Source organism: Eretmochelys imbricata, chromosome 12 (assembly GCF_965152235.1).
Source record: "Eretmochelys imbricata isolate rEreImb1 chromosome 12, rEreImb1.hap1, whole genome shotgun sequence".
NCBI classification, from domain to species: domain Eukaryota; kingdom Metazoa; phylum Chordata; order Testudines; family Cheloniidae; genus Eretmochelys; species Eretmochelys imbricata.
Window position 1 is genome coordinate 17330149 of NC_135583.1, and position 142352 is coordinate 17472500.

A 142352-nucleotide genomic window follows, 5' to 3' on the forward strand; every position below is an offset into this window, starting at 1 on the left:
TTATTTTGCCCTGCTTTTTTCTGAGCTTCCAGAGAAGAAAACTGATGGATGAAAACTTTAGAAAGAAGGGATGCCACTATGTTGGCAGACCTAAATGGAACGTTGAAAATGTGATGGGTGAGGTGTCAAAGTCTGATTATTTACAAACAATCTGGACTGGAAGTTTTTGAAATTCATAAATCACTTAATGTAATTGTGAATAAAATGATATTTTCCACCAGTTACAGCAAACACCACAGAGAAAGTAATAATATGGTACTGAGAATAAAATGGAAAATGTCGTCATCAAAATGCAAGAACATTGTTACAGCAAAATGAAAACAGTGTGAATATAGAGGTAGAGCAGGATAGGTAGAGAGGTGAAACACCAGCAGATACTAAGACAAATTCCCACCAGCCATTCAGGTACAAAATAAAGATTATGAAAAGTTACTTTTTCCTGTTTTCTTTTACGATTTTTAAAAAAACACTGTTATGTGCTGATACATTTCAATAAAGATTAAAACCATCATAGGAGGTAATGTTATCAAATGTAGATGGCAGACTGACGTGTGTAGAATAAGGCTTTTGTCTTCTGTTCATACTTTATGAGTTCTGAATCCTTCCATTGACTACAGTCCATGAGCCTGATTCTGATCTCATTTATGCCACCCATACACTCAGCGGACCTGTTGTAGGTTTACACTAGTGTAAGTAAGAGCAGAATCAAGCTGCTCTGTTCTGGTTACCTAGTGTGCACAGAGATGTAGATGACAACTCAGATTGAGGGCCAGATTCACCTGGATGTAAACTGGAAGTAGTTCCATTTTCTGCTGGTATAACTGAGAGATGAATTTGGCCCTAAGGGTGCATAAACCAAGCAAAAAAACCCCTTTAATTCTTATTTCTCATTTGAAATATTCAACTTTGCTTTTTAACTGGTGAAGATCCTCCAAACCTATTTTCTTGAGTTCAATAATTTGTAAAGCAGGGGCTTCTAACTGCATTAATTCAAGTGCAATCCAAAAGTGTGTTAACACTGCGACTGACTGACGTATGGCAAGTTATCAGATTTCTGAGATATGAAGGAAGCAGTAACACAGGCAGACTTTTCCTTTCACAAAGGATATTCCACCTTTCGTTTGCCTCTACCACAATTTCAAGGGATTCTTCAAATGAAATGGGAACATGTGAACCTGTCTTGCCTGACAATTTTTTTATTGAGTGCCATGATGACTTGGAGTTCGCTTGTTAGAAGCATTTTATATCGTGGGGAAACATCAGGGGAAAGGAAAGAAATAACACTGTATTTTCTGAAAAACAAAGATCTAAACACATATGTGTCACTGGATAAGAGTTACCAGAAAAAACTGGAAGGGGAATTAACACCTGGTTCTACAGGAAACATTGGTTACCACTATCAGTTTGAATGAAGTGTATTAACTAAATTGTGTTCTGAGTATTCATTCAGCTCTGTTTATGGCACACTCTTGAGTACATTTACTGTTTGTCAGAAGTGCAAACTAGTGAACATATGAGGCTTTAAGACAGGCCATCTGTTAGTCTTAGACCCTTGGATAATTGTCAAACAGTTCTAAAAATAAGCACATACAAACTGCAAAGGTGATTTTTCTTTTGAGTATTATGGCACAGGGAGAGCAGCAACCAAAAAAATAAAATAAAGCTATTCATTCTGTGATCAGATTTTTCTCTTCTGAGAGGTTTTCTGATTTTCCTCTGTGCTCTCTCTTGTTGGTCATGACATCCGCGAATGCCTCTCAAGTTTAGGGTTAGTTCAGCACCAATTTAAGGCTCATTGTTTTTCCACAGGGAGTGATAATCTCCAATGGTTGAGGCAAGGGTTTTCTTGTGTCCTCTGTCTAAACTAATCTCTTTATAAAGTCAAGGCACAAAGATTTTGATCTTTATTGATGGATTGTTGTTAATTGAAAAAAACCCACAATGTATAAAATACAAATACATAAATAAAAAGGACATTTTCTGAGAGAGTTTTGGATCATTTGGGGTTCGGACAGTCTAACAAAGGTTGCGATTGAAAAAAAAAGACATTGCAGATGGTGCTTCCTAGATATTTAGACACCCTGGCTTGCTTTTGTCAAGACTTTTTTTGTAAAGTTTCCAGGTGGGTCCTTGTGAGCGTTTGCATTGAGGAGCAGGATTTACTCTTGGCTGATCTGGAAGGTGAGGGTTTTTGTGCATGTGACTCTCACCAGCAGAACTGAATGCTGTTCAATAACGGATTCTTTTTTGGGTATTCTCCGACCCCTGTAATGCCATTAAGGGTAGGTGAGGGAACGTGGAGAGTAAGGAGGTCTTCATATTGCTCCGCTAGTATCCTGCTCTGTGATGGGTGGTGGTTGACTCTGAAAGGTGTCCTATGCAGTCCTCCTTGGCTACCAGGATGGTAGCATGAGGCCTCAAGCATTGGAGGAGGGAGAAGAAAATGGCAGGGGAAGAATCCATGAGGCTCTTACAGAGAACTGGAGGATTCTGTGGTTGGGAGAAATACAATAATTTATAGGCATTATCTACCTAGATGTCACAAGATCATGCAGTTGTGTTCTTGCAGCATCAGTAAACACTTACAGTTTGTGTTGTTGCCTGTAACTACAGTGACTTCCATTTACCCTGACTCTGTGCAACCTGGTGTGCTGTCTGGCCAGATGATAATGTGTTCATCAGGCTGAATTAAAGAGATATGTGGGCAGTAAAATACTTGCTATCCACTTCTATTCAGAAATACCTAGGCATGCTCATATTCATGGGTATCCAATGGGCTAAACACCTGTCGAGTTTCATGTTGCTGTTTGTTAGACAAATCTGTTATCTGCATAATTTCTGTTGGAATGATTTGAGGAGAGGTTGCTGTTCATCTTAATGGGAGTTAGAGTGAGAGACTTTATAACCTTTAATCAGAGTCCCAGGCTGTGTATGAAACGGCTATGAGGCTTATGAATTTCACTCAAGAAGGGCACATATTGCCAGTCTTGTTGTGCCATCTTTTCACGCCTGTACAACTGTTTGTCAGAAGTGTATATGCTTCTGTTTGTCAGAAGTCTTTTAGGTGTATATGCTCAAATGTATAGATATCTATAACAGCTTGTACTAAATACATAACAGATGCACAATGCCACCATAGACTGGATGTATTGTGGCCTCAAACCATCATCACACCCCTTGCAGTTGCATTTTATTTTTTTCACCTGCTCCTGTGAAGTACACCTGTGACTTATTGGCAGGGAATTTGGTTGCAGTGTGGGAGACTCCCAGCCTGTGTGCCAGCCTTGTAGCTCTGCTCCACCGTGAGCTGCTTTTTTTTTTAGGTGGTTCTCCCAACCCTTATACAGCTTGTAAGAGTTTCTTTCTACTGCTCTAAGTTATCCTTTTCCAATGCTGTTTCCCTTCTTATTGATGAAGTGCTCTGAAAATAGAGGTTGCTGTGCAAGTGCTTTGATTATAATGCACCATGTACACATATGATAACAAAGACATGCTCATTCAAGGTGTGCTGCAAAGTTAGCTTGAATCAACCACCAAAGCAAGCACTGATGTCCCCAACTAACTATCCTGTGGGGAGCAATCACTGAATGCATGTATGCCAGTTAATCCTTACAGTAAATCTTTTTATTGTCCACAAAAGCGGTCACCCAGTTCCAGAATGATTGGGGATGCCACAGCGAGTAGAAAACACCACATAAGCATTCAGGCACTCTTGGGGCCCAGGGATGATGCCCAGTTTTATCTGACATGGCTTTCAGAATTGGCATCAGTTAAATCTCCCAACCTTCTCATATACTGAGGCAGTGACTTACCTTATCTTGATAGGCTAGCTTAGTGCTGCTGCAGTTTTCCACTTGCCATGATGTCTCAGAATGATGTATGCTGAGGTCTCGGTAGTGCACCATGTCCTGGTAAAAGGACTTAATGGGAGATGTAAAAAATAGCTTTTAATGGTTAGGTTTCAGAGTAGCAGCCGTGTTAGTCTGTATCCGCAAAAAGAAAAGGAGTACTTGTGGCACCTTAGAGACTAACCAATTTATTTGAGCATAAGCTTTTGTGAGCAAGTGAGCTGTAGCTCATGAAAGCTTACGCTCAAATAAATTGGTTAGTCTCTAAGGTGCCACAAGTCCTCCTTTTCCTTTAATGGTTAGTTTATACATTATGCCCTACTCCCCGAACCACCAAACACACAAACCATGCGCAAAGGGCATGCTTGGAAGATGAGGAAGATTTAGCACAATTGTCTGTGACTGCTTCAATATTCTTTTGCAGGTCACCTTTAAAGTTGGGGGGGGCGGTTATAGTTTGTTTTATGTTGTTCTTGGTAAAGTGTAACTTGCTGTGTTGGAAAAACCCTTTGAAGCAATCCTGATTCCCACTGCAGTTCTAATCCACCCCTCCATTGGTAGGAAATGAGAATTTTCACAGCTGGTCAACAAACAGTTACTTAGCAGAAGTATAGCAGTAATATTGATATTGGGAAATATACAGTGTTCACTGGCTTCAAATTTACACTTCTGCCTACCTGGTGTAATAGTTCAGTTTTAGTACAAATGGGTGCAATGAAAAGGGATCTCTACTAGCTAATTTAAGATGTGCTAATGGCTTTTCTTACTGCCTGTGCTTTATTTCTCTACCTCTTGTCATATTTTTCATTTATAATATGGTTAACACATTTTCCCCAAAGGTCTGAAATAGATTTTGAAGTTGGTACTGATAAGGTTTAAATTGCTTTGGTCTGAAAATCTGGTCATCTTGGTACACTGTCTGTTGCCAGCCGTGCAAAATGTTGCAAAATGGCTACCATCAAAAAGATTTGAGCTCAAAAACATGTGATGATTGGATTAAAAATGTTCACGCTGAGGAACAAAGTTATAAAATGCAAGGACTGAACATAGCCAGTTTTCAGCCTCACCAAAATGCAGAGGCAATAAGCCACAAACACACACCTCAGGACTAGGCAGGAAAAAAAGAAATGTAATGTTACTGGTGAGTGGTAGTGTGGGTTGGAGGTTGTAATGCTTTAACTGAGTGGCTCACTTTTGTGGTCTGAAACATATTTAGCAGGTAAAAATGTATATTGGAAATACAGAAGATGAGCACATTCCCACAGGCCTTCCACATATGCATCTGTGGTATTTGTAGGGTTAGCTCTTTGCATGTACAGAAACCCCACAGCCAAGTACTCTCAGGCACTTGTGCATGCAAGTTTTATCCATTTTGCTTGTGTAGATTCAGTTTTCTCATAGACGGAGGAAGGATTTAGTATACACAGACAGCTGTATCCATACATATTGTAAGGGCATTTTTGAGGCTCTTTAAAAATTTGGCCTTATATGTTAACTGTTTGGTGCTGGGATTAGTCAGCATGTCAATTGCCTGCAATACATGTGAGGGGAAAGGGGGAACAGCATTTTCCCCAGGACATCAAGTTTTGCATATGGAAAATGTATATCTGATCCATTTGACTGATGGCTTGTGTATTATGTTCAGTATAGGAGTCTTTATTTGAAAACAGATGACCTCGGCTCCATACAGCTGCTGGTTTGGGGCATAATCTGTTTGCATCTTTGTATAGACTCTGCTCACCAAAACACTCTATTTTTTATATTAGATCTGTGGCAGAACATATCATTAACCCATGTTTGAAGAGGGAGGGTTCACAATGAATGCTTCATTATCAGATTTAGAGTCACATACCATTCCTTTATTGACCTGCCTGGTGTAATCAGTGCAGCAGCCACACAGATTTGAAATCATGTACCCTGACTGTAGACTGTGCGCCCTGCATCTAGTGCTGATTGTGCATTATCTTTTAAATGACACTGCCTAAATAAGTATGGATTTGTCTACCATGAATAGTCCTTGCTTCGATTTGTGGATGGTAAACCTTTTGCATTTTTTTATTGGTATTGAGGGTGATCTAAAAATAGAATTACAATGAAGTGCACTAGAAATAGCCATGGTTAAAATGCTCAGGAACATGTTTGAACATGGGGATATCTGTGTATTCTTCAACTTTAAAAAAAAAATCTTTTCAATTGTCTTGATGTGCAAGCTCATTTATCGGTGTTGCTGTTACCCTATACAGCTACATTAGTCCTATTACATAACTTTGTTACTTGCTGTTCCCTTTGTGAATAACATGCAGCACTGCAAAGGTTGTTCTTCTGTATGATTGGTAATATCTCCATATTTAAAAAAGTCACAAACTGTCAGATTTTATGCTTGATTATGTTAAATCACTTAAAAGCAAAAAATATAGTTTCTTTTTACATTCTACAGATGTGATTCATAGTACATTAGTAAGCTTTCCATTTCTCTACACAGTAGTTTTGGTTATGGATCTCAAATATTTTAGCTTAATTTGTTGCAATATTCAGGGCATGCAATAGCTGTGCTATGGGCTATAGTTATGCTAAGCAAGATGCCATTATTTTGCTATTTTATCAGATTGCTTAATTCACAAAGTATCATCCTATGCATGTTTAAACTATAACACTTCCTCCGTTTCCTTAATCTTTTGTCATGTTGAAAGACTGATCACTGTGTAGAGTTTCATAAGAATCTGCCTGCCACAATATCTATTGCTGATAACTTTTGACATGATTTAGAAACTCAACAGCACTTCTGACACCTTGTGGTCAGTTATTGGGAGTGCACAGTTCAGAAAATAATACCAGCTTTAAATGGGGTCACTGCTACCTAGAGAGATTACGGCTGCGAATGGAAGGTTCATTAGTTAACTATTTCCACAAGACAATTTTCATTAGACAGATGCCATTGCCATAATGAAGTAGAGGACCCATTTGTTTCTGATTGAGATGTAACAGTAGATAATTTAGAAGGAACAGATGATTTATGAAAAGTTAAAATATCTTCATGTATTTGAAATACATTGTACATAAATAATTTAATTCAAAATTAAGCTAGGGTTTTAGAAACTTTTCCTTTTTCTTTGGGAGACCTGCATGGTTCTATTACTAGAGAGATAGAAATTAGTAAATTAAAACTAGCATGAAGTGAAATGTGTGAATTTTGACTGGTAGGCATTTTGGCAAAATTTGAAAACATTTAGGCCCCAATCCTGCAAAGTCTTATGCACAAGTATACCTTTATTTGCACATATTATCCTATTGACTACTCATGTGATAAAGTTACGTCCATGCATGTTTGCAGGATTGGGGCTGTAGTATGCAAGCAAAATTTATGGGTATGTACTGCACTGAAAATACCGCTTTGAAATTGCTTCTGGATTTATTTGGCTTCTACACAAAGTGGCATGACTGGACTGTAATGTCTCCATCCTATGCTAAAAGAGCTGTTTGTGATTGCAGGTGGTGGTTACAGCTCTACTAAAAAAAGGAGGACTGCTCACAAAGATGTGCAGCATAGTCTATTCTGTAAAGAGATTGAACTTCTGGGGGACATATCCAGCTTGTTTTCTGCAGTGTAAATTACCCTGTTGCCAGAACTAGTGGTTCAGCTGTTATTGCTGAAGTATTCCTTGGATTGCAAAGTGTGTGTCACAATCTGGTGTCTCTTTCTGCCAGTACTTCTACCAATGACTAGTGAGAATCAAGAGTAAAATATGGGAAGGGATCCCTCAGTGATACAGTTTTGTTTTAATTGTTACAATTAAGTGAATAGCTGAAGGCAGATTCTTCTCATGACATGTTACCATTTTCTCTATATGTATTGAAAATCTTAAAGGCTGTACTTGGTTGGTAGAAAAAGAATGTTTTTTCCTAAGTTCATGCCAGCATTAACAGATCTATCAGTACAAAGTGAATGTGTCATATTGGCAGCTGTTACTTATGAGTACTTTTTCTTTATTGCATTTTGTTTTGTAATAATTGAGAAGCTTTTATGTAGAACTCTGCATAAAGGGTAGTGAGTAGGAGGGTCTGGGCATGCTTTCTATTAGTCTGCCCCTCATGCATGTATCCTTTTTTCATCTTTCCAGAACCACACATTGAGTCAGCACGCACAGTGAGCCACTGGCACTACAGGACACCTCTCTGCAGAAGACTTGACGGAGGCACAGTGGGGAGGACCATTTGAACATTACATCCAATCAAAGTGTCATTTGCAACCCAGATGTAAAACTCTAATGATTTGGCCATGAGGCGCTGCTATTATAAGCAGCTGGAAATGAATATTAATGGAAGAGATTAAAAGTATTCCATGCTCAGTATTTTTTATTGTCCTGCTTCAGCTAGTGTACTTTAGAGCTTCTGCTTCTGACTGAATTTATAGTGTTAGATAAATCTGCTTTGATGCTGTTGCCCTTTGTTGCTTCTTGTATTATATGGATAGTTAAAGATTAGGTGTGATTTTTTTAACTGCTTTTTAATTGCAATTTTAGGTAATTGTGCATTGTGATGTGATTGCTTGGCTATTGTCGGAATATTTCTTTTGAATTTTTTAATTAAAGACTAATGCTTTGATTGGATTTGCCAGTTCACCGGACAGTGATTAAAACTATGTAATGAATATAATCGGTTTCAGTGCAACTGGATGGTCTGCTTTATAAATGTGACTTAATCTGATTGCAATAACTAGTACAGTTCAATAAAGGGAATACATGAGATTAGTGTCAGAGCTTCAATGCATCTGTCAGTACACGTTATGTCACTACCACCTGTACATGTGTGTCAGAGGACTAGAGTATAAAATAATTTGTTACCATACACGTGTAAACCCATGAAGTAACCAGAGCTTAATTTGTGCCAAAGCTTGCCAGGACTGAGCCCCAGGACTCTAGGCTTGGCAGTTCGCAGCCCTGATACCTCTGGGCTTGCAACATCAGTTATGAAAGTAAAACAATTGCTTGAGCCCCAACACCTCTTTCATTACAAATTAAGCACTGGAAGTAACCCATGAAAAGTGAAGCCTTGAGGAGTGCAAAACATATACTCTTGTACTGAGCAGTGTATCCTCTCTTTGATGCATGCACAGAACTCCCTTTAAGGTTAATGGGAGTTAAGCACATGCATTATGATGGAACAGTTGGCACTTTAGAAATTAACTGTATAAAACTTGTGCATAGAATTGGTTTTGGGTTTATTTTGTTTGTTTGTTTCCAAGCCCTGGCCCTATCGGGGGCTGGAGCACCCTCAGCTCCTACTGATGCCAATGAAAATTGAAGGTACGTAGCATCTTGAAGGATTGGATCCCTTCCTTCTGCTTTTTTGTTTGTTTCAACACAAGGTAATTAACATTCATGCTTATATACAAATGCAGTAACTGCTGGGCCAGTTAGGAGACTGTGTGTATATCAGCCACGTGAACTTCTAGACCTCCTGGTATGGGTTCTCTACTCAGCCACCGCACACCTGACCTATTAAACTGCCATATTATAATTAGGGCCCTACCAAATTCACAGCCATAAAAAACATGTCGTGGACCATGAAATCTGGTCTTTTACCCTATACTATACAGATTTCACAGGGGAGACCAATGTTTCTCAATTGGGGGGCCTGACCCAAAAGGGAGTTGCAGGGGAGTTGCAAGGTTATTTTAAGGAGGTTGTGGTATTGCCACCCTTACTTCTGCACTGCCTTCAGAGCTGGGCAGCTGGGGAGCGGTTGGCCGGGTGCCCAGCCCTGAAAGCAGAAAGCGGCGCCCCGCCAGACGCAGTCCAGAAGTAAGGGCAGTAATACCACTGCTGCCTGCAGAGCTGAGTGGCCAGAGAGCGGCGGCTGCTGACTAAGGGCCCAGCTCTGCAGGCAGCAGCGCAGCAGGAAGGGTGGCAACACCCACCAGGCCAGCCTTCCTTCTGCGCTGCTGCTGGCGGCGGCTCTGCCTTCAGAGCTGGGCTCCCGGCCAGCAGCCGCTGCTCTCCCGCCACCCAGCTCTGAAGGCAGCGCCACGGCCAGCAGCAGCGCAGAAGTAAAGGTAGCAGTACCGCAAACCCCCCTACAATAACTTTGCAAACCCCGCTCCCCGCTCCCCACACACACACACACACACACACACACACACAACTCCTTTTTGGGTCAGGACCCCTACAATTACAACACTGGGACATTTCACATTTAAATAGCTGAAATCATGAAATGTATTATTTTTTAAATCATATGACCATGAAATAGACCAAAATGGACTGTGAATTTGTTAGGGCCCTAATTATGATCTAATATTAATACTGCTAATTAGTAGATTTCTTTAGCATACCAAAATTGAGCACAATTTGTTGTCTTTGCCCTGTGTCTGAGCTTGGAGGATGTCACTAACACCTTGTAGAAAGTACTTTACAGGGTCATATACCCTTCAGTGTAAAAACACTAAGTACCTCAGTTGGTTTATGCAGTGCATTACAGTTGGGATTGGAATACACTGTGTAACAAATGGAAAGGCTGGAGCTTCTTTTTAGTACACCTCCTATACTGCAGATTATATTTTGATGTTTAATTTCCTGCTGGTTTTGATTGTTCTCTGTTACGTTGGCGCACCACACCTTTAAGGCAGTGGGAGATACCCACTTGTAACTGAGGACAGACTGGGACTCCTGGTTACAAAGAGGGATTTGGGTTCATTCCTAAACTAGAAAGGACTAGGGCAAATGTAAATTATACACAGCTATTTTGAGAAATGTTTCACATTTCTCAAGAGAATTAGATTCATTTCCCTGTTCGGGGAAATAAGAGCATTTTTGTTTCCAGTTACTCTGCTGACATGAAATTGGTTAATTTTCTTCTTAGTGAAAGCTGACTTGGACACTGACAGGTAGTTTAGGCTCAAAATTTTGTTTTTATTAAAAAAATTACAAAACTAAATTTTAAAAAGAAAACTAGTTATAATTTTTCTTCATTTCAGTGAAAATGCGTCTGTTCTTATTTAAATAAATTTTCTCTTGCTACCTTTGAAACCTAAGCACTGTTCTAAATACATCCAGTTCCAAAAACACAGCTTCAATTTTTAACCTTTTAAACATTTTTTCTATGTAAGCCACTAAATTGGTTTTAGCACTGAAGAATTAAATAAGAACTGCAGCAATTAATAATACCACAAATAATGTAATAATGCATTTCTAACCACATACTGTACCCACAGCCAACTTGCAGGCAAAATTTTAATATGGGATTTTCTAAAGTGCCTTCGGGACATAGAATTTCAACGCAGTTGTATGCCTAACTCCATTACATGCTTTTAGAAAATACCATCCATTAAATGTACCATACCTACTACCACTTTAAACGAAAACTTCTTATAGTTAGGGGTTTAACCTAGGAGATCAAAAAAAGGCTGCCTTCAGCCTTGTTACTAAATTAACTAAATAAGGGGTGGCTTTGTACAGCCAACATTTGAGCTAATCTAAAAGAAGCCTTTTTCAGCTAGTAACTTCATCACCCTTCCAATGGTGCAAAGAATCTGGCTCCTGCTTCCAACCAGTCCCAAATCCCAGAGCACAGCTCTCTAACGCCTTAGCTGTGCTACAAAAATTACTGGTGCGGTTGATCCGGTGCTGAACAGGGTTTAGCTAAAAGTTTAGCCAAGGTCAAACTGTATTCAATGTCATATCAGAGAGTATGGTTCAAAGACGCTCATGGCAGTGGGATGGGAAAATTGCTTAACTGACCACCGCATGCCCAGCCACGTTACCCTGAGGAAAAGGGAACTATGAGAGACTAACTCTCTCCCAGAAGATGAAGAATGTGTTTGTGTCCGCATGCTAGTTTACTTTTCCACTAGGTTAAACGGGTAGGTAACCCCAACCCTAGGGGTGAGGAATTGACTTTGTTCCATGCAGATTGACAAGGAGGTAGGTGTAACACCTGCTACTTCTCCTTGAAATAGAAGCTGTGCCAACTTGTTGTTCAGTGTTATCCACCAACCCACATGACTTCCTATACTGAATGAATCATTTTGGATGAGTTGCAAAACACGCCACAGTTGGATAGGTCACCTGAATGTGTCTGAGAGCTCGCTCAGCACATTCTTGTTGCTCTCCTCCTGCCCCCAATCGCAGTGGGTCAAGATGTAAACCATCTCTCTGGCTTAGGTCATCAAGAGTTAGAGATGTGAAGAGTGGGCAATTTCCTTTTGCCTCTTCTGTCATCTAAGTCTTGTGGATGGGCAGCACAAGTTAGAAAAGAAAGGAAGGCCATACTAGGCTGCACTTAGCTTGAGGCTGGAAAAAATTGAGTTATAGCTCTCTTCTTCAGTCTCTGCTGTGCCTTGCAATACTTTAGTAATGTCAGAACTCAAGTGATCTGATTGCAAATGCTGACTTTTGTTTTTCTTTAAGAATCTTTCACTCCACCGCAGTGTGATCATACCTACAAATGTCCAGTGACTTTAATGTAAATTATAGTCTAGCAACTTGTTTTGTGGAATATTTGCCATAACCAGCGTCTATAAAAAAAAAAGAACTTAATGAAAGCACACACAATGACCAGCGATGCTGCCGCCTCAATTACTGCTTTGCTTATGAGCCAAAGATGATGTAGGCAAAATGGCTGGGGCTGTTTTAATAAGTAATTATGAATTTCAGCCTTCTCTGAATATGAAAATGAAATCTGGTGCTAGGAAATGGAAGGAGAGTGTTCAACTTTCACAGTTACTGTGATGATTTCTCTCTATGGGCTTGATCCTGTGAGGTTCCAAACCCCTGCCATTCCCGTTGACAATAGTTCTTAGCACCTATCAGACCCTTTGTCGGTAGATGCTGTTTCCTCTGTTACTGCATCTGGCTCTCATCACTGGCTATGCAGGTGCAGACAGAGGGGTTTCAGTTGCTGGAAAATTTAATTTCTGAGTCTTGTTCCCATTTTTGCCTGTGGCCAAAAGGAGATATATTGGCCTGGAAGGTTGTCTGAATCTATAACATGTCAAACTGAATGGACATGCTCTCTGAAAGCCCCATGTAAAGTTTTATCTACTTGTCCATGTAACATTAATTTACTCTTCAAACTGGTGGCTGCTGATATGGATCAGGAGGATTCTGTTCAGATTCCAGTTAATGTGGAAGATGTACCGGTAAGTGGGAGCGTCATTGGCAAGATGGTCTATAAAGATGAGGTCATATCAGAGAATTCACAAAACACGTTAGACTAACCACCCTTCAAAGTACCTGAGTGGTATCAGGGACACTGAGATACAAGCTATGAGAGTATAAAGAAAAACTTTATTGCTCTTTTGTATATAAAAGTCGAGGTAAACATTGACACACAGATTACTGGTAAATTTAGTTCAATGAAGCCAATACATTTGTAACAATTTAACAGATTACCATTTATATATTGAATGATTTTACATTTTCCGTGTCTGCATACCTCCATGTCAAAAGAAGAGTCAAATACTCTGAACTAAGCATAAGTTATTAAACTATGTTGCAGGACATAATTTTTACAGTGTCTGTACAATCACCTTTTACATACAGTATTTGTGTTTTGACTGACCACAACTTCAGATCTTTGTCTGTAGACTAATTCTTAACATTAAATATTTCATACGTTTCACTGATAGCTTATCTTCTTCTTCTAGCCTTAGCCCAGTCGCATCCCAGGTTGGCTCTTTGAGTCCTCCTACATTCCAGTCTGTCTTGAAACAGTTCCTTGGAAACTCCATGGCTAATCAAATCCTTTTGTGTTACATCCATCCAGTTAGTTTTGGGTCTTCCAGCCCTTCTCTTATCCTCCACTTCTAAGTTTATCACTCTGTTGGAGCAAATGGGAGTTTTATCATTGACTTCAATGAGGCACGATTTCATGCTGCAGATTTACATTGGGGTGCCTACCCGGGTGCCAAAATCCTTAATTTAGACAAGGTCCTCGGAGTTAAATTGAGCAGAACATGAATATCTCCTCCTCCTGATTTTTTTTCCCCTCTGCACCTTTTCTTTTCTCCCCAAACTCTCCTTTCTTGCAATTCTGTGTGCTCTTTAGTTTCGCTTATCTTTCATTTAATTGTTGTTGTCCTCCTAACTGCAAGATCCTCTTCTTATAGTATCAGCCACAGCCTGACCTATGGTCTATTTATAAAGGAATTATTGTTACTTTTCTAAAGTTTAATAGATAAAATGAGAGAGAGAGCTAGCATATGCCTATCTGTAGAAAGCATCCAAAGGAAAAAATAATCAAGCACTCCAAGAGTAAGATAAGATAATTACCACATCACCTACAGGATTCTTAACAAAGTATGAATCTTCATTGCCCTATTAATGAACTGTAATTTAATCGCTTGAGAGCATCTCAGTACGGAATCAAAATGATTTTTTTATTATGACATTCACTACATGGACAGTTTTTATTTGATACGCGTGAAGAAAGTATAGCTGGATATGTTTGGGAAAGCATTGCATGTGAATTTCATCTATGTTTTGTTACTATGGTATTACTTAGTAAACACAGATTAGATTAGATTAGGAAAGTCAATTTATTAATGAACTCCTTTATGTTTATTAAACCATTATTTTTTCTTAATTTTCTAGAGAGAAATTTATTTTTCCTTTTGGTTTTATGGGCCTGGTCCCACTGTAGTCAGATTGGCTCTGATTCAGCAAAGCACTCAAGCACATGCTTAAATTTAAACACATGCTTAAATTCCATTGGCTTCAATGGGATGTGAGCATGTGCATAAGTGCTTTGCTGAATCAAGGCCTGGGCATTTTCCATTGACCTGAGTGGCCTTTGGTTCAGTCTCCAAGTTAGGAAAAGCATATTTTTCCCTGTTTGGAAATACTGTTTTAAATAATACCCTCAAGAAACTGTCTTGTGTGCGTTAACTACTGTAACGGGGCATTCCCCCCAGACACATACACTGAGCACTTCACACACAACCCCATGCACCTCTTTGAGAGCCCCTGGCACTGCTGAGCAGTTAAGCGTCATTCATTTGTTCTTCCTTCTCAGGGCGAGAGCCTTTCTAGTTTCCCAAGATGTATAGTCAGCACCTCAGTATTAGCCAATCAGAGCTGTGTTTCAGCAAGATGCTGTTTAAAAAAAGAGAGAAAAGGCGGCAAAGTGTTTACAATACCTTGTGTAGATGCCACTGCCAGAAATTGTGCTAAGCTCTGTAGTGCAGGGACCAGCTGTTTGTTTTATGTTTGTACAGTGCCTAGCACAATGGGGTGCAGGTCCCTGATTAGGTCCTGTAGTGGCGTGGCCCCACTCCCGCAGAACGGGTTAAAAGCAGCCCTGGAGAGGGCTGTGGCTGGGAAAAGCTGAGTGGGGAAGCAGCCACATCAGTGACCAGCTCAATCAGGGCCCAGCTGACCCTTATAAGAGGCTGTGGGCCAGAAGCTAGAGGAGTCTTTCTCTAGTGGTGGAGAAAGGAGGATCTAGCTGCCTGGGAGCAGGATACCAGAGGTTGAGAAGTGCTGGGGAAAGGCAAGAGGAGCTGGAGAGCTCCAGCCTGGCAAGGCCTAAAGAGAGGCACTGCGCGGCAGGGAAAGGCAGCAGGTCCAAACCCCCCTTGCCAGTGACGAGTGGTTTAAAGACTGCAGTCTCCCAGTACGCGGGGGCCAGATGATGACTGGCAGTAGCCACTGAGGCAAGGTGGGTTTAGAGGGTTGGGGAGGTCCCCTGGGAGGGGAGACCCAGAGTGTGGGGGTACTGCGGTGTGCAGAACCCCAGGGCAAAGGGAACCGGGGTCTGGGAGGAACATGGGGCCAGCGGCAAGTGAGACGTTGGCCTGCAGAGGGCGCTCCGTAAGCTGGAAAAGAGCTAATTCCCAGACGACCACCAGTCATCGCCTCGCTACAGGCCCCAAGGCACTACTATAACACAACCAATAAATAACAACAGTAATGTAGGCCATGAGTGTGTAAAATACAAAAGCTCAGGGACATTCATGGTAATGTTACATGTCAATGACCACATCAGCCCCGTTAGCTTTGTTTCTCTCTCTGTCTCTCCAAGTTTATGGCAGGCTGCCCTGCTGCTTGCTCTCCCTCCTTCTGTTCTCCAAACCATCTGTCCCCCTTTCCAGGCAGCTATTCTCTGATACAGAGCAGTTCATCTGCTTGTTCTTTCCTCCAGCACCCTAATCCATCAGTCCAATAGTGTATTGTCTCCAATCCCACATTCCTAAGGCAAGGCCAGACTTGAACCTCTCAATCACCCTCCCTTTCGGGGGGGCCTTCCAGCATCGAAACCCAGTAATATCACCTTACATAGGCATTGTGGAAAATCTCCTTTGGATACAGATATTCAGAAAATGAAAACATACAAATATGCCGATACTGTCCAGTCATTGGCAACACCTACAGACTGCATGAAGCCAGCTAGTGATGAAATTTTGTGCAAAGATTTTCACTAGTGATGCCCAGCTCTAATTTACACGCACTGGATGTTCAATAATGAGATTCTGCATTAAAAGTGACTTAAAAAGGGGGGAAAAGATGCAAATACATTTGCCGAGTAGCTGGGAAAATGCAAGAATTCACTTGCTAAATATTGTTGCTCCTGGTGTCCCAGAATGCGTATTTAGACTTGGTATTTGGAGTCTTGTGCAGCACAGAGCACACCCTTCAGACTTAACAAATAATATATGAAAAAATATGGACTAGAGCTCTAACACTTCCAGGGACATCTCTTATGCTCTCTGAGGGAAATACTGCTACGGTAATGTAACTCAAACTGGAAGAAACTTTAAGTACAACCACTGTACTTAAGCTCAAATAGTCACCTTGAAATTCACCAATTATGCTGCCCTATCTCTTAAACCTTATGTGAGCTGAAGAGGTACCTGAGTCCCCAGCATCATTCTTACATCACAAATAAATACTGAAGCAGGAAAGCCTTCAAAACTTGGCGTGTCTGAGCAACATACTCTAGGTGTTTGATTTTTTTCATTGGGCCTTTAAATTAGAGACAGCATTTTTTTTCCTGGTTGGAAGTAATGTAATAAAGAAGTGCATCTTCTTCTTTCATTTGCAATTTATGGACAGTATCCTCAAGAAACTGGCTTCTGGGCATGAAAGCTATTAAATATGTATGTTGTTTGCAAAAGATATAGCTTAGCTTCCACTATACGTTTTCTGACTTATTCACAAAAGATCTTAATATAACCTTGCCACATAAGAGGGCTAAGGGAAGTGTGCAAGTGACCATACTGTAAAGCTACTGCTATTGTAATGAGACTAAGGGAAATGGTAAATAGCTTCCATTTGTACCAGGTAGCAGGAACACTTTGCCTTACTAATGCTGCAGAAACAGTCACTCAAATGAAGGATACAGTGAACCCCATTCCATATGAGGTGTCTTGTGGTCTAAGGGTTAATCGGATGTTCTCTCCTGCATTTCATGCCGAGTGCTAAAAACATTCAGAAGTTGAAGACGTGGGCTACATTTACTGCAGAACGTACTGTGCTCACCACAGCTCAATGTCAAGGGGAGGGCACTGCACTTCCTGCTGGCCTGGAGAATGGGTATGTGTGGGGGGGGGGGGGCAATTATACCCCATGCAGCCCTAGAGAAGCTCTCTGTCACCTGACTCAGGCTGGCAGCACTCACCCACCCACCCATGAAGGTTGCAAAAGGACTGGGTTACCTCAGGACCAGTGTGGGCATTACACTAGTCCCTCTTTTTCCCTGGAGGCTGGAAATGAATTTTTCCTACACCACAAGATCAGCTGAGGCAGGGTAGAGTTTTTCACCTCCCCCACAGTGGGTTTGGGACTTGGTGGGGCAGGGCAGGGTTTAGGGGAGGAGTGGTTAAGTTATAAAATTGCAGCTTAGTATGCAGAACTTGTGGCAGATGTCCAGTGTGAGTACTTGGTATGGAAGAGCTACGGTTACCAGATAAAATGAACTGGAAAAGGATATAAAGGAAAGAGTGTTCTTAAGGGAGCTAAGGGGGGGTTGGGGCTCCTATGTCTGGTACAGTGGGGAGCCAATCCCTTCCTTTTGTAGCCCTCTTTTACGTCATATGTGGGGATGGCTGGGACCAGGTTGGGGATTATGTGGAAATTATGAAGCAAATGATGATGACCTGCCCTGTGCAATATATTGCTGGGTACTCCCAGATATTTGAAGTGAATAAAGTTGCGGCCTAATGAAACCACACGTATTGCCTCCTGTCTTTCTGCTGGCAGAGCCAGGAAATGGAGTCTAACAGATGATGGATGGAAAAAGGATGATGAGTGAAACCGAGAGCGAGAGAGGCAACATCTGCATTGTCACATTTCACCTGAATAAGGAATGCTTGGGGAGTCCATGGTGAGTTCTTCCCCTGGTGGTGACTGTCATGGAAATGATGGCTTAAAATACCCAGCACATCTTTTGTTTCAATCAAGTTCCATGGTAGAATTCTGACTAAAGCAAACAAAAACGAGGCCAGTTCAGCATTTAAAGGCTGCCACTCGGTTCTTCACTTACCTCCTGCAGGTTTAGGCACTGCAGCACCCGCACATATGGTGCTACTCACTGGCTGAGACACAACGAGATGAAACAGCTCTGTAGCTCTCCAAGACCAGCTGCCTGATTTCCTGGGTTGCTGTCGGAGTGCATGGACCACTCCCAAAAGAAAGGGGCCCTGTTTAGTGGTGGCAGCTGAGAGACATTTGGGGCAGGATGCCTGTGGCTGTGCTTGCTGGATGTGTTTCATTTCCAGTGCCGTGTTTACTCCTTTCCAACTTCCCCCCAACGACGGTATCTTCATGTGTGACGGGGTTTGTGGTTTGCCAGTGTTTCTGTTGAGAGTCTGCCAAGAGCACAGGCCCTCGGTTAAGAATTAGTGATCTCCTTTTGTTCAGAGTATCTGGGCTGATTGTCTGGGAAAGGAGGAGAAGGACTTGCGAGTTCACACTGGCCACATTTGTTGTGATCTTTACAGCTAGGGCGGGTGGGTAGGAAGAGGGAAAGCGGAGACGCGGTTTTAACACATCCATCTCCGCAGGGGAAGCGAGCCTTGATGATAGAAGAGGGCACCTACTCTCTTCAGCAAATTCAAGTCCAATGTATCATAAAGTACTGGACAACCTTTTTCTAAGGTGTGTAGAACTAAGATAGGGCACAAACTATAAGCCCAAACTAAACTCTTCTGTGTATTAGCCTCGCAGAAAGAATGTCTGATGCTTTCATTCTGCAGGTAGCTCCTATTTTTAAGATACTGAATTCATCTGCTTTCTGGGCACTCTCTCCTTTTCTTCGCCCTCCTCCCCCCACTCTCCCTGGAATGGCAGCAAATTGCATCTCTCATCCTGATGCTGCAAACACGTGCATGCTTCCAATTCTAAGAATACGACTGGTTCTGTTGACTTCAGTGGAATTACTCACATGCATAAAGCAAAGCCTATGAGTAACAGCTTGCAGGATCAGGGCCTTAGGCTGGAGAATGATACTGTACATCTAGTCTGCTCAAAACTAAGTCTGCAATATGTTGGGAATTTTTGTTTTGGTTTGTGCTGGGGGGGTTTTGGGGGGGCAAAATTAGGTGAAAATGTCTACAGGTTTTCTTAGTACATTTAAAAGGGTGTAAAATATTTCTTCTATTGAAAATGAAGACAAGAGGAGATGTCAAACTATGTGATGAACCAAGAACATCCCTGCATTGTACAATGCCCCAAAGGAACAACAGGGAAAGAAGCAAGAATATGGAAAATAAATATTAAGAGTAATGCTGACACACATACCTGTACCTACCTCATAATAGCTGCAAATTGGGCCTGAAAAACTGACTCTGCTTCCTGCCCAGTTTCATGCTCAGAAATGACATTTTGCTCCTTATTTGAGCCCTACTGGTGCATCTCATTCACTCTGAGCTCCCCATTGACAGTGCTTTGCTCAAGTTTGTGTTATTTTGCCCATAAGGGTGTTTGAACAAATATTTTGAATGCAAGAGAGTCTCATTAATGTCTTTCAAACCAGATGCAAGTTTTTCATTATTCTTCTGCATAGCCCTGGTAATGGAAGTCTTCTCCAGAGATGTCTTTTGCAGTTGTCTTTCGGCAATGCAGATGACATTGAGTAGGAATTGTATTTTGTTGAAAGGTTTCAACCAACCTTTCCAAGTCCAGGAAGTGAGAGTTAGTGGATTAAGCATCAGGAAGCAGGAATTCCTGATTTCTGATCCTGGCTCAGCCTCTGATATTGACATGGGAAAGTCACTTGGGCGTAAATTTTCAAATGTCCAATAATTCTGGGTGCCCAAGATGATTTTGGGTGCCTTAGTGTCTGATTGGTTAGAAGTGCTAAGCACCCACAAGTCTATTTGAAGTCCATAAGAGCTGCAGGTGCTGAGTTCCTCTTAATCAAAGGCCACTTTGGAGGAAGTGGAGAGACACAGGCCACCTGACAGATCTCCAAAATGTGCAGGTTTTGGAGAAGAACCCCTTGCTCTAATCCCAGATGGAAAAATACAAAGGAAACTCTGTGAATGGAGCATCCCTGCCTGTTCAGTCCCCTGGACTGGCATTTTCCTTTGTAGAAGATGATCTGGGCCTATACTTCCATCTGTTTCATAGAATTCATTTCCTTCAATGACAGAAACAAAATATATAAAATGGTTGGAGAATTCCCCTCTCGTGTAACTGCAGAATGCAAAAGTAAAGGCAGACCAAGTCTATGCAGGAAGAGTTGATGCCTCTTACATACACTGATAAAGGACACCAAAGCTCCACAATGCAGCCATGAAGTGGGCTGTAGCTCACGAAAGCTTATGCTCAAATAAATTGGTTAGTCTCTAAGGTGCCACAAGTACTCCTTTTCTTTTTGCGAATACAGACTAACACGGCTGTTACTCTGAAAAGAATCATTTGTCTTTTCTGCAATGATGTGCAGGGTGGGCCAAATTCATTCCTGGAGTAACTCCACTAAAGCCTATGGAGCTCCCCGTGGGATGAATTTGGCTCATTAAGTACGACTTAGACTCCACAAAAGTAGCATTTCCCAATGATTCGTTCAGCTGTCATTAAACCAATCCTCAGCCAAGTCTTTTTCTGACAATTATCATCATGGACCTTTTTGTCGGAATCATCTTTTTTTTAATTGACATGTGAATAAGACAAAGGAGGTAGGCAGGGGATACAAATGACTCCCCTGATACCCAAAGCGTAACTGTCACAGTGCGTAACATTGCTGTGCACATCAAATGATTTACACAATAGTATTTGATTTGAAGGTAGATCACAAACAACAAGAAAGGTTTACCATACATTAAGACAGAAGTATGAGAATTGGAAAAATAAAAGAATATAGAGGGAAGAAGAGAAAAAAGTAACATATGTAGATTCCGTACTGTCATTAGAGCCATTTATTTCCATGAATTCTTTGGCCAGTAAATTTTGGGGATGGAAAAACACAGATTTTTTTTTTTAAATCACACGTAATAAATAAAATAAACTGTAAACAACACCGAAGTTCCCACCAGCTCTTAAAAGTTGCGAGTATAGAATTGTGTGGTAGAAATGGCTAAAGACAATGGCTTAGGACTTTAAAAAGAAATCAGCCATTTAGGCAAATGTCCCTCCTGCAGGTAAATCCCTTTTCCAATGCAGTTCATCTCAGTGCAGGGCTGGCTGCTGCATAGTGGAATGAATGGGGCAATTTGCGGGCTTTGGCTCTGTGAGCCCCGCAAGCACTTAGTAAATGCAATTGTGTAGCTCTATTGAAAATCCCGCACATCACACCATGGGGAGCCAGCACTTTTTAGCTGTCGGCACTGTCGGTGACAAATATGAAAATAAAAAGCACGACAATATAGGTCCTTCAAAATTCAAACGACAGGTTTCATACTGTGGGACTTCTAACCATGTAATAAAGTGCAGAGAAGAAAACAGAGTTCAGACCCCATGCTGTAATAAAAGCAAGAAAATCTTAAGTGTTCAAATACATAATTCATTCTATTCTGAGACTTTCTATCCAGTCTTGTAAAGATTTTAATTCGTGTGCTGGAAGATGCATTCTTTAATTTCTCTCTCCTCCATTTCCTGCTCTAGCTTAACTGCTTGTTAAGGTGCAGGAGGGCAAGTGCTCCCAAAGATAATTTGCCACCAAAGACGAGTGTGACTAATTCTGAATAGACAATTCTGGGCAGACCATAATGGAAGAGAAGGGTAAACCACGGGATTCTACCAACATTATAAAGACACCTCCAATAAGTCATCCTTCACAACCATCAAGCTGGGGTTTTTAATAATAATATTTTGCACTTCAATAGCACCTTTATCTCAAAGAATTTACACATACTAATTAAGCACCATAATTCCACAGGAAGGTAATTATCCCCATTTGGGTAAACTAAGGCACAAAATGGTTAGGAGTCCCATTTCCCATTTACTTGCACCAACCACTAGACTATATTCTCTACTACTGTTTTGTTAAATAGATTTAAATAATATAATTTAAAATACATGTTTTTAAAACTCAATTGTATTTTACTTGATTCAAATCCAATACATGAGCATTTACTGTACCTATATGTATTTTTTTTCTATTTTTGCTTTAATAGTTAACATACGTGTGTGCTATTGAGAAGCACAATAAAACACAGAAGGCAAATTCATCCCTTCTGTAACAGTGATTTCAGTGAATTTGATCCAATTATGAAAAGAACGGGTTCAGTTCATACACTGTGGCCACATATCTCCCTGGTGCAGGCAGGCATAGAATCACAGGGTTAGAAGAGACCGAAAGGGTCATCTAGTCTAACCCCCTGCCAAGATGCAGGATTTGTTGTGTCTAAATCACCCAAGAGTGGTAGCTATCCAGCCTCCTTTTGAAAATCTCCAGTGAAGACGCTTCCGTGACCTCCCTAGGCAGTGCTGTTCTTACAGTGAGGAAGTTTTTCCTGAGATTTAATCTAAATCTGCTCTGCTGTCGTTTGAACCCATTGCCTCTTGTCCTGCCCTCTGTGGCAAGAGAGAAAAACTTTTCTCCATCTTTTTCAAATATTTGAAGACCACTATTACGTCCACCCTCAATCTCCTCTTTTCCAAACTAAACATACCCAGTTCCTTCCACCTCTTTGTCGCTCACCTTTGGATTCTTTCCAGTTTCTCCACATCCTTTCTATACATTGGTGACCAAAACTGGACACAATAAATTCCACATAACTCCACTGAAGTCAATAATGTTGCACCAATGTTGAATTTGACAATTCGGATTTCCTAATCTTTCCTCATAAATCAATCTTAGCATCATGAGATCTACTGATGAAAATGCTATATAAAAACTAGGGATTATTATTGCATCCGGATATTCCTCCCCAGATACTAATATCATTCTGGTACCAAAAAGCCAGTAACTAGCATTGTAGTTGGTATTCAAAGTGTAGTCTCAGTAGTACACAAGATACTATCACCTCCTTTATTCATGGCACAAGGCTCAATCCTTCAAGGAGTGGCATGTCCTCAACACCCATTGAAAATATTGGAGCTCAGCATTTTTCAGCCCCTTTTCTAAGAGCAGGCCCATGTCCCATCTGTTTATGCAGCCCACAAAATCATATTGGCTCTTTTGCTACAACGTTGTACTACAAAGCTGACACACAATTTGCTGCCCTTTGGTTTTTGTCAGTATTACAGGTTTCTGGGTAGCTCGTTCCCATTGACTGACACTCTCTCTCTCTCTCTCCATATATGAAGTCCTGGCCAAGAGTGAGCCAATAGTGTGTATTCTTTATCCTGAAAGCTGCATGTTGGCAAACTTTTCTAATGGTGGTACGTTTAAAGTACATTCAGTAGAGTAAATATTTTTAAACAGCACCATGAACATACACTGCTCTGTGCCAAACAAAGAGAAGGCAGCATCCTCACCCTAAAGGGCCTGCAGTTTTACTCAGGCAAACACAATACCCAGGATAACAGTTAAAGGGCAATTAGGTATACAGACGCAGTGAGGTCAGAGGGGTTTGAAGGAGGTGAGGGAGAGAGCTTGGCTTGTACGGAGTGTCAGCCTATTCCGAGTGTAGAGGCAGCTGGACAAAAAGTACAACACTGTCCAAGTAGGCAGGAGCCTGATTCTGATCTCCCTTGCACTGGTTTCACACCAGTATGACTCCATTGATTTCACTGGAGTTATGCACACTGGTATACATCAAGAATGAGATGAGAGTCAAGGCCAAAGCGTGCATTTAGCAGAGGCTGCAGAAGGGGTACAAAGATGAAGTATTAAGTGACAGCAGAGGTATCACGTAACGTGGGGTGGAATTCTACAGAATTTGGAAGATCAGAAGGCAGTTGATCCAGTGAAGGGATTTCTGGGTAGAGGGCATAAAAGGAAGATGGTCTAAGTGACAGCCCTTTGGGCTGATTGGAAGGAGAGGGCTAAGATGCATGGAGACCAGAGGGGAGTTTTCAGTTGTTAAGATGAGCTGCAGCTAAGGCATGGACCAAGGTTTTAGCTTAGGGTTTTAGCTTACTCAGATTAAAAAGGCTTCTTAGAAAAGGAAGTTCCTCCCTTGCAGATGGCTGCTATGCGGAGGAAGGTCAGGCAGCTACAGGAATACACACAGGTTGTGTGTGCCTTGCTTGTACAGTAGCCTAGCACGTAGTCTTTGACAATGGCCTAGCACGTCTTTGACAAAATCCCATTTTCTATCTGTCTTTAGGTCCCTTTCCATTAGTTCTCTGCCCTCACAGGCACCTCTTTATTGTCATCTAAGCATTTGTTTACCATGGTGTTTATCTCATCAAGATAATTAACAAGGATTTTAACCAAAAACAACAACAACAAAAAACCCACCTTGTCTACAACTGATCCCAGCAGCACGCTATTTGCCACCTTGCCAACCCAATATGCTGCATTGCCTCATTACCCTTTGTCTGCAATCCTCAGCCATTTTTCATGCCCATATATGGCAGCATCCAGATCCAAGTCAACGTGAAATAATTCTGCCAAGATTTTGAGTCACTTATCAATTGTGTCACTACTGTCTAAAGATATCACATCAATTACATCCCCTCCTGCTCTAATACTGTAACTCATCACATAAAACATAATCATGTTCATCCACTATGCTTCGTTCCTTATTCTGATTATGGCACTTACGTTATTCTCTGGGGTGAATCTCACCCTGGTGTGGAGGGCCCTCGTAGACTCCTTGGCACCACTTATGCCCCCTATGGGAGATGTTTGGGTGTGCAGCAACTGCACAGAAAAGCCTCCAGCTCCCTGGGATGTTACAGAGCCTCTGAACAGGCTGTTGGGGTGGGATGGGGAAGGTGAAACTGGATTCACGCTTACAAGAACATGAGAAAAGGAGTACTTGTGGCACCTTAGAGACGAGCAAATTTATTTGAGCGTGAGAGCTCACTTCATCAGCTGCATTCAGTGGAAAATACAGTGGGGAGATTTATATACATAGAGAACATGAAACAATGGGTGTTACCATACACACTGTAATGAGAGTGATCACTTAAGGTGAGCTATTGCCAGCAGGAGAGCGGCGGGGGGGGGGGGGGGGAGGACCTTTTGTAGTGATAATCAAGGTGGGCCATTTCCAGCAGTTGACAAGAATGTCTGAGGAACGGTGGGGGGGGGGGGGGAGGCGGGAATAAACAAGGGGAAATAGTTTTACTTTGTGTAATGACTCATCCACTCCCAGTCTCTATTCAAGCCTAAGTTAATTGTATCCAGTTTGCAAATTAATTCCAATTCAGCAGTCTCTCGTTGGAGTCTGTTTTTGAAGTTTTTTGTTGAAGAATTGCAACTTTTAGGTCTGTAATTGAGTGACCAAAGAGATTGAAGAGTTCTCTGACTGGTTTTTGAATGTTATAATTCTTGACGTCTGATTTGTGTCTATTTATTCTTTTACGCAGAGACTGTCCAGTTTGGCCAATGTACATGGCAGAGGGGCATTGCTGGCATATATCATATTGGTAGATGTGCAGGTGAACGAGCCTCTGATAGTGTGGCTGATGTGATTAGAGAACATTTCAATCTCTTTGATTGATTTGCATTTGCATTTGATTTGCATTTGATTGAGATTTGCATCCGATGAAGTGAGCTGTGGCTCACGAAAGCTTATGCTCAAATAAATTGGTTAGTCTCTAAGGTGCCACAAGTACTCCTGTTCTTTTTGCGAAAACAGACTAACACGGCTGCTACTCTGAAAAAAGGACATGAGACTAACTGGTCCAGTGTAGGGACTGAAGAGGGGCAGTAGCTGCTGCGCCTCCTCTGAGGGTGAATCAAACCCCATGTCGTCGTTGGTGCTTAATATTCCACATGCCAAGTTTTGTGATGCTGTTGGCAGAGGGTGAGCTGCCGTTCAGCAGCGTCACCATTTTAGAACAATCACAGATTTCTAGTCCTTCATCCAGAAATGGGTGTAGAATCTCACAGTCATTAGTATGAAGCTGCCCTTGTGCACTCACATTCTCAGTCAGGTTTGTGGGGGATTGAAATTTGGGCTTCTAACAGGAAGGGATGGGTCAGTCCCCCTTTGCACTGGGGAGCCCCAGGAGGGACTTCCTGAGGCACAATCTCCCCTGCAGCTCCCCCTGAGGTGGTGCAGCTATTCCCAATCCCCAAGTGAGGGCCAGTGCCCCAAGGCACAATCTGGTCCTGCTAATGCAGCATTCCAGCAATGCTGGCTGGTATTTAGAAGCTTGGTGCCTTGATTCCTGTTCCTATTCTACATTTAATCCTTTTAAGAAAATAATTATTATTCCACTCTTTTTAACAGCGATTTGGTGCTGGGAGAATAATATTTCTGGCATCTTATTGCAAAGGGCATGTGGTTACATGTATGAACCCTGCACTGCTGGGTCAAAGAGCAACAAAATAAACAGTTTAAAAAAAAAAAAAAAAAAGAACCACCACCACCTCTCCTTTTCCCCCACTCCCTGCTTTAGTTGAGGGGAAAGGGCTCACTGATGTTACGTGCTCCAGTGCTGCATTGAGGCTCTTTGACTCTGCTCTGATACTTGCTGCCACTCCTGATTCAACACTGTATCAAGACACTCCAACTGTGATCTGAGACCTAGAGCAGAGAGGGAGCATCTTGACACTGTGTCAACACAGTAGAGTCAAAGATCATGGATGCAGCAATGAAAAGGATATTGTCTCTCAAATGAAAAAGATCATGATCATTTTCTTTTTAAGTAATAGCTTCTCTTAATGCAATATATTTAAAAAGGGGGCTGACACACTTTCCTCCCTCTTGCCCCGTTGAATTATAGAGCACTGTGACAGACAACAATGTCACTGTACAGTCCATGTCATTATATGAAAGTTCTTTTGCTTCTGGGAACTGGCAATTATTATAAAATTAAAAGGGCTTTAAGTCTTTCATGACACCACACACATAAAGGGTATGAGTGTATGTGTGTGTGATTTCTTTTTTGTGGGGCTATGTTTGTGAAGTGGTACTTGTTTGGGTCTGAATCATAATTTGGAGACACAAAAGTCGCCTGCCACTATACTCTGTATCATTTTTTGGGCACATACTACTAGGTATCAACAAAAGCGATTGGTTTAATTGTCAGCTGGTGACATGGCTTCATTTCTGAGACTGGTTTCTTTTCTATAGATGGGATGGTGCTTGCAGTGCTATGCAGAATGATAATGTAAAGTGGGATTTCTCAAACATTGCACAGCATGCTATCCCTAATATGGCAAAATATTCAGCCTTCCCTGATGTAAAGGCTTTTGCAAAAGGAACAGAGAAAACCTTCCCCTGGAAAAAGAAGATGGTGCAGGTGTTTATAAATAGGGAAAGGGGTGCTTATTCATTTTTTCTTCCTGTTGGGCCATATTTACCTAAGAATTAACACAACCATCTACTGAATATTAAATATTTAATATTCAATACGTGGTGATGTTTTTGCTGAATGTTAAATGAAAACAATCCATTGAAAATAAAAAAATAAAATTTCTTTTTGTTTCATTTCTCTTGAGGCTTCCCAAAAGAGGTTGACACCGACCCAGTTTGAGAAACACTTACCTAAACCAATCATTGCCCAGCACGTATTCTCTGGGGCAACTTGTGTGGGCATGATGCCATCCAAACAGATGGGCATTACTCTAGGCAACCAAGAGACCATGCATGTGAATCAAGTATGGGTGTTTACAGCATCATTCCCCAATGAGAACATCAACATGACAATCCAGACTCCTGGCTCAGTTAAAGATGTGTTTCACTAATTCAGCTCTAAGACAGATACCGCTAAAAAATAAATAATTCAAATCAGCTTGTGTGGTGTTGACTCTATTTTACTTTGTTGAACTGGGCAGAATTTGGGTGGAGGTGGAGGGACTCATTAAAAATAACGTCTCTGACTCTTGTCTGCCCAAGGGAGGCTTTTACAGAATGAGACCAAAGAAGCTTGGAAAGCCCTGCTTAATGTAATGTTACAAATGAGCAGGGTGTGAAAAATCATAGAACTGTTCAGGTCTGGAAGGGAGTCCTCAATTCAGGAAAGCATCCCTATTCAGGAGAGCACTTAAGTATATGCTTAATTACAGACAATGGGACTTAAGCACATGCCTAAAGTGAAGGCCCAGATTTAGCAAGGTCATGTGTTTAAGGGTAGGCATGCTTAAACACCGTGCTGATCTGGGGCCTAATTGCTATCCTGAATAGAGAAGTACTTATATTCTTTAGTGCTTTCCTGAATCAGGGCCTAAGATATTTAATTTATCCCCTATATCCATCTAAAAGCAGGACTTCCACTGAATTATCACTAGAAGTTATTTAACATCTGTTACAAACAAGTACAGGAGCTAGGACTAGAATTAGAATCTCTTTAGCTGCAAATCAGTGACTTTATCTCATCTACTCTAACATAAGAGACTTTGATAGATTGATTCTGGAATGCTTAGCCTGCTTTAGGGTATACCTTTGAAATGTCTGATTTCTGTCGTTATGTGAGTTCACTTTGAATATTGGTTTATAGCTTTTTTTTTTTTTTTACATTGAATCATGTATTTATGTAATTTTAATCACAAATGTAGTCAAGCAACCTTTAGCTTTTAGGCAAAGTTATTTTTAAAGCCCTGCAAATCTGCAGATATCCACTTTGTATCCATGGATGCGGATATCCACAGACCATGTTTGCAGATCACAGATGGATGCGGATCCAAATTTTATATCTAGAGCCCTGGAAAGCTGCAGCTAACCGCTTTATATCCATGGACCATGTTTGCAGATGCGGATACAAATTTTGTATCTGCATAGGGCTCTAGTTATTTTATTGTTATATATTTTGTTACATACCTCTGTGGGTGGCTGAGTAAATCCAACTTTAAGGCTTGGGGTTTAAAATGTCTATGAATATCAGGTATGAAATAATTGAACTAACATTCTCTTTCCTGAGAACCACAACAATACATATTTTACTGATAATAAACAATAACTCTTTCTGTAATCTGGATTCTTTGTTCCTGTGTTTCAAGAAATAACTTGATTTAGGAAATATAGATAGAGTTTCTTTTCCAGCCCCATTCCATAGTTTGTGAATTCAGGCACAAAAAGCAGCTTCTGAGAAAAAGGAGATTACAGTAAAAAATTAAATTAGTCCATTTCTGTCATTTGCTTGGAACAAAGACAGATTATCTGAAAATGGTTTCTCTCTCTCTCTCCCCTTCTGTATGCAAAATATTTAAGTTTTTTTTCATTTCAGATTATCAAAAGCAATCTTTTTATTTGTCTCCTATAATCTGTTATGATGGCGCTGAGTTCTGTCATTAGACTTGCTAAAATGTTCTGTTACCATGCATTTCATTTTCTATGGAGAGTAATGTTTATTTTCTTGCTTGATGTCATGGTAACAGAAATACTTACCTTATATTATGTCTAAGTTTATGTTTTAAATGCAGACAATGCAGGTTATAGATTGGTGTATATCCCATTTGAAACAGAGAGCATTCGCTAGGAGAAAATCCCTTCTGAGTTGCCAGTGCCTGGTTCTAGCTGTTGCTCTGATGCCACATATGCATCTAACACTGAATGAGTTAAAAATACAGTAGATGTGTTTAGGGACACCAGCTTAAATTTTCAGGGGCCTGATTATTCTGTTAGTTGCATGTGTGCAATTCCCACTGAAGGCAATGGAAGTAGTGCATACGAACTTGCCAGGATAATTGGGCCCCTGAATTGCACACGATTTAAACCCCAAAACGGCCATTGATTCCTGTGGGCATCAAATCACTAAATCTCGTACAATTCCTTGACTTTAGGATTGAGTGCTATTTTTTCAGAGAACTCGGTGAGATCTCAATGAATCTGAAAATATTTGATCACCTGTGATGTATTGCTATCCACTGGTAGGAGGAATAAAAGAATGTAATGTATGTGAGCTTAATTTAGAAGCACAGAAACAGAGATGTAGTTAAAATGTTTTAAATCTTGGCTAAGGAGTACTGCAATCTGTGACATACTATGCAGAGAAAAGGAGGATGAAACCCTACGGTGCAAGGGCAAAGTAATAAAAGGAGTAGCTAATATATAAAGGTATAGTAAGAGAGCAAGGAACGACTTGGTTTAAAAGGTCACTCTCCGTTGATTTTCCGTATGGAAATATCCTACAGAATACAATACATTATAAAATGTAATCCCTTGATACTAGATAGTACTACACTTGATTTTAGTCAAAAGGTCAAATTCAGACCAATTTGTCTGTATTATCATTCAGTTGCTGCTGATCTGAGATGACTACTGAGGTCCAGGTGAGTTACCATTATTCTAATGACAGGTTTCAGAGTAACAGCCGTGTTAGTCTGTATTCGCAAAAAGAAAAGGAGTACTTGTGGCACCTTAGAGACTAACCAATTTATTTGAGCATGAGCTTTCGTGAGCTACAGCTCACTTCATCAGATACATACCGTGGAAACTGCAGCAGACTTTATATATACACAGAGAATATGAAACAATACCTCCTCCCACCCCACTATTCTAATGTGGACCTTATCTTTGGCTAATTGCTTCAAAAATTAAGTAAATATCCCATCCATTGTCCGACTGATGGCATGGCACAGGTGGACTAGGGAAAGGTGGTGATTGCAGAAGGAAGAGTGGCCATGAAAGGAGAATTTTAAGGTTTGTTACATTAAACATCTTGAGCCTGCAGCTTTTCTGAAAGTATGGGAAATGGTGAAGGCCAGGTGACTCTGGAGATTGTTGAAGTGCTAAAATTCATTAGTTCATGTTTGTACAGTAGTTAGGAGTTGAAAGCACTATGTCCATGATAAGTATTAAGTAATGATCACTGGTTTTGGTCTATTTATACAAGTCCCCAGTAATCATAGCAAAGAATTATGTGAATGAGAGAAAAGTATGAGTGTCCAGCGTTTGGCATAGAAAAATGCAACTGTGTGATCTCCTGAATTAAATCAGTACCTGGAGACCAGGTACTGATGCCTATGACACAAGGAGGAGCCCTGTGGTTCCTAACAACAAGACCAAGAAAGAGTTGTTTCAATAGTGTATAATCACTCCCAAATCTGAACAGATATACAGGTGATCAACAAAAGGTACTCCCCCCGCAATCCCCAGGCCATGCCACTGCCATATTTCAAAAGCCTGCTGCAAACACAGGGGTGACAGAGCTACACAGAATATGGTCCCAAGAATCTTACACTGGACCATGCTAGGTAACCCAAATACAGGGGTCCCTGCAGGCCCCCCTCTACCAGTGGTTTGAGCATTGGCCTGCTAAACCCAGGATTGTGAGTTCAATCCTTGAGGGGTCCATTTAGGGATCAAAAAAAATATTGGGGATTGTGCCTGCTTTGAGCAGGGGCTTGGACAAGATGATCTCCTGAGGTCCCTTCCAACTCTGATAGTCTATGAGTCTATCTCATCTCGTCCCCTAGCCAGGCCATTGCCCACAACCTGGTCCCCACACCGCGTCGCGGGAGCTCTAGTCAGAGCGTTTCCTAACCCAACCCTGCGCTCCAGCCCTGAGCCAGGCGAGACTGGGCACGCGGAGACTCGGGTTGTTACCCGGCAGCGCGGGGCGGTTCGGGTAACCGGGCCCGGGGCCGGCAGGCTCAGGGGAGCAGCAGCAGCCAGCTGGTCAGGGAGGCGTGGGGCGAGCCGCGGGACCAGGGGAGGGGCAGCCCCGCCGCGTCCCAAGCGGCAGCCGGGCTCGCAGTAGCGGGAGGACGGCTCGGCCCGGCTCGGCCGGGAAGGGGCGCAGCCGGTGTCGGCGGGCGGCCCCGTCAGCGAGGGCACGCCGGGGCCACCAGCCGGACTGCAGGGAGGGGCAGGCGGGGGACCATCCCCAACTAGGGAAGGGGGACACCCCAGCCGCCCGGTAGCCGTGGGCGCCCCCACGTGGGGCAGGTGCGCGCCGGTCTCCTCCCCAGGCAGCTGTAACCCCCGGGGAGCCGGAGGGGGGCGACGCGTGCCTTGAAGGCCCCCCCAGCGGCCGCCCCCGCTCCAGGCGGGGATGCGGGAGCCGAAAGGGCGCGGGCCGGGGTGGAGACGCCCTGGAGCGGGAGCAGCCACTGCCCCGCGTCTCCTGCCCGCGTGCCCAGCTGCAGCTCCCCCCCGCGTCTCCGCCGGGGGGACCTGGCCTACTGGTTCAGTGGGGGCTCCCGCGCTGCTCCCCTCGGGCTCGCCCCGCCCAACCCCCAGGGCAGGGAGCTGCCGCCGCCGCCGCCCCGGGCAGGGGTCATGGAGCGGGGGCTGCGGCGAGTTCGCCCAGGGCTGGCGCCGCGTGCAGCCGGCGGGGCTCCCCTGTGTGCGGGGCCGGACCCTGGGGGAGCTGCGGGAATCTCCCCCGGGCTGACGCCCCTCGCCCGGTGTGGGCGCGTGGCCGCTGCGGGGAGGGCGGCTCCCCCTGCGCGGGGCTGGGCGCTCCCCGCCCGGGCTGCCGCCTTCTCAGGTGCGCTCGCCTCCCGCTTTGCTCCGCGGCGCCGCCGCCGCCGCCGCCTGCCCGGAGCCCCGCTCTCCGGCGGAGCGGGGAGCATGGCGGCGAGCTGGAGATCGAGCACCGCTCCATGGCCGAGGAGGACCCCAACGGCAAGCAGCACCGGGCGGTGGCCCGCAGCCGCACCGTGCCCCGCTGGGGCCCGCAGCGCTCCGGGGCCCGCCGGCTGGCCCGGCTCCCCTCGCCCGGTAAGCCGCGCGCGCCCCCGGCCCGCCCGCAGGGACCTCGCGCGGAGGGAGGGGCTAATGCCATCCTGTCCCCGGCTTGCCGAGGCGCTTTAATCCTCCTCGGCCCCCCAGCTGCTGCTGCTGCTGCTGCTTCTGCTTCATGCAGTTCGTAGGCGAGCGCGGTGCAAAGTGGCCCAGAGCCCCGCGGATACGGGGCGTGAAGGGAGGGCGAATGTGGCGGCCCGGGACCTCGCGCCCATCGCACTGATTTCCACCGCTGCGGAAAGTGGAGGGGCCTTATCCCCTGGCTCCAAAGCCCCAGGTGCTGCGTACTTCTCGCGGTGTTCAATGTAGATTGCACTGATCTAACCATTCCCTGAGCCCAAACTGGGGCTCTTCTTCGCCCTGGCACCTTTTAGCTTCATAATCTAATATCCTGGTTTTCAGTCCAAGCCCATTTGGGTGACTGTGGCTGCTTTTTTAGTTCAGTGGACAGCGTGAAACACTCAAGATAACAGCTAGATGGACAGGGCAACATTGCTGCATGTCCTCTGTAAAAGTGTAATAGAACAACATATGAAGAAGTGACAACGTTAAGGTGAAGACTTTAAATACCGCATTAGAGATGGATGTCCAGGCCGGGGATAGAGGGATTCCAAATCTAATTAATTTAAAAATAAAAAGTCAAAAGTAGTTTGGGGGTATTATAGCCACCTCTGAGTCCCCCATTAACTTTTGTGGTTTTACAATCATATTTTCTAATCTTTTAAAACATTTTTCTGTGCTGTCTGAAAGGGCCAGGCAACTAGAGAGGAAACTGACTAGCTGCGTAGAGTGATGTCAAATGCACAAAGTAAACTCTCTTGGAAAAGTTTCAGAGTAACAGCTGTGTTAGTCTGTATTCGCAAAAAGAAAAGGAGTACTTGTGGCACCTTAGAGACTAACCAATTTATTTGAGCATGAGCTTTTGTGCATCCAATGAAGTGAGCTGTAGCTCACGAAAGCTCATGCTCAAATAAATTGGTTAGTCTCTAAGGTGCCACAAGTACTCCTTTTCTCTTGGAAAATAGATTTTACATATTTTTCACCCTGTAATCTCTTTCTGTGATAGTAATCTTTAGCGTCTAGCCACAGACTATGGTTTTCAAAAGTAACCAGTGATTTTGGGTGCCCAAACTGATTGTCTGAAGGGGACTGAGCTCCTACTATCTGATGATCACACACATTTAAGGCATCTCAGGTTGGGCACCCAATATCACTAATCACTCTTGAAAATTTTGACTAGACGGGCAGTGGAATGATGTTAGTGTGCTAACCACTTGACTGCATCTACACTGAAAATTTTAGGCATTTTTTTTCCATTCTTGGTCTAGCACTGGTGCATGTACTTTGGTTCTAGGAATGTTAGTGTTGCTAACATTGTGTCTTCTATAGAATGTTCATTCAGATCAGCGGAGCTGAATGGTAGCTTGATATTGCATACGTGTAGTAGATACTCTTCAAATGGCGTTTTGTCTAACATTTCCTTTTTCTTACCAAAAGTCACCAGACCCACTTTTTGCCACCTTCAATGTGAGACAAGTTGGTTGTGACTGGAGGTGGCTACCATCTTCAGGTTGTTCAGTGGCCTACGTGAAATGAGTTAGTGATCTCAATCTATTTGAATGAGAGTCCACATGACAAACGTAGCACTAATTGGTCTCCTTGTCAGCAGTCTTGACAGAGAATGGGGTTGAATGGAGCTTGAACTGTGGTCTCAATCAAAGAGGTGGTCCGCTCCCGGAGTCATGGGTGAAGCCTATTGATGTGGTGATGTACCCTGGCCTTGAACAAACAAAGAGCTTGACACGGCCTCCCCCCGCCCCCCTTTGGCCTCAGGAGGACTCTACTAGCAAATCACTGTTTGTTCTAACAGATCAGTATTTAATAAACACTTCATAAATTTTTTCAAGTTAAGTGTTACACTTGCTCAAGTTTTATGTGGCCAGTATTTTTGGGTGTTTTTTTTTCCAGACAGTCCCAAATATGTTGAAGATGTAGAAAAGTTACTGTTGTTTATACGGTGTTTTAGTTGTATATACCACTTTACAGTTGCATCGGAAGATTAGGCTCTTTCACTGAGGAGCTCCTAATCTAATTTAGGCAGATACCACACAAATGACAGAGGATCAGGAACTGAGGGCTTTGGAGAAGAGAGCAGCCTTTGAAGTATAAGTGAAAGAAGTAAGCACTGAGGAGGAATTTGAGGGAGAGTGAGGGTGCTTGCTTCGGGGAAGAGGGAAGCTGCTCAAAGTGGAGGGGACAGCATGATAATAGAAAGGTCAAGTGGAAGAGACAAAGGGAACATTAGGGAGAGAGGATTGATTGGTATTCCGGCTTCTGTCTGGGGTAGAGGTGGAAATGAGTGCTGAGAAGTAGGCTCAAGCAGAGCTAGAGCAGGACTTGGGATTTGAGAATAAAGAGCATATGTTTGATTGAAAGGTGGAAGGTCCAGCGAAGTTAGTTGAGAACAGGGACAAAGTGGTTGGAATGGCAGATGGTGTTTTAGCTTGCAGTGTTTTGGATAGACTAGTGAAGTAGGAGGACTGAAGGCAGTTGCAGATCATGAGGTAAGAGATGATCATAATGTGGACTGGGTTTGTCATAAAATGTACAGAGAGGAAGGGTCAGATATTTAAATATAGTGGAAGAAGTGACATGACTTGGCAAGAGCATGATTCTGGAAATGGGCTGAAAGACAGCAGGGAGAAGAACAGAACATTAAGATTGCAAGATTGTACGGCAGGGAGAGTAGTGGTTTTAATAACAGTGATAAAGTAAGTAGTGCAATAAGGAAGAGGGTTTTGGATGGAAGCTAAGAAATTTGGCTTTTGTCATAGTGAGTTAAGATAATGGCGGGACATCCAGAAAGATGTCACTGGTGACAGATGGGGAGAGGTGGAGTTGGGACTTGGTGGCATAAGTATTGTATCTGTGTTTTAACTGTGGGTATGTCACCTCAGTAATTAGCATTTGAAGGAGGAGACTGAAGTGAGAACCCTGTGGGCTACCTACAGATATGGGGAGATGGGAAGATGAGACCTAGCTAGAGGAGATGCGGAAAGAGTAGTCCCAAAGTAGAACAATAGCACACTGTGCTGGAAGCCCAAGGAAGGGGGAGTGTCTTTGTAAAGAGGGCAATCCATGATGTTAAGGTAGGTAAGAGGTCAAGGAGAACAAATAGAGTGAAGAGACCTTTGGATTTGTCTAGGAATTGGTCACTGGAGACAATGATGACACTTTCAGTAATATGGAGAAAGCAAAAGCCTTGAATTTGACATTGTTGCCAACCTCTGAAGAGGTTTGTGTATGTTACTCATTAAAAAGAGGTCCCATCTGGTGGAGTACCCATATGTTTATTTCATGAAAAGCAAATTGCTAAGATGTTTGTAATTTTAATGGAGATGGGGTCTGAAGGGTTAATTTTTCAACTGGTTTTGAAACCTTGTATTTTACAATGAAAAGGTCATGTTTGTGGATTAGGGGGTATTTTTGGCACAGTGTGTCACAGATTGAGCTGCATGACTTCCATTAATGTTAATGTGAATAGCACAACTATATCTATGCCCGTTTTCCTAAAAAATTCTTTAGATGTAATTATATAATAGTAAAATCATTCTTAATTAGCCTTGAACAGTGACATTTTTAGGCTTCAGAGTGGCAACTAATTTGTGTATACAGTTTAAAATAATACAATTGTAATTTCAACCTGTTTGTAACTAAAACATAAAAAATGAGCCCTAACAATCAAGAAATGGTGAAAAGTTCTTTCTGCAGCTAAAAATCTGTGTTGAATGTATGTCCAGAATAGGAGCATGTGCAGCTAAATAAATATAAGGTAAAAATGCTATTTTGTGAAGTCTCTCTTTGAATATTGAAGTTTTTGGTGTAACTTGTATTTTTGTTTAATATCACTGTTGCGTTCATAATCTGGAAATGGTACTCCTCCTCCTCCTTGGAAAAATGCAGTTTAGATCGGGGGGGGGGGGGGGTGTCACAGTTCTGGAATTTGTTTCAATTGCAGGTCTCAAAGAAAAGGTGCGGCACTCCACAGAGCTAGGACCCAGTTTACTAACGCAGGCTCCCAGTCTGCAAATGGATAGGTGGTACAGATCTTTACACCTATGCTAAGTTCTGTTGACGCCAGTGGGACTCAATATATGTGAAAGGGTCAGTGCAAGTGCACCTGTTTGTGGAATCAAGGTCCTGTTCTGCATGCACACAGACACACATGCGCTCTCTCTCAATCCATGGGAGCCTGGGTTGCAAGCTTTGTGGATCCCAAGGACTGACCTGGATTCATTTTCAGCATGCATATTATTGCTGTTTTGTATAAGAAGATCCTCATTCAAGCAATTATGTTCAGAACCAATATACCAAAGCTTTGATCTTTGATTTGGAATTTCCAGTCCACTAAGTTTACTTTGCACTGCTCAGGTGGCACCAAGTGGAAGGATTCTGGTCATAGCCATCAGGCAGAGAATTCCCCTCATGCTGGAGAAGTTTCTGCTGGTATCAGTGTGACAAAGGAAGTGGAGCTGGCTCCTCCACCCTCACACCTTCCTCCATGTGCAGACACAAATGGTTATAACAATATCTCACCTTCATCAGTAGATTTGAAAGCACTTTACAAAGGATGTCAGTATAATTATCAAATGAGTGTCTAGAGCCTACACATCAAAGTTACCTTTCAGTCTCTTTCCATCTATTAAAAACTGCTGCACAGCTGGTTTAAAATAAGCTTTGTTGCATCACATCAGGAAAAGTGATGATCCTTAAGCAGGTAAATAATTTCAATAAATGATCTACTGGTATTTTGACGCTGGTTGGATGTTGCTCAGAAATGATAATATACACATTACACAATGACTCAATCAATGCAGAAAAACTTGCGTATTTTTTAAAAAAAAAACTTCATACAAAGGAAATCCTGTCTGGCTACTCCCTGTGACAGTTTTATGCATATCTGTTTCAGTCAGTCAGTCAGAAACAGCACAGAGATATTTCTATCACCAGCACCTTGTCCTGATTTCCTCGTGCATGTGTTTTTATGTACCTCGTGGAAGTAACTCTTTCAATATGATCCGGGTATTTACCTCTGAATCTTCACTGCAAATTCTTCACTATTGTAGCTTAAATATCACCACATCTTCAGTGAGGGCCTGATTCTGTGACACATGCTCACACTGAGTAATTCTCCTGTACAAAAATACTTCCATTAACTATGGGTGGTAAGTGGTATTCAGTGTGACAGCAAAGATTACAGATTCTCTGGACCTTGGTACTGGGTGGACTGAGTTCTGTTAAAAGTACCTGTTGGCATTAATTGCTCAAACTCTCTTAGAATCATAGAATATCAGAGTTGGAAGGGACCTCAGGAGGTCACTTGTCACTTGCTGTTCAACAGCAAACCAACACCTACTGGATTACTTTCTTCTGCCTCTCATGTGGATTTAGCTTTTTGCCTCCTTACAGTGATAGTCCTAAAATCCAGATATGATGCTACTCATGCTCAACTCACAGCACTTCACAACAAAAACAATCCTACCCAGTCCTCTCCCTGCCTCAAATATTTGAAAGTATAAGAGAATGGATTAAAACCCATTTAACATGCTTCACAAAAGAAATGTTTACTTTACTTCCTTCTGACTTAGGTCCTGTCCTTGGCACATGTTTTTAAAATGAATCCAATAACTTACTTTCTCTAGTTCCTTCTGGTCTAAAAGAGAGAGCTACTCGCATCTCAGCTTGCTTTCCCACAAGTGTTAATTTTTTCTTTAAGGGAATTAGTATATTCTTTCCTTGCTTTAGTTCTTCTCTCAATTAACCTTTCTCCTAACGAGGTACAGTATCATAATCTTCCTAATCAAGATCAACTAACAGATGCTCCTTCCAACTTTATTCTGTGTTTCCCATTGACCTCAGTACGTGATTCATTAATGTTGAAAAGAGTAAGTAAGAGAGATTCAGCACTTTCTATCCTGTAACCCTAACATAGGCTTCAGTGCCCTTGTTTAACTCTGTGAGTAACTGTGTGATCTTCCTTGGCACACCATTTAACTCGAATAGCTTCCTCTCACCAAAGAAAATCCATAAATGTTTAAAGTCCAGAAAACACGCCTACAGGTCAGATCCAAATTTCTGGTACTTCTCTGTTATTTGTTATAGGTGGAAATTTAACTAAGTACTACTTTTGCCTTTCCTGGTGCTAACTTTATTCAGTTTCTTACTTATTTCAGGTGACCCTGTACCCTGTTTTACATTTTCCTTGGAACCCTTGACAGGTCTGTTTCATGGACATTCTTAACTATTCTTTATGATTTCCTTGTTGTATGGTATAACAACTGCTTTCTTCCAGCTCTGTGTTACTTTTTTTTTTTTTTTGCCCTTCACGCTGCACAGATTATAAAATGAGATTTCTCTGCTTCTGACCACTGATCTGCTGTGCCTCTTCTTCTTCTAATCTGCTGTCCTTTTAGTACCTCCACTTTGATTCCACATGTTCTTGGGTGGCCTTTCTTATCCCACTCCCTCTTTTGGATTTAGTGCTTTCTGTAGTTTTTTGGAAGCTGCAGCTCTCTCCATGTTCATTGTCTGTTTGGCATCAGCATGATCTGCAGCTTCGCTCTCTCTCTCTTTCATCCTTCAGAAGATCTCTGCTGCATATGGTGGCCACCTTTCTTTAAAACGGCTTATGCAATCACTCTTTCAAAAACTTAAGCAACCTACCAATGTACCGTCTCTACTATTCTTATCTTCAGTATTCCCCCCCTCCCCCCCAGTTCGAGCTCTGTCACTCTGCATGATTAATTCAGAATAAATAGGATTGGCAAACAGTTTTGGTTCTTATGTATTGGCTTTCTGTGGGTCCTCAAGTTTTTTTTCCCTCTCTGCTAGAAAACCTGCTTCTTTCTCTGTCGGTACCATCCCTTGAGCACTGTTTCTTTCTCTGCTTTTCTGTCTTTGTCTGTTGTCTCCAGGGCCTCCACTGTCACATCATACAGTTCTTCCATCATATCTGGCATTTCTGACCTGATCTACCTCTCTTGCTTGCCTGCATTTTCTCATTAGTTTCAGAGCATCCCCTACTGATTCCGTCAAGCTGTTTTTTTTAAAAAAACATTTTCCACAGCTTTTCTAATTTTTTTCCAAAGACTTTTAAAAATGTCCTCTAACAACTAAAGTGAACTGGTGGGGTTTTTATGTGTTTGCTTTCTTTTTTTACTTCCTGTAGTCTTTCTTAACAACCTTCAATCCATCACATTTGTGTGACTTCCCACCAGTTACAGGGGTATTTCTGAAACTACCGAGGAATGGCAAGGTCCCATGTCAATTTGCTTTTACAATTTGTGCTTTCAGCATGCTGAAATTAACTGAGGGTTACTACCATGTAACTTTAGGATCCTGAGCTTTTAATGTGGTACGTTCCAAGTATGATTCACTTAGAGTTTATGCTGACAGCATGTTCTGTATTGCCTTGAGCTTCCAGTTGCATAGTTTTAACAAACTTAACCTAGTGACAGTCTCTTTCCTAAGGCCAGGTTTCCTGGGAGATTTTTCCCACATGACGCAATTCTCTCAAACTGGAGCACTGACATCTCTTAGCAAAACTAGCTCATCATGCTTTAGTACTATCTATGTGATACCCCTCCACACACGCACACTGTTCATTGTAAACCCCTCCCAAAGACCATTGGTACATAACGTCTGGCTATTCTAGGTAATTCTATTATTTTCATCCCCATGAGAGCTGACCATATAGGTTGTATTATTATTGCAGTGCCTGAATTTGATTTTAGTATACTAGATACATGGAACCCAAGAGACCAATGGATTCTACTAACTTCTTAGTTTTGTAAACTCCTCCCTCCCCCTTACTTTAAAACACTTTTTCATGGGAAATTTAATGAAATACAACTCCAGAACATAGTTCCAGCTGTGAAATGGTTGAGAGGAATACTTAATCTCACCTGCAATAGACCATGTAATGCATATAAGATGTATCCACATTGGTAGGTGTTGACCATTTGACATAAAAGCAGGAATGTTGTTTTTGTTAAAATAACAATTGAGTTAATGTTTTGCATCTTTTTTTTTTCTGAGTAAACAGCACTATGCAACTTGTTATTATTCTCTGCCATTGCTAGAAAGCTGGACAATAGAGCACTCAGATACCACAATGATGACAATTTTTAGATAGTGAGATTGGGCAATAGACTATTGTTCATGATAAGAGACAAGCAAAGGAATCAATACAGCACACTCATGCTGTTTTTGTGAATGCTTTACAAATTATATATATATATATAATTTTATTGACTAAAAGTACAGTGCAACAAATAGAAACTGTAGTTTTGAGTATCTGTGCAAAATAATGCCCTTGGATTGTAAAATTTGAGTAATTGTGAAATAATGCTTTTGACATATTATATCATGATCTTTGTAACATGGTACTGTAGCTAAATTAGGACATAGGGATTCTGGAGGTGTATGTTTTGTTGCCCACTGTGCTACAGGCTGTCTGCGTCACTTCAGGAAAATAACTCCTATGTGCCAAATAACTTCACTTTTCCATCTGTAAAATGGGATAATAGAATTTTTGAGGCTTAATTCATAGTTCTTTTGTGACACTGTCACCACCCCCTCTGCAGTCACATGACAAGGCTGCAGACAAACTGCTCTAACCAAGCCATCTTTGTAACTCTGTGTAAGCCCTGCAATTACTACCTGACTGCATGTTGCAGTTCCAACTTCATGTAGATGTTATGAGCTGCAACTGTTCTTTGGGTTGTTATTGCGAAGCTATTGTTAAAGGAGAAATCCATTTTAAAGTGTAAAATGGTGTAGTTTTTAACTGGCACAATAACCCTTGTTCTGTCATGCTTTCCTCTTTCCTGCTTCTAATAACCCAATAAATATATATACCCTTAATGGATTAAGAGTCAGCTGTAACACTTTCCTCAGTGCTTCACAGCTGTTCTGTTTCGTACCCTCTATCAAGTGATATAGAACAGCTTTTATAGGGCCATTTGTCCCCATTCCTTTCCAGGAGCCAATCAGAATATTTATCATACACTGTGTTAGTGTGTTACATTTCTGCCCCTCACTATAGTATCCAGATACTGTGCGTTGTCCTGTCCCCATCAAGCTAGTGTGGTTAAAAGGTGATCTTATCTCCTGGAGTCAAGTCCTCACTGTTTCTAGTAGCACTGCTCCTGTTCTGTTAAATTAAACCAGAACTCCCTAACCTTGCGATCTTGAGTTGTAGATATAGTGGTCAGACTCTGTTTAGGTGGTGCCGTCCCCACAAATAACAGGAGAGGTGGTTTCCCACCACAAAGGGCAAGGTTTAAAACTTCTATGAATCCCACCAATTGGGCTACGTCTTTGATAACGGCTGCAAGGATGCATGAGTTATGTCAGTTATGTCATTGCTTGGGAGAATGGAAGGAGGGGTGAGTATGCATTGAGCTGCCTCTGCTTTGTGATTTTACAGACTGTATAAGAAAAAAAAACACTTCGCAGTTTTCCTTTGAAATAGAAATGTAGGGCTGGAAAGGATCTCAAGAGGTCAGCTAGTGCATCCACCTGCACTGAGGCAGGACTAAATACACCTAGACCTTCCCTGAAAGGTGTTTTCCAACCTGTCTTAAACACCTCCAAAAATGGGGGTTCCACAATCTCCCTTGGAAGCCAGTGCATAATTATCCTTATAGTTAGAAAACTTTTTCTAATCTCTAACCCTTGCTATAGATTACACCAATTACTTTTTGTTCTACCTTCAGTGGACATGGAGAACAATTGCTTACCCTCTTCTTTAAAAAAGCTCTTAACATATTTGAAGACTGGTGTCAGGTTGCCCTTCCGTTTTTTTTTTTTCAGGATTATTCATGCCCATTTTTATCCTTTCCTCATCTATCACATCTTCTAAAAAAAAATATTTTATTGCTCTTCTGTGGACTTTCTCCATTTTATCCACATCTTTCCTAAAGTGTGGCACACAAAACTGGATGCAGTACTCCAGCTGAGGCCTCACCTCCCATGTCGTGCATAGGACGCTCCTGTTAATATAACCTGAATGATGCTTGCCTTTTTCGCAACTTCATGTTGTTGGCTCACATTTAATTTGTGATTAAACACTATAACTCTGAAAGCCTTTTCAGCAGTTCAGTTGGCTATCCAGTTATTCCCCATTTTGTAGTTGTGCATTTGATTTTTTTCCCTTCCTTACTGAAGTGTTTTGCTCTTCTTGATTTCAGACCAATTCTCCAATTAGTCAAGGACACTTGGAATTCTAATCCTGTCATCGAAAGTGATTGCAACCCCTCCCAGCTTGAGGTCATCCACAGATTTTATAAGCATTCATGCCAATTCATTATCCAAGTCATCGAAGTTCAGCTGACTTGTCTATAATTCCCTGGACTTCTTTATTCCTCTTTTTAAAGATAGGTGCTATGTTTGCCCTTCTCCAGTTTTCTTGGACCTCACCCATCCTGCATGGATTATGAAACATAATTGCTGATGGTTCTAAGATTGCTTCAGCTTGTTCCTTAAGTACCCTAGGATGAATTTTATCAGGCCCTGCTGACTTGAATATATCTAACTTATCTAAATATTCTTAAACCTGTTCTTTTCCTGTTTTGGGTTTGGGTTCCTTCACCCTTGTAGCTAATACTGTGTTAAGCAGCCGGTCACAATTTAACCCTTTTAGTGAAGACTGAAGCAAAACAGGCATTAAACACTTCAGCCTTCATGATGTTACCCACTAATAACTTTCCTTCCCTGCTAAGTAGTGGACCTCTGTAGGGAACTCTGTATTATCCTGCTTGGTACATTCATTGTGGGGAACCCTGAAATGAAGAGTAGGGTTAGGCATTGTTGCGGGTCTGGGAATAAAATAATACTGTTAGCATTATTTTGTGAAGTGGAGAGCGTCTTAAATGAATAGCTGAATAGCCTGTTCCCTTATTCCTTATTATGTATGGATTTATAAGAAGTTGTTGTCTCTTTCAGTATACTTATTCTCACATAAAGGGGATATTTCTGCAATTTTTTTGGCAATATTAAAATCCTAATTTACTGAAAGATGTAATAAAAAGGGGGAAATAAATGCTTTAACACAGTCCATTGTCACATGCAAAATCCTTGATTTGTTAAAAGAGCCATGTAGAGAGGAAGCATTTTATCTTAATCTCACTGGGCTCTGTTCAGCAGAAAAGAACCACAGACTTTTGTGGTACAGAAGTCCACAGATCTGGCTCTGTGGTGGGTGTCTCCCATAGAGTTCTTGCTTAAGGTTGGAAAGCTTATACATTGAATCAGTAGGGTCCAATTATTAGCTTCCCCACCACCCTCTTTCCATAATACTGATTTTTGTGCAATCGCATCCACAGTCACTAGCCAGGTGTGTCCTTCTGCTTGAGAGAAATGCTGAAACTTTTTAATTCCGAGAGTTCTATTACTTGTGGTGGTTTCTTTTTTTTTAACTGTATCATCTTTCAGGGGTGTATGTGTGTGTGTAATGCACAGCTATCATATTCTCAAATAAAATACTTTCATTTAAAGTTACAGTTGCTTCAGTAAGTACTTTAAGCCTTTATGCAAAAACAATTCAAACAAACCTAAACGTTAAAGTATCAAAATGATGAGTTAAGGTCATTTACAAAGCATATTGTAATACTTCGCAGCTCATACATTTGCTTACCAGCAGTAAGATTTATGCATTCCAATAGCCTTATCTCTGACCCATAAAATAGATTTATAAATATTTCTTGGAGAGACCTACATCAGGAGGTCTGCAGCAGGGGAGCATCCAGTACATGGTTTGAAGGACAAAAAGAAAGCAAAGTAGTGCACCAGACTGCCAGGTGTGCGCCATACCTACCATAACTTTGAGATATTCAATTTTATGAACTTAGTCTCCAATTAGTTCATAAAATAGGGGGTTTTAATGTGCTTGGGAGGCTCTCATGTACAGGGACTGCATAAGTACACAGATTGCTAAAAAGGTATTGGAGGGTTACAATCCTGGGACACATTCATGAGTGTTTTCCACCGACTTCTGCTAGCAAAAAACTGCCTGCAGGGGTGCCCGACAGTAGCAAGCCCACTCTGGTGGTACAGAAGGAATCAGGGAGGCAAATGGCACAGTTCAGAAGGTGATATGGCCAGGTTGGCTGAATGCTGCTGAGTCAGTATATTCTCCATGCAGCTTTTGTTGGTTGGGCTCCTGTGCAAAATGCAGAACCAGTGTGAAGGGCAGCCATGAAAACAGCATATGGCCTCCCCTGGGGATGCATGCCCACATTATCACAGATGCCTAGGGGTACAATATGTGTGTATTCGAATCTCATGTTTTAAATTTGAGTGTGCTTGTCTGTATAGATAGATACATAGCAGCCCTTATGCTATCCCTCACCTGCAGACACTGTAGGAGGCGTGGCTGGTGCAAGGGTTTCTGCCTGGCACTTCCCTGTGCTTTGCTGTTCCTGAGCTGCTCTACTGGCCCCTTGGAGCAATTGGCAGTGGTGCAAATTAGAGTAGTCTTCAGGCTTTTCTATCTTATGCTGGCACACGGTCTGCACAATTCTCTCCTGAGTTTTAGTGTGTGCGCCTTGGCCAGAGCCTGGGATCTGGACCTCTAAGACTAATTTCTAATTTATGTTTCACCACTTTACGACTTCTGTTTTTGTTTTTTTTTTCCAATTCATTCTTCCAGGACAAGGAAATACTCAGTTCTCTGATACAGTGTTTGGGCCGCAAACATGGCAGGGACATATTTAAATTTAAAGCAAAAAAAGTGTTTTTTATCTTGTGGTTTCTGGTGTTCGTGTGTTTTGTTTATTTTTTTCATATACAAAACCCAAAAGTTAGAACCAAACTATGTGATTGTGTCTCTTTTGATAGTTTTTTAGAATAAATATGCTAGATTGATTTTTCATGTAATGGAAAGATTAGGTTTTTACTGTAATTCTCTTGATGACCCTTAGTAATGGAGCATCACATAAAAGGCTCTCTTCTAAGAAGGCAAAATCTTCCTTAAAGTTAAAATACAATTCTTTTGAAGAACACTTACTAGCTCTTATACAAACTCTCTTTTCTTCATCTTTAGTGTCTTTGTTTGAGATATGACTTTAGTTTTTGATCTTTTACCATCTTTTATCATCTTTGCCTAAGCTTTTATATTGCAATTTTTTATTCATACTTTCAATTTTCTCTTATATGATTGTTTTATGGTTTTAGGTTTCTAAAATGTGTTAGATTTTTTTCTTTTTTATCCTAAGATTAGCTTTCTTCTCCACACTTTTTAGGTCCATGCGTTTGTTTTTTTTTTCTTTTTCTTAATTTAAAGCTTTACCTGCTTCAATGTAGTCTCTTCCTTGCATCATATTATTCCATTTCCTGTTAATTAGCATGGAGAAATTTTATTAAAAGTTTCTTTTTTCCATTCACAACATCTCAAGGCTTGGGCCTGTGTGAAACTGGCAGAGAACAGGTGTCTGAAATTAAAGCATACAACTTTATAAATGCAAACTTTTAAAAATTAAAAGTGTTCTTTCTCAGGAACAAATTGAGATTAGCTTCCTAGCTATTCTTTAGGAAATACATTCTAGCATAATTTTTGCCATTTTTGCTATACCAGATCTCATAGATCAGGCCAGTAGTTGCAGGGGAGACCTCTAAGAAACAGGTGCTCTGGGAAGGTGTGGGTGATTCTGCCGATGTTGCTTCTCTCTGTGCTTCTGGAAGTGTCCTCTTTTGGATGGGACACAAAAGAGATTGTCCGATCATTAAAAGATCCTATGGGACTTCTTGGAGGAGTATGGGTCCTGGCCAAATTACAGCTTGGATAATTACATGCCATCTATTTGAATCCCCAGCAAAGTTCTGATTGGATATGGTGGGTATTGTTCACTTTCTGCCCTAAAGAGTTGTGTAGTACTGCTGTGTGTGTCATTAAACAGCTGCTGTATTCCACCCCAGGGATGGCTGAATTTCAGCCGTGATATTCCTGTATCTGGTGCCTTACCTACCATTACAGGGGCATTGTGAGGTTTAATTAATAAACATTTGCAAAAGGCCTTGAGATTCACTGATGGGTGAGTGGCTGGAGAAATACAGAAGTGTTGATTTGAATTTTCTTTCAATTCGATGAACAATAGAGGGGCTTCCCCCTTTACATGCAGTTTTTGTGACAGGCTCCTTCCTTCTGCTGAAAAGCTATGTATTTTTAATATAATGGACTGCAGTGTTAAACTCTCTGACGGTAACCTGTGTTAGATTTCACATGATTGAGGTCCCACCTTTAATTGATGAGGCTTAGCCAATTGGAAACTTGCTGTATTTGGCCTCTGCTCAAACAGCTGCTGCTCTGGTGGTGATTAAAGCAGAAGTGGTTGGGTGGTGATCATTATTTATTAATTCTTTTGGTTTATACACTACTTTTAGGCACTTTTCAAACTTTTAAAAACATGTGCGGTGATCAGATTCATACCAACATTACAATCTTTCAGCCCCAACTAAGATTCTCCATCATGTTAAAGCCTTCTTATTCCCAATCATCCTTCTCAAGAAAAAACTGTTAATGTGTCCTGATGGTCAATAGATTCAAGCTCCGGCAGACTAAGCCAGGAAGCAAATTCCAGAGTGAAGGGCCCTCTGCTGAGAATGACTTGCCCATAGCTCCCAGATGAACAATTATCCAGCTGATCTCAAGTGTTGAGATACCTCCCAGAAAGAGGGGGTGTCATAGATACTGAGAGTCCAAATGAAAACGGCTTTATAGATCAAAGATAATAGTTTGAATTGCACATGGAAAGAAAGCAGCAGCCAATGCATCTTCTGGAGCATGGGTGCAAATACCTTCAAAGTAAGCTGGCAACTGCATTCTGCGCAACAGGAAGCTTCCAAGTGTACCCCCATATAAAATGCATTTCGGTGACTTGTTTTGGAGGTGACAAAGGCATGAGTTTTGATGACTAGGTTCATATCTGAAAGGATAGGTCTCCTTGCCAACTGCAGATTCAAAAAGCATACTTGGCCACAGTCACTCACTGTACATCCAATAGCATTTGCAAGTTCAAGAGGGATCCTTAGTTGCAAATCTGAATAAAAAAGACAGGCATATTCTCTCAATGGAAGGGTAGGTATTGCCTCCAACACTCAAGTAAGTGTGCTAGAGTGGTAGGGAAGTAATTGGCTGTCAAAGAAGACCGTGGGACATGTTCAGGAAACTAGTCAGATGGTTGGGGGAAGCAGAAATAGGATGCGGGAGCAATAGTGGTGGCTGCAACAAGAATAGGGGTGTAGAAAGTAGAACTATCCATGTATTAGATGAAAGAAAAAAAGTGGAAAAACGTGAATGTTGAGGCTACGCCCCAAAGGAAAGAAGATGTTCTGCACAAATCTGCACAGTCCATTTGAGATTCTTTGTTGTGCTTATACTGTGTCCCTGCAAGCTAATTTTATTGCTCTCATATTGGGGGTGCTTTAAGGGAAATGTTCTAGTCTTGTGGAATGTTGTAGAGGAGTGAAAGTGACAGGTGATGGGTGTGATGCAGGAGGACCAAAGATTCCTCTTTCATCGTCCCTTTTAAACATAATGCCACATTTTTTGTGCAGGTTCTATAAGTGGGCTCCAAGGATTAATACATTAATTAATCTTGATGAATAAAATACTGGTGAAAGTCTTAGCAAACCAACTTTATTTTGCCCTACCACTACTCATTCATGCTGACCAGTCTGGCTTTATTCAATGAGCAGGCACAATTCATAACAATTTAACAAGCATTTAAGCATATTGATCAAGTTAACCAAGTGAATTAATGTGGCTACCTCCTAGCATTAGATGCAGAGAAGACATTCAACAGGGTTCTTTGGGGCTATCATTCAGTAGTAGTAGAGAAATTGAATTTTGGACATCGCTTTATAACCTTTGTCCAACTGTTCTACAGTTTTCCTTCGTTTGAATGGCACATAACAGCAGAAGCTTTCTTCTTAAAGAGCACCACCATCTTCCCTTTGTTGTCTCCACTGAACCAATTGCAATAGCTATCAGAGATTATATTGAGACTTAGGCCATGCCGAGCCACTATAAAGAACATAAATTGTCCTTTCCAGATGTGACCTCTTGCTTTGTGTCTGGAAGCACACCCTCTATTCAGTATCTTAAAGGCCTATGTCACTATAACTGTCCATGTATATTTAATCAAGGCTGAGGTGAAACCATTAGGTACTAATTCAGCATATTCTAATTTTTCATGTCAATAATCCTCTTCCCACCCTTTGAGGGATTTGGACACTTCGGGATACAAATCTCACCCAATTTAACCAAACTAATAACACTAAATCTAGAACCCCTTTTATATACCTTACATTGTGACCCTCAAATGGTATGTTTTTTCTTTGTTTGCTTGAGTCAACTTGGTAAAAATGAATGATCTTCCTTGAGTGTTACAGTTTCTGCAAATCCTCCCACTTTGACTATCTGCAGAAATTTTATGTGGCATAGTAAGAGACAGATAATCAGCTTGTTGAGGTTGTCACAGTAGAGGGCAACTGCACCTGTATTCCCCCTGCATGGTCTCTTGAGGACACCCACACGAGGCTCCTGGATCCTTAGCTGTCACCTCTTTTGGGCAGAGATCCACATCTTTCTCCCTCCTGACAGGCTGCATAGTTCCCTGCTTACACTGTGCTATTCCTACCAAGCCAGACTGTCTAAACGGGCCAGTGCTTTGGTTTCTTTCAGAAATCTTATGAACAGCATAATTGCCAACAGTTATAAGTTGCCAGGCAGCCCTTTATAAGAAAGCACATTTATTCTTCAGGTGAAAGCATTGCGGAGAAAACATTAAACAATGTTTTTCAAAGATGATGTTTAGTTATGTCCACATCCCAAGTTTCCTGAAGGTATTGTTTCACATCAACTACGTCATCCATCTCCATTTTTGTTTTCCTGAAGCCACATCAGACTAGGGAAGATGCTGCCTTCCATACTCTTGATGTCAGGAGGGCATTTTTCTTCTGTCTGGGCAGAACCAAATCATTTAAAAGGTCTCCCAGGCTGTTCATCTCATTTTCTGTTACATCCAAAGGGTCCACGGTCTCTTCCCAGTGACACTTGAGGTGGATTTTGGAGCGTATGATTTCTTTTTATGCATCTGCCGATATACAACCTCCTCCTAGGGTGTTAGCCCATTCCATGAGGTCTCTGTCTACCTTTATGGTATTACTTAAACACATTATCATTGCTGAGATGTGAAAGCTACTACTTGGACTTCGATACATACTTTTTTCCAAGCATTATGTAGTGGTTCGTTCTTCTAGGTCGGATGCAGTCCTTGGGAGTGCAGAGTTGGCTTCAGCACTGGACTCTGAACCAAAGCTCCCTACTTCATGGATACTACTTGGAAATCACCTGAGGAGAAGCACCCAGAGGGATGCTACTCGAAGAAGAAGACAAGGTTACTCACAGTGTTCCCTCTAATTTTTGACAGGCCGTGTACGCAAAAAATTTCTTCTGTGCAAATTTGTGCGCCATGAGGCAAATGCGCCCAAGCAAGTAAAATGCTTATACATTTTAAAAGTTTTAATTTTCAATTTGTGTCAATTTATATGGGTTTTCAGATAGAGACATCATAAGTAAAAAAAGAGAAACAAGAGTTTGTGTTTTAAATTTAAAATTTTCTTAAAAAATATCAATAAATGATTATCAGCCAAGAATAAGATATGTAATTACAAATGCATTTTAATTTCCTTATTGGTCAAAATGTCAAAGACTGCTAAACTAACCTTACTGTTTTTCCCTGCGATCTTTTTCATTTGCCCATTCGGTATAAACTCTGTCCAGATCTATCAGTCCTCCATCCAGCTGGTAACTCTTAATACACATCAGCATGCCCAAATGACCTACTTGTAAACGATTCCATAGTTTGGTTTTTAGAGTGTTCATTAAGCTAAAGCCACGCTCACAGTCTGCCCTTGATGCTAGGAATGTTCCTCCAATATCCATCAACTTTGCAAGATCCTGAAACTGTTCGTTCTGGTGAGCAACTGTCACCATATCCGGAAAACTTAAAACTAATTGGCTTTTGATTCTTTTGGCTACTGCAAACTTGAAGTCGTACTGACTGACTATAACAATCTCCTCAGCAAGAAAGTCTTTGTATTTTGAACATAGGGATTTGACCTGATGAATTTCAAAATTGAAATCACACTTAACTATTGCTGCACAATCAAAAGCGGACCACTCCTGGACTTCATCCTCTGGAAACCCGTCTGTCAAATGTGCACACAAGATGTTTATGAAAGTTGTTATGGAAATGGTATCAGTTTCATTATTTTCTTGAGAGCTCATATCTAAGACAGCCTTAAATTTGTCACTCCATAAGACTGAATCTCCAAGGTACTGTCTTCTGCTCTAGTTCAGTTTACCTTGGGCGAGGTGAAATGCTTCAAGAGGTGTAAGGCCCCGTTTCTGGAGCAGCGTGGATAGTGAAACCAGCTCCGACAAAACATCATTCAAAACATCTAATGTTATTCGGTATTCAGCTTTTTGTGGCAGTATTTAGAAACTGGATCAGTATCTTTGTCTTGCTCAAAATATTCCAGAAGAGGATTATAGTTGCGAATAATTGCTCGAAGTGCAAAGTGCCTAGATAACCAGTGCACTTCACTGAGTGGCCTGAAAGCCACTGATTCGCATTCAGAAGCATACACTATTTCCTGAAATTTGCATTTTCTCCTGGATGACTGACAGAACACCATGTAGACAGTTCTCATTAAGGTTTCGATGTCTCTTATCAGCTTGACCTCTTTCCATGCATCGGAAATCCCCCAAGTCTTCCCGATGTGTAATGCAATGTTGCTGGACTAAGTGTGGAATATCATGTTTCAGCTGAGCCGCTGCGCCATTGAGTTTGCCCAACATCACGGAGGCACCGTCAGATGTGAACCTTACCATTTTCATTAGATCAAGTTGGTGTTTTTTATAAAAGTCTTTGATTGCAGACACTATTGAAACAGCATCACATTCTTGCAATCGTAATAGTCCACCAAACGAAGTTTTATAGTTTGCAGAATTTATGGATCTATATTTAAAGTGTCAAGTATCTGTTAGTGGATATATCAGTGCTTTCATCAACAGCTAGAGTATGACACATTGCTGATGCTATTTCATGCATGAGGTCGTTTTGGACAATGCAGGTGATAATTTCAAGAAATTCAAAAGCACAATTTTTACTTCTCCAGCTCGCTGGTATGCGCACATACTTTTCAATATGGTCATTAATATCCTGAACAGAAAGCATTGAGCTGTTCATTTTAATAGCCAACAACACATTGTCAATAAGTACCTTGATTTCTTCTGGGTTTGAGTGCTTGCGTACCCCAGTTGCCGCCTCTGCTTTTCAGCTGGACTTTCAAGAATCATGCTAAGCAATCCGCACCGGAAGGAAGGGTTTTTGTTTCTAAGTCTTGTTACACCATCTAAATGAGACTTATTTGACAGATGACACTTTAAGAAATCCAACTTCCATACATCGTTCCACATTCTTCCTGTTGAAAATTTTTCCAGAGCTCTGGCATCTTGACAATATGCACAAACCACTTCGTTGTCCTCATCATACGTGACTATTTCACAAAGTTTAACAGGCATTGCACTGTGTGACTTCGGTGTAACCGTCTCTGTAGTCTCATCCAGCCATCCAGAGTTAAATGAAGTCGCGGTTCTTTTACGCTTTTGACCTCTAGACAGTGACATTTTGGGATTGATTTTTTTTACCAGATTGGTTTATTTAAAATTAATACTTTTATTATATGGCTACTATTTCAATGCTCTTAACAGCATGACTCGACAAAAAGGCAAACGGGAGATCATTCAGATCAGGATACTGGAAGTTTGCGCATAGCTCCGATCACGTCCATGTATCTGTGGCAAAAAAAGTTGGAAAATGGTAAAACATCATGAGTAAATGTATGAAGTCCAATGCCTTTGAAAGATTTCAATCATGAAAACAACACTTACCTTTGTTCATTTCTGGGAAATCTTTGCAGTTCCTTAGCAACTACGGCCAGGCATTTTGACTTATTCGCACGTACTTGAGTTTGTACACAGCCAAATGAACAGACTACAAGGAGGTGTGTGGGTCCCCCCCCGCCCGACCGTCCCGACGTGATCAGCTTTCCACGTTAAAAATGCTGGCCGTGAGGGGTACGATTCATTGCCCTCCTTTCCCTTTCCCCCCCTTGCCAGCTAGTAGAATCTGGCTGTGTTGATAGATAGCGGGCGAACAATGTCAAAAGTCGCCCGTAAATATGGTGACCAGATCGCAAGAGTGAAATTTCAGGACACATTGGGTAAGCGGGGGGCAGGGGGGAGGGGAGAAGAGAGCCACACAGCTCCCCTGCCCTGCCCTGCACCCCCTGAACCTACTATGTCCAGAGCCCCCCCACAACCCTGCATATTTGACACAAATGCACAGTGCTGTGCACACCGCCACACCCCAGTTGCCCAGCACCCCACACAGAACCCCCCACTCGCTAGTTTCCCAATACACACAGATTTCTCCTCCCTCCCAGTGCTTTCCACACAGCCCCACCACCACAACTAAACAATGCCCCACACAGACGCCCAGTGCCCTGACACACACAAACCTCCCCCACTGCCCAGTGCCCTCCACACCCTCACAGCCCAGCACCTCCCACACACCTCCCAGACACTCACTCCACCACACCCTGCCCCCTTCCCTGGCCGCACTCACCAGCCCTGCTGGAGGTCTCTGGCTCCTAGGGTCAGAGCGGTGAGGGGTGGGGTCTCCACTTTCCATGTGTTGTGCCCACCACAAGTGTGAGCCCCGTGGCTCCCATTGGCTGGGAAAAGTGCCAGTGGGAGCTGCCGGAGCCCCAGAGCGGGGCTTGCAGGTGCTGGCAGCATGCAGAGACCCTAAGAGCCAGCAGGTCCCTCTGGCTCTTAGGGTCGGATCTGGTTGGGTCGGGGGGGGAGGTGGCACCTTCAAGCCCCGCCCCTGCAGCTCTGATTGGGCAGAAGGGAGCCGCCTGCTCTGCAGACTTCTGCCAGAGGGCGGGCGTGCCACCGGGAGCTGCCTCAGGAAGTGCCGCCACGCCAGCCCCGGGACTTTGGCGGTGATGGTGAGTGGGTGTCCTGGACGATGTGTGGTCAGGACGTGAGACAAATGTGCGTGCAGTGTTTCCCCATGTGCGCGGGGTTTAGAATCTGTGTGCGAGTGTGCACGCGCACAGCTTAGAGGGAACAGTGGTTACTCACCTTGTGCAGTAACTGGAGATCCAGATGTGTGTCCTTATGGATGTTCCACTACCTTCCCTCCTTCTCCTTTGCATCAGAGTTTCCTATATGGTGGAGAAGGAACTGGGGCAAGTTTGCCCGTGCAGCCCTTTCTATTTTTGGTCTGAGGCACGAGGATGAGTTGGACACATGTGTAGTTCGAACGGGCACTGCTGTCGAAATTCTCCAATCAGAGACACCTGGGGTGCATGTGCACCTGAAGTGGAGCACTCACAGGGACATGCATCTCAAAGAACTCCAGTTACTTTGCAAGGTGAGTGACTTCTCCGTCTTGTGTAGTGAGTTCTATATACTATCTCCTTGCTTCCAGAGCAACAAGATGAGAAAATCCTCAAATACCATGAAAACTCATAACATCATGCCTCCATCATTCACGATTCAACTCGTCTCCTTTTTGTTAAAAAATGACCTACAAGGTGAAAAAAATCAGTTTGTGCCCATTATTGCTGCTTTATAATGTAGAAGGTGCTTAAAAGGTTTGTTTTCTGCTTGTTTTTTACACTGGAGATTTGAGTCATGTTGTGTTTGGAAAACTGTATGATTACGAGAGAACTAGTGAAATGATGACAACACAAGAGCCAAGAGAAGGAATGCAGAGGAAATGAGAAGGGAAAGAAATTTTAAATTGCTGTGTTAAAATTTTTGTGTGTGGGGTTAATACTTATTCTTCAGCTGACATTGGGAGAAAGGAATATTTTCCTCACCCTTCCATTAAAGTGTTAAAGTTCAAAATATATGATCTATAGGTCTTTCAGCAAGATCTGGGAAGAACGGACTTGAGGTATCTCATATTTCTCAAGTATAAAACAAGCAGGAAAAACCTCAAACCCATCAGGCCTTCTTTTATATATAAGCGAAGAAAAAAAATCTCTCTGCAGGATTTTCAAACGACATCTTGTATATTTCTGTAGTCTTCCTTTTGTTTACATATTCCTCAGCTAATCTTACAGCCCCTGGAGGAGAAACTCACAGACTCTGTTTCTGTGGATTATGTTGTGCACAACAGTAAAAAAATACACTGCCGTCTAGAACCCAGCTGATGTAGTAAAGGCGCAAGTGAGATGCGCATACCTATGTCAGAGGTGTAGTTAAGGTCCATGAGCAGAGTTATGGCAGTGTGGTTAAGGCATGGCAATGACCCATCTGGCACTCTCTCATTTTTTCTTTCTTGTTAGTGTCTTGATATCTTTCCTTTGAATCATGTAATCTTGGTTTTATTTTTATTTGTGCTAGTCTTAAAAGAAAAGCCCTAGAGGGGGGGAAAGAGGTGAGCAAAGGATTGTAGTGGAGGTGGCAGCAGCACAAGGGTGTATTCAGAAAGGTCTGGATGCACGTGATTAGAGCCCTGTGCAGATACAAAACTTGTACCCGCATCTGATCTGTGATCTGCAAAAATGGTCCATGGATATCCACATCTGTGGATATTCATGGATTTGCAGGGCTCTACACATGATCACAACCTTTTTTCTCCAGTGTGGACTCTGGCTGTTTTTTCCTCCTCTGATTGGCTGATTGCTTTGATCTCTTCCCTCACAGTCTCTGTACCTCAAGAAGAGTTTTGACCCTGAAAAGGGAGACGTGTCAGAGACTCAATGAAGTCCGTAGCTATTGCTATTATGTGGAAGGTGCTTGGATACCAGTGATGGGTGGCACTATAAAACTCTAGGTAGATTCAATCCTTCCGCTGCCAGACTCCATGCTTCTTCCATCTCTCCTGTCTTCTTCCCTCCCTTTCCTTCCTTTTCAATGTCCCCTGTCTTTTCCTGCCTCACCTTGTTTCCTATTAATTCACCTGCTGCACCATCCCCTCCCATATATATATATATATACAGTGATGAACATGGGACTAGTGGGAGGTATTTTCTGGATTGTGCCCTAAATGAGACCGATCCAATTCATGGGGAAATAGTGAAAATGCAAGAAGGCATGGAGATAATGTTGGTGAACTGCTCAGCATATGGAAAGCTCCACAAAAATAGGCCAAAAAGGGATTGAGAAGGACTTTGAACCATTTTTGAGAACTAATTTTGTTCTAGTTTGGACAACACCTTTGGCTCGCCCTCCCAAAGCACAATCCTATTGTACTTTTGTCTGGTCCTCCACTCCACTCTTCAAGGGCCTCCTTCCTGAGGGTTAGGAAGACCTTTACCAACTTTTCCAATTAAAAAATATACTATGACTAAGTATAGTGTACATATGCCCTTTAAATTTTTAATTGTCTGGCTGTAAATCTAAATTTAATAGTGAATGAAGCACTTTAGAAGGTTGTGCTGACTGAATAAATTAAAATTGAAATTTCTTGAAAAGAACAGAGAATGCACTGATTGACATCGTTTTTGTGTTTGATCCGAGTTTACATCTGTTAGTAAATTTAAATGATGAGTTAAATGGTATTTAAATGGCAGAGTGTGAGGGCATATCCTTTACATAATTACTTTAAATGCTTTTTATAGCTTCCGGATTTGTGCTTGTAATAGTAGCATTATCACATTGCTACCTGACAGTCTGTGTGCTGTAATCCTGCCTTCGTGATGGCTTTCACCTTGTTGAAGAGGACATTCATTAGATCTCCCTTTCAACCGATAGCGATAATTTTATCAAAGTGTACATAGCAACACTAAAATAACTTGAACAATGTGAGAAAATGTAACAGCATCTACAAGCAATCTTTACTTTCTTGAAGCATCTTATGACTGCCCCTGAATTCTTGATCTCGAAGTACCCATGGATGAAGGTAATTTTAATAAAGTCGTGGTATAATTTAGAGGCCACTCTTAAAATGTTGCATTTTTACATTTGAGAAAATATTTTTAAAAATATGATATGGTTTTGATGTGAAAATTTAATGGCACCAGAACGGTTAGAAATACCTTTCTGATGGTTTGGTGTCAAATCTGGGTTTAGTGTGATGGGATGTGAAGGCTATTAGTGATAGAGACCAGATAGTTTTGGCCAGCACTGGGCTCTATCTTCAAAGGTTGTAGAGCCCTTGAAAACTCCATGGCCTGCCTTGGAACACTGGCTCTGGGGGCTGCTCCTTATTCCAAGCAACTTGCAGCCCTATGTCTCTCACTGTATAAAGCTGGTTTTATTTTTATGTAGTCACCTGTGCAAGACCCATGCCCTGAAGTGCAGACTGCACATCCTCTACTTCGACTGCTGTATATGGTAATTGCACTTTGGGGAGCATTCTCCAGGCCTTACAGATTTCCCAGCAGTGGGGGAGGGAATACTGGTTTTCATAGCTGACTAAGTCTGTTGAGGAAGCCTTAAACTGAGGTCTCCTAGTCGATCGTTTTGAAGGGGAATTCATTGTGTGAGAGCAAGCGGGCAATATACAGTCTCCAGCACTCCCTCTTCCCTAAACCAATGTACAGGTGAAGAGACAGGTTGGGGGTAAGTAGTGAAACCTCCCATTTCTTAAGAGAGCTCCCATCTGTGGTGAGTAGCAGTAATAGTTATAGTGCCTAGGACCACAGTAACAACAGATCCCCTGTGCAGCCACACAAGGGGCCAGAGGAATGGGCTGTAAATTGGGAATGGGGCTGTTTTAATGGGTTGGGAGGTTTATGTATGAGCCCTCTGTTGCTACCCATGTAACAGAGGGGTTGTTGATGTTGAATTACCTGTGCACAGGGCAGGATTATTACACTGATAATAAATAGAAAGAAATACTCTTGGAGCAGAATGACTCTGTGCTCAGTCTCTTTATCTTACATGTCCCATAAGACCAGACATTTCCCCCTGCTGCTTTCAGCCCACAAGTAGGTCCTGCAAACATCCTAGAGGCACATGTGTTCCATAAACACCATTTACACCCCAGGAAATTTATTGAATTTTCCAGAACCTGGATGTTTTAGCTGCAATGAATGAAGGATATTTTAACAACTCTTTGAACGGTTCCTCCTCATACAGGGTGTTTCATATCAGACACCCAACCAGCTTGATACATATAAACTTGCTGTTCTTCCACATTTGCGAGTGATTATTATTTCAAAATTGTGAATAATGAAATAATGAATTTATGGGAAAAGTTGGGCATGTTGCAAAGCGTGGTTCCACTACTACTTTGTTTTCGTCCTTGTCCCACATTTGATGCCTTAGCAGATCAAGATGTATGTATGTAATTGGTATATAAGGGACTTGCAGTAGCTTGTTGTACAGAAAAAAAATGCACCGACTAACCCTCTACATCAGAAACGATGTAGCCTCAGTCAGCAATTTAAATATTTTTCCATTAGGGTGAGCTGGTTCCAGTGACTTTTGCTCCACTTTTCTTCCCTCTGAGTAGCCCTGCTGCTAGGTTTGGAAAGTGCTATACTGTAAAGTTGGAACCCTGGAAAAATAAAGACAAAAACCGCAAGAAGAAGTTCAAAAGAAATAAAGACTAAGAATGAAGTTTTCAAGCTATGTTCCAAGGCAAGGACTTTTCATCTTTAAACCTTTGAATTGTGAATCAAGGCAGTAAAACTTACTACTAGGTTAAAGTTTAAATGGCATAGAAAAGGTAGAAAAAAGATTAAACATATTCTGTCTGGACAGTGGAACAAAGACTTTGAATCCTTGTCTATGCACCTGTCTATAGAGTATCTAAGTTCCAGGAGTCCCACAGAGGACATGCGATGAGCACTCTTATTGTTCGTATTAAGAACTGAAGTAATTGAAAGGAAAAGTAAGGTAAGGAAAATCAGAAATCAGATGTGACTGCCTGTATGGTTAAAAAATAATTTAAAGGGAAAGGGACTATCAAGCAGTTCATATTATGGAAATACGACCATTGAAGATAAAATAAAAAAAGTCTATTATTCTTTGGAAGAGTTTTTTCTCTCCAAGACTTAAATATCATTTGAAAGCCAGCAATGTTCACTGAGTTGCTTACTGGTCAGTTGTAAGAGAATCTTTCAAATATATATTTTTATTTAGTTTTTGAATTGATAACGTCAAAGTTGGATGCTGAAGCATGGGAGGAGGGTTTTTTTTTTAATTAAAGTAGATTTGAAAGTCTTTGGAATTGAGTAAACATGTTACAATTTTATGATCTACTGCATTAAACTTCCTTCAGCTGCCATTTTAACACAGCTTTCTAATTCCAAATTTACCTTTATGGAACAGCTCCGTGTTGATAGAAGAGTAATAAATGTAATGTTTCACAATCTGAGTTAATAAATTGTGGTATTCCCTCAGGTCTGAGTTCTTCTGGAGTTGTCTATTTCACAAAAATCTCGTCTGCCAATTCAGCTGTCTGCTACCTGGGAAACAGGGTTATTAGAACATGCATTTTAAAGAAACACATGGACATAGAGAGATTTTTCTTAAACAAATGAGGGCTTTGAATCATGATGAATGCAAAGCTCCTAAATTCTGGATCACATCTGTTTAATGGAGAAAAAGATAGTATACAAAGAGAGAGGCGAATACTTTTAAAAGTACATTATGCGTAATGTTGACATCAGATACTGGTGTGTAACCGTAGTTTGCAAAATCAGCTACTATTACAATAGTTACAAGATGTTTGGAGATGCGCCCCCATGTATCTAAGATCAATATTGAACACTACGTGTTGAATAAAAACTTATACCAGGTAAGGATGCATGTCTGGTGTTTGGATCTTCTAATGTATTCTGTTATGTGGTGGATTTTATTTTTCCCTGTTTTTTTTTTTTTTTTTTTTGAGGAGTAAATAAGGCCCAGTCTACATTAGGGAAATTTGCTCTTCTGTAGCTAATTTGGTACAGTTAGGCTAATGTAATTCCCCAACATAGACATGTTTCACTAGTATAAAGTTGGGTTTACTTCAGTGTGAATTACGTGTCTAGTTTAATTTAGGGATGTGCATCAGTGTAACTACATCAATCATTGCTTCAGTGAAAATTTCTCTAATGTAGACCGCTTCAGATTTAATGTGGAAATTTAGAATATTATAGTATTTTAACTGATTAAAACTTTGGTTAACCATTCTGGGGATATAGACATGTATTTTGGGTGTGTATAGTTATCTATAAATTAACCAAATATCGTTTCAAATGTATTTAAACTTTTTATTTAACTGACATGCAGATGTTCAATTGAGTCTTGTCAGAAAAATATATTATGATGTTGTTTAAAATCTGGTTGCTTTTGCTTTTGGGGAAGAAGGTGAATTAGTCATTTGAAAGTCCATCTTAAACATTACTGTGACTAGGTTTTTATAAGCAATTGTGTCTTCCAGTCTACCTGACCTAAGTGCTGGAAATAATTTTCCTAATAATTTTATTAAGATTTTCCATGACTCAATTTCCACACAAGTATTCCTTTATTAGTCCAAAACCAAGTGTTGATTACATCCAAAATACCAATATAAATATATATTTACAGTCTTTTATTCTATATCCTAGCCACAATACTGTTATAAGTATTGGCCGAAATAGTTGCAACAGGATCCGGTCTGGGAGATACCTTCCCATCATGGTGTGATTCAGGAAGGGTAAGGAAAAGCTCTGACAAAGAAACCCCTACAAAACCTTGCTTTTTTTACATTATAACAAACAAGTACAATCATTGCTAGTTATTAACTAAGACCAGATGAAACAGTGAAATCTGCTCTCTTTGTGATTTTCTTCTGGTCTAACTTTGCCATATTTCTGCCTAATTAAACAAACCAATTTTTTACTGCACTTGGGGGTACCCAATTAACCATAGTTTTTTAAATTTCTATTTCCTACACCCAAATCTTAAATAAGATTACACTGATATTCCCAGGGTCTCTACAATTTTAACACAAACAATCCCCTTTCTCATGAGTTCATTCTTTTTTGGTCACATGTTTTGAACCAATTATCCATGCCAACATCTGATCTCAATTTAAAATCATAGTTCACCCATGTCTAACGTAGGACTATATTCCTAAAAGGGGGTTTTGTTTCAAAAGTCCAGTATTTCTAAGTTTGAACTCAAATGAATTTGAACTCAAATTAACGGCATTTCACAGTTGGGTTAAATTATTCGTGCTACTCAGTCATTTTTTTGCAACAGCGGTTCTCAATCTATGGGTCGCGACCCCAAAGTGGGTCACTGCCCCATTCTAATGTGGTTGCCAGGGCTGGTTTAGAATTGCTGAGGCCTGAGACCAAAGCCCAAGGGCTTTAGCCCTGGGCATCAGGACTCCTGTTACAGGTCCCCTGTAGGGTTGCCAACTTTCTAATCACACAAAAACGAACACCCGTGCCCCACCCCTTCTCCGAGGCCCCATCCCCGCTCACTCTATCCTCACTTGACTCTGTCGCTCACTCTTCCCCACTTTCACTTACTTTCACTGAGCTGGGAAAGGGAGTTCGGGTACAGGAGGGGGTATGGGCTTTGGGCTGGGACTGCAGGCTCTGGGGTGGGGCTGGGGATGAAGGGTTTGGGGTGTGGGAGGGGACTCCGGGTTGGGCCAGGGGGTTCGGGTGTGGGGTCCCAGCAGAGCTTACTGCAGCTCTGAAGAAGTGGCCCCCAGATCCCTGCAGCCTCTAGGTGCATGGGCAGGCAGGTGGATCTGCATGGTGCCGCCCCCCACAGTGCATATTGGTCGCAGTTTCTGGCCAATGGGAGCTGTGGAGCTGGTAGTCAGGACGGGGGCAGCGTGTGGAACGTCCCAGTCCAGGGCTGCCCCAGCACCTAGGGGGCCGCAGGGACCTGGGGGCTGCTTCCAGGAGCAATGCAGAGCCTGCCTTAGCCCTGGGACTCTGCTCCACTGTCAACCAGACTTTTAACGGCCTGGCTGGTGGTGCTGACTGGAACCGCCAGGGTCCCTTTTTGACCAGGCATTGCGGTCGAAAACCAGACTCCTGGCAACCCTAGCCCCCTGCCTGGGGATGAAGCCCTTGGGCTTCGGCTTTGGCCCCCTCCCCACTGGGGGGCTTGGGCTGGCTCAGGCTTCAATCCCCACTCCTCGGGTTGCATAGTAATTTTTATTGTCCAAAGGGGTCATGGTGCAATGAAGTTTGAGAACCCCTGTTTTACAACAACCAAAGTTTCTAAAGTACTTTGGGATGAAAAGTGTTTATATTTTTTTGAATGTATTATTCATTGCATTGTCTAGCCTTAAAAGATTAAAGGTGGGTAAATCAATTAACAAGAGGTTTGTTAGATATTTGTTATATTTTGTGTAGTGGTAGTCTCATACAATTGGCATCTTAAAAGACGTGGCTGAAAATTCATGCTTTTAAACCTATTTTAGTTTATTTTCAAGTACAGTATATTCTAGACACACTATCATTAATTTACAGAATTTGATTGTGTATTGTACATCATGTCACTTGGTCTTCATTTGTTAGTGTGTGCGTGTTCTTTGTTACTTGTGTCTCAGCTCACTGTGACACCCAGTACATGAACATGAAAAGGTACTCTTTCCAAACCTGACACTTTGTATTGGGTTACGTGGCTGATGCCTATCGGACACAGTAATGGGCACATATTTTAAGGAATCAAAGTCTATCCTGTGGTGTTAGATATAAGAATCTAGAGCAGCGGTGGGCAACCTGCAGCCCGTCAGGGTAATCCGCTGGCGGGCTGCGAGAGAGTGTTTACGTTGATTGTCGGCAGGCACGGCCGCCCACACCTCCCAGTGGCTGCAGTTCACCGTTCACGGCCAATGGGACTTGTGGGAAGCGGTGGCCAGCACATCCCTGCGGCCCGTGCCGCTTCCCGCAACTCCCATTGGCCGGGAATGGCAAACCACGGCCACTGGGAGCTGCGGGCGGCTGTGCCTGCAGATGGTCAATGTAAACACTGTCACGCAACCCGTCAGTGGATTATCCTGATGGGCCACGTGCCTCAGGTTGCCCACCATTGATCTTGAGAGAGAAATAGGTAGTAACATTCACCAATATGAGACAGTATATCACTTCCTGCTCTTATGCAAGGGAGTATGTTGTGCCCTATCTCCTTAGTATAAATTTATTTCTCAAAGTCAGCTGGAACTGGCAGATTAGACTGTTCTGTATTAACTTCAGTATGTCTCCTGAGCAGAATAGTTTTGCCCTGCATACAGTCATGAACGCAGGATAATTAACCATTGGTATAACTTACCTAGGGAAGTGGTTGATTCTTTGTCACTTTAAATCATGACTTCAAGACTGGATGCCTTTTTAAAAGATATCCTAGTTCATCCAAAAGTTGCTGAACTCGACGCAGGAATTGCTAAGTAAAATTCTGTGCCCTGTGTTATACAGGAGGTCAGACTAGGTGATATTCTGGTGAAGATGCTTTAAGCCAACTAGAGGGAGTTCTGCTGTCTGCTTAATAACTCCTGCTTCTGTGAGAGGTTGTAGCTATATCGGCAGAAGAAGCTGTCCCGTCGATATAGCACTGTTTACATAGACACTTAGGTTGGTATAATTTATGTCACTCGGGATGTGAATTATTCACATCCCTTAGCAACGTAAATTATACTGAAGTAATTTGCAGTGTAGACATAGCCTTAGAGAGAGAGAATGCTTCTCTGTCCTGTAGATTGAGGTTCAGAGACAGCCTTTGGTGCCTTGGACCTTCACCCAGGCTGTCTGCTTTCAGTGATCTTTTTGCTTCCTCCTGTAAAGTAATTCGTACCCTCTTCCCTCACACAGTAGAGGAGGAGACTGGATCTTAAGCAACTTTTGCACTTTCATAGTTTAGGAAGTTTCTTGCAATCTCTAGCATTTAGTTTGGCTCCATAAAGGACACTGGGACTTGGTTTTGACCAGTCATTTTAGTGACATTTTAGTGACATTTTTAGTGACATCCATATGACTTTGCATGCTACCTTCTGATCTCAGTCCAGTTGTGACACTGGCCCATTGTTTAGGAGCACCTCATACTGTGATCGCTATACATATCTGCTCTTCGTTCACATACAGAAAGCTTTAAGTATGGCACAGTCAATGTAGTTGTGTGACCATAATGACCACAGCATCTACCAGTGGTGAACCCTTACAGAGATGGCCCTGTAGGCACAGTTCTACTCAAAGAAAGCAGTCCTGTGCCAGAGCACCGAGGAATCTCATATCTATATACAATTGATAGTAGAGGTTAGTAAACTGCAAAATAAGTGATTACAAAAGTATACCTGCATAGATTTATTTAGGTTAAAATGCACCACAGAAATAGTTAGAAATTGTGGCTCATTTGAAAGCAAAGCAAATGGTATCTTAAACGGGGGAAAAAAATTGCCATCAATTAGACATACGTGAATTAGAAGTCTGCAGTTTGCAAAATGTGATCATATTTAAAAAATACATATGACTATTTTTTTAGCATCTGGCTGAGTGACCGTACACAAATATTTGAAATTTAGCCTTTTGTGATACAAGTGTAGAATATTGTGCTCTTTCCTATTATTTTGCTTCAATTGGAATTGATGCTGCTATAGAAGCACTGTAGTTCTTTTTTACATTCCGTGCCTGTACAGTTCTAAAGGAGCCTGCAGGCTATCTATTGTAGTTAGCCTTTCGCAACACTTGGGGCCCAGTTTTGAAAGGCTTGTGCATTAAAGAGACATTTTTCTTATTTCCTACATGTTTGCAATGTTGCTCCATGAAGATGTTTATAAATTTTATTTTAGCATAGCTTAATACTATTTTTTTTAAATAAAATATATTGAACTTAATAGATGAGACCTGTTTTTTTATTTAGTGTGTCTGCTCAGATTGTATAGCATGAGTCTGCATGAGTGTAGGTAATGAAACAAATTATATAATGTTTTTGTCGTGCCTATCTTCTGTTTTCTGGACTTGACTAAGGTTTGCAACTTCAAAGGTAAGGTAAGGCTTCCCTTTTGTGTTCAGATAGTGTGACTAAACTATTATGGCTGGCATTTCTGTGGAAGACTTGTGAGGCTTGTCCTTTGTTTTAATCTTTAAGTATCTTAGGAGTCATCCATAAAGGATATAGGCAGCAGGGGAGTTGAGGTCTTATGGACAGTTGGTGGAGGGGGCAGAGTAAAAATTCTGGAAAAATCTGCAGAGATCCTTTCAGGATTTCCACTTTGTTCCCTTTGGCTGTAACAAATCTTTGAAAATGGTGCTGTGGAAGTGGGTAAATGAAAGAGAGCTACATGGGGCTAAGGAATGGCGATGTTCTTTTGGGAGTTCAAGGCATTTATACAGCTTGAGAAAGAGAGTGGAGAGCTCAGTATTTGATAAAATCTACTGGAGCCCTCTAATTTGTTGGTAATAAAAAAGGAAAAAATGGGGGGGAAAATTATGTTATTCCCTTGTTTAATTTGCTAGACTGGCACTAATTCTTCAGTTCACTTACTGTATTAGTTAATTTTAATATCTACTCTGCATTCTTGATTTCAACAGGGGAGAGGGTGGATGCTGAGGGTAAAAGGGTACAGGATTGGAGGGGTGAGAGAAAGGAGCTTGGTAGCAAATTGTGCAGTCCCCTTTTCACAGCTATACTGGAATCCCATGTAATTTTGTTATTTCATGTGCTTTAAATTGTGGGTTTGAGACCCTGTTTTATTGTAGCTTCAACAAAATAATTTTTATTGGAAACTTTATGAAAATCGGTGGAGACTCTAAAATGAGAGAGAAACACGTGCTTAGACAAAATAAAATGGAAAATATCAGGTTCTAATTTTATAGTTACTGAATGTTTCAAGCTTACTTAAATGTACAGAATGGTGGAAGATAGTTTCTTCATTGATATAAATTCTACTTGCTAACAAACAACTCCATATTTTTGGTATCTGCTCATTCTAGCAATGTTTCTTGAATTTCTGTTACAGCCATAAATGGTCATATGAGTAGCTTGTATCCAATCAAGATATCAGTGGGAAGTTTTGAGGGCAGACCGTTTGCAGAATCAGGCCTTTCAAACAAAAGTTTTTCTATATTTGCAAGTAGGAAACACAAAAATGTTTTCAGTAATTTTATTTACGCTTTTCCCGAACGAAACAGAGAGCAGAAACCAAAACAAACCTGAACACATTTCCTTGTAAGTATTTATTTTTATGTAGAAGAATAGAGGCATCTTAATCATAAATGCTCCTGTATTTGTTCATCAACGTATTGACAGGCGTGCAGGTAATCTGTTAAAACAAACACCATGAATACAGTGAGGAGGGAAGGCGTTGCTGACTGTGAGGGGGTGAAAGTGCTTCAGTATGGCAAAATCATATTTCAATTACCTGATACTCTGAGGAGTAACAGGCTGTGTTATGGCAGGTCTCTTATTTAATGCTGGTGAGGTTTTTTTGTGATGTGATTGCCATAAAATATATTTGTTTGTGCACAAGAAATGGTATACATTCCGTATAGTGTGTTTGTTGTCCTTTTGCACTGAAAGAAGGTGGGTTTATTTTAAAATTCTAAATCTCTTACCAGTCTAAAATCTGCCCGAACAGCATTTATACCAGTGACTTGCATGACAAGAGTTCTTTGTGAAGGAGCAAATGTGCAGCAGTCTCCCTATTATACAGTTAAACTTTCTGTGCATAAATCATTTTAGTAGATTGGGCCAGTAGAGAATTGCGTATAGTACACTGTGTGAGATTTAATATTATGCTATATGTGATGTTGGAACTTAATTCCAAATGCAAAAACTAGAGTAATATGCATTTGAAGGTTGATTCTACTACACTGTGTTTAGCATGATGTTTATGGTGCCAGCTTTCTATACTTGTAGGTTCTTATGCAATTAAAAGCTTCTAAATTTCTTAATAGATATCTGCAACATTGACATTTTAACTTGGCGTAGAACAATCTTAAAACACTCAGTCATGCACCAGTGAAGTCAATGGGAGCAGAATCTAGTTCTCAATTTCTATGAAGGCTTCTTTAAATTCAGCAAAACTATATAGCCTGAATTCAGTAACTAGGGTTTTACAAAGAGTCAGTTGGTGGCACTGTAATAAGGAGAGGTGGCTATTTGGACACTTACATTTCCAGCAAGTCAGTGCAAGATCTTCTGAAAAGAGTTAACTAATTTCTGTGCGCTTCTTCAAAGTCAATACTGTCATTAATTAATAATACTTTCACTTTTCCTGTACTCTCAGCCTGTGTGGTGATTTTTTCAGAAGGTGCAAGAAGAGATGTTTTTGTTAGTCGAGGCAGTTAGTCCTTACATAACCTGAATTATAAGGACTAGACTAGCGTCTGCCCTCAGTTTGTCATCTCTCTCTGAGTCTGCCTGAGAATTAAGATTTTTGATGATTTAATCCTGGGGCCAGATCGTTGGCTGGTGTAAATCAGGATAGCTTCATTGAGTTCAAAGATGACATGATTTTACACCAGCTGTGGATAGTTTCTAAATTCTGTGCCCCCTTTAAGTAATATAAATCAGGTAAATTGACTGCAGGCCTTAATATGGCTAGCTCCGTCGTCTTGAATGGCTTGGGAGAAGTATCAGAGGTGGAATTTGGAAGTTTAGGGTTGGGCTCCTTGTGGATTGGTGAGCTGAAGAGCAGTGTCTGGTCAGCAGACAGCAGTATGGGGAGCCTGCTAATGGTGGTGGTTCTGCTGCTCTAAACCTCCAGCTGAGGAGGAAGATGGGCCATAAACCCAGGAGGAGATTCTTTGGCCGTTAGGAGGCCAGGTGGGAGAAGTGAATCTCAGAAGTAGGATGTCTGTGGCCCAGGGCAGAACGTTGAGTTGAAGGCAGTGGAAGAGTGTATATTGGGGTCAGCCGGGTGCTAGAGCGGTGGTGGGCAGCCTGCGGCCCATCATGGTAATCCACTGGTGGGCTGCCAGACAGTTTGTTTACATTTGCACAGCTGCCCGCAGCTCCCAGTGGCCGCACTTCACCGTTCCTAGCCAATGGGAGCTGCGGGAAACAGCGCAGGTCGCAGGGACATGCTGGCCGCTGCTTCCCACAGCTCTCATTGGCCAGGAATGGCAAACCGCAGCCACTGGGCACTGCGGGCGGCCATGCAAATGTAAACAAACTGTTTGGTGGCCCACCAGCGGATTATCCTGATGGGCCACAAGTTGCCCACCACTGTGTTAGAGCCTTTACAGCTGAAGCTTGTGGCACTTGCCTCTGCTGTAGGTAATCTGAGGCGTTACTAAACTGTGGCAGGACAAGATTTGGTACCATGACACTGCAGAAGACCCCATGTGTGGGTGACCTTGATACTTAGGTTTGCACCTGATGCACCGTCTCCCATGCTACATTTTATTTATTTAGGATTTAAATTATTTAAAAGGAGTAGAAAACTTAGAAAACACAATTTTAATGAATAAGTCCTAGCACTTTCCTCCCATGACCTCCTTAGAGAGATGATAAACGGAAGGCAGAGGCTAGTCCACTTTTTTTATGAGGGGTTCTTAAGGTCTAATGGACCAAAGTAACAAGATGTCTCTCTTCTCACAGCTTCTTGGAAAATACCTCACATATTGAGAAGAGGGCTAGTGAGGAGGGCTTTAAACTAGGTTCACCGGGAGAAGGAGACCAAAGCCCTGAGGTAGGTGGGGAAGCGGGATACCGGGAGGGAGCAGGAGCGTGTGAGAGGGGAGGGCTCCTGCCTCATACTGAGAATGAGGGGCGATCAGCGGGTTATCTCAAGTGCCTATATACAAATGCACAAAGCCTGGGAAACAAGCAGGGAGAACTGGAGGTCCTGGCAAAGTCAAGGAATTATGATGTGATTGGAATAACAGAGACAGGGTGGGATAACTCGCATGACTGGAGTACTGTCGTGGATGGGTATAAACTGTTCAGGAAGGACAGAGAGGCCAGAAAAGGTGGGGGAGTTGCATTGTATGTAAGGGAGCAGTATGACTGCTCAGAGCTCAAGTATGAAACTGCAGAAAAACCTGAGAGTCTCTGGATTAAGTTTAGAAGCGTGAGCAACAAGGGTGATGTCGTGGTGGGAGTCTGCTGTAGACCACCGGACCAGGGGGATGAGGTGGACGAGGCTTTCTTCCGGCAACTCGCAGAAGCTACTAGATCGCACGCCCTGGTTCTCATGGGCAACTTCAATCATCCTGATATCTGCTGGGAGAGCAGTGGTGCACAGACAATCCAGGAAGTTTTTGGAAAATGTAGGGGACAATTTCCTGGTGCAAGTGCTGGAGGAACCAACTGGGGTGGAGCTCTTCTTGACCTGCGGCTCACAAACTGGGAAGAATTAGTAGGGGAAGCAAAAGTGGATGGGAACCTGGGAGGCAGTGACCACGAGATGGTCGAGTTCAGGATCCTGACACAAGAAAGAAAGGAAAGCAGCAGAATACGGACCCTGGACTTCAGAAAAGCAGACTTTGACTCCCTCTGGGAACTGATGGGCAGGATCCCCTGGGAGAATAACATGAGGGGGAAAGGAGTCCAGGAGAGCTGGCTGTATTTTAAAGAATCCTTATTGTGGTTACAGGGACAAACCATCCCGATGTGTAGAAAGAATAGTAAATATGTCAGGCGACCAGCTTGGCTTAACAGTGAAATCCTTGCTGATCTTAAACACAAAAAAGAGGCTTACAAGAAGTGGAAGATTGGACAAATGACCAGGGGTGAGTATAAAAATATTGCTCGGGCATGTAGGAGTGAAATCAGGAAGGCTAAATCACACCTGGAGTTGCAGCTAGCGAGAGATGTTAAGAGTAACAAGAAGGGTTTCTTCAGGTATGTTAACAACAAGAAGAAAGCCGAGGAAAGTGTGGGCCCCTTACTGAATGAGGGTGACAACCTAGTGACAGAGGATGTGGAAAAAGCTAATGTACTCAATGCCTTTTTTGCCTCTCTCTTCACGAACAAGGTCAGCTCCCAGACTACTGCACTGGGCAGCACAGCATGGGGAGGAGGTGGCCAGCCCTCTGTGAAGAAAGAAGTGGTTTGGGACTATTTAGAAAAGCTGGATGTGCACAAGTCCATGGGGCCGGATGCGTTGCATCCGAGAGTGCTAAAGGAATCGGTGATGTGATTGCAGAGCCATTGGCCATTATCTTTGAAAACTCATGGCGATCAGGGGAAGTCCCGGAAGACTGGAAAAAGGCTAATGTAGTGCCAATCTTTAAAAAAGGGAAGAAGGAGGATCCTGGGAACTACAGGCTAGTCAGCCTCACCTCAGTCCCCGGAAAAATCATGGAGCAGGTCCTCAAGGAATCAATTCTGAAGCACTTACATGAGAGGAAAGTGATCAGGAACAGTCAGCATGGATTCACCAAGGGCAAGTCATGCCTGACTAATCTAATTGCCTTCTATGATGAGATAACTGGTTCTGTGGATGAAGGGAAAGCAGTGGACGTGTTATTCCTTGACTTTAGCAAAGCTTTTTCTCACAGTATTCTTGTCAGCAAGTTAAGGAAGTATGGGCTGGATGGATGCACTACAAGGTGGGTAGAAAGTTGGCTAGATTGTCGGGCTCAACGGGTAGTGATCAATGGCTCCATGTCTAGTTGGCAGCCGGTATCTAGCAGAGTGCCCCAAGGGTCGGTCCTGGGGCCGGTTTTGTTCAATATCTTCATAAATGATCTGGAGGATGGTGTGGATTGCACCCTCAGCAAGTTTGCAAATGACACTAAACTGGGAGAAGAGGTAGATACGCTGGAGGGTAGGGATAGGATACAGAGGGACCTAGACAAATTGGAGGATTGGGCCAAAAGAATTCTGATAAGGTTCAAGGAGGACAAGTGCAGAGTCCTGCACTTAGGATGGAAGAATCCAATGCACCGCTACAGACTAGGGACCGAATGGTGAGGCAAGCAGTTCTGCAGAGAAGGACCTAAGGGTGACAGTGGACGAGAAGCTGGATATGAGTCAACAGTGTGCCCTTGTTGCCAAGAAGGCCAATGGCATTTTCGGATGTATAAGTACGGGCATTGCCAGCAGATTGAGGGACGTGATCGTTCCCCTCTATTCGACATTGGTGAGGCCTCATCTGGAGTACTGTGTCCAGTTTTGGGCCCCACACTACAAGGAGGATGTGGAAAAATTGGAGAGAGAGTCCAGCGAAAGGCAACAAAAATGATTAGGGGTCTGGAACACATGACTTATGAGGAGAGGCTGAGGGAACTGGGATTGTTTAGTCTACAGAAGAGAAGAGTGAGGGGGGATTTGATAGCTGCTTTCAACTACCTGAAAGGGGATTCCAAAGAGGATGGATCTAGACTATTCTCAGTGATAGCAGATGATAGGACAAGGAGTAATGGTCTCAAGTTGCAGTGGGGGAGATTTAGGTTGGATATTAGGAAAAACTTTTTCACTAGGAGGGTGGTGAAACACTGGAATGCGTTACCTAGGGAGGTGGTGGAATCCCCTTCCTTAGAAGTTTTTAAGGTCAGGCTTGACAAAGCCCTGGCTGGGATGATTTAGTTGGGGATTGGTCCTGCTCTGGGCAGGGGGTTGGACTAGATGACCTCCAGAGGTCCCTTCCAACTCTGATATTCTATGATTCTAAGATAGAAAAAGTACAGTGGATCCCTTGGCAAGACTGAGGCCTTATTTTATGTTTTCTGACGGATTGCTTGAGCACTACCTTGCTCCTCAGTGAATAACAGGTTAACTTCAGCTCCGCTTAATCCTTTCTTTATGCAGACTAGCAGTTGACTGCTTTCAAGATGGGAGAGTTCCTTGGGATAGTCAGGTTCCATACCCAAGCGTTATTTTCCTCATTATAAACATTAGACCTTGAGCAGATGACTTTGCTGACTGCAATTGGTTATTTCTTTTTCTTCTGATCCGCTCACTTGCATACCTTTAACATCTATGTTCTGGGCAAGATTTATTAAGGAATCACAGTAGTAGGACAAATAGTTTTTTAGTAGGACAAATAGTGTTTGTAATATACTTGTAGTTTTTTCTTCTTTTCCTCCTTTACTTCTTTCCCACCGCTTTCTTCCGCGGTGTTCTTCTCCTTCCTCCTCTCCATTCAGTTTGCACTAAATTTATTTTTTCTTATTTTTTCTCTTTTTTAGGTAAACGGTTGCAAGAATGGATTTCTGTTATCCTTTGCATCATCTTGGTCACAGTTGACTTTCTGCTCCTGTTAATCCATTTTTCAGCAAATCATCTTTATAAAATAATAGCAGGTATAGGTAAGTATTTCAGTTTTTAACCCTCAGCATATTTTAAAATTATCAATACGCACAGTTCAGATCTTCACAGTTTGCAGCAATGTGGCAGATATTGTTGTAAATGTGTTTTTAATTAACTGTAAGAATGGCAAAATCAGAAATGTAGAGAAATACAGAACTGAAGTTGGTACTGCAACTACCCCGATACACAGTAATATAGCAGTATTGTTCTAGGCCAGAGGATTTGAATAAACTCCTATGTTTTGTATTTTTGAAATAGCAGGATATAGAATTATAGGCACCAATCAGTAAAGCAGTTATGTGCATAACTTATGTATGTGTATATATAAAAACACTGAGAAAGGATCAGTGGATTCTATTATCACATTTACTATTCAGATGAATTGGTGTCTATATAGTGTCTTTTCCACCATAATTAGCATTCACTAGATGACATTACCACAGGCTTACAGACTTTCTGGACATTGTTTTAATGCCACATCTAAGTTGCTCTTTGTAGCATATGGTTTGTGAAATTTTCATCTGTGGCACTTGAATATATTGAAATAATGAGAAAAGGAGGGAAGAAATCCTGAACTTTAGTGCCATCCTTGAAAGAGTGTTTTGCTGATATTTTCATGAAGGGGAGAAACTTGTTAGAAACTTGTGTAGTAGAGGATGCCTTTGTGTGGAACAGATGTGCAAGAGTATTTTGGGATGAACATGTTAGAGACAGAATTACATTATTGCACCCTCTTTTAATCACTTTTTCCCCCCCTGCCATCTCAGGTGTTGCAGATCTGTGACATGCTGGCAGTGTACTCAATTGCATTGTGGGGAAACTGTCAGGTTAAAAGGTAGACTTGTATATTTAATAACATGTGTGAGCTATGTTATTTTCCTCTCTTCCAGTTACATAGTTTCTTTGTGGTTTTATAAATATTTCACCAGCATTTCTAAAGTCTATTTCATCCCTCTTTTAAACATATTAAATATAAATGTAGCAAAAAATTTATGGCAAGTCTGTCTGTAGCAACACAAACTCAAAACTTCCACTGAAAAATAAAAAGAATTGGTTTATCACAATTTATTTGTATCTATATTAATTGTTTTTCCATCTGTACTGTCTGCACTGTCATACTCCAAATACTAAGGTACTTAGAGTGCCTAATTCCACTGGTCTAGAAGAACCAATCAACCTCAAAGTCTATTTTAATGCCTCAACTGTAAATGAGAACCTGACGTACAAACATAGGCATTCTCAGGGTGCTATACAGATTTCATTTCAGGTGTCCATTTAGAGCAGTAGCTATTCCTCTCTAGTGAAGCCGACTGGCTTTGCAATTGCAATGGTAGGTTGTTCAGCCAATTGAGCTGTGGAAAAACAGTTTAGGACCAGATTCAGTTGAAATCCCTATTCACTTTCTACCCAACAAAAGGCCTCTCAAGTGCTGGGTATATGAGGCAGGGAGAGGAGCACTTTATGGATAATGTAGTGCTTCTGTACTGCAAGTATGAATTTAATTCACAAGGGGAACTTGTACAAAAGTTTGTTCCAGCCACGCTCCATGAGTGTTATACACGGGAGAGCATAGTCTTGAGAAGTACGGATATGAGAGTACTTTCTCATGAATACCTTATGGACATATTATCACAACCATAATACAAATATTTTAACAGCTCAGATGCGTTCTCTTCACCTAATTCTCAAACAACTATAAAGGCATTCTTGATTTTATTTCCAGTTTTCATTTCCTGAAATATTCTGAAGGCACTTGTTAGCTTTCAGAGACTAAAGCCCTGATCCTGCAATCTGATCCATGCAGCAGAGCCCCAGTGACTTTGGTGGGTCTCCCTGCAGTCATAGGGGCCCAGCTCCATGGATTCAAGTGCAGGGGGCCTAACCGTATAAATATAAATTAAAAATGAATTTTTCCTATTCAATCTGTAATTGACACTGATTACTCACTCGGTCTCATGTAATGCAGTTGAGTGCAGTGGTATTACATGTCGCTGAGGGCAAGTCTACGCTACAGCGCTACATCGGCGCAGCTGCATCGATGCAGCTGCGTTGCTGTAGCATGTCTGGTGAAGACGCACTATGCCAATGGGAGAACGCTCTGCCATTAGCATAATTACTCCACCTCGGTGAGAAACAGAAGCTATGTCAGTGGGAAAGCGGTGTGGACAGTGCGAAACTTGCGTTTCTCAGGCAGGGAGGGGCTTTTTCAGACCCGTGAGCAACATAAGTTAGATCGACTTAAGCGGTAGTGTAGACCTGCCCTTACTTATACTGCTCATCACCAGCTTTTCCAGGTTGTTTAAAAGTGTCCTTCCCACCCACTTCCCTTAGAAATTGGCAATACTCCCTAGGAAATAAGCTGTAAAACAACTGACTTGTTTTGAAATGATTGAAGCACTAATAAAGGATTTGTACTGGAAAGTCCACCTAGTCTTTAGCTGTAGTGGAACTGATGTGCCATCGTAATTCTACTTGACTTTATAGAACAATTGGTTTAGTGCTACTAGGAGTTTAATATGGCCTCTTGCTTTAGGAAGCTCTTAAAAGGATAACCATGATTTAAAAAAATATAAACTACAAAAGCCTCTGAGGTTGCCTGGAATTTCATTGCCTGTACAGTGATTTTATGTGGTCATACAGGAGTGTTAATACTAAGGCCAATTAGAGACGTAACTCATCTCAGTTATTGTTAAAGCAAGCACTGATCTGACTGTGGAAAGCCATGTGTGGGATGAGTGAGTGTGTGAGTTTGCTTATTTGGGAACCTTTGTACATAATATGTGCAGGTTGTCTTAGCTTTCTAATACTTTGCAGTCCCCTGCCCATGAGGCTTGTGTCTCTAATTCCCTAATAGCATGACTCCTTCCAGTTTTGCCCCTCTGTTGCTTGAAGCAGTATCCTTGCTCATTGTTTTGAACAATCATATTATGCCTCTCCATCTTTTTGTTCTTTACATTGGCTGCCTATAAAGTGGTGGATTAATTTTAAATTGGCCCCTGGGTTTCTAATTCCCTTAATGGTGTAGGCCCTGGCTATATTGAAAACAGCCTTGTTGAAGTTTCCTTTTTATTGATTAGTTGTGCTCTAGAATTCCACTCTGTTGCTTTTTGGGTTGGCCTTTGCTGTGTGTGGAGACTTTGGATGTGGAATTTCCTTTCCCCTGACATCTATCTCAGCTAGTCCTTCCCCGTTTATATATGGCTTAATTTTTTTCCCCAAAGGTATTTTTAGTATGACCACTGTTGGTCTCATATTTGTTTTTCTTTTTTTAGTTAAATCTTTTTCCAATTATCTACATTTATAGTTATAGGAAGGGAGTGGTGTTGTAGGTGAAGCATGGGAATGTCTTAAGATATTTTAAATCAATTGTAATTATTGCTAATAGGTGAATAGCTTGGAGGCTCATCCCAACTATCTACATTTCTAAAGCCATCTAAAATAAGTGGGAAACCCTTATATAAATGCTTTCTTGTACGTCTTACTTCCAAGTTTACTGTTTTGTGAAGTATTTTGAGCCCTCCTCTCAAACCCAAGAAGTGGAACTCACTAATGCAATATTTCTGGGTCAGCTCATTCACCCAGCGTGGGGGGGTCCATCAGGGTATAGGGAGGCCACAGCCTGAAAAAGCTAGGGATCCATGGATATCTAGGGTCACAATCCCCATATCACCTTTCTGGCTCATTCTGGTTGTATTTCCCCTTTTTACTGTACCCCATCTGTTGATAACACACTGTGAACTCTTGGAGGGATGTGGGAGTGTCACAGAGTGGTAGTTTCTGGAGAGGAATATACCTCTCCTGTGTGTCTCTCTCTTTTCCCCAACCCCCTACCTCTCCAATCCTAGCCATGTCCTGTTTTTGTCCTGCGTGGCAGAGTGTCCACATGAATCTTCTTCAGCTCACTTCATCGGATGCATGCTGCGGAAGTGAAGCAGTATGCATCCGATCACTTCCGCAGTATGTGTCCGATGAAGTGAGCTGTAGCTCACAAAAGCTTATGCTCAAATAAATTGGTTAGTCTCTAAGGTGCCACAAGTCCTCCTTTTCTTTTTACCCATGTATGTGTTTCATTATTTTTCCTGCTAAGTGGACATTTTATAAAGTCCACAGCAGAGGGCTTGGCACCTCCGAAAAGGATCCTGGCAAGGTTAGTCCCAATGAGCAAAATATGCAAATTTAAATTTAAAATATTTTCTTAATAGAAGTTGCATAAATTATTCCCAGTGGGCACCTACATGACAATAAATTTAATGTGCTTGGGAATTAATGTGCCCCACTTATATTACTTTGTTCCATTTTTTAAAAAATGCATTATTCATTTAAACTGTACTCTATTCTACTTAGCTCTTTAAAAGGACACTCAGCCATTTATTTTTTAGCCCTAAATTTAACTTATGGAAATGTAAATTTTATTTAGTATGTATGGAATACCTGTATAAATGAAATATAACACCTTTACTGAATTCAATGTAATTTAAAAATCCAGAAATAAATGTACAAAAAGCGACACCACTTTGGTTGATTCTTATGATTGTTTGAAACAATATATACATTATATAATAAAACAGTGTTTGAAGGTGTTCAGAAACTTTCCTTTTAACTCCTGAAAAATTGTTTGGGTCCCCAGTAACCCAGACAGCATATAGGCAATGTGGATGTTCTAGCATGTGTGTGCCTATTCCTGCTAGCAGCCCCAGAGATCTGTTTTGGCTGTCCCCTGCTTGTCTGCACAGCTGCCTCTGTAGTAGCTCCATCTAATTCTGTGCAGGGGCTAGAGGGTAACAGGGGTGCTAGAATTTAATAATGATCCATAGAAGAATGATCCATCGAGAAGCACTGTGAGGAGTGTTTGGATTGTGAAATCAGGAGCGGAAGATAGACAGAGGGGAGACACTGAATCAGCAGTTGATAGGGATGGGTTTTTGGCCTTTTAATCCCTTCTGGCAGTGTCTGGTGATTGTCTTTATCAGTTCATCTGGACGACTGGCAGTTTCTGAAAAGAATAAGGGCCAGCATTGTTGCACCAATCCTTGTGCTTAGTTAAACAGGTTCTAATGCCAAGGGTTTGTGCAAGTATAATGAGTATTCAGTTTGTATCTAATCTTTCCTTTTTTGAAGCGCGTGGAGGTACTTGGAATACCAAAGTTGTCACACAAGCTTAAATTCTCTTCATGAAAACAATTTAGGGTGGGATTTTCAAAAGCATTTGGCACTGGTCTAACCCAGCTCCCTTTCAAATCAGTTATAAAGCTCCTGTTGATTTAATCGGGAGCAAAGTTAGTCAGTCAAAAGCTGAGCACTTTTGAAAATCTCTCCCTAGTATGTATGGTAACACCCACTGTTTCATGTTCTCTATGTATATAAATCTCCCCACTGTATTTTCCACTGAATGCATCCGATGAAGTGAGCTGTAGCTCACAAAAGCTTATGCTCAAATAAATTTGTTCATCTCTAAGGTGCCACAAGTACTCCTTTTCTTTCTCCCTAAACTGTAAATGAGAATATACATTTGAGGATATCACAACATAAATTTTTATACCGTGCTTATGATTGTGCTATTTGAGTGACTTACATTTGTGAGTTCATCTGCTTGATGATGCTTGATGATGTCACTTCATCCATTTGATGTGGATTTGGCACTGTAATTCATATTTACATATAATTTATTCTTTGGTACTCATATGCTGCGTATGAGTTGCCATACAAAATGTAGGCCCATATCAGTTGCCATACAAAAACCTTTCTGAAGCATCGTTATTTCATTACCCTGAAGCTTAAGAAGTTTTCTCCACTTTTTTTCATTCATGTCTTATGTATAGGGACAAAATGGCTATCGACTAAATAAAATGTGATTTTATTTGGTCTGTAACTTTTTTCCTGATACATTTGACTTGATATTCATTTTAAGTGGCCTTTGATTTTTTAAAGTCATTTAAATGATATACTTCATTGTTAAATGTCATTCTAATAATGGAAATACTAAACTATGACAGGTTTCAAAGAATGTTTCAAATACTAAGTCTGGAGGTAACAGCTTTATTACTGCTTGATGACTTGACCCATATTTCCTAACATGATTTCCCTGCTGTAACTTTAAGTGAGTTCATGTAAGTCTAATGATATCAGTTGACCTTGAGAGTTAAACCCAAAAGCCTGTGGGGGGTTTTAGTTTCTTGCACTGTTGTTAAACATTATCTTTTTTTAAATGGAGTACTTAAAAACTTCCAATATACTAAAATATATACGTGTACAATTTATTTAAAAAAAAACAATATTTTTCCAGTCACTTATGAATCTCCAAATAGTGTGTTTTACAATATAGATGCATAGTGCAAGAATTAAACAGTATCAAAAACAATTATGATAATACCTTCTATAACACACGTGGTGGTGGTAAGTGGAAAGGCTGTGTGATAATGGTTATCAGACACCTTTGGCCAACTCACCATCACTAATCAGTCTCATCTGGGACTACTTCAAACATTCAAAACCCTCCAGACAGCTGCCATTTATTTTTATTTTTAAACAACTTGCCTGTTTCCTCCTGTCTCATAAATGTGGAATTTCCCACAGAATTACATTTGCCTGAAGCATAGGAACAATTTAGGAACAGTGACAAGTTTAAAGTCAGATATCTATCTTGAAACCCATCAGACTAGAAAATGAAACTTTATATCAGCCAGTGTAATGGGGATGTTGCCAGCTTTCCAGTGCATAAGCCACTGGCTTTTAACTCTGAGATGACAAATATTAAAACTTGCTTTGAGTCCTTTAAGAGCAAACCTTAAAAAAATCACATTATTCTGCATAGACAATCTATTGTAATCACATTTTAGAAGTTTCTAAAATGTATTTGAGAACATCTTTCTATCATTCTGAGGCCTGTATCATTGGATTAAGGCACAAAGAGAATCTGACTTTACAAGTTGAGGGATATAAAAATTTTGAAAAACTCCTTCAAACAGTTTCTAAAATGTTTTTTCTGTAAAGGATGTGGAATGCATAGAATATGTGACTGTATGGTATAAAGATTGTACCAGCACTGTTAATGTATTTGAATAATTTTCATGTGCCTTTACCACTTGTAAGTAATGTGGCCATCCCAAGTTGATGTTGATACAACCTTCATGTTCCACCATCATGCCTTCTCTGTTTCCCATGGTGTGGCTGCCACTGATACAGGCAAATAGGCATGTTTCCAGCACCTCTAGGCATGGCAGTCCATAGCCAGGCACCTCTGGGCTTGCTGCATCACTTATGAATATAAAAAAAATTGCTTGAACCCCGGCACCTCTTTCATTACAAATTAAGCACTGTGTGTTTCTATCATCTGTGCATCAGACTGGGGGTACTCAGTCAGGATACAGAAATTTTCATGTCCACTCCAGCTGCTTCTCACCTCCCTGCAGCCAGACTCCCCAGTTGATTCTTGCCTGTGCTGAAGAAGCAGCAGGTGCCTCATGCTGAGGTGGCATCTTGAACCTTTTCAACCTGCTTCATTCTTCAGCTGGGAAAGAAAAAGAAGTTGGCCAGGAACTGACTGCAGCTCTACTCTCCAGCACTTTGTTGTGGGCATTGTATGAACATGAGGCACTGAGTCCTCTTCGCAGATGGTCACTGGTTCACCTGAGGCAAGGCTAATAAGGGCACTTTCTTGACGCTTCAGACACTTGGCACAGGGCTGGACAAATCTCTTAGCTGCCCCGCCCCTGAGGTAGAAGAAAGAGGAGGAAAGCAGTGTCAAGGAGGAGGCTGTCCAGCCCAAGGTAATGGGATCCTTTTACCCCTTTCTGTGCCCCCACTTGGAAAACATGTGGTTCCAGAGGCCATTACCTGTATCAGCTAGGCATATGGAGCTTCCCTCATAGGTGGCCTTTTCTCTTTTTCACCTAAAATCTTCCTAACTGAAGGCCCATTTTCAGCTCTCTGTCTCACCTGTCTGCTTCCGATCTTGTCCCTGACTTCTCTGTCATGGGTGTCACTTCGCTGTCTCCTTTGCCTCTTTAAATGGGATAAACTGGTTAAGGAGGGGAAGTAGACTTTGATTCCCAGATCTAGATTTGCTTTCTCCCTGTCCCAACCCTATTCCTTTATCACTAAATCCCTGGAAGGTCTTGCCAGACCAGTGGGCCTATCTGGTTTCTCATATGGCACTGACTTCCAAAATCTCCGCTGTCAAATGAAAGATTCCTGAGCAGGAGTGAGGCCTTCAAATGTTCTTGCAATCGGCTAACTCAGAAAAATAATGGTCTATTTTTTGAGCTGAGGTTATTGCTAGTCAAACCTATTTGTGTAAGGCAGTGACAGTCACATCATGGGAGTGGACAGAAATGGAAAAAAAATATTTGGAAACTTTCAAATGTTTAATTTGTGTTGCAAAAACCAGTTTAGTTTTTTGACTATCCTGATGGTTTTCTGGTATGTGTAACAGCATACCAACAGAGAAGTTAGATACACTGCAACCTTCCATAAAGAATATTTTAACACTATTTTTTTCTTAGAATTCAGAATGATGAAACACAAAGCAGGTTGCTCCCTAAAACAGAGGCATAACTTGCCCCACCTTACTCTAGGCTTTTTGTTTGCTGCCTTCATGCTTCCCTATAGAGCTCCCTAGCCTGCAAGCAGGACCAGGAAACCCCTGAGGATTAAAATGCTAGCTTTACATTTTAATACATTTTCTGTACATCACATTTTCCAGGGCATGACCACAGAGGTACAGATGCCCACAAAACTGTCTAATCAGATGTATAGCTTGGGCTGAATAACTGAAATTAGGAAGTCAAGGCAGACTAACCTATATTATACAGACTTTGCAGTCATCAGCTGGGGAGTTTGCCTGCATGGAAGAGGAGGCAGAGCTGTGCATAAAAATTTCTGTACCTCATGTGGGCACCACCGCTTACCTGACAGAAGACAAGGATGTACCCATTTGTCTGTACCGGTGGTAGTCACTCCATGAAACATAATTAACTGTCACATTTGTTACTATAATGCTATTTTTGTGAATTATGCCCAGTTTGCATGTTAGAGGAAGACTGAATTAAGGGTATAATCCTGCTCCCACTGAAATTATCTACATTTCTGGATTTTGACAAATAAGATCCCCAGAAGGAGGGAGAGATATTTTCTGTGACGTAGACGACACTATTAGAAATCCTGAAGTCCTCGCTCTGTTTTTATGCCAGCCCATGCTCAAGTAAACTCCTACGAAAATCCATCGGACTTTGGGGTTTGGCCGTTAAAATAGACTATGAAATTAATGGCCCATTTGAAATATTAGGATAAGTGCGGTTGACTTTAGGAAAATCCTTTAGTCTGAATACTAACATGCTTCATAGTGTTAGACTCAAGAAGCTCAATTTATTTAGCTTAACAACGATATGGTTTAGGGGTGACTTGATTACAGTCTATAAATATCTTCATGGGGAACAAATATTTAATAATGGGCTCTTCAGTCTATCAGAGAAAGATATAGTGTGATGCAGTGCTGGAAGTTGAAGCTAGACAAATCCAGATTGGAAATAAAGCATGCATTTTTAACAATGGAAGTAATAACTGTTGGAACAATGTACCAAGAGTCTTTGTGGATTTTCTAACACTGACAATTTTTAACTTGAGACTGGATATTTTTACTAAAAGATCTGCTCTAGGAATTATTTTGGGGAAGTTAAATGGCTTGTGTTATATGGGTGGTCAGACTAGATGATCACACTGGTCCCTTCTAGCCTTGGAATCTATGAATAGAAGTTCAGGGTGGTTATTAAATCTAGTTGTTGCTGTGACAACATGTCATACTGACTTCAAATATTTTTTTTAAATTCAGGACAAAGATGGTTTGCATGAAGAATTTATTTACTGTGAAGGGGAGTTTGTTTACATGGTAGCTAAGGAGGACAATGCTAATAATTGATGGGGGAAGTGTAACTGGTATGGCAATTGTTTTGAATTAACTTCTTCACTTTAGTTTGACAGGCAAATCATGAATCTTGGAGTTAGATAATTAGCCCATTTAAAAAATCCTTTCCTTTTAGTTGTATTTTAATAACTAGAATAGAGTTTCATGGATAGTGGATTGAGTTACTGATATGCTGTATATAAAGCTTATGAAATATTAATATAAAACTTCAGCATTTTTGCTAGATGTTAATATTGAACCAGCATTTGAAAATGAGGGAATAGTTCAGTGTAAGTAGCTCTTGTAGTCTGATCACAATAAACCCCTGATCCAGAATTTTTGAATCCTTGCCCTTGTTGAGCTAGTATATGAAATTAAGCATTCAGATCTGGAAACTGCAGTCTCTGGAGAATTTTGCTCTTTTGGAAAAGGCTCTCTGCACAATGGAACCATTTTATGTTGCTGGAATGAAGGGCATTTCGGGAAGGTATTTCAATGAAGATACAAAACTGTATAGGCCACATAGAGAAAAGTGGGGAGAGAGAGAGAGATAAGGAAAAATATGGTTGAAAAAATGTTGGAGAAACACTGGGCTAGCCCCATTATTTTGTGCTAGGTTGGGTTAAGTAAACCTACAATAGAGAAACCTTTAAAAACTGATTAATGGATTACTATTAAAATGAAGTTGGCACCTGCTGACTTGCTGGATTTTTATATGTAAAAGTGATTTTCTGATTCTGTATGATTCCAGAAGCAGCTTTTTAATATGTTTTTAAATGTAGACTTTACCTTTCTTTTAATTGAAATTGATTAAACTGAATTTTGCTAGTTTTGTGTGGTCTCATAAAAAGTATTTTTGCATTGGAAATCAGGACTTTTTTTTTTTAATTTTATCTGCTGCATAGGGTAAGTGGTTGATGTAACTTCAGTGTGTAGATTAGCTTCTACTGTTAACATTCTTTTTTATTTCCAGTTGCTGGAATTATTACAGCTGATTTTGCCTCAGGCATGGTTCACTGGGGAGCTGATACCTGGGGTTCCGTTGATATCCCTGTCATTGGCGAGGTAAGGAGAAGTTGACTTGTATTCAGTATGAGCAGTAGACTAGAAATAAATCATTTTAATATGCTTTCTGAAGATAAAAAATCAGGAAGGGTTGTGGGTGTCTTTCTGGTTTTACGCACCCATCCACCAGCAATATCTGGGAACCTTGCCCAAAACTCTTGAGACAGTGTTCATTCTTTCTTATGTATTGAGAAATGGATCTCACTTAAACACTGGGAACACTGTACCCACCCAATAAGAATTATTTTTTTATAAAGTAAATGCTGTAAAAGCGTGAAATTTTAGTGCTCAGGTTATCCATTGAACAAGTTTAATCTGTGACACACAAAATGCAGTTCAGAAAAGCTTATGCACTAAATCTAGGTATTTCTATTATGCCTATTACTACAGTATCCGAGCACCAACGTAACTGTTTAATTTTTAGAAATGCTTATTAGTACCTTATACTGAGATGTGTGGAAGGAGGGGTGTAATTGAGTGATCTCTGTGCAATTGTGTAATATGTTCATTTTTAAAAAATCAGCACTGGAAAAAAACAGCTCTTATAAGAAACGTACATTTTTGTAAGTCTGCAGTTAAAGTCTGAACACCAGTGAAATAAGTTATTTCCTTGTGACAATGCCATATTTAGCACACTAATAAAAGAGGGGAAAGAAAGTGATCTTTGATACGCTAATTATTTTTGGTACTTGCATCAGAGTTTAGTAAATCAGCATGCTACATCTGCAGTGCTAACCAAACTAATCTAAAATACTGGCCTCCCTGTGGAGGTATAGAAATGTCATAGTCCATGGAGACTTGGACTGCATTTATGCAGGTCTGCCTTTTCTGTCATAGATTCAACAGACCTTCCCAGAGAAGATCTACAGTGCTTTAAACAACCTTAACATGGGGTTTAAAGAGATTAATGAATATCAGCCTTGTACTAAATAAATCTTTATCACTTGCTTTACCTACTACAGTAATTGCCTCAGTGCAGTGTAACACATTCAATCTGCCATCTTGCCGTTAATCTCAAATACATCTTTGACAAAAGAATCCATTTTATCTTCATTTTTGTGTGTGTGTATGTGTGCACACTTGCCAAATCTGGCACTTAATCAGGTCATTGAAATACTATATGAGAAGCTGCTGTGTAATATGAAAATGATATGGTTGATGAGACCATTCGTATGATATACATAGCAAAAGCTCCATTTTATCCTCACTTAATTTTGTATGTGGTATAGCATATATGCCTGCCTTTCACAAAACAAATTATTAATAGACATAAATGAGGCATGGGCTTAAAATGGTGACATCTGAGGTGTATACAAATAAATAAAGTGCAAGTGTGTGTGTGTGTGTGTTACACACAGGTACACACACTTCTTAGATATCAACAATTTTGGCCATATATATGAGAGAGATATTAGGCTTTGTGTGCATATTTATGTTTTCATTTTTCCACTCTGACTTCTGATCTGAATTTCCAATATATAAATGCTTATAGTTTTCATTAAGAAAGAGTGGATTATTTTAAAGGACTAGTCTCAAAATTATTAATTGCAATTTAGCAACAGCCAGGAACAATATGTCTATGCAGAATAATGTGATTTTTTTAAGGTTTGCTCTTAAAGGACTCAAAGCAAGTTTGCTTTGAGTAGTTCTAAAACTACTTTAGAAGTGTTTTGTAATTAAAATAATTTTACCTTTTTATTTAGCAGAAATGGTACAATTAAATTAATTATGGGTCTCCATCTAAAGTCAGTCCTCTCTAACATTATCTGGTGAATTTTTTTAAATGCATATTATTTATTTACTTATTTATATTTAGCTACTTGGTAGCACTCACAGTATATTTTCCATTTGCAGTGCTGTAGCCAGGTTGGTAACCGGATATTAGAGAGACGGGGGGTGGGTGAGGTAATTCCTTTTATTAGACCAACTTCTGATGGTGGAAGAGGCAAGTCCCTCAGAATTTGTGTTAACTACTTATGCTAAACAATCTATTCCACCTTGTGTTTAGCTCTGACACTGAGTTCCTTTCCCAGACCTGAAGAAGAGCTCAGTGTAGTTTGAAAGCTTTTCTTTTTTTATCAGCAGATGTTGGTCCAATAAAATATATATTACGACATCCACCTTGTCTCTCTAATGTATTTTCCAGACATTCAAGAAGTTGAGGGAGATAAGAATGTTTATATTAGTCAACTAGATTCAAGATAGGAAGGATGGAAGAAATGGGTCTTAATTCTGGACATGGAAAGGGCCCTTGCAGACTAGCTTAAATTACCTGCATAGATAGTTGCATGGCAGATGTTATGGAGGTCAGGTGACTTTGTGAGAAGCAGATGGCTGGAGATGAGAAGGAATATTGATGGAGTGGATGGTCTGGGGGGGTAGTGCTAAACTTGATATAGGTGGATAATTAGGAATGGACAGAGCCTTGAAATAGATGATGAGTTTATATCTGATGCAATAGTGGAAGGAATTCATACTGGGGAGTGACATGCACATCAGTTGGATCAAGGGAGATGACTTTAACAGCTGCATTTTGTATGTATTGAAGGAGCAATGTGTGTGTCTTCAACAATGGCCAAGATTTTCAAAAGTGCAGAGCATTCACAGCTCCCCTTGAATTCAAGTCCCTAAAGTTGTTAGGCCAGGGTAAAATCGAATATTGAAATCAGTGGGGAGTGGTTGGGTTACCACTTTTTTGCAAAATCAAGCTTTTTATATTTTGAAAGTAAGTGTGTGTGTGTACAATATACCTGTTAAACTGAGAGGCAGTGTAATCAGGGCACTGGATTGAGAATCAGGTGAACTGGGTTTTGTTTCTGTTTCTTCCATTGACTTATTATGTGATCTTGGGCATGTCCCTTTATCTTTCTGTGCCTCAGTGTCCATATCTGTAAGGTTGAGATTATATTTGCTTTTCTTTTTAAAGTGCTTTGAGATAAGTATGAAAAGATTATGTAAAAATAACTTGTTATTCCTAAATTCTGCAGTACAGCCCTGATTTTTCCCCCCTGCCCTATTATATTCCAAATTTTCTTTAATCTTTGGAAGATAGGCTTTTGTATAAAAGGGATAGAAATGCATTGTGCATAACTATATGAAAGAGCTGTACCATTGTTTTTAACCTGGAATTTCAGATAGCCCGAGGCTGGATAGTTGAGACTGAACTGTGCATTTATTTTAACTGCTCTTGATGGAGGGGTGGGAATTTTCCCTTTACATTTAGGTGATTGTTTTTATATCATATTTCTTGACCTTTCATGGCTGTGTTTGGAGCTTGTGGTTGCTAAGCACTTTTTACCTCCTTCTTTAAAAATCAGTCACAAGACAGTGACTGGTTTGAGACTGTATTTGAGAGGCTGGCAGAGTGGTTGGATTTTTCTCATACTCGCCGCAATCCTCACATATTTTTTGCTGCTGAGCTGCTAAGACCATGACCTATCTGATGCTGTAATACTTCTTCCCTTTTCTCCTTTGACCCATTGTTTTCAGAGTTTCCTTAGAGTCCTGTCTGTGAACCACACATACTGCAGCTTGATGCCTCTGTGTGTAGCTTCTGGGTTTGCCCTTGCTCTACAGTTGACCTTGCAAGGTCTGTCTTTCCTGTAATGTTTATATTTTATTCATTTTCAAGGTAGAGTGCTTACCCTCAGACTTGTTGTTCGCATATTAGTAACAATCTCTATGGCAAAGAAATTTACAGTGAAACTGTAATACTAAGACTGTACGAACCCATGAAGCTTAAATGTCAGTCTACCCATTTCTGAGGGTGGATCTTTCTCTCTTACATAATGCCAGAATTGCAACCATTAATTTTACTAATATCTCTGGGGAGGCACATCAGATTACAGGAAGTATTATACCAATGTTATCAGAAAGAGATGGGATATTATTTTTGAACCATTTTCCCACTCATAACAACATATTTAGGATCTAGCTAATAACAGGCTTAAACTAGAAGGCAGATAACTATAGAACATTCCAGACTTGGGTGCCTAAATCCGTGTTTTGGAACCTAAAGGAAGGGGGCCTGATTCCCAGAAGTACTCCATTTCTACTGCTTGCATTGAATTCATTGTGCAGAGGCGGGCATCATTTAGCAATAGGATTGAAAAACTGATATAGAACAGAGGCAGGGAGAGAGAGGTCTCCGACTTTCCTGAAAGACACATTGAACAAAGGGACAAAAGATCTTCCCAGACTCCTGCCTGAAGTATCAAAGGATTAGTCTGAAGTAATACTGGACACGCAGGCCAGGGTGAAGGTCTATGATTTAGTGCCAGAATTTCATAATTCTGTACACACAAGTGCACATGCAATAACAATAATTTCAGATTGCAGACGGGAAATTAGCCCTCTAATTGGCTTATGTACTGACACAGTTGCCAACAATGAGATGAGCAATTATGGAAGGAATCTGGTCCCGAAGATGGACTTGGAGACCAAAATGTTCTAACTTATCCTTTTAAATTAGGGGTCTGGTTTTCAGAGGTGCAGATGCACAATCTTTCTCCAGTGTTCTCTGGTGCAGTATAGTTTCTTGGTGTCCAACCCCTAACCCATTTTCTAGCAATATAGCCAGAAGCATTCTGGAACTACCCATCCTGCAGATTCCAGAATGGAAATCTCAGTGTTTTAACAAATACAGCTCTTTGTCACATAGCTATGTCTTACAAGAGGAATTTCAGTCTCCTGCCAGCACAATATCACTTGTATATTTTGCTTGCCCTAGCAAGATTGTCCCCCTACCACATCTTACCTTAGTGGTTACTTCTCCTGCAGCTCCTTGGTCATTTTGTTTGTTCACTGTGTCACCTGCATCCTCTCAGGGCACCAGCCAGATCCTATTTTATAGGGACCCAACACGACTCTAGTAAACAGGGGAAAGGGCCTTGGGACCCAACAATGCAAGCTACTGTTTCTCTTTCACTTAAAAAAAAAAAAATGAATTGAAACTAGCCTATGACTTCCCAAGGGTAGCTAATGGGGAAATTTTCAAAGCTACCTCAGAGATTTAAGATCACAAGACCTAGTGAAAGTTAGTGAGGATTGTGCTCCCAAATCTCTTAGGTGCTTTTGAAAATCTTTCTTCTGAATGGCCTTTCTAAAAGATTTTAAAGGCAAAAATCCTTCTTTGTAAAAGCTAGAAAGCATTGTGCCATCATACTTTTCATAACAATTATCATTTTGTATGCCATGTATTTTAGCCAAAAGAAATGCCAAGAGATTTTATTAGTTATTTTACCACATTGAAGCTATGTCTCCCACTTAATAGCTATCAGTGATCTTATTTCTGAAGTTTGACTCCTGCATAGCTATTCAGATTACAAGTTTACAATTCTCAAATTTATGTATTTATTCAGAGTATAGTCTTAGCAGTCATTTTTATCATTTGCTGTGTGACAGATATTTTTAGCTCGGTGGTTAGTGTTGACCACAGATCCATCCATGCTTCCAGAGCCGGTGCATTAATGCTGTTATTTTAGGAGGAGGTGGTATAGTTCTAATAGTGCTTCAGTACATAATTTTGCTTTTGCAGCTGTTATTTTAATCTTCTGCTAAGTGGCTACTATACATCTTCTTTACATAAATAGCATTGTTATAAGTCCATTGGAGGAGCTGTGGAGGATATGAGTATTTTAAATTTCTTATTGTAGAATTCCAAATAATTACTTGGTGTAAATCAGTTTCGTCTTCAGTTTACTTCAGATTATTTATTCAAACAAATGAATGCTATTTTGTTATGTTTCCTTTCTTGTTCCTATTGTTCACTTTTCTCATGCTTCCTTTTGGAAGTGTAAGAACTCTGAAATCCACCCATAGAGAAAGTTCTATTGAAAATAGATCAGTAGATCAGCTTGCTTGTAACTTGCAGGACTTCACATCAGCATCATTGCTCTTGTATTAAGCAATTATTTCAATATATGCTCTTTCATGGTGATTGTTTGGTGCTTAATTGAATACTTCCCATTAGCTCTCTTTTCTCAGATTGATTTCTGTACTTCCTTAGCATAATGAATACAGAGATTTGCAAGAACAAAAAGTGCTACTACCCTATTAGCCATACCAGGAAAATAAATTGACACATTTCTCCAATTAAACATGCTGGGTTTTTTTAAAGTTCTTTGAGAAATTCCTTGCTTCTTACACACCAGATAACAAAATCTTTTAATGCCATAATCTCTTCGTAATGTAGGATCTTTCTAGGTCTGAGGCTAGACTGTCTTATGTTTTCAAAGCATGAGTTGCAAGAAAGGGACATTCTTTCCAAAAGACATAGATCTTTGAGTAGTGTCCCTATGGATGCTCCATGTCAAGCGTGTATGTGCTTTCGATTGGAGATTTTTGGTAGTAATGTCCGTTTGGTGCACTCGTGCACCCTACTCATCCTCATGCCATGCAACAAGGCTACATAGGGCTGCATGGATGAATCCCTCTCAGTGCCTTCTCAACCACCTTGGCCTGAGACAGCACATCCAGCATGCCCACTTCAGTCAGTCAAGCTTGCCTCAACTAGTCTTTAGTTAGTTGTTAGTTTTATTAGTTTAGTGTTTAGTATTGTTGAATTTGTTGTTTTTTGTAAGAGGATTGTGCCTTGTCTTTATTCCCCTCCCCTTTCTTGGAGGTTCTCCCTCGGCTTGGAGATATGCCAAGATCACCAGGGTGCTGATATTGTCTCACTTGCTGGGAAGTGATCCTGGTCAGTGACTGGCATTCCTGGTACATTCGTTCTCTAGGAGAAACATATGTTCCACAGAAGTACAATTTCTGTTTAGCCCTGAAAAGCAGGGCCAGGAAGAAAAGGGAGAGTAAGATGAGGAGGTTTTATGATGGAGTGCTTCCTCTGCCTCACCTCAGACCCAGGGCAGGAAATTTCCCCTTCTCCCTCCCACGCTCACACACCAGTCTCTGAGCAAACATAGTACCCTGTTAGCCTCAGCCCAATGTTCATCTCGACCGTCCATACTAAAGTGACCCTTTGCATTATCTGGATACGTAAAAATTAGGATTAGAATTTGGTAATGGGTCAGATATATATCAGGTTTTTATTTTACCTGGAGAAGTGCTTAGTATCAGAATGTTTGTTATGGACTTATATACATTAACTTTCAAATAATATTCTTAAATAATATAAAAATAATATATTTTTTGTGCAATTGATATTCATTATCTTTTTTGTTAATGAGCTGGCAACTACAGTACCACTTAAAAAGTCACTATTTGCTGCTTGGCAGTATTTTCAGTTCATCATGGCGTTTGTTCCAGTGCTGTTCCACTATTCATAGAATCCCTTTTCAAGCACTTGTGGATACAGATGGTTGAAATACCATGTAAAATTCTTCTCTTAGATCCTCCTGAAAGCAAATAGCTCCTTATATGTGCAGTACTCCCATTTGGTCTGAAAGCATGGGATTTGTCTCTTAGAATTGGACATGTGTTGTAATCCCATTTCCATGCAAGAACCTTAACATGGGGTGCTATTCCCTTCCATTTGCTTCTATTATTATGCATACATAGGTGTATTATTTATGCTGTACTATAAATTTGGTGATGTTTCTAATGACATTCAGAAATTTTTGCAGTCTTTTAAATGTTGCAGGGTTTCTTTCTTTGTTTCTTTCAGCAGCCCACTTTGATGAATGACAGGTTTTCATTCTTTTTCATATGGGGGAAAAAGCAGCTTTGCTTCCCTTTCTCCTGAGAAATTTTACAAAATATTCCATAAGTCATCTTCGAACCAGGGGTGTTTCCTTCTTTCAAGGTTCTTGGGATCATTTTCTTTTTTCTGAAGTCATGTGCCAACTTGTAAAGATACATAGCAGTCTTCAGATTCACTTTTGTGTCTTGAAAGTTGATCTAAGAAATATATTTTTCTACGAGATAATAAACTTGTCATCAAAATGTAAAAATTATCTTTCATCCAACCAGAATTTTTTTCTACCAGCTAAGACCCTGATCTTGCAATTGACCGCATGCAGATGCACCACTGTGGTTTCTCTGAGCCCCATTGCAACGGATGGGGTTCTGTCTGGGCGCCTATCTGTGCATGTGTGCTGTCAGTTGCTAGATCAGGGCCTTAAAAAGTAATACATTGCATTTGTCCACCTGCAGTTTTTCTTTTAGAGTCTACTAGTAACTGGAAACAATTTACTTTGGGAGAACTCAGTATACGGTTATAATTAACCTAGCAACAGTGACTGTCATTCACAAATCTATTACTTATTTTGTGTACAAGATTGTAAGAGTTTTATAAAAATTAATAAAATCTGTTAGCCTTTAAGGTGTCACCAGACTCCTCGTTGTTTTTATAAAAATATAGCAATTAAAATAAATTGAATGATTAGCAACAATCAGAGGAAACTTACAACTTACTGATCCAAGATATGTTTATACTTCAAGCACAAATTAACTCTCCCTTACTTGGGATAGACTTCTTTTTATGGTTATTTGTACTGAGTGGTTACTCATTCACTAGTCAGCCCCAAACATGTTCTAGGTGCTTGATAGACAAGAAGGAGAATTAGTATGAAGAGATTAGTATGGCTTTTTTTATGAACATCAATACAATGAGATATTTTGATGTTCTATATCTGTCTGAGGCTATGCCTACATTTGCGGTGGCATGAAGAGTACAGACTCTGCATGACCCCCCAAGCATGGGTATAAATAAGCAGTGCTTCACCATCCACACTGCTAGGTGAGTAGAGCAAAGACATGCCAGAACCTTAGGGTATGTACCCTGTATGGCTCTTTACATGCCCGAGCAGTGCCACTCCTGTCTACGCTCTTATATTTTGCATGTAGCGTCCTGCTTCTGGAGCCTTTTCCCGTCACAGAGAAAGGCTTCAGCAGTGGGGAACTGCCAGAGCTTTTTCCCGCTACCTCTCCCCAGCTGGAGCTTTTCATTGCTGCATGTAGCTACATACCACAGTGTGGCTACAGCCTGCTTTCCTATATAAAGTGTAGCTATATGTACCTTACATAATGCTGCCAGTGTAGACAAGGCCTAGGTAATGTAGTTGCTGGTCAACTTTTTGTTGGAAATATACTTCGCTTGAACTTTGAATTGTACTAATTATAGGTTGGTTAACTTATTTTTTTAATAATCTAGTTTCTGTACCAGAGCTTCTCTCTCTTTCTTATATTGTCTTTTCTCTAATGAATTCCTTCCTTCCTTGTTCCATAGTATCAGTCAATATCCATGTACCCATAGAATGTAAAATCTTGTAGCTGTAAAAGTCTGATATTAAATCATTTGGTCTGGAAATTCAAATGCAGAAGTTGTAATTGAAATGTCTCTAAGGTTCTTTGCAGTTGTGTTAAGTAAACCTTAGTTTTGTTTGTGGAGTTTGGCTTACTTAGAGTTTGCTTATTCTTTAAAGTAAATTATTCCATTCATTGTGAGAATTTGAGTAGTAATCCTGTGACATGATATTTATACAGAAAAGTAAGTATTTGAAAGTCTCTCTAGTGGGAACTATCTGTTCTGTGTTGTAAAATTCCTGTTGTCATTTAGGCTGTTGTGTAAGTATTTCCTTTATAGAAGTGGGGATCCAAAAGAATTTTTACCATGTTTTTTTTTAAATGATTGCTTTAATCCCACAATTTTACTTTCTTAGCTTGCTGCAGTACAACAAAGGAACCTGCTAGCAGCTAATCTAGCATGTGAATTGATATAATTACAAAACCTCCACAACCATGCGAGTTGGTAAAAAGCTAGTTGTCAAAGCAAACATTTTTCTAAATGTTGCTTCAGTTCTGTGGTTATAGGAGAGGAACATACGAAACCTGTAACAGTAGCAGTGTAGATAAAGTTCTCGCAGTCTCCCGAGGTAATGATATCCCATATTTGTTTTCATTCCACAGACATTTGATGTGCCAGGGTCTTGTCTGAATAGAATATACCCACACAGAAAATTGGGATGTTAAATGGTCACAAGTTACGGCATTGCTCCAGTAGCAGATTCTCACCAAGATGATGATGTTCAATAATAATAACAACAATACCTAGCTCTCATACAGGAATGCTAGCACTTACATCCAAACAAAAACACAAACTTCTGTGATATCTGTAACTTGTAGTTTTTGTGTCATATGCAAATTTGTGTGTTCTGATTTGTGTTGTCATCCAAGATATTGATGTATGCTGAAGAATACCAGACCCACAATCAACCCCTTAGGGAATTCATACATGTTCCACACACACATGCCATTCCAATGTAACACCATTGATTACTTGTGGCTGGTTATCCCTAGGCAGTATTTTTAGCCACTTAACTGTAATTAATATTTTTCTCCACTGATATTAATTGTGGACACAAAAATTAGAACTGGTCTTTTAAAATGTGGCCCATTTTGTCCTCTAGATTTGTTATATCCCGGCCTATTAGTACATAAAGCTATTTGCTGTGTTTGGCATGGCATCTGTGTCACGTATCTGTGTTGGCGGTAACACTGAAGGTTCCTAGGAAAATGTCCGCATTCCTGCACGATCAGCCAACCACAGTTCTTGGGCTCCATCAAGCCTCTTCAGTGTGAACACTTTGCGTTCTGGTGATAAATTATACTTTTTTTTTAATGCTCTCAAGTTACGTTTAATTGATAAAATCATACTTTTAGTAACCTTTGTTAAATTCAAGATTTTTCATATTGGTAGGAAAATGGATTGTATGTTCACACTGAACACACAAACTTGGGAGAAAGTCTGTAGGACCTTTGCAAAAATAATTAAAATAAATCTTGTTTTTTCTACCAACAGGCATTTATCAGGCCATTTAGAGAGCATCATATTGATCCAACAGCAATAACCAGACATGACTTCATTGAGAGCAATGGAGATAACTGTTTGATAAGCATAATTCCACTGGCCTTCATGTTCTATAAATTCCTTTCTCAAACACCAGGTAAGCTTGTGTTTTGTTTTGTTTTTTTCTTGGTGGACAAAGGGGGTGAGCACCTCTGGTCATTGTCAAGGGACTTCTGAGGTCTGGTTCTCTACTGCCTTGCAACTTGTATTGTCATTGACGCCACTGCAAAGTTTTAATGTTTGCAGGTTGGAATTCTCCACTCACTCTGCACAGGTGTAAATGATGAAAAAAGGTATGGGGCAATGGGAAATCAGGCCTGTGGTTTTTACCACTGAGAGAGTCTAAAGGTGAGGATTGTCTTTTTCCAAAGTGCAGTCCCTTGGTCACAAGCTGCGGCAGCTGAAAGTGTGGGCTGGAGGTACGTTTTGTCGTTAATGCTCAGCTTGTCTCTTGCTGTTCCTTTTCCACAGAGTCTGTGCTGAAGTGTACTGACTGCTGTCGCAGGTATAGGCATGGAGCAAGGAGAATCTTGATCCAAGGGTCATGAGCTAAGTGAGCCTGGGAAAGTTCAGGTTTTGCAGGCAGCCACACAGATTGGTAAATTTGAAGAATCTGAAACCAATCTCATTCCTTTGCTTTGTGCTCCAGGGACTGAGTCTTGGAGTGCCAGACTCTTCTGGGAATCAGTCTGCTCCCTCCTCCTCTCCACACTTCAGGGAGAAGGACTACAGCAGTGCAGACTGCTTCTTAACTAACCACATCTCTATGTCGCAAGAGCTCCTTACCACCTAGGCTTCAAGGACCTGGTGTCCAAGACTGTGACTGTCCTGGGCCAGTGTCTGAGAATCTCCTCCCTTTAGTCTGCAACCCGGTGGTGAGTCTTTGCTTGGCCAGTTGATGCAAGTTGCAGTGGAATATCACAGCATTCTCTGCTGAACTGAACTCTGTGTTCAGGGTTATTTGGTTTAGGTCTGAAAGGCTGGGGTGTGGCTAGCCTGAATTTCCACTCACATGTTCACCTGGCCCTGCTAATAATGAGCTGAATTTCATATTGCCTGTACTGCACAGCCGGCTTGCTGCACAGAATCTTAACAGCCTTAATAATTCCCCTAACCATCCAATTAGACTAATAATAAAGGCTTAATTACATATCCAGTTAATCATCAGATTTGTTCATGGAACAGCTTTAATTGGTAGATACAGCTGTTACAATTTTCCAGTTTGAAAGCTATCACCCATTTTTGCTCACAGCTATATTCACCCAACTGTTTTTATTATTGGGACTTGACTGGCATTATTAAGACAATAAAAAGGCTCAGGAACTAAGAAACCTAACCACCCACTGCTATTGCAGCACCTTTCTACCAAACGCTGCCTGGGTTCAAGCCTGACCCTCAGGTTTATAGTGCTTTGTACTGCACATGTTGAAGGAACTCCAAATAGCAAATGGCTTCTTTATAGGTTTCCAAAAACGAAGCTGTTCTGTATTCTGCCCAAGTGGTTCCCACAAAATGATTGTTAAAGACTTTGGGACCTGGAAGCTTCTTGGCTTTGTATGATTCAATAATGCACTACCTAAGCCATTTTGTAATAGATCCTTCAGTAGCCCTGAGTCTTTTCTTATTATGGAAACATATAAATTGGCTCATCCTGTAAAACCCTTCAGTTTTAAAATGTAAAACCTAATTGCCTTATGGACATTCAAAGAATGGAGGTGCTTCTCTGGGGAGGTTTTGCACTGAACCAAAAGATGACAGAACTAGTTACTGATTAAAAAGAATGGAAGAATTAACCTCTTGATGCCAGTTGTCAGGCTTCCCCCCACATTCATATTTTCTATGCAGCTTTAATTGCTATTCTTTTTTTACACCACAAAGATCTGTTTTTGTTTTCTTTGGGGTTCAGTGGGGTAACTGCTTACAGCAACCTCGTTGTCTTAATCAGTTTTTCCTTTGTGCTTTTTAATCAAGTGACCTGTCCAACTGAGACTAGCATTCCCTCGTTTAATAAACCTCCTGATATCCCTTCTGTGCTTAGAAGACCCATGTGTAAGGTTCAGGCTCTGCTGACAATATTGGTCTTTGCTGTATGTGTCTCTTTGAAATCACCTTAATTTAAAAAATAAAATAAAACCTTCCACTTCCAGTGTGTCCAGAATAATGAATCCACTTTAACATAAATAATTTTCTATCAAAGCCTAAGAAATGGCCGTATTTTTAGGAAGCATTACACCCTAGGGAAGTAAATGACATATAAAAATGAACTTTCAAAGTGTTGGTCTATAGAAAAAGGAGCAGTGTGTGATGGCAAAAAATGAATTTCTGTGAATTAGCACAACTCATTATTCGTGCTATACACACCTTACTGTCTTATATTCCCTGTACTTAGCTGGAATATAAAATTAAAAAACTGCAGCCCTTCTCCCTGGCCCTCAGTGGCGGTCTCTCTGATTGGATGCCACCTACAGCATGGCAGAGAGCATCAAGAAGCTAGAAGCTGGGAAACATGCAGTGTAACCGTTTCTTAAAGTGCATATCACAAGTTAGCTTTATATATATTTTGTTAATGTATTCTAGGTTTAACAGACCCTTCAGTTCCCACTAACAACTCATTTAAGAGGGGGAAGAAACATGCAGATCAAGAGCACTTTGACAAAATGTGGTGCCGTAGCTGAATCCTTTAAAAAAAATGGAATAAAAGATTTCATAAAATACACAGGTGGATAACTTTTCAAGTGAGAGGAATGATAGTACCTTGAGAATTATGTCCTATATAATGCTTAAATTCAAAGCTTTTTGTGGCAGGGGCTTTCTGGATTTTGTCTATCTAGTACAGCGCCAAGCATATTGCATTTAACAAATAATAAACGTAGCTTGTAGATTTCCTATTAATTTTCCTTCAAATAATTTGCAGAGCTCTCCATAGTGTGCTTATATTCCTGCCACAGCAACATTAACTTCCGTAATCTGCGGTCAGGGAGACAGACACTAATTGAATAATCAATTCACCTCTCTGTTCATCAGCACTGTATTTTAGAATGTACATATGCAAACCAGATATAGGTAATTTGGTCTATGGCTTGCTCCTGCAAAGTGTTGAGCACTCTTGCAAGGTGCGGAGTACCCGTAACTAACCCTGGCCTTAATAAGAGAATCTGGTCATGGCATGCAATCTTCATTTTCCCCCCGAGTGTCCGGTACATAGCAGTCATGGGTATTCTTGTTGGCCACTTCGGAAGATTTTTGACAATGTCCGTCTTTTGCCATGTTTTAGCTAGCTGATGGTATCTGAGCAGCTGCAGCTCCAAGTGGAAGAGTTAACTGCTGAAAATCTTGGATTCACATTTATGCAGTTTCTCTGTCATGGGGCTGCAGGCAACAATGTTAGGAACATATACCAGTCATTAAAAATCTTCCTAACGTCTCATGTTAATTTGTTGATAAACCAGTCCAAAGGCTGAAAAAGGGACAGTGTGAAATGAGTGCAAATAAAGAAGAGACATTTAACCTCACATTCCACAAGGGATATTTAATAGAGATGAACTAGAACTAAAACATCAGATCCAAACCCCCTCAAACTCTGGGGAAGTGCAGCTCTAGATCAAAACTTGGCAGTTCAGGCTCAGCTCTTTAGCTTAAGGAAATGTTAGAAAAGCCGTAGAAACTTTGGGAAGAACCTGTCAAGTTTTGGGGCATTTTTTGGTAACCAAAATAAATCACTCTCCTTTCCATTTTTAGTGCAAATGAAAAGAGCCGTGTGTGCAGTATGTTATGGATGCTGAGCCTACTGGACCTTTAACAACCCCAGATCTCACCTCCTTTTTATGTTTTGCCTTGTGATTGAGGAAGTAGATGAGACTAGAACTTCCTCACCATTAGAATATTAAAAATCCCCACTAAGGATCTATGGTTTTATGACCCTCTGTGTTACTTCAGTATTATCATTGAATTTTGTAGGGCTTAACATGAAGCCCAGTTTTTAACTCCATGATCCTCAATGAAGGCTACTCAACTTTTTGTCCTTACCCATCATTTACAGGGATAATTTTTGTCTATTTAATTTTTAAATAGAATCTATTTTTTTTAAATCAAGCACTTAGAGTTAATTGGTTTGGAATTTAGCACATTGTTTTTATATCTGCTACACACTGTTCATTGTGACTACCAAACCATCAGGCTGAGATTCCTTGATTTATCCCTGCCATTATGCAGTATAGTACCTGGCTTACAACCATATCAGGAATCTTTTTTGGCTTATGATGGTTCATTAAGTGCCTACAATTAAGCATCTGTTCAAACTAAAATGTTAAATTTTTATGACATTTGGGTTCAGCACAAATGTCATATTTCAGTACTTGGCTCTTAAATACTTTATTTATTGTGACTTCCTAAATTTACCTTTTTATCCCCTTTTTCCGTAGTTACTCTGTTGTTCGCTCTCACTTTTCCAAAGTTGTCCGCCACTCTGCCCTGCCTCCCTGACCCATCGCATTTTCTTGCCCCCTGCCTCTTCTGTTTCCTTCTCCCAGCTGCACCTCTTTCCTATGCATGAAACATGCTTTCTGAATCCACCATTTAATTTCCCCTGCCCCCATTTACGTGAACTCACTTCTGCCTTATCACCCGTAGGTGTGGTAATTAAAAAAAAAAACCAAACATATCGCACGGAATATGACAAGATGTGCATGTGCCAGAATGAAGTTGCCTTGTGATCCTATAACTATGATTCTTCCCTGCCTCTTCTCTTCCACCTGAACCCTCCCCTTCTCTCCTCCTCCCCCCACCTCGTTGTCCGTCCCTGTCTTGTCAGTATTTAACATGTTAGCTCTTTGGGGCAGGGAACAGGTGTTTTAATACATTTCTGTACAGCATCTGGCAGGCTTTTGGGCACTGTAAGTACAGGGGAACACCCAGGGTCAGTCTAGTAAAGGGAGTCTGATGGGCTCAAAATGTTCTCTCACTCTTTGGGACCAAGCTCTACTCTGCACAGAACCCAGGGGAGGCAGGATATAGATGCAAAGGTGTCTTTATGCCACTTTTCGAACTCCCTGGATTTAGGAGGTAATTAAAACTGCCACGTGACTGGTTTAACTTGTGCCTAGCTGTGCACAGCCGCATTCCAGCCTCATGGAATAACTGGCATGTAGAGGTACTTCAGCTACTCCTCTTCTCCCTAGCCATGACCCCCATACAGCAGGCTGGGAACTAGAAATGCGTAGCTGGCCAGATCCACCAGAACTCAAGTCCCTTTGTGCCTTCAGAGCATACAGAAAGTCCTGGATCTGGCTTCCACGCTTAATCCATGCAAGAATAGATTAAGATAGTGTCTGTGGATCTGGGATGAGGGGGACTTGTGGAGCCACAACATTTGGCTCCTAGGATCCATGTAGAGGGAGTGTTGGGATTCACCTTGTGTGGGGGAGGTAACGTTGTCAGCTGGGAGAGCCAGGAGCACGTTGAGCTCACATTTTTTGGAGTAGGGACCTGGGGAAACTGGATCTGGTCTCAAATTAGGCATAGTCTGAGTAATCCAGAATAAATTTAGGCATGCTGCAGAGGTGTTATTTTCCTGTAGGTATAATGTGGGTCTGGGACATAGAAAGAAAGGAAAAGGAAACTTAAATTGAGTTAAATACGTATTTTCCTTCTGGTATAAAATGTATTTTCACAGCTGTATAGAGTGATTTGAAGTCAGAGCTACATTAATCAGGGCATGAACTGCAACTGGCCAACAGGGTGAATTTATACAATTTCAAAAATTGCTTTGTTTCTAAACCATAAACACCTAGTATTTCCATTGGTTTGTTTTAGGACATGCCCACATACAAACTTCTAAATGTACTATTGTATTGCTATTGTTCTGCCATTGCCAAGCTACTGTGCTTACCACAGGGTAACCTGTCCTACTCCCTCCAAATTCCATTGTGATACCAATACATAAAGTAGTAAAACATTAGTGAGGAAGGTCATTGTAAGTATTGTCTGCTCATTTCCACTGACAGTGAGAAACTGAAATGCCCTAGATGGATTGGCCTGGGTAGGAATTTATACAGCACTCTTCAATTCTACAGTTAAAACTAGTATTGCTGTGGTTTAGTTTAAAAACAAATAACCAAAACCCTCCAATCTTCCGTTTTAAAATAGTTCTTGGCCTGCTTCTAGGACTAGCAGGAGAAATAAAAACATGAGCTGCTCAATTTGACAAAAACACACATAAGAATTTGCAAAATGATTTATTGAAAAAGCTGAGAAGCTCAAAAGGTTTGGAGACTGGGCTTGGTAGGATAAGCTCTTAAAGCTTTTACACCAAGCTCACCCAAGTGTTTTGAACCTATGACAAACCTACCCCGTGTCCTGTGGTGACGCACTACTTACTCTCACAGTCCTGGAATGGGCCTCTCTGTCCTTTGTTCTCCCCTTGTGTGGAACTAGTAGCCAGGTTGGCTACTTGGGAATATGTTTGGAGTCAGACAGCAGGAGGTATCTTCTTTTCTGTCTCCCTCCCCTACCACCTTTCTGTCCGAAATCGTGACTTCCATCCTCTCTACCTCTTTTCCTTGTTTTCCCTTCACAACTGCTAGCCTTTCTGTTCCTCTCCTGACCATCACCCAAAGACATCATGTGCCTTAAGAACGGGTGGGAACTGATGGTACTAATCCCACTAGATATCTGGCTTCACTGTCTGACTCCTCTCCCTGGTGGCCTCTGGCCACTCTGCTCTCGCTGCCCATGTTTCTCCCTGCTGAGACCCTGCAGTCAAGTATGCCGAACAAGGATGGAGGCAGCATGTGTACAAGGAGCTGGCTAGAGAAGGTAGCTGACCTCCTTTCTGGCCCAGAAAAGCACCCACAGCACAGAGTGGAAGTGAAGATCTAAAATACCAAAGAGCTGTAACAATGCTAGGCAAAAGACAGAAATCAGGACACACAGTCAGAAAAGGGCCCTGAAAGCTCAGGGTCTCCAAGAGACTGTCTCATTTTAACTTTGTGGTTGCAGGGTGCTTAGGTTCTTTTTTTATACTAATAATACGTTGGAATGACACCATGATCAAAATGCCATGGAAACAGTCCTATATTCCCTACTTGGAAGTTTTGAAGATGCAGACAAAGATTTTCAAAAATGGGTGCCTAAGGTTAGGCTCCTACATAAATGACCTGGGCTCACAAAAGTTCAGGCTGTTTTGTTTACAGCGGTAAAGAAGGATTTAGAAGCCCATCTTTACGCACCCTCCCTCCCCTTTTTGATAAAAATCTTGGCATAAAATACACATTATCAGTGTTTGGCTGACTCACACCATGATGTGTTGCTATTGTTATATAAAGAGAGACCTCTTTCTGTGTTCAGGTTTTATTTAAAAGCCAGCGTACCTTGAGGGCTGATCAATTGCTAGGTCAGTCCTTTTTTGAGAAAATGCCCTTGTGACCACATCTGTCGGGAAGTACTGATGTGGAAAGCCCCATGTGACTCAAGTGGGTGCTGCCAAACCCCTGAGACAGAGGGGCTCTATGAGGGGAGGTGTGTTGCTCTTTGCTGCTGAATCAGGATTAGCCTCTGCAGGAGCTGGGCCTGATAAGCCCCCTGGAGTCTGCAAAGCTGAAGTCATAGAAATTCACTTTTAAAATATTGAATATGGCTCTAAACTATTAATAAGGGAATGGATTGACGGGCGTGCATCTTAATGTTTAACGTGTCCCTCCCACCACTCTAGCAAAGCATCTGTAGAATTTACAGTGTTTTCTACCATTTTGTGATTTTTATCACCTGTTTTTGGCTGCCATGGTGCCACCTCTTAATCAAACAGACATTTGAGGTCCCTGCTGCTGCTGATCCTACGCACAGAGTGCTGCTGATTGATGTGGACCAGAGTGCCCAGCATGGCTTGCCTAGGCTGAGAAAGTGGGCGAATGCCCTCGCTCTTGCTCTCTCCTTCTCCAAGTCAGCCCTGAAACATTTGAGTATCTAAAATGGAAGCTCAGTTATTTTCTATGGGAATTATTGCTTGTGTCAACTGTGAAGGAGAAAGTTTAAAAAAACCCACCACATTGTAAGGAAAGCCTCCAGAAAGCCAGAGAGTAGGTGATAAAAATAGGACATTTCCATTACTGAATTTTGAAGCTGTATGACGAGGTTTTTTCTTTTTCTTTTTTTTTAAGGTAAAAATTACTTTTTATAAAGCAAAAACAATTCTGGATTGATTGTAATTGATTTCTACCTACAATTAATAAAATTGCATCTCATCCTGCTGCTACCGTTTAACCCGGAACTAGACAAGGCACTGGCTTGAGAGCAAGCTTTAAAGTACTTGTAGTGATTTCACAACAGGCAGTGAGACACTCCATATGTTATAGATCCCAGTAAGGCAGAAGCCTGCTACAAAACTAGCACTGTAATTCTTGAACACACTTGCTCTTCTTATTCACGCAAACTTAATCTAAACAGGGCATGCAATGTCGCAAATAGTTTTGAAAGTCCTGTGGGTATAATACTGGTTATGTTGGAAATTAAAATATGTATTTTTGTTAGAGGAGAGAGTATGCAACTATAATGTATTTTAAAAGTAATAATGTGTCTAATATAAATTGTGTGAGTATAGAATATAAAATTATAGAATGATAAACTAATTCAGCTATAATTGAGCCCCATCTGGTGGTGGTATGAGGGAACAACGGATAAATTATTGCAATGGCAGAGAGAGATTGTTCACACAAGAGTTCAAACCTTTTTTCAAAAGACTTAAGTCTTAACTAATAAATGTGAGGCTAATGAAATAGTATCACTTTTAATCATAATATTCCTTTCTGATAGTCATATCTTAAAATAATTGTCTTTATAATTGTGTGTGTGTGTTTGTCTCTTGAGGGTTTGTGAATACGATCGCTTTGGTGAGAAATACAGATTTAAGTGTCATCTGGAGCATTGCTTGCCTGTGCTGCACTGACTAGGAAGCCTTTTCGCTCTCTCTGATCCAAAAAAAATGCTCGACAAGTTGTTACATATTCCAGAAAACAGATTAAATAAATTATTTGTGTGGACTCATTAATGTAATTGACAAAGCTTGGCTATCCCACTTTTTGCTCCTCGCTAATCTTTCACTTTCATGGGACTTTTCCCCCCATCAGTGTCCAAAAACAAACACACAAAGAAAGAATGGGGATCTCACGGTCTCCCGAGTTGGCTGCTAGAAGATAGCAGGTAGCAGTCCTCTATTAAGACCTCCGGGTGCAACAGTGCTTCAGTTATTGTTACACAACATGGCCAGAGCGCTGTGGGTGTGTGGGCATGTGCATGCATGCACATTATCTATTTGCGGGCACACGTCCAGTAGTCACCGATTAGAGTCAACAGTTTCCACAGTGGGGTCAGGGATTCCACAGTTCCTTTCTGTCCTAAATATACAGAAAAATTGTTACGGGTAGGGTATCACAGAATGGTAAATGTTGCCTTGTTGTGCTGAGCTGTGCCATATGAAATAGGCGTAATAAAAGGGTAGCAAATGAATGAATAAAGTTCGTAAAGGGCAAAGAATGGCAGATGTGGGAACGGAAGTTCGGCTTTCCTATCTCCTGCCCTTGTGCATGTTCCCTTTGATGAAGTAGGCTTTGGAGGGGGGGATGGGGCAGGATGTGGATTCCTTTTACCGAAATCATTGGGAAATGGCTCCTGTTAGTTCAAGGGACTAAGAAATTGAGTATCTGACTAAATTTGCTATGCACACACAGTACATTTTCCTTACCTGTGCACTTTGGCTAATATCCAGCCCGAAGTATTAGATAAGAGCTAGGTGGTATCACCTTATTATCCAGTGCATAAGGGAGGCAAAATACCCATTTGCTATTCAGCAGCTGCTGAGCCATTTCACAGAGGCTGCTTTATGAAGAGGAATGGCTGAAGTCGTTTATAGGGGAACTTATGCCATCCCCTGTGGAAGTGGTGGGAAAAGGAGGATCCACACAGCAGCATAGTCCTGCAATGCACAGTTCTTACATGCTTAGCACCCCCATCACTTTGCCAAAAAGGGAGGGGGGGAGGTGCACTGGTTTCAGTGCAGTGGGACCTAATGCAGCACTAGCTGCTGGATTTTTAGGAGCTTAGCACAAACTCCATGTAAAATCGACTACATGTGCAGTGAGAGTTTTGGTGAATTGTAAGTAAATCAGATTGAAATAGTTTTCCACTGCAGCACTCGGCACTTCTCAGTGAGACCTATTTCCATGCCAGAGTTCAACTTTTTTTACTCCCAGCTGTTTTGACTGTTGAGCTTTTTTTTCTAAAAAAACCCAAAAACGCACTTTTTACTTTGCGGAGTGTAAGTTAATACGCGGTGTTTAGCATGGACTCATCTGTAGTTGCTGTGGCTGCTATTATGTCTGTGGGTTATGTCTGCTTTTCATTAATGTCTTAGGACCCCCAAAATGAAAATAGCATAGGTTGGCTGTCTCTGTAAGAGTTCTCCAACTCTGGCTTAGACCTATTCAGGAAAAAGCAGCTCATGGTTTATGTCATAAGCATTGTTTAGTCATTGACGCTATTGTATAAGGGTAGCTATTAAAGTCTGAACTGTTCTCTTGCCTATAACTATATCTCTGTATTACTGAATGACATAATCTTAGCTTTCTCTTGCACAATTTGCTTTTAAAATTTAATGTGTTTGCATAAAGTCTTACAAACTGCTTACTAATCAAATGGTTGTTTCCCTGTACAGAATATATACATGAGACATATGCTTGGGAGTGCTTTATGTTTGCACTAGCTATTTTTGTCACAGTGACTAATCAGATTCATAAGTGGTCCCATTCCTACTTTGGGCTGCCTCTATGGGTCACAGTTTTGCAAGATCTGCACATCATTTTACCGAGGAACCACCACAGAATCCATCACGTAGCACCCCACGAAACCTATTTTTGCATCACTGCAGGTAAAATAAAAACTCTGAGAACCATGACATGTCTCATGTTGTGACATGGGGGGAGGGAGGAAGAATTTAGAAAGTCGAAAAAATGTATTGCTATCGGAATGGATTATTGCACACTGGATATTTTTCATTTGGTGCTACTTCCTAATAAGATGTGTTCACTTTAAAACTGGAGTTTTAAATACATAAATCTGGTGCTTTCTAGAGTGCAATGCTGAGAATTCTTTATCTTTCATGCTAAGTTAGACTGTTAGAAACTCTACTCATAGGGGAGAGAGATTTTTCAATGTTATACAGTACTGTCGTATTACAGGAACAGTTTTATGTAGTAGCATTCAACCCTTCATATATTGTATGATGTGTGTATCACAGATAGTAACATATTTGTATAACTGAATGTAACACACATAATTGGCAAACAAATATTGCAGTAACGTCAAAAAATTTTTATTTAACATACCTGTGCTTATATTAAAACTCCTTCTCTGTAAATTGTTAGCTGTAATTTTAAATTGACTAGAAATTCTGTAAAAGGAAATATGTTTTTAGATTGCTCATGGCTTCAAGGATAGAAGCTACTTATGATTTAGTGAAGCTAGTTTGTACCAACTCTGTGTTGATGATTCTTTGGTACTGTTTCAAATGAATCCATAATCATCTACTAAGTTTTTTTTTTTTTATTTACTCCATTATTGAGGATGCCTTTAAAAATTTGTTTTGATCGTCCATGCTTTAAAAATAGATCTCAAATAGGTTTCAGAGTAACAGCCATGTTAGTCTGTATTCGCAAAAAGAAAAGGAGTACTTGTGGCACCTTAGAGACCAACCAATTTATTTGAGCATAAGCTTTCGTGAGCTACAGCTCATAGGGTAATTTAAGTGGAAAGCGTTTATAATGCCCACAGAAGGAGTATTGAGATTGGGGCACTGAACAGAATGCACGGATCTGAAAGTACAGTGATCTAGTGGTGCATAAAAGATAGTGAATGAAGCTCAAGAGAACGATTCCCAGGCTAGTAACAGCTTGTCTTCTCAAGGATGTGATACTCTAGAAATGTAAGAATGCATGGCAGCGGCGGAAGAAAGAGAATGGGGGCAGAGGGCGTTAACGGTGCTTTGCAACAGTCCTTTGACATGTACTTTAAACATTATCATTAATGTATGGGTTGGCAATGGCCTTAGGTTATGCTTAAGAAGAGCCGTAACTAGCAAGTTATAATATTTTAGCAAGGGGAAAGACAAAAAAGAGACATGATTGAAAAAATATTTTTAACTCCCAACACTTTTTCCTTTCCGGGCTGGCTAAATTACCCATTGGACAGAATAGGATTTTGGAGGAAAATGAAAAATATCATAGAAGCATTAACAGGTCAGAAACCTCAAACTGATGATTTACATGCAATAAAACACTCTTAAAGGAAAAAAAAAAAAGAACTACTATGTCATCTACAGAAAACAAGCATCTCTTTAGCACCATGGATTTTAACCTCTGGCACGAGTTTATGAAAACTTTGAAACTCTGCAGAGCATTGCTTGCAATGTCACAGAAAAATTTGATGATTTGCCAGCTTGGATATCCTAAGGAGTTGAAATACAATGGTATTTGGAACATACAATAATTGAATGTAATTGCTAATTTTGATTGGTTTTAAGAGACTATTATGCCTGATGTTGTATTTATTAGGACTTCTGTATCCTATTACTGTACTTGGGTGGATACTCACAATGCATCTGACTTCATAAATGCACCCAGAAAAAAAAGATATGTTAATTAACATGAAGTACCTTTTGGCTTCAGTGCAAGTAAGATACATAAATTGGCTTTGTGCCATTGTATGCTGAAGAGTTTGTATTGTTTAATTTGCATGATGCAATGCTTCAGTATAGAGCTAAAAAGTAATTTGACTAGATCTTTATTTTTAAACAGCCGAATTTTAAACTTCTGTGTTTTGGTCATGATTTTTAAACTGAGATTCCATTTGCCACAGTTTTGCAACCCACAATGATTTGTTCACTCAATTTTTCCCTTTAATCCGTTCATTCATTTATTTTCCTGCAGGTATAAAATGTGGAGGCAATCTACTGTAGGTACAAAATTGCACCAAAAGAAATGAAGCTCAGGTTTGAAAATTATGCCTTTTACACTGTTTAATACTAGGAAGTCTTAACCACTGTTGTTTGTTGTTGTTAAATGTTTATATTTCAGAGGCTCCACTCCAAATTAGTGGTTTCCATTTTGTAGGCTCAGCACAAGGACATAGTGCCTACCTCAATGATCTTATGATTTGAGTAGACAAACAACATACAAATAATGGGGTCCGTAACTGTGATTTTAAATTCTTTAGAATGAATGAAATCTTAATTTAACTAAAATTAATGTCTTGATTTTTGAAAGGCATATTTCAATGAGAGAAATATGTGCATCTTAGAGCCATCTGTAATATACTTATCAAATGAAACCCCCCTTACCAAATTGCTCGAGTGGAGCATATTGTAGGGTTGTTGTTTTTTTAATGCTAGGAAGCAGATTTACCATGAGTCTTTGACCTGATTCTGGTTTCACACTTTTTATATGTCGGTGTAATGCCATTGATTTCTATGGAATTGTATCTGACTGAACCCTGATGAGATAAATGAGATAAAAATCAGTCTCTGGTTCTTAAACTTGGAATCTATCTTTCACCTGCTGTCCCAACCCCCCCAAAATGTTTTTTTTTTAAAATATCTTGGGAATGGGGCAGAATTTATATTCAGAAAGAGCCAAAATGTTAGTGTGTCAATCTAGCTAAGCTGATTGTTGGGCCCCTTTGCATCTAATGTCCGATCCACAACTATTGTCTGCAGATACTACCGATATAAAGCGGCTATCCGCAGATTTTCAGAGATCTACTAATTGGAAAGGGGCACTCTTGCATGTGTTAAATCATTAGGAGGAGAGAGTAGGGGATTTTTTCATGTGCAGAGCCCTGAATAGTGTTCATCTGCAAAATGGTATGGTGCTAGGTTAACAGTGCTGAACAGTGAAGAACTTTGCCTCTCCTTAAAGGCTAATCCTCAGCAATACAGGTTTGTGGTAATAATTCAGCTGTTCGCTTTAGGCACCAGCCATCCATGATCATGACCGCAGCCAAGTCTCAGACGAAACAAAAATGTCTGTTGCTTATTCCTGTTGTCCTGTAAGATTTTTTTCCCAGTAAAATGATCCCATATAAATTGTGAACTTGTTCTGAATACTTGCTACAATTGTCAAAAGCAATTAAGGTCCCATTTATAATCAGTGAGACTTAGGCACTTATGTCACTTTGGCACCTTGGAAAATTTTACCCACTATAAACAAGTTGACAGGCTCAGTCTAAGTACATGCAGTTAAAATGTTAATTGACTAACAATCCCATATAGAAAGTAGGGTGGCCAGGTGCTCGGTTTTTTACTGGAAAATCTGGTCGAACAGGGGACCTGACAGCGTCTGGTCAGATCTACTGATTGGACACTCAAAGTCTGGTTACTGCGGGGGGCGATGTGCCGGGTCATCACCTGCGCCAGCACCTACTCAGCCAGGGCCGCTCCCAGCCCCGGCTCCACAGGTGAGTCCCTCATGACCTGGGTGGGGAGGTGGGAGGGGAACAGCAGTGAGCGACAGCATGTAGGGGACGAGGAGTAGATGGAATGGGGCCTCAGGGGAAGAGGCGGGGCTTTGGGGGGAAGAGGCAGGGCAGGAGAGGTTCTGGCACTGCTGCTGGAGTGTTGGGTTTCTATCTGAACCCAAAGGGGCAGAACAACCACTCTGGCAAAACCAGGAAACCGGTTACTAGGATTTAGGAACACTGATATGTGATTGGTTGACATGACTATTGGGGCCTACTCCTGGGAGATGCAGAACACCCATGATTCCTGTTAAAGTCTGTAGGAAACAGAGCGGGAGGTTGACACATTCCAGGATGGGGCCTTCCAGAATACGGTCCTTATGACACACGCAGTGTGGTTTGTTGAAGGTGATTTTATTTCCTTTTTTCCTACCATGTTAACAAACATTTCACATACAACAATTTAAACTCTTTGGTGGTTTGTGTGTGTGCACGCAGCAAACTGAACATATTGTATAACAGGAACTATAACTCACATTTATGAGGAAGAGGGAAGTTAAAATTAAAAAAAACAAAACCATTTTGTAAAAAAACTAGTTTCTTTGTATAATTAGGGCCAAATCCTGAGGGTTCAAGAAAGGGGAGCTGAAGCTATTCAGCTGCTTCTGATCAGGCCACGGGCATGTTGTTCTGCCACCGTGAATGTGTGATGTAGTGTAACTCCGATGGCTGGGTTGGTACAGTTATCTTTAGGGTTCCCTCTTACGGCTTGGTGTTGCTAATACGGTTTTGTTTGTTATTAATGTGTTGATCAGAGATTTGATTGTAGTAAAAGGGGGTTAGATCTAACGACAACCAATTGGAATCCAGTCTGAGCCAGTGGGAGTAAGTGAAATACAATATTCTAATAAGTGGATCTAATTTTGGTTATTCAAATAACATCTTTTGAATCTAATTAGCCTTTTTTTTACTAACCATAACATTTTGAAAAACTGTGTAAGTTGATTTCTCTTATTTTTTTTTTAAAAAAAATCAAAACATGAAAAGCTTTAAAGGATAGCAACAGATGGGAATTAATTTAATGTGCTGTTGTCAGAACTTCGGAAAATTACAAACTGATCTAATGACAGTAAAATTTAGGGTAGGGAATTTAAGCTCTACACTGCCCTACTGAGGTTTGAAGAGAGAACAGTATTGATGTCGATTTCAGATTCCTTCATATGGGGATGAATGTCTATGTGAACTCCTGATTCCTTACACAACTGTAGCAAGGTGTTGATATTGCTCTGTGACAAACGTAGGTATCTGGATAAAAGAAAAAAGAGAGAGCAAAAGTATCTTGCAAGTATCTCAAAAACTTTGGTCAGAATTTCCATATGTGGTGTATAGCAATAGGCACATAAATCTAACTTTTGAAAACTAGGTAAAAATGGTTTGAAGTCAAGAATGGGAGCTTATGGGTGCTCAGCACCTTTGGAAATCAGGTCCTCTATTAAGTTTCTGATTTTAGATATTTGTGTTTCAAAACATTGAGCTGTATTTTTATTTTTATATACCTAGAGTCAAATGAAATAATTTGCAAACTGCAGATTTTCAGGGTTAAGAGGGTTACTCTGTATGTCTACAAGGTATTTTTTGCCTCTGTTTTAAAGCTTTCCCTGGATTGCACTCTCTACCAGTAAGGATATTTGATATTTCAAATGGTTCTAAAAAGAAGTAAGCATTTCTCATTATCATTCATCATCATTTTGAACCAACCCACATTACTAGTCACCATTAAAAGGTCATTTGCCAAAAGCTAGCACAAAATGCTACATGCAGTTATTTCCTATGCAAGCTCCAGAAAATAAATATTTTGTGCAGCACTATATGCTAGCTGTTGTTGGGAGAGAGTGATGACTTAATGATACCCATTATACCTATTTTCATTTATCTGTAAACTATGGGGGAGTTCTCTTTGCTATTTTCACAAAACATTTTCTAACCTGCAGCTCAAAAATTCTTCAGGTCTGATCTGTGGCAGAGTCACTGTTTGTTTGAATTTTTCCTCTTCCCAAGCTCTTTCAAGCATGCCCTTCAGCCTTCTTTCAAATGCTGGGGATCCAGAGGCTGTTTCATGCAGATGAAGTTTAGAAAAAGAGAACTTCTCTCCTGTTACCGATAGCTTTTGCAAGGAGGGAAACATGGATATTGCCTCTTGCATGGAGAAACTGTTGTTGTCCACGTAAAGTTGTCTTGCACTGACATCCTTCTTGGAGACACTGGCAGTTGGGTGAGGATTGTAAAAGCTGCCTCTTGGGCCATAGGAAGTTCCAGCAGATACTGTCTGCATGGACAAGTCAGTTCCACTGAAGGGTGTGAAATCCTTGGAGTGTTTCTGGTCTGAAAAAATCAGAAATATTAAACGGCTTCTCTCTCTCTACTCAAGGTGCTTATATGGGCTCTATTACTATAGTAGCTGAGCACCTGACAATCTTTAATGTATTTATCCTTACAACACCCTTGTGAGGTAGGGAAGTAAGATTATCTCCATTTTACAGGTAAGGAATTGAGGCATAAAAAGACTACATGATGCGTCCAAGGTCACACAGAAAGTCTGTTGTGGAGCAAGGAATTGAAACCAGGGCTCCCCAGTCCTAGATTAGCACTCTAACCATTGGCCCATCCTTTCTCTTCTATTGCTTAACAAATATTTTCCATTTTGAGACCATTGTTATATTGTAATTGCTGTGTAGAGCTGTAGAAGTAGATTATAGATTTCTTGGCAATAGATGCCTGTTGACTATTATAAAATATTTTGAAAATAAAATACAAGTCTGGATGTTTGAAGCGTGCCATCTCCAGGATGAAATTGGCTAAGGCCTTGTCTACACTATGGAGGGGAGATCGATCTAAATTGCTCAACTTCAGCTACATGAATAACATAGCTGAAGTCAACGTACTTAGATCTACTTTCCCTGGGTAGACACACTACGCTATGTCTATTGGAGACACTCTCCCGTCGGCTCCCCTTGCTCTTTTTGTTCAGGTGGAGTACAGGAGTTGACGAGAGAGCGATCAGCGGTCGATTTAGCGGGTTTTCAATTGCCATGTGTCAAAGCCCTGGTAAGTGTAGACAAGCCCTCAGTGAATCTAGTTTTGCATCAGTTTTGGACCTGGTCTTCTGGATCTGTACTACTTGGGAATGGAGCTGCTTAAGGATGAAGCCTCCAAAGAACTCTAATGACAAGTAAATGTTTTCCTTTAAAAAAAAAAATCTGCTTTTTGTTGTTGCTAATTCAGAGAGAACCATGTACATTGGTTGCTGTTAAAAATATCAGAATTATCACTGTTTATTTACTGTTCTAAGTTTGACAAGCTGTGGTATCTGATAGCAAATGCTGAGATTTTAGTGGTAACCACTATTATCTGTTAGTTTGTAAATAAGAATAGTATGTTTTTCTAAATTGTAATATTATATAAAGTTGAACATAAACTGGGAGATTTTTCTCTGATTCATATAGAGTACATTAAATACAAAGCTCTGCCTTCTAAAATATCCTTTGTGGTAGGAAAATAATGAAAGCTACAGAAGCAAATTCAGTGCTAAGAGTAATGTTGCCATCTGAACTCTCATAGGAGCTCATCTTGTAAAAGTTAGTTATGCAAGAAGACTTCAGTCACACAAGTAGTCTCATTGACATTAGTGGAACTCTTTGCCTGAGGGAGGTCTTCAGGATAAGGCCCATGGTTCATAAAGTTAAGGGGAGCATAGAAGTTAGCTTTGGGAAAAACATTGGGGCCATATTTTCCTACCAGCTGTGAACATTCTGTAAGCAAATCAGGGAGTTAAATGAGCAGTTACCTAATTTGCAAGAGCCTTTGCAGTGCAAATGCGAGACTTAGTTGAAACCTGTCTCAGAGTGGGACTGTATAATTTTTTAATATTGTCCTATTTCATAATATTTCATTAGACAACATTATTTTAAAGTTATGAAACATGTATGTTGTTTCCCTAAGGGACCAAAATGGCTACATATTTCTGGTTAAATACTGAACACAGGGAGATTTTAAAAATGCATCTTATTTGCCCAGAAGATATTCCAGTCTATAGGCAACACACAAATAAGGTGTTTGGTTTAAAAAAAAAGTGTAAATACAAAGATGTCTGGCCTCTCAATCAAATATATGTTGGCTCCAGATTTGAGCCATATCTTATTAGCATATTAGCCAAGAGCCCCATTTGGGACAATGGTGCTCTGTTTGGTAAATATGTGATTAGAGACCATTTAAAAAATAAACCACTGCTGTCTTACAGAGGTTCAGCTCTGTCATGCAATAATTTATTGAGGGGGCATCCTAACCATAAAAACACCTTTTAAAACTGGGTAGAGAAAATATATTGTGTAAATCTTTCTTTTTTTACTGCATCATCTCAGTGGTTTAGGATCTTTTTAAAAAGAAACTGAATTGAATCATTCTGTAGATTAATTGCTTACTACATGGAATGTTTAGCTGTTTGTTTTACAAGGCAGTGCGTCTTAAACAAATAGGTCGACAATTTCAAACGTGGCTGCCTATAAACTTGGACACCAGCATCCATGTGCAGGCACCTCAATAAGAGGGCTGATTTTCAGAGGTGCTGAGCACCCAAACATGAAATGTCTGGCCATATTTTTTTAATTTTAGACTATTATAACTTAACCAGTTTGGATGGTATTTTTAAAAAAATGATTGTTTAACAATTACAACGATTTTCTTGGTTGAGGCCTTAAAGTGGAATTTTTTGTACCAAAGTTCCGAACATAAAGCAAGAAATCAGACTTCAGACAAAGTGCAAATCTAGAGCAGAGCAAATGACGGCCTGCAACAAAACTACTTTCAGCTGTGATCTAGCCAATCCTCAATTTGAGCAGGATCGGGCCTGGGTAGTGCACACCTGGAAGACCTTGGAACAGTTTGAAACGATGATCTGGTAGGTGGCAACTTGATCTCTGAACCAGCACTGAGCCGCATGTTAGCTGAGGCTAGTTGGCACCATGATCCTGCAGGTGGAGTTTTGGGTGCAATGGAAGCCACTTGTCAGTAAAGATTCCAGGCCATTTTTTCACATTGGTATTACCCCCAATATCTGGATCAAATTCCAGTTTGTCTACTTAAAATCCCACCCGCCTCCCACCAATAGTGTCGGCAGGATAACTGAAAAGGAACAGCACCTTGCAACCTGAGCAGAATGCGGAGTTTGGGCTAGTGGCTGAGGTGAGACAAGCAGGGAATGTGATGATGGGCTTTTAAAGTGTCTATATAGACTCCAGCAAGCTAGAAGGGTCTCATTAGAAAAAGGGAGGGTGCTTTTCTGCTGGCAGAGAGAGAGAAGCTGCGTTTGTTTGTCTACCATCCTGCAACTTTGAACCCTTGGGACTTCTTTGGGGGTCTAAGGGTTTAACGTACATTTGCTTTACTCTTAGTGATTTGAAGACTTTGCAGAATATCAATAGTGATCCACTGCCTCATTGTGGCTTTCTGTATCTCAGCTCCACCTCTCTGGATTGATGTGTTAATCTGCCTCCAGCCCCGTCTTCAGTAGACAGCCACACCATTTCAGGTCACCATCATGGTCTCTGCAGTCATCTCTCATCTATCCTGCAGGTCTCATTCTGTCTCTGATGGACGCATATGCCTCTCTAAGTCTGTAGATATTTCCTCCTAAATGCACAGGACTTGCAGGCTGCCACCATTGCAAATGTCAGAGAGGGTGAAAGACAAGAAGATGGCACAAGCGCCTGAAATGTGATATTTGGTCTATAGTGCAGCATAAAAAGAATCCTTCTCATCTAGGCTTTTCCCAGGACAAAGGGCTGGTTGAATGTCAAAGAACTTTCCCTTGTAAAATTATAACTAATGTAAGGAGGTGGGACATATTCTCATTGTTCCTATCCCTGGATTAGTAGATGAGCCTTCTGAAATAGATAGCAAATGAGTGCTCATGTGACAGGATTTTCATTTGGAGCAGCTCCCCTTAGTTTTTATTCCCTGTTGAATCAAGCAGATGTATGGAAGGCAAACCACCAAGTGCACTGGGTAAGTATGTGGGTTGGATCTTATTCACTGTTTGCAGAAGGTGCAAAAATATCCTTTGAAATAATACTGTTAGAAGGAGGAGAGAAATCAAATTGTGTGTGTGTGTGTGAAAACAGGGTGTACCTCTATTTGGAGACAATGCTACCTCTCTGCTAGAATTCATGATGCTGTGTTAACACATTTCCATATGGCAGTCCTACCGTGTACAATGTCTTTATTCTTCATGTAGTTCTTATTAAAAATCAGATATTTGATTGCACATCTGGAGAAAAATTAGTCAACATATCACACCCACACGGTGGGGCTGTTCACTCTGGCAACAGGGGTAAAGTCTGAGAGGACTTTGCAGTGATTATTCCCTCCCTTGACAAATTGAGTGGAGTGGGGAGGCGGAGGTGCATTTCTGTCGATAGAGAACAATTGCTCCCTACCACAGTGAATTCATCCACTGAGGCTGAGGCTATAATCTGTTTTACACTTTTCCTTCCTTAGCTTCAGGCCATTGCTCCTTGTCCTGCTATCTTCTGAGACTGAAGAATTCCCTTCCTTCATTTATATTACTATCTTGGAGGTATTTATAGACTGTGATCACGCTCCCATGAGTCTTCTCTTTTTGAGACCATATAAGTTTAGTTCCTGCAGTCTCTCCTCATATCTCTTATTTTATAATTCTTCTATCATTTTTGTTGCCCTTCTTTGTATTTTCTCTAATATTTTAAACACCATTCCTAAACTCTAACTATCTGAACCAAATACAGGGTCTACATGCTGGAGCACTGAGAAGCACTGTTATCACCCTATTGTACATTACTCAGTCCTCCTATATATTCATCCAAGATCTGCACTGACCCCCCCCACCCCCGATATTATGCTGTAAGCTCTCAATTTGCCACCTACTATCAATCATTAGATGTTGATTGTTGCCTTTTATCAGCACCTCCCACCCCTGCACAAGTTCTGTTTAGTTCCACTCCTTAAAGCTGTAATGCATATTTTAAATAGAAAAGGAGTACTTGTGGCACTGAAACCTGTCATTTTAAATAGAGTTTCAGCCTGTTGCTTACAGCATACAGTTCCCATCTTAACAGGTCCCGTTGCTGTTTGGTATGCTCTTCCTGTGACTTGCCTATCCCTCAGATTTAGACATCCTCGGCCAGCTTGACCATGGCTGACTATGCATCACCTCCTGGGGGGGTTGATGAAAACATAAAAGAATATTGCCCAATAAAAATGCAGTCCGTCGAAGATAACTCAGTTCCCTTTAGCTATAGGCTGGACACTCTGGGCCGGTTTTCAAAAATGACCTGTGTTGTTGGTGCAATCACCCACAAGCAGCTGAAAAATTCAGGCGTGAAAACACCAGCAGGAAGGTGTTAAGTATTTCTACTGCACTCACTAGTGTTACTGCTTGAAAAGCGTATGTGCAGATATAAGCATGAGCAAAGTTACAAGTGCACAAAAGAAGGTCAGATGAAGAGGGTGAGGCTTGCTTGTAAATCTTTTTTGAATCCAGTTGGTTCCATTGTGAATGGGATTTGAATATGTGCACTAAGGGCTCAATCCTGCAAGGTACGATCACTGTAATATCCTTTTCTCCATTCAGATATTGGAACACACAAAATTGGTGTTTGAAGTCCATGAGAATTGAGAGCACTTATCACCTTGCAGGATCAGACCCTATGAGAGAACTGGTTTAAGTGATGGTGAGCAATAGACTAGGAGTTCCTTTATTGGGTTTGAGTGGCAGGTTTCATAAAGGGACCTGAAGCATTTTGTACTGTACTCATAGGTGGGTACATCCAGTAAAAGAGAGAGAACACAATGTGTTCATATAGGGATCTATCTGTAGATAAACTGGCTGTATACTGAACAGCTTTTTATAAGAATACGGAAGGTTCTTTACAAGGTGGATTTAGCAAGAAGAGAGCAATTGGAGTGGTGAATAAAATGAGTTTGTGACAAAATTAGCTGTCAGAGATGCTTAAGTGTATTGAATAATAAAAGGGGCATCCAAACAATATGTGAAAAGAAGACCTCATAATTTTCAGTAAAACTCCAGGGCAAAAAAATAGATACAAACTTAGAAGGAAAAAATGGATTTGAGAAGAGTTCAGGTCCATGCTGCTTCAGTTACTTTTGAATGTTGTATAAAGGTTGTGATCCTGAAAATATAGTTAATAGGTTAGTCATTCAGTCTGTGATACATCTACTTCCCCATGTAGACAAGGCCTCGGGCACCTGTCGTCTTGATGTCTGTCTCTCCTTTCAGATTTTAGAACACACACAATTGGGATTTGCCACATCAGTTGCTTGATGTTTAGACTCTTAGCTACTGCGATTTAAATCCATTAACCTCTTTATTCGTAATAGTAAAGCACTACATTTAGGGGGAAAGATTTCTCATTGATTAGGGCATCAAGGAAGCTAATTTTCAAAGACAATGAAAATATTGTTTTTCTCTTTGATGAGGACTTACCCGCAGCAGCTTTGGCTTTGCTGCACCTGTCTGTTATGGTTTAGATGATAATCAGTAGTTATAATAGTAATTTAAGTCACAGAATATGGATATATAAAATATAATTTTCACTAAATGCCTCCTCACCTTGCCATTTGCCTATCAGCAGGAAATCATCCTGTGACCAGGCTCTGTTCCATTGACATTATCTCTTAATTATACTTAAATGACAGGAAGAAGAAGAACTAATACTTTACTGTTCAGGGATGCATTTCTAAAAGAACCATTCACAGGGCTACACCAATAAAGTAGAGAGGGAGTACTGTTCTGAGCAGAGTCAGAGAAACTCTAATTATTGCAATAAGAAAAACTGATTATGCTGCTTAAAACCTGGAAAGACAATCAAGCCTCATAAAGACTTGAATGTTATCTTCCCTACCACAACCTGGTCTTTTTGTTGGTAGGCGCAGAAAGCTGACAAAGTTGGACAAATGGTCACCAAACTGGTTCCAAGGAGTTTCAGTGGAGCCTCTCTCGGAGACTTGTTTCACTTCTTGGTTTGCCTCTTGGTTCGCTTCACTGGATGGTATCTTGTAAAATAAATATTTATTATTCATATTAATTGCTGGTGCAAGTAGTCGTCTTTTTTTTTTTTTTTTAAAAAAAGGTGCTTGTGCTTCTGCAGAGCGTGGAGCTACAAACGCAACACAGGGCACTTTGGACACTGCGGTTCAAAGGAATTAAAAAGTAAATTGGGAACAGGTTTTGAATTCTGTCAAGCACACGGGTGTAGATCAGAGACGCTGAATGACTGGCCAAATTATTGGCCTCTCTTTAGCTGTAGGTTCAGGACAAAGCAGGGATGCAATATATGTTATCTTCAATATATGTATCTTCATAACAGTGGTATCTGAGTGATAAGCACGTTCTAATTACTGGTGAACTCAAACAAAAAACCAGTTCGCATTCACCTATCAAGGAGAAATCTCAAGTAGAAGCAAGTTTTAGAGGGGTATAATCTACTTTTAAAAATTATATTACAGAAGACCTAGTCCTTAGTTAAGGGTGGTTGAATTCTGTACTTACAGTCTTTCCTACCACAAATTACAGCACTTTCTCATGAGCATAGAGTGAATTTAGTTTATAATTTAAAATTAACTTAAAATGGTTCCTTTAAGAAATTTAGCACCGTATGTCAGACCATTTTTTGTTTCTAATGGTCTTAATAGTAGTCGAATGTGGAACCTTCAAAGCTCCCATACAGTTAAAACTCACTAAGATCTTGTGCACAGGAAACATTTTAAGGTGTTCTTTAAAAAAAAAAAAGCATTTTGCCATAATTCTTAATAACAAAAAAAAATTTCTGCAGAGGGTGACAAATAATTTTCTTCCACATGGATTTCCATGAGGAATTCCCCTCTTTCAAAATGTCTGCCATCTCCTATTTTCTCAGTGGGAGGGAGGACAATGGCTGGTGACCAGCAAAGATGCCTTCTTTTTGAATGGTCAGCCCCTCCCACCATTGCTACTGCCAGTGAAGAAAAGCTGGCTCATCCCCTATGCTGATCCTATTATGTGCTAATCATAATTGTATGGTTATTGCATAGTGTAACTACAGGGCAGAAATAAGGTTGGTTGAGAGCCTACACTGTACATTTCCGAACTGTAAGATGTTTGGATTTTTTTGTTGTAAGTTTAACCTTACCTGGGTTTTGTATGCTTGGTTTGTTAGATAATGACAACATCCCTATAGCTTTTACTCTTAAATTGCTGATACGTACTCAGCCTGAACTCCAATTTAATGTAGTGTTATCTGGCAGCATGTTTATAATGATGAGTGCTGCCTTGTGTGTGGCAAAGGTTGGACAGTCCCGCAGTAGATTTATGCAATATCCAGTTGGTGGTTTAGTTTTTCAGGACTGGGGGTAGACTGCTCCAGAATAGGCTACTTATTTTATTCTCAATGAAAACTCATCCCAGGTAGACACAGCTAGCAAATGGTGCTGGTTTAGATGTCCTATAACGTATACAGTGTGTATCTTTAATATATACAATCTGGTACAGTGACCGCTTAAACTTGCCAATATCAACTAAGATAAACATAAGTGTAACAGATGTATAATCCTTATTAGTATGCATTTTAAATTGAATAGCAGAAAAATAGGCCCTTAAAAGCTATGTAACTTCTTGGCATGTTCTTCCTTTCATTAACAGAAAGTGGGTAGACATATTGCTTAACAACAACAACAAAGTTCTTTGCCTCTGTGTTCACAAGAGAATGTAGAAGACAGATGCCAGAAACAGTTCCCAAGGGATGCTGAGCTACTACTTAAGGATACCAGGATCTGAAGTGTTAGAAACTTTAGAGCCAGATGAAATCCAACCCACAAATTGGAATGAAGTGGCCAAAAAGGGGAAAAATTAGCTGTTTCTTTAACTCTTCCCCAAGAAGGATGGACTCATTTACAGTTGGGGGTGGAATGTTAGGGGTATGGAGGAGAAGGAAGTGTCAATTTATTTTAATTGGTATATTTTAATAACCTTCCATACCCCCACTATTGGTTGATGGGGAAGCTAGGATAATGATAGGTTTTGCTTTTAAAATCTTCTCCAACCTTTCTTCTCATGCAAGTCTCCAAATGTCTGAGGGGTTTGTTAATTTATATCCAGTTTTCATGCACCTGTCTTATCCTCCAGGTGCCTTATTCACATTAAAAATGCTACCGAATTTCAGCCAATAAACGGGTTTCAGAGTAACAGCCGTGTTAGTTTGTATTCACAAAAAGAAAAGGAGTACTTGTGGCACCTTAGAGACTAACCAATTTATTTGAGCATAAGCTTTCGTGAGCTACAGCTCACTTCATCGGATGCATACTGTACTAACCAATTTATTTGAGCATTAGCTTTCGTGAGCTACAGCTCACTTCATCGGATGCATACTGTATACAGTATGCATCCGATGAAGTGAGCTGTAGCTCACGAAAGCTTATGCTCAAATAAATTGGTTAGTCTCTAAGGTGCCACAAGTACTCCTTTTCTTTTAGCCAGTAAACTGTAGACACACATAACTCCCCCAAACCCCCTCCACAAAACAACAAAATACCTTATAAACCTTCTTGACTCAGTGCAACCCCAGTTGCCCCCTCAGTCACTGATGAATGAGTAATACCCACAAGTACAAGGGGTGTGTTTTGTTTTTCTTTTTAACATTTGCAAATATCTTCTGGGTCCAGGTCTTTCTTTTTCTGCCAAGTGGTAGTGTTAATACAGTAAAACTTGAGAAACATTCCTCTGTTGCTGTGTAATGCCAAAACCAGAGACAGCTGCTAGAAATTCGTGTCCAAGCCAAGCTTATGGGAAGCCAAAATTCACTAGTGTTTGCTTTCTCCAAGCATTGTTGTTTTTGCAGTGTTTTAGCATCCATGAATTTGGAGGCATGCTCATGTAATTTCCATTTATTTGGAAATTGGTGAAATCCTCAAGTGTGGTCATATGAGGAGGGGCAGATGCTCAGCTGGAGCCAATTGTCATGGGGCTATTGAAACAAGTTACGTCAGTGGAGCTATGACAATTTACAGTGACCGAGGGTCTGGCCCAAAGGATTATTGGTGGCTGCTCAAGTTGCTGTGTGGGACAGAATTTTTGGAGGATGAAGCAAAACCTAACTTGTCCCGCTTTCCCCAGCCATGAACTCCCCTCTCAACCTCTGGCCTGCCTTACCAGCATGGTCTGCTTACATCTGCAGCATGCAGAGCCACTGATTTAGAAATCACAACTCTTGTTTTTATTATATAGTTTTTATGTATTGCATGATGTCCCTTGGAAAATAAGTTCATTACCTTGTATAAGTTCTTATATGACAACGACGATGATGGTGATAATTCAGCTTGTTTTGCTAGCCATCTTTTCACTTTTCTTTCTTCCTGCTTCATCAGATTATCGTTCATGCTCTTCATAGTCTCAAGTGATCGCCGAATCTTTTTCAGCTGAATGACAAGAGAGAAATTGCACTACCCTTAACAAGTTCGTTTTCTACAATTATGTCAGCAGTCTATGTACATTTAGGGAGAAGAGTTGAACCATTGCAAAATTATATGACTCACTGGAGAGGTTAAATCTTTTATCTTATTTCATAGAGGTAAGAAATCCACAGCGGCTTTCTTAGGTGTCTAGGAGAATAAGAATATTGTTGTTGAACTGCTGCCATTTTCACATGGCTCTAATTTAGAGAGAGCGCTCCATTAACGTTTTTTTTTCTTACAGATTTGTACCACGAACTGCCTGGACGTTTAAGGGAAATAAATATCTTATTTTCTTTCTCCATACCTGAAATGACTCCCTGTCATTGGAGACCCTCAAGGTCTTAGCTCTTTTGTTGTCCAGCCAGTCCATTACACCACTATCCATGGCCTTCCAGCTTGTTTCAGCCATTTTTTATCTTGTGGGCTGTGGGGGAGCCCCCTAGTGTGCTTTCAGAAGTAATTGAGCCTGCCACTGCAAAGAGATTAACTGCAAATGGCTCACGTTATTGCCCTACATTTTATAATAAACTCAGCAATTCTATGTAAAGACACCTACTGCTGGCCTATGTTAATGAGGATGCAGAATGTGGATACAGAACTGTGAGGTAATAATGTGGGTTTTCTTGCATAATGCCTTTGAATGGTGTCCTGGCAACCAGAATGAAAACATTACGTGGACAATGACCTCAATAAAAGAGCAAAGCTAGCTTACCCAATTGGAATTTTGTAATGTACTCTTGTTCATCTGATTGGTACTGATATAAAAACTGAAGGCAATTTAAAAATAGAGTATTTTAAACAAGGGAATATTTTATAGAACAACACTGACTCTATTGTTTAATAAAGGGTACTAATGTGTGTTTTACAGACTGCAAACTTGAGGCACTATAAAAGACCTCAGTGTGTTTATGTGATCGTAAAAGCTTTTTCAAAATAATACTGTGGGTCCTTTCTCTTACCTCTCTTCTCTTGCTGAACCATTGCCAGTCTGGAAAACATTTTTCCCTAATATATGCACAACGTTAGAAGCATTTTCTCCTTCCATGTAGCTGAATTACCGTAAATCACCATTTTGGCATAAGAATATCACCTTCGACCATGGGGATATCACATATATGCTTTCTTTCCTATAGCTTGTGTCAATAAAGTTACAAGATAAATTTGCCCATTGGCTGTGATAAAAAGGCAACTTTCTGCATTTTTAGGGTCCAGTTTTCAGAGAGGTTTTAAAAATTGCACATCTAGGCACTTACATGGACAGATCAGCTGAACATACACAGTTGGGTATGAATGCCAAGTTTCCAGGTGCAGATTTCAAATGTTGATGTTGGGACCAAAACCCAAGCTTGAGAAGGTGCTGCATCAGAAATGAACTCTCATTGGCAAGTATAGAGAAATTAGCCTAACTGCATAATATATTCCTTGAAAAAGGTGTGTGTGTGTGCTGTGGGGGAGGGGAGAGGTTGTTTTCTGTGGAAATGGGCCTGAACCAAAACCTCCGATCTAAACACCCCCAGACTAATCAAGATCCGGCCTGGGCCCATGTCTAGGTTCCAATGTGTGATGCTCACTGTGTTTGCTATGGAGCTTCATAAACTCTAATTTGTTCCAAAATATCCCTGGCAGCTAGACAAGTAGTACTCCAGAAGGGTAGACTGAGAGGTTAAGTGATTTGTGAAAGGCCACAGAGTGAGGCAGTGATGGATCCTGGAAGAGAACCCAATCACCTGCTCTAACCACTAGAGCTTAGTCTCTTTTGTGATTGTAATGAAGAAGTACAGGAAAGATATCTCCTTTGCTAGTCCTACAAACTTCTAAGCTTCTACCTTGCAATGTAGAATTCATAGCTACAGATTGATTATAACAAGTGTGGGGTTTTGGTTTTTATGCGGGGGGGAAGGTGAAAGGCGAGAGATGAGGGATTGTAGGTAACAAGGGAAAAGTAGGAGCTTTGGTAGTGTTCACAAATGGTAACTGTTCTAGGAAAGGAAGAAGTCTGAGTCTGTTTTCAGAGCTGCATTAAATTAAACCAATATATCTTTGGAAACTGCAGAGAAATCATTCACCTACCAACATCTCTCAGAAAGGTGAAAGTCAAAACGAAAATACAAAAAAAGTTCAAATTCACTAATCTAGGACTCCAAGGGATTTTAGGACATCTAATAGCTTGATGAAACAGGGTACTCAAAGGAAAGTGTTTCCACTGGGAGGTGGATATCGATAGCAACCGGCCTACATTAACACTATTGGATGAGGAAATTAACTAATGGTTGGTGATGCAGTGTACTGAAAGCAGGCTTAATGGAGAGACTTGTGGTCTTTTACGATTATAGGATGTGCTAGATACCAGACCAAGAGATTGGGTAATGTATTTGTTATTGAATGAGAATTTAATCACATTGTCTTAGACGCTCAGTATTTCATAATATCTGCTGGTATAGGTTTTTCTAGGCAGTATGAGTGAGAGGATCTGGAAATGAATTTCTGTAGCTTTGGCTGAGGTGACATTTAAATACAAGAATAGATCATCCTGGGGAAACTTACCATAGGGAAACTTAGTATGAATATGTTCTCCTGGAATGTTTTTTGATTTATAAAAATCTGCTGTAAGAGCCACGTTTGAGAACTCCTGAAGATGCAGTTATAATTTTACACACAAGTACCATACTATTACTCTCAAATGTCCATTTAGACATGTTATTGACAATTTGCTGGCAAGAGCACAAATCAAGTACTTGGCACCTTAATAAATTTGCCTGTTAATTAATTAGACCACTTGAGTCTTAGACTATCTGGTAATGAAACAACCTTTACCCTCTCATAGGCAGTGAAGGAACAGTGTTTTGAGCCTGCACCCTTAGGATTCCGTCAAAAGGGTAAAGACGAAGGAGTCTTCTCCCATAAATGGTGTCACCCACAGGGCCATGGGTCAGTGGACCTGTGGGAAAAGCTTAATGGCCCTGGGCAAGAGCTGAGTTTCAGACATTAAAGTTGACAGACTCACCTGATCTGGCTACCAGGGTGAGTCCTCAGAATAGCTCTGCATCTCTGCACAGGGTGTGAGTCCCTGAAAGCCTATCACATACCCAAATTCAAGACTGTACATTCATATCAGCACTTAAGTGTCCAAATTAAGATACCAATGTCTGAAATTATTGCTTCTCCTGACCCTCAAATTCCACAGCACAAGGACTTAAAAATGGTCTGAAATGTTGCTTCTGTGGTTAATGTGCCTGGCTGTTAGTATGGTAGTGCCCCTATAATTTAATTTAGAAAAACAGTGGGATGTTTCAGAACCAGCAACATTAGAAATTGAAGTCTATTTATCTCCAGCAAACATATAGCTCAGACAATAACAGTGCAGACTTCTCCCTATTGCTCCCTCATGTGATATTAACCCTGGCTGGGAATAAAAGAATTCATTTTGCGGACCTGCTTCAGAGCAAAGATTACCTATTGTACTTAATTGTGTCCTGTGGGTAGAAGGCCTGGGTGCAGCCGGGAACCAAGCTGAGGCTGCCAGACCTGCTGCTCCCAGGACTTCAGGTTACCTTCAGCATAAAGTATCAGCATTTGTCGTTTTCTAGGCAAAACAAAAAGACTCATATAGCTTTGTTTCTAGGTGTTTGTGTGTTATGTGCTGCACGACATTCACTGTGCTCAGTTAGTCCTAGAATTACAATTCTTGAGATATCTGGAAGCACAATGTCAATGTGTACTACGATGTCCTCATAGAAATTTGACATATTGCATCATAATGACCCTAAGCCAACATGTACCAAACTCTGGTTTTCTAGAAGACGTAAAATATATTCTGTACCTAGAAAATAGAATCTTCTTCTGCCTTACGTCTTCTAACCTAGATTCGAAAAGCCACCTGTTCTAAAAGTCCTTTATCCAGCCTCTAATTTTGTCCTTGTAATCAATGGAATGTATTGCTGACACCTGGCATGATGGATTTGATTTTGTTGACACAAATATTGGTGGAGGTCTCTGATTTGCAGGTGAAATTAATTTCTGCTGTAAAATTCCAATCACAAAGTGAATATTTTTGAAATTTGAGCAATGCTATTTTACTGCCACTAAGAGTGATGCTCTAACTACCTTAGAAAGAACAGGAGTACTTGTGGCACCTTAGAGACTAACATTCTTTTTGCGAATACAGACTAACACGGCTGCTACTCTGAAACCTAACTACCTTAGTACTCTAGTGAACTATTTTTAGCTCTGACCCCATCACACAGGCTCCCTTACTATGCACTTGAAAGTTATTGCTCCAATGGTTTGCAAAGCTTGAGGCTGATCCTATTCTGGAAATTCAGGTGGGGGAAAATTTCTTGGAATCTATTGTCCCAGATCGTGATGTCATTTTAAAGAACATTTTAATGTAGGAACTGCAGTTTAGATAACTGGTAACGGACTCTAAAATTGTCTAAAACCCCTTTAACTTAAGCTTTGTTTCAAATACTTTGAAACTTAAAAATCATTATTGAATCAATACAACGTATTATGAAATATCCAAACAAATCGGCTCTATTATGGAGAAGGCTGTGACCTAGTTTCAGTGCATGAATTGTACAAACCTTGAAGTGGTGATTAATTTGATTTCTCAGGGTTTAGCCCTTTAGATTTGCTTGGAGTCTGAGTGACACCCCCCCACACACAGTTGGACCCAACCCTCAGTTAACTGATGGCTGAGTCTTGCCCAGTCCAATTCTAAATTAACTGTAACTTCTCCTGCATTTTTGTTTTGGTAAATTGTAACCATTGCAATTAGGTAAGTTACTAGAGTAATAATGAGAATGTGGTTGGATCCCATTCCCTGACTTATCTCATTGCTTCCCAGAGAGGGTGGCTAGGGAATTATTTACCTTTTAATTGTAGTTCTCTGAAGGTGAGAGCCTCTAAGGATTCATGCTCGTGGGTCAGCTGGCGTGACCTTGGATATTGAATAACTAGATTAAATGGTAAAGTTTGGACCTGGTCATAATGAGTTAGTACAAAAATATGCCTTGAGGGGTCTACATGGTATATCATAGCCCCCAACTCCCAGATCCTTTTCAGACTAATTATTATAATTATAACTTAAATAGGAATAAAACCCCAGCTCTCAAGGGGTGGTGGGAGGATGTGTGTAGCTCTAATAGCGGACACCGTATTCAGAGAACTCAATTATAAGCAAGTAATTTCCTTGTCTTCAAAAGGTAATTGGCCTTTTCTACATCCCTGTTCTTACAGATGATGGGTAGTTGTACATTTCTGCTGAGGAAGGCACTGCACTGCCAATAGGAAATAGATACACAGTGTAATACAGGGAAATGAATAGTAGCATTGGCCTGAATCTCTCTTTTTTTTTTTTTTTTTTTTTTTGAGGAGCAATAAAAAGAAAACTGCCTGAGCCCTGTGAAACACCTATGGTAATTTCCAACGTATCTGGGTGTGCGTGTGTGTGTGTGTGTGTGTATATATAACTATATGTTCCATTCTATGCATCCGATGAAGTGGGCTGTAGTCCACGAAAACTTATGCTCTAATAAATTTGTTAGTCTCTAAGGTGCCACAAGTCCTCCTGTTCTTTTTAAAAAAGAAGTTCTTTCAGATCAATGTAGCTAAATGGGTGCTTTGGCAAGGTGGTGGATTTACAGCCCTGGAAATGGAAGTTTTTCATTCTCCCCAGGAAGGTACAACACAGGCTTATTATAACATTGCTGCTTGCCATTGCATCTCATTGTCCTGTTGTTGAGAGACCACCTCCAGAGGTAAGTGTGTAATTTGGTTCTAACCTCTCTACTGAGACGGCCAGCAAGTAGGCTAATTAGTGCAAAATGTGGCAGTAGATTCACTGTGAAGAATTTTATCTTTCATCTTTTACATTCACACTCACATTCTATTTTTACTATACAATTTAATTCAACTGGCCTCAGAATAACCCTACCACATTGCCATTAACAAGAATTCCATGAACTACTGTGCATAGTTCCCCCCAATTCTTAATAGCCATATGCTGTGACCAGTAGACCACCCACAACACTAGCTTATAGTGTTGCATTTTAAAGAGAAATAGTCTGCCAACGTTCACTCAGATTAAAGAGTGAATTTTCATCTGACTGTGTTCATGACCCTTTCCTGTATATTTCCCTCTAATATTTGAGTGTTCAAGCTTTATTAGCACAAATATCCACAAATGGCAAATTTTAAGCTTGGATGCTTACCAAAGGAGAACTGACTGACTGTGTACTTGATTGTAAAAACTTTGCGATTCATGCTTTGTTGGCTAGTTGCATAAGTCAGACAGGTAACAGAAACAATACCATACGGTTTACACAGCTAACCAGCATAATTAGAATAGCAAATGATTTGGTGGTTCTGCAGGGGGAAGGAGATGGTGAAACTCAGTGGCTTCATTCTCAGGTTTTTTTTAAGTTTCAAGGTTTGACTGGACCTAGTAAGAAGTGTAAACCCATTTGCCTCAAACCTGGCACTTCTTAATTAAACTATAAGCAGTGTGGAACTGGAGGGTTTAACCCAATCCTAATCTGGACAGCACTGCTGATGACAAAAACAGAAGCTTCACTCCTATGCCCCCTTTTACATCTCCACAACTCTTCACAGCCAGCTGACATCAAACTCCCTTCTTTTTCAGAGCACTACCCCGGAATGGAACCAAGCTGAATGCAAATTGCTGTCCTCACATACCAACGGGCTCTCCCTAGCTATGAGAGAATCTAAATTCCAGATCTCATAACCTGCACATGTAGCAGCTGTTTGCTTTTTCTAAAGCAATCCCCCAGATCCTAACAGCCTTGCACTAGGGGAAAGGTCAGGGCTTAGGCCTATCTCAAGTTGAGGTAATGTTTAATGTCATTGCTGGAAATCCTGGAATATTCTAAGAACATTACAGTTTTTGAAGGCAAAGCTGCATTACCCATACAAGAATGCCCATTTTCAAACTCTCAGGAAGGTCTAAAGTGGTTTGCTATCGTGTGTGTCTGAAATAGGCTTTATTCCTTCTGCTTGCTCAGTATCAGCAAACATTTAACTAGCAAATCTCCAGCTCACGTTTTCAACGTCTCGGTCAGTGTCCTTCAATAGCAGAGCTGTAAAAGATGTAGTTACTATAGTAACACTTTCAGTTGCCTAAGTGACAGTGTTCTTAAGATGTCATCAGAAAACAATCTCTTCCAATAAACACCTTGAACTCAGTAAGTGCTGTGTCCTGATATAGTTCAGACAGGAAACAATTAGAAAACCATGTTTGCTATGTAATTCCTAAACATTTCTTTTCTCTGTAAAATGCAACCCCTTCACACATTTTAAAAATAATTTTAAAGAAGAGAGAGAATACCTTCTGTTCTAATGGCGTTATTTATGTAAAAATAGCTCTAGATACAGTCATTTAAGTCACAGTAACCAAAATGGTCTCATGCCTACTTGCTATACACTGGCTATTGATGCGCTATAGGTGTTTTACTATACGTTACAATAGATGTACCTAGCAAAACTCCACTCCTTCAAAATCTCTTAAAGCTTCATAACATTTCCTCTTCCTCCTGTTCTTAGTACTGGGGATGCCATACTGATGTGTTCTCTTGCCTTCTGATAAACCATGGAATATGTACAATATGGGGAGAAGCAGCAATGGCCACTTCACTTGTGAGCCTTTTCCATGCTTTTTCAGCGCTGGAGAAAGTGGGTGCTTAATGGAATTATACCGCTTATCAGACCAAATTCGGAGCTGGTGTGTACCAATCCTGAGCTGGAGGGAGTAGGACAGCATGGGGAGGGGTCCAGTGACAGCAGATAGGCAGCTACAATGCCCTGATTCTCTGGCTGGTTCTACACTAGCCATAACACCACACTGCGGGAATCCCTCAGCAAGGGAGATGGCGGCAGTTTCTGCTGACTTTGCACCACCTGAATCTGGCCCACCATTTCTAGGGGAGAGAGGTGGAGTTTGGTTTAGGTACCCACAAATTCTTGGTTCCTTGAGACTTCCATTAAGAACCAGTTGTAATCTGGATGCATGCCCACAAGAAAATGGACTGACCCCCTCTCCCATTTCAGAAATGCCGTCAAATAGCCACAGCCAGCTTTTACGCTACTAGTTGGGGTCAGATTTGAACCAGACCTACAGCAGCAGTGAAAGTCTCCATATCTCGTTATCTTTCCCAAACCTTTTTCATTCTCCAAGTTTTGCAGTTTTCATGTTTCCTTGAAACCAATATGTACTTTCTTTAAAAAAAAACCCTCTTCTATTCATATCATTCCCCGAGGTGTTTACACCAGGTTTGTTGTGTTGTGTGTGATCAACTCATTTTTAAATATATCCTCAAAACGTGCCTTTTTTAAAACAGTGAAGTGTGCAAAGATGTAGCTGAAGCTGCTGGAGAAGTGTGTTTGCTGAATGTGGAGTAAACTGGGTGGATGTGTGCATGTGACCCATACATTTGTTCCTTTCTTTGAGTGTAGTGAAATGGCTCAGAGGTTGTTATATTTGTGATCAGTCTTCTTTGAAAAACAGAGAAAATGTTCCCTAATTTAAAAAAATTGTATAGTATTTACAAAAATTGTGTAATGAGAGTAAAGTATAAAAATCTTGTTTCACACATTTTCCACCAGCAAAAATTTGAACCTCTCCAAAATCAAAACTGGCTTTTAAAAATTATTTTTCTCTTACCAGTTACTGAAGAATTTTTTTAAATTTTTATTTACTACTTTTCCCTTCAAAGAAACCCATCCACTACTAATTTACATTTTAATTCCTTGCAGTGTTTTCTGGGCACGAGATCTCTTGCAGCAGGGAGAGCTGAAGAACGGAGCAACAATTGTATTATTGAAGAGCTCCATAACCACAGAGTGGGAAAAGCATGATCGGATGTGATTTTTAGAACAGATGCCCAAGCAGAGTTGGCAGTTAATTAAAAGCACCATGTACTTAATGATTAACTAATCACAGCATGATGGCATTCAACAGAGATGCAAGAAACTTCTCTGCTGGATTCAACAGAGAAACTCCTAATGTCTGCCTTCAGGGTACCGTACTTACAGCAGTTTGCTTTTGCATTACCAGCAGAGACAACACAAGCAGTTAGTCTAGCAAATTTCATTAAACATTGCTTAGTTAAAACTTTAAAAATGGGAAGGATGAGCTTAGTCAATGACTATATGAGCCATAAATGCCACAATGTTTGTCCTTTAGAATGACAAGCCATAGCTCTTCTGCAAAACGTTCCTTCCAAGGATTTCAAAGCACTTTGCAGACATTTAATTAAGCTTCACAAATGAGTTGTGCAAGTGTTTCCATTGTGCCCATGAGTAAATTAAGACAGACAGGTTAAATTACTTGCTTAAATGCATATTGGGAGTCTATGGCATAGTAGAGTCTTCCATTTCTCAGTCTTGGGCTTTAACCAGTGCACTATGCTTCCCTTCTTTGTAATGGAATTGCAGAATCCTTCTCTTTCAGATAAATGCTGTGGAAAGGATTAACTCATTCAGTTAAATAACTGGCTTGAACCTTAGTTTGGAGTTGAAATTGAAAATGCTTGGCTAACATTGTTTGCAGTGTAATGGTAGCCTTGTCAGTCCCAGGATATTAGAGAGACCAGGTAGGTGAGGTAATATCTTTTATTGGACCAACTTCTGTTGGTGAGAGAGAGAAGATTTAGAGCCACACAGAGCTCTTCTGTGATGCTGGGAGTACCATTCCCAGACCTGAAAAAGAGCTCAGTGTGGCTTGAAAGTTTGTCTCTCTCACCAACAGAAGTCGGTCCAATAAAAGGTATTACCTCACCCACCTTGTTTGGCTAACGTTGATTATTTTTGACTCCCTACATCTCTGTGTTTCAATTTCCCACACTGCTAGTCTGGTGGTAAGAAATGGCTAGTACTGATGGCACAACACCTGCTTATTTCATGCATACCTTCTCCCCGCCCCCGCCCACATTCCATTTGTTTTGTTCTATTGTGTCATGACACACAACTTCTTTGAACCAGAACCATCTGTCTTTTTGGTTAAATGTCTATACAGCATCTAGCACAACGAGGCCGTGACCTGCAGGTTCTACTGTAATTCAATTCAATACTAACTGAAATGCAAAGATGTATTTTTTTAGTCCTGGTTGGGTCTGGAAGAATATTGACAAAATATGATGGAAAAGGCTAGTCTTGTGGCATTTCCATCCTACCTGGAGGCAGATCATTTGGGGGGAGGGGGCGCTATTCTTATCAGATTTCCACCCAAGAGGTATGGATACAATCCACATATTCAGAGTTGGTCGGAAGAAAGGGAGAAAGTGTCATTTGCTTTTGGAAAAATGTTCCAGAGTTCTGTTAATGCAACAGTGAAAAGTTGAATTTCAATTAAAAAGCAGCAAAAACATTGGCCTGTTCTAGAGCTAATCAGTCCACTGTAGTGGTAATTATCCAACCTCAACCAAAGTCTCCGCTAGCTGTTAGAGTACATGATTGGCAGTCAAGAAATCTGGGTGTTGTTCTTGGCTCTGCCAGTCATTTACTGTACAGCCTTGGGAATTAAAGTTACTGAACCTTTGTTCCTCAATTTCCCGATCTGATACAGGGAATAACACCTTCCTGTTAGGGATGTTTGTTAAGGGATAATTAACTAATGTTGGTTAAAGCACTTTGAGATCCTTGGATGGAGCAGGCTGTCATTCTAAATCAAACCTCCAGATACAGGCTATGATGTTTATTCTTTTGCTACATTTTAAAATTTTCTTCCCTGCAGATAGGCAAGTCTAGTTTAGGAGACAATAGCATCTAATACCTGCTTTGTCACTATTCTCATGGCCAGCTGGGCTGCCGATACTGCCTCTCAGTGTAAAATTAGCTTTTTGTTAAGCAGCGCTTTCCTGGAAGGAAGAGAGAGAAATATGAATGTGCTGCTGAAAGAGAGAACTGCAGCACTGGATAAAGTCTCCATGGTGGTAGCCTGCATTCTGCATGCTTCCCTACATAGCAGTGTGATACCACCTTCATCAACTCTTGATAATCCCCTCCACTTCCCTTTGTTCCTCTACTCCAGTGGTTCTCAACCTATTTACCATTGTGGGCTGCCTATACAGCGCTCTGTGTTATGTGGGCTTGCATCCACACAATATATGTACTACCTGTATGGCCCTGAGGATGTCGCATGAGCTGCAGCTGTGTGCCGATTGGCCATGGGTTGAGAACCACTGCTGTACTCCTTCTTGCTTTGCTACAGGCCGATAGATGAAATTGAAAAGCAACTCTCTTCCAGTTCCAGCCAATGTCACTCCGAAATGGCCTACACAGGGACAGAGCAGCAATGCCGTCTAACTGCAGCGTCACATTCCATACTTAACATGTGACCAGCTGGATAATCAATTCCATTTGGCCACAGTTCAATATTGGTATGAGAAGTAATGTAAGATACAGGTGTTAAATAACGGTCCCGTCTCTTTAGGTATCTGTCCAAAATAGGTACAATCCACCAACAATAGCACTTCCTACTGTGGTTGGGGGGTTTATTCGTTGTGTCTGTCATTAGTGTAATTTACTGAATCCGCTGGAGACAGAATTAAGTTTGTTCTGTTGTGCCTGCCACCTGGTGGTCCCAGCACTGTACCTAGACCCAGCAGCGTCCTGGTGCCACCCACTGGGTGTGGTGGGTGGCCCTGTGCAGCTTAGATAGCACCTGAGATGCTTTCGGTGGCTGTCCTGCAGCTCTGCTCGGTGAGTAAAGCAAAATGTCTTGTTTCTTGTGGTCACTGTCGTTCTAAGGGAGCGAAAGTGAAGCTGCTCTCTGGGCATGCTGCCAGTGGGAGCTATACCCAGAGCTTTTCTCGCTCAAGACTGTTCCTTGACTCTTACAGTGTGATCATTGATACAGTGGGGTGAGCTCCACTGCTTTCCAACAAGTTAGAGTAGGGAGATATAGAGCCCAATCCTGCAATTTTTATACACAGGGCTGGATCAAGACATGGGCATTACAGGCCTATGCCAAGGGCTCCTGAAATCTTGTAAATATACCAGAAATTCAGCTTCCACATTAAAAAAAAAAAAAAAAAAAAGGCACAAAGTAAGTTTCTAGCCCTCAGAGTTGCGAAGAAAAGCCTGAAAATCTGAGTGGAGTGTAACAGTAATGTCTGCCTGAGTCTGAAGACAGCCTGGAATAATAACTCTGAGTGGGGCGAACTGTGCCATGTATCTCAATGGTGTACTCCAACATGCACTGCTCTGGGGACCGCACCATCACCACCACCCCTGAAAACTGTGTGTGACAGGACAAGAAGAATGAAGCAGGTCCAGCCTCTCCACCCTCCCAGAAACCCCTGCAGCTAGGATGTAAGCATAGGCAGTGAGTAATATGGGCCCGTAGTGCCCGTGCTCCTCCAATATTCAGGAACGTGGGCCCAGCTCCACTAATGTTTGGGCTTATATTTAATCAGAGCTGTCCCGTCCATAGGACAAACTGGGACAACCATCCTGGACCCCACGTTTCAGGGGGACGTGAGGTCCAAAGCATTCTGGGGCATTAGAGGGGGCCTAGCACCAGAAGCAGTGAGTGACCTGGCCCCAGCCCACCCTGCTCCACCCAACCTCTTCCCACCCCTGCTCTGCCCCCACCCCGCCCCAATCCCCCGCCCCCCCTCTTCCTGCCCTGCCTCTTCCTGCCCCTGCTCCGTCCCCTCCCCGCCCCTATTCCACCCTTTTTCCCAAGCTCCCACCCCACCTCTTTCTGGCTTCCACCCCCTCCCGCAAGTGATGAGGGGAGCCAGCGAGGCAGGCTCGGGCCGGGTTGCTCTCTGCTGCCAGCATCAGACCCCCCCGCTAGTCCCTCAGGCTGCCCTTTCCCCTGTGTCCCTCTGAAGCATGGGGCCGGGGGCGATTGTTCCGGTCTATCCTATGGGCAGGACAGCTCTGCTTGGACCTGTTCTGGGTGCCAACAAAAATTATACAAACTTGGTGCCCATGAATGTCAGTAATAGCCCCCTGTTACCCATACCTCTCCAAAGGGGAAGGGTCCCATCTTGCTCCTGCATCCAGGGTGCATTTACTTGATGAAACTAAAAACATGGAAGTATTTCCAAGGAAGAGCCTTGAGAGAGAGGGGCCCAGTACAGGGTCCTTACTGTCACTCCTATGAGACCCCATGGCACTGCCCCTGCTTCATGGGCAAGGGAGGGAGCCATTGCCCCACCAAGTGGGAGCAGGGCCATGACATAGGGATGAGGTCATGAAGGCTGAACCACAGTGGCCCTGGGACTGTGGTGTGCCTAGGTTTGCCCGGGTGGCCCCAATCCAGGCAAAGTTCCTGTTGATTACCATGAGAATTTTGTCTGCGTGAGCATTCCAGGATGAAGATTGTTGTGCTGCTGTTATATTTCCTTTGTGCACATGCCCTCAGATACGTGCCTGCAGGCACACGCACAAAGTGCCAGGTTCTGCCACTGAAAGGACTTACATTGGCATAACGCAGATCAGAAACTAGACTAGGATCTTCCGCTTCGTCCCTTGCTCTTGACTTACATGTCAGCCGGAATATTTATTGAGTAACTGCTGCTTCAAACAGCTAGTTAGACTGAACTTCAGGTAAGTTTTTAATCAACTCAGTGTATACATTGTCCCTTGGGTTATTTTTTAATTTTCATCCTTTTGACCACACTTTGATAACTACAGGTATGCTCACCTCAATCTCTTTATAAGTATATAAAAGTTGTATTTCAAGAGCTACCTGAGACTGAAATATGAATTTTGTTTTTAAAATAATTCTCATTAAAGGGCCTGTGACAAAAAGGTCCAGTTGTTCAGGTTCTAATTCTACTTGCTATATTTCTTATTGTTACAGCTTTTCCGCTAGGGGGTCACTGATCTGTGGGCACAAAGAAATAAACTCTTCATAAATAGTCACGTGCCATCGGCAGCCAGAGGGTTGTTAAGGATATTGTGTGAGTTAAAGTGCCCTTGCAGTGAAGGCTTTCAGCTTGCTTTGTACAGCAAAGCCGCTACACAGAAAGAGGGTAGCTGCCCAGGCTCTCTTTTCCAGGCCGTGTGATCTCAATAAACAGACTTGGATTAGGAGTTTCTCAGGTGAAAAATGCAGGGCCTGGGGCAGGAAGAAGAGGCTGTGCATTAAGCAAGAAGGTTTGGTGGTGGGATTTGTTGAGAGCCCGGGGAGAGAGAGTGAGGAGCAAGACAGCTGTTTCTGGGGACAGGGCAGTTGTGCCTCACTTGAGGTTTCCACCGAAGGGAGTTGCGTGTCTGTTGCCATCTTGGTTTATTTCCAGGACTCATGTACATGTTGTAAATTAACAAATTACACTAAGAAAATGTCTGATTCCATGTTACCAATTGCTGTTCCAATCGGCCTTTTGTTGTGTATTGAAAACTGTGTTAAAATTGTGAGCTGTCACTTTAAAATCAATGGGTTTTTTTCCTGGTCCTGCTTGTAGGCTGGAGAACTCTATAGGGAAGCCTGCATCCTGGGCCTAGCAGCAGTTAGTCTACAAAGAGCCAGCATAGAGCAAGGTGGGGTGAGTTGTGCCTCTCTGCCTTAGGGAGCAGTCTGCTTTGTCTCTCTCTCTCTCGGTTCTTGTGTTTTAAAGTCTGGATTTTAAGAAATAAGGTAGTGTTTTGTTGCAACCTTCTTTACAGAGTATTTTCTGTGTTTAATCTAACTCCCCTGAATTATTACTATGAATGTAATACTTTACAAGGCCCCAAATTCTGCTGTTGCTTGGCAAAGGAGCAACATTATATAAATTTCTGACTGCAATTCCATATCCAAATAACTTTTTGCTGTTGGGAAGGAGGAGTCAGCTGGGAAGGAGTGTCCAAGTAAATTGTTAATAAGGACTTATCTGCCTGTTTAAGATAGTAAATTGAAAGTTCTGGACTCACTGAGTGGCTGAGTTAGAAGGGAATTGGGTGTTGGTGCAAATGGGGTGAACTGGTTAGCACTGCTGGAGAGCATTCTCTTACATATGGAATAGAATAGAGGTAGTGAAAAGTGATACTCCTAAATGAATGTTCTAGGTGCTTTCCAAATGCAGAAGATGGCACTGTCTGTGCCTCAAGGCCACTCGGACAAATGGAGGAAGCATAATGTGAGCAATGCCTGAAGGTGGTTGTTCTGCATGGCAACATATGGTTTGAATAACAGAAAACTTTTTGTTACAAGATGTATCAAATACTTTCAAATTCCCACGTGAAAGGAGGGTCTTACCTGACTCCCCATGCATAACTGGGGATGTGTCACTCAACACAGCTAATGAGAGAGGTCGCTTTAGATTGTATATGAGAGAATGGTTTTCTTGGCTGCGTGAGCATCCAGGTTGTATTTCAATACTTTGTAAGTAAAGCTTAGTGCAAGTCTCGCACTGTTTTCCACAGGGTCTACAAAGGCATGTTTACTTTGGTCTTTACATTTGTTAAAGAGTCATTAAAATCAGAGGACAAAAGGGCTGGATTGGAGGCAGTAATCTGGGCAGTTGCTGGCTGGTGCAGAAAGCAACAGTTATTGTGGGAAACGGAGAAAGGGAGGAGCTAGCTTCCTCATTATGATATTGGCACAAAGGAGACTGATCTTCTTCCAAGGTAGTACCATAAATTGGCTGAGGAGATGCACTTTAGACTTGGGGAGAGCCAAATAAGGGATACTGTCAAGTAACGTTTTGGTTGATCTCAGCTTGGATTTTGTACCTTAATGTTGATATCTATTGGGATTGTCCTCTGAATTTTAAGTCTCTTTAAAAAACACAAAACAACACTGCACCACAAAAAGCTTCCACCGCTTTGATGCCAAGAAATAATGAGAACAGAAGATACTGTCTGTGGTAACGAAAATATTTAGTGCTCTGCTGAGGAAGGAGCCATTCAGCTGGCCAAAAGAGCACAGCTTAACCAACAAAACTTGTTCTTTATTTGATCTCTGCTCACATGATCATTGATGAAGCTAATTCCCAAAGATGGAACTAAAACACAACAGAGCTGTGATGGTGTTGTGTCTGACCCTTTTAGTTAATAGCTATTTGGTGTAGTCCAAAGTGGGATGAGCTAGCAGGATCTGAGGGTCTGAAAGTGGGCTGTTGTTCCTGCTGACAGAAAGAACAGGAGTACTTGTGGCACCTTAGAGACTAACAAATTTATTTGAGCATAAGCTTTCATGGGCTACAGCCCACATCATCGGATGCATAGAATGGAACATAAAGTAAGAAGATATATGTATACATAATACAGAGGACATGAAAAGGTGGAGTAAGAGGCTAATTAATTAAGATGAGCTATTATCAGCAGGAGAAAAAAAACTTTTGTAGTTGTATGTTTGCTTTCCATCCTTTAGAGTGCAGCCTTTTTCTTCCTTTCTTTCTTTTCTTTACCTACTTCATCAGATATAGCTGCTGGCTTGTGTTCTGAAAGAAACATGAATAGAAAATCAATGTTTGCCAAATGGAGAAAGTGAAAACTACCCAAGTAGCAGCAAAAGGATGTTTATAGTTTAAATCTTCTAACAATGGAGAATAAAATAAACTGTAAAAAGTATTTGAGTTTCTCTTTTAAATTCTGAAGACTCAAAGGACAGAAAATTGTCTTGTACTGAAAGCACTGAACTGCGACTAGGGATATCTGGGGTTGATTTCCAACTCTGCCACAAACAATCTACTTTGGACAGATGTATGAAAACTGATAAAGGTTCATCTCGTTTGAATAAAGCAGATTTAGGATTTTCGGATTTTTCCCTGCTGCTACCTTTTTATAGTATGGATTAAGCTGATTTTAGCACTCCACAAATGAAGTTTTCACTAAATCTTTCTGATTTGTCATGACATTTCTCAGGTTGGCTGCTTATAAAAATATCTTAAAGCAATTCTTTTAACATATGTAGCTGTACCTATAAGTAAGACACTGGATTTTAATCCTTTTAAAAGCAATTGTTTTGAGGAAGAAGATAATGGAACACTAAGGGGCTGGACAGTGTTTTCAACGTTGTAAAGTATTGTCCTTCCATAAAAACAAGTGAAAGGAAGGAACTAAGTAAAAAAACACAAACCATATATATTCTTGAGCCTGATCCTACATTATTCCTATTAGGGAATCTTCCACATAGAAGACTTGCATAATCAGGCCTTAATTTGCAAGATACAGAACTGGATTAGATATATTACCTCGTTTAAAGGAGGGGACATGTACTTTATGCTTCACATTATATGTTACCTTACGGTTTGTCCACCCTCTTTATAAAAGAAATGTCATAGTATTCTGCAGTAAGCACAAGCTAGCTACTGCAATGTTCTGAAGAGGAAGTATCTCAGATTCATACCATAAAAAAGTGCTTACTTTTTTAATAATAGAAAACTCCAAAAAAGGTCACTCTGTTTCAAACAACCCCCTGGAGGCCTATCCGGGGGATTCAGTTAGCCATGTCATCTTATTACTTAATTTTTAAAATAAAAAAGAAATGTAGAGGTTGAATTGACCTTGTATAAACTTAGCCAACCTCAGCAATTGCCTGCCAGATGTGTGTTCCATTATTTAAGTGATACTCCACTGTCAGACTACTTCAGAAATGAAGTGGACATGCTGACCCAGGCACTGGTGTTCATATACTTAACTACTGTAAGCAAACAAACAAAAAATCAACTCTGTGCAGACAGAGTGCTGATTCCAGGCTCCAAGGAGATATTCATCTTGATTTGAAATGTCAGTCACTATGGTCCAAACGTCTCAGAGAGGTACAATCATATTTAGGGAAAAGATAGCACTTCAGAAGATTTGGCTAGCTAATCTGTCTCATTTATATATTTCATTATAGAGCTATAGAGATATATATTTTTAAAATACAGCTTTTAACTACAATTGCAATATTTCATTAGGCTTTTAGCATACGAAAACATCATTTTCCTACATTCCTACATTCCATGTATATTCCTACATTGCTGCAGTTTAGGCAGGAAATACTTTAAGAACCAACAGGCTCTGAAAAAATTAAAGAAATTAAAAGATACTAATGAATCATACCCTAGAACATTAGCAAAATATTAAACAAATGTAATGTTTGCCAACTGACTCCTAGTGGTCAGGATAAATGCCAAAGGAATCCCATTCAGCGTCTACCTTCTTGCCTGGAAAAGCCTGAGTCAGCATAGTGGTTACGCAGCATGCCCTGTATGTCAGTAAAGCGCAGGTGATTGACCAAGGGGGTGGAAATTCCATACTCGAGGAGTCTCCCTGAGTGTCTTGGGTTAATCACAACTGCTGTAGAATTGGAGGAGGGTGATGTGACTATGTGGGAGATGTTTACTGAAAGTAAGCCGGTGGAGCGTTCAGAATGGAAAACGTTTTCTGTTTCCAGAATTGACACCTTGAGAGCATTGTAAAATGATCTACCATGCAATGGTAAGCAAATCACTGGGCCAGATCCTCAGCTGGTGTAAATCAGCATAGCTGCTTTGGCACCTTGCTGAGGATTGGGTCTGCCATGTGAAGATGGTGAACTGAAATAGCTAAATAGAACCAGTGCAATCTACATAATGAATTGATTTCAAAACAACAGTTAAAAAACATATTGAGGCCTGTACAGAGATCAGGGATTTGCACTGTGCTGTGTTCTTGGTAATTTGTAATTGATTTCTTTGTCAAATACAGCTCATGTGCTTGAAGGAAACATGATGGCAGCCCCTGTATGACCCTGATGTCTCCTTTTTTTAGGAGCCTGCTTAAGAATTTCACACCTCACTTAATGCCAAATTCAATTTGCTGTTATTTATAAAGATCACTTGCACAAAGAGGCGGCTGCTGGTTGAAGCGGGGCCTGAAAGAATTGGAGCATTTAGAAGCATGCAGCAGAGCATGCCAAATTAAGCTGGTTTTCTAAGGACGGGCAGTTTCTTTGATTTTCACTAGTTTATTACATGTGTAATTATTTAAGGAATTACACATGGAACTAAAGGAAAAAAACCTCTGAGTTGGTTGGAAAAAAATCCATTTTAGTCTTAACAAGGGTGCACAATGATGTGACAATTATTTGGACAATAGCACTTCTGGTTATGTGAGGGATATTCAGTAAATTTCTGTCTCCATTCATTTTTATTCTGGACAATGCCCCTTTAACTTCTTATATTTTGAGCTGTTAAAATCTTTCTAGACCAGTTCCAGTTTGAAACATCGACACTTCTTATCAATTATTTTTATTTGCTTCATTATTATTATTATTATTTGCATGATGGTAGCACCCCAGTCATTTGACCAGTCCCCATTGTGCGAGGCGCTGTACAACACAGAACAAAAAGAAGGTCCTTTCCCCAAGGACTTACAATCTAAATCTAAGGCAAGAGACGACGACCCGCATTTTTTCTTCATCTTCACTCCATTCCTTCTGCCATCACCTCACCCACCTAGCAGCTAGTGTCATAGCATTTCCCTACCTCAGAGGGGTATTGTGAAGATAGCTGCATTAACGACTGTAAGGCACACAGGTGTTACAGTAATGGGGGCTGTAGGAAGTACCTACTATGAGGAGAAACCTTGCTCCTAGTAAATATGTGTGTATGTGTGGATTGCCAAGCCAGGTTATTCAGAGACAAAGAGGAGGGAGTTGAGCGTGAGCTGTGCTCCTTAGTAGCACTGTCAAGTACTTTTTTTTTTTCCTTTCTTCAAAAGCATTTCAGAGGCAAGTGTCGGGGACAGCTTAAAAGAAAAGCCACTCTGATGGAGCAGAGGGTAGGGAGGGAATATCAACCTTAAATTGCACTTCAGCTGTACGTTTTACCACATGGCTTGAATTCTCCTCCAACAGACTCTCTTAGCTCTTTAAAAATCCAAACTCAATATGTTTAGCTTAAAATTATTTAACAATATTTTTGAGCAGTGTAAGTTTTTTTTTTTAAAATGTTAATACGCCTTGGTCCTCAATCTGTGCGGATAGTATCCTTGTGTCTTGCGCTTGTGGAATTGTGACCCTCCATTGTTTTAGGGTATCTGCTTGTTATATGGGGTTTACTTCTCTATTTTTTTTTACTCTGTTGCTTGTGAAAGGTGCTGTTCTCTAGCAATCAATTTGTCAAATGGTCTCCAAGAGTCTGGGAAAGAGGAGAGCCTGTTGAATGTGGAGAAACTTTAATAAGGTATTTGTAGAAGTGAGTGGCTTTTTTCCTGACTAGAAGTGGGTAAGTAAGTTTTTGATTAATTCTGTTTGGAACTCAGCTAAGGGCCTGATTCTGTGGTCCTTAGTAAAGCAAAACTCCCTGTTAAGATCACATCTGTGATAAACAGTTACAACCTGAATTGAATGAGGTTTGGCAGGTGTGGGCATTAACTAGATATAAATTCTCCCTCATGCTTATTCCATCAGGGAAAAAACACAAAATATCCCAATGCCTCTACAGAATATCATTCCTACCTCTGAGAGCATACAGTTTTAATACTAGTAATGGCTCTTCATGTATATTGGAAGGGCCTGAATTTTAAAATCTGATGTACAGATCCGGACATACGAAGTGTGAAATTCACTCCAGTGTGAATTCATCCCATAAGAGGCATATGTCCCGCTTATGATCTCAGAATACTAGGATTTAAGAGATTATATACCTGGCACAGAAACTGTAAATTTCACTCACAGTGCAGGTACTTACTATGAAGTACTTTGAGCTGGCAGGTACCATGATTGTGGATGAAAACTGTATATTACATTTCTGTTCATGGCCTGGAGTTTGGATTTTTTTGAAACGTAGGCCCTAATGGTTACATGTCTTTATTAAACTTTTGTCTTCTTTTAACTATGTGCCAAAAAGTTTCAAGAACTTTCTCCGTAGATGACTGATACCTTCATTCACAGACCTTTGTATGCTCCTCTCTCTCTGTTGCAACTTCAGGCTCTCTTTTCAATTGAGGCTTTGACTTGCATGCATTAACCTGCACATGAGATTTAATTATCTTTGACAGCTAATATTATGTTGTATCTGATCTTTGCAGCATCTATGTGTGGCTTGCAGACTTGAGCAGCTGTGATTCAGCTGAATCTGAATACTCCTTTCTGTGCATTTTTCTTCTAATGGCAACGTACTGTAGTTAGATTTTTACCTGCAAAATGAGTAAAACTACAGGAGACTGAAAAAAATGCTGGGGCGAGGGGAAGTCTAGACACCTGGTAGAAAGTCTGTTTAATCTGGATCCATTAGCATCAGTGACCATATACAATGAGCATGATTCTTATTCTCCTCCTGACTAAATATCTGTTTTACGCCAGTGCAAGTCAAATGATTTAGAGTTTCCCTGAGCTACACGAAAGAGATGGAAAAAAGAAT

The 142352-nt window shown here is 40.8% G+C and overlaps 2 protein-coding genes across 2 annotated transcripts in view; both read left to right on the forward strand.

The window, feature by feature from the left end:
- ZNF423 (zinc finger protein 423) overlaps positions 1-8574 on the forward strand; it is a 317744-nt gene extending 309170 nt beyond the window's left edge. The window contains exon 10 of the mRNA XM_077831047.1: positions 7967-8574. Within this exon, the coding sequence (XP_077687173.1) occupies positions 7967-7996 (30 nt within the window). The 3' untranslated portion in view covers positions 7997-8574. The remainder of the gene's footprint in view (positions 1-7966) is intronic.
- A 24263-nt stretch (positions 8575-32837) lies between these two features.
- LOC144272987 (plasmanylethanolamine desaturase 1-like) lies at positions 32838-106363 on the forward strand. The gene is made up of 7 exons (XM_077831422.1): positions 32838-32955; positions 33101-33256; positions 72148-72267; positions 83140-83231; positions 93988-94132; positions 104738-104947; positions 106242-106363. Exons 1-7 carry the CDS (start codon positions 32838-32840, stop codon positions 106361-106363), a joined length of 963 nt encoding a protein of 320 aa, XP_077687548.1.
- Positions 106364-142352: the final 35989 nt, after the last annotated feature.

Coding starts and splice junctions, on each gene's coding strand:
- LOC144272987 (XM_077831422.1), top strand. CDS start 32,838: ATGGCCGAGGAGGACCCCAACGGCAAGCAGCACCGGGCGGTGGCCCGC. Junction 72,268..83,139: donor TAAAATAATAGCAGGTATAG/GTAAGTATTTCA, acceptor TTTTATTTCCAG/TTGCTGGAATTATTACAGCT. Junction 83,232..93,987: donor ATATCCCTGTCATTGGCGAG/GTAAGGAGAAGT, acceptor TTCTACCAACAG/GCATTTATCAGGCCATTTAG.